The sequence below is a fragment of the Ambystoma mexicanum genome, chromosome 4p, assembly GCF_040938575.1.
Source record: "Ambystoma mexicanum isolate Mex_15411 chromosome 4p, UKY_AmexF1_1, whole genome shotgun sequence".
Classification (NCBI taxonomy): Eukaryota; Metazoa; Chordata; class Amphibia; order Caudata; family Ambystomatidae; genus Ambystoma; species Ambystoma mexicanum.
Window position 1 is genome coordinate 163,959,224 of NC_090927.1, and position 144,179 is coordinate 164,103,402.

Here is a 144,179-nt window from a genome sequence, read left to right on the forward strand (position 1 = left end):
AATGCCATGGTATGGTGACTGTGAACCGGTCCCAATGTATGCCAGCGGCACAGGTGTGAAGTGAAAAGCAGATCTAAGTGGACAAGGAGGGATGGAACATCTGCAATTGCACCCCCCAACCCCTCTCCCGCCTGTGGGAGTCATTTTCAGAAAGGCAGACTCTTATATTAAAAAGGATCAGCTGCCTCATTGCAAGTGTCCAATGATGGGGTTATAGATTTAGTTATCCAGATGGGAAGAGGCGGCCATGAATTGCTTTTAATGCGTACTCCCCCTTCTGGGTTGTTTTTGAAATTTGAATAAAAGGCCTGCTTGCCCTCAAATATGGATTATGGGCTAGATTAATGTATCTTATAGTATTGTGTTTTTTTATACCACATAGTGCTGCCATTAGTCTCATGAGATCTGCAAGACAGGTGGGTTAAGTTTAGTTAGTAGAGTTGTGCTGAGGTGTCGTTATCAGAAGAACCCGGGCGTTGTGTGCAGATATGTTTTTATGTGATTTGCGTGAAGCGCACTCTAGCTAACTGTATCCAGAAGGGAGCTTCTTTTGCTGACAGTGCAAGGAGGAATGGGGTGGGAAAGTGCTAGACAAGCAGGTGAGAGATATAGAGTTCTGATGGTTTTAGTGTCTATTGGGAAGGGGGCAACTTTTGTGTGTGGCTTAGTCCATATGCATCATATATGATGGGAAGTAGAATTTAAAGGGATAGTATGGGGGACAATCTATTGCAACTCATCATGCACTTGAAGGGGATCAAATAGCAGCAAAATCACAGTGGGGGACACGTAGTTGCAAAATAACAATGGGGCAACACCCAAGAGCAAAACTACAGAGCGGCACATCTTCAACCAAAAATACAGTGGGGAACCCCCCAGGATCACAATCACAGAAGATGCATATGACAGCAAGGATGAAATCATATTTTGGGATGATGTACCGTACGTACCTCGTGGCTGAGTAGTCTGTGTGTCCAGCGACATGGGGTGGCTCTGCAGACCAGGAGTGATGGGTCACCAGGAGTCTGTCCGTTGTCAGATTCCCAGAGAAGCTGCTCCTGGGGGACCAGGTGTAAAGCAGGCGTGATCAGGTGGTTCTGGGGCCCAATCAGTGGACAGGGAATTATGGGAGAAGACAGAGATGGTTGAAGGCCTCAATATCCCAAAACAGCCCCTAAAGCAGTTCATACGCCAAAGGAAGAGGAGGCTCCTCTCACTGCCGGCTCTTTATCTGGAGTCCTTTGAAGGATCTGGGCTCGCAGCATGACTCTCCTCTGAGTGTTGGAGGTGGTCACTTTGATCCCGGCCTAATAAGAAGCTGGAAGGGCTCTGGGAATTGTGGGAGTGGGCTGGGTTTGTCGAAGCCCTAAGGATCTGGTTAACAAGTATCCTAAAACACACTGAAAAAGAGATAATAGCCCCAAAATAGATCAGGCTCCTCTCACTACCACATCTTCACAATCTTTATACTTACCTTTATTAGCCCCCATGTAAGTCTTCCCTCTCTGTTACTTAATTTAAGTGTTTTCAAAGTGTAATAAAACCAGCACATTATACATGTTGTTTTTTATGGGCGCCAGGTGAAGATAAGTGTTACTGACCGCAAAGTAATTAGAGGAGACTAGCTCTTAACAGGCTTCATGTGTGCTAGAGTGGGAGCTCAGGGGACGCAGTAATGGTGTCACTGAAGATCTATTTATGTGTTTAGTTAACAAGAGCAAAACAGAAAAGTGATGGCTGGAAGGTTTTGAATTAATCATAACCACGGGCAAAGCTCTGGGCAACCCTCCAGACCATCCTTTTTCAGCCTGCCAAGCCATTACAGAAGGGGAAAAACCATATGCAAATCAGGCTTGGTCCTATCCCAAAAGGGGCAGTCCAGCCTGAACTGCTAGGTCACATCCCTTCTGCACGAGACCACAAGCATCCCCAGACATGTTTCAGCCTTGTTGGGCGTCATCAGTGAGGAGTAGCTTGGGTCTCTAGGCCCGGCAGACTCGGGACCCACGTCTGGGCATACCAGTCCCACTCAGGCTGACTTTAGCAAAACAGAAAGGTGATGGCTGGAAGGTTTTGAATTAATCATAACCACAGGCAAAGCTCTGGGCAACTCTCCAGATCATCCTTTTTCAGCCTGCCAAGCCATTACAGAAGGGGAAAAACCATATGCAAATCAGGCTTGGTCCTATCCCAAAAGGGGCAGTCCAGCCCGAACTGCTAGGTCACATCCCTTCTGCACGAGACCACAAGCATCACCAGACATGTTTCAGCCTTGTTGGGCGTCATCAGTGAGCAGTAGCTTGGGTCTCTAGGCCCGGCAGACTCGGGACCCACGTCTGGGCATACCCGTCCCACTCAGGGTGACTTTAGCAAAACAGAAAAGTGATGGCTGGAAGGTTTTGAATTAATCATAACCACGGGCAAAGCTCTAGGCAACCCTCAAGACCATCCTTTTTCAGCCTGCCAAGCCATTACAGAAGGGGAAAAACCATATGCAAATCAGGCTTGGTCCTATCCCAAAAGGGGCAGTCCAGCCCGAACTGCTAGGTCACATCTCTTCTGCACGAGAACACAAGCATCCCCAGACATGTTTCAGCCTTGTTGGGCGTCATCAGTGAGGAGTAGCTTGGGTCTCTAGGCCCGGCAGACTCGGGAACAATGGTCAGGAAGGTTGCTCAGGGCAACACCAGTGGTTAAGATTCATTCTAAACCTTCCAGCCATCACCTCTTTGTTTTTGCTTTGTCACCCCGAGTGGTATGGGTATGCCCAGACGTGGGTCCTGTGCCTGCTGGGCCTAGAGACCCAGGCTACTCCTCACTGATGAGGCCCAACAAGGCTGAAACATGTTTGGGGATGCTTGCGGTCTCGTGCAGAAGGGATGTGACCTAGCAGTTCGGGCTGGACTGCCCCTTTTGGGGTGGGACCAAGCCTGATTTGCATATGGTTTTTCCCCTTCTGTAATGGCTTGGCAGGCGAAGAACGATAGTCTGGAGGGTTTTCCAGAGCAATGCTAGAGGTTAAGATTCATTCTAAACGTTCCAGCCATCACCTCTTTGTTTTTGCTTTAGTTAACAAGAGGCATGAAACCTGAATAAAACGTCAGGGGCCCGAGACCGATTGATTGTAACAGTGAAGGGAAGACAGCTATCTGACTAGATATGGGAGGGCGAAGGGGCAGAGTGAACTGAACACTTGGAGGGCCTCCAAATCCAGCGTGTTGCTCAATAGGGGACTTTGTCAGATGGAAGAGATACCAATAAAACAACATGCTCATTGGAGAAATCATCATGTATGCTAAAGTCACCCACTTATTTATTTGTATTACATTTTTACATTTATAAAGCGTGCTTTACCCTGAGGCATATAGGCGCCGGTTACAGGACAAAAAGCATGGTCGCTTGTAAGCTCAGGCAATGTGGGCATTACTGGCCTGCTGCTAGTTGGCTGAATTAGGGCAGGGAGAGTACGGGGAGAGCAGAGAACACCGTGCAGACTGGCATGAAGGGATAGTTGAATTGTACCTGCCAACAGATAAAGCATGCAATTCAGGGAAGCATGGAACTGGACCATTGGGTGTGAGCTATGACCACCAATACCCCCACACCTACACCTCTCAGAGTGATTGACTAACACCATAGACTATTTAGGGGGACACGAGCAGTGACTACCCGGCTGACGTGGCTTGTCAGCCATGTTTTTTTCAGAGTCACAGCAGGATAAGTTGTGATCAATAATTAAATCATGAACTAGGGGGATAACTTTGGTGACTGAGCAACAGTTTTCAAGGCTGCAAGGGAGCTGTTCATGAGAGGATGGCAGTGTAGGAGTGCTCAGATTGCAGAGATGAGCAAGGCATCCTTGCTCAATGATCAAGCTGAGCAGACCTTTGTCTTAGAAATAACAAGGAGTCATGAAGGTGAGCGGCCATGACACAAACCAGAGTAACGAGGCACCAAATGGACAGGAGGAAGCGGCAGCCTCCGCCAATGTCCAACAGGTTCTGATAGGTATTGACCATTCCTGTTGGCCCTTCCCTTGCATTGCCCATTGAGTGCAATCGGAGTCAGGGGAGGACTCTTTACTATCTGCAACCTGGACTGCGGGCACTGGATTAATAGGTGCAGACCAGGTCTTCCTGGGAAGGGGGTCGAGAATTGAAGTCCTCGTTCAGGACAATTGATGGCACTGACGGCCGTCTGAAAATCTAAGGGGAGCGATGGATCGCGCTGGCCAGGCCCTTCATCCGGTCCCCTAGAGCAGGGAAGACTTTTGAAGTAACACAGGGGTTCAGCTATCAGCAGCAGGATGTGAGGTACTGTCTTCAGTAGAATGAGGAAACGTGTGCTGGAGATCATTGCAGATTCAGGTGTGGATCTTCAGCGTAGGTCAGAAGCCCTACTATAATGGGACTTCCCTTCTCTTCCTGCTAACTGGATACTGGCTGCCTAACTGCAAGGAGCCTTATCCTCACATGTGGTGCTTCATCAGGATTCAGGAACTCAGGTCCAAAGGTTCCAGCGTGTGTGTGCATGTCACATTCTTCTTCTGTGTCCTTGACACACTGCACATTTGTATTATCTTCTTTTTTTTAAATTGTACATGGTTACAAATATAACCTTTCACAACCATACAAGATATTTGAACTATTGATAAAACCCAAAGCTTAAAAGAAAGCGAATCCAAAGCAAGTAGGTCAATTATTTTTACAATCGTCAGTTCTTAAAGAAAAACAGAAGAAAAAGACGATGAGGAATGAAGGAAAAAGAGGGCAAGAGAGGACAAGAGCAAAAATTAGAGAGAGGGAGAAGAAGAAACTTCCTCAGAAGATCATTGTCCAAGATTTAACTTTCTCAGACCCTCAAACAGCCTTTTGGCAAGATTTTACAGTTCTATCTTGCAGTCCTCCAGCATCTTAACTACAGCGATCGTCTTTTGTTGGGATTGACCATCGATCAGACTTTCCCAAAGGTGGTCGTACTCCCAGTATGTTGAATCAGAGATGAACCTGCTGAAGAACTGTTGTCTGGAGCTTCTCGTGCCCTCACACTCCAACATTAGGTGTTTGATGGATTGATTTTCTGGCTTGGCACAATTCTGACACAAATTCAAGACTCGGGCCCCCAGACCTTTTTTCGATAGGATTTCCCTGGTATGTAGGATGTGTAATCGTAATCTCAAAAATGTATTCCTCAGTCTCCAATCTGGGAACTTAATTAGATATTTACTGAGGAAGCCCAATTTTCTTTCTGACATTTGGAGAGGATTCGGGTTGAGCCCTGATCTTATTTTTTCAAGTGTCTGGATCCAATCCATTTCCTCCCACTTTGTTTTAGCCTTTGTTGGGTTTTCCTCCAGCAGTTTAGGGTCTATATCCGCACTCCCAAGCTGTTCCTTCACCAGCAAGTCTAACCTGGCCAAATATTGAGAGCTGCCCGCCTCTAGGTGTTTTCTCATGTCCGCATATAATGAGTCATCTTGGGTCGTCGTAATACGATGTTGCAGTATTATCAATTTCCACCTCGCTTGAGATTTTAATGATCTTAGGCCCAGTTCAAAGGTTGTCCATGGATAAACTCATTGGTAAACCCAATACATGCTTCCACAAAAGACCTTCCCATTTTTGTCAAGGCGTATACCATAGTTGAGGTTTGGCTTCAAGACCATATAGCAGAACAGGAATGACTTTGGCCTGGTAGAACTTAAGGACTGGTATGATAGAAAATTTACCATATTTCCAGATAATTCTTTTCAGCTGGGCTGCTAACGGTTTTATTTTTGCATCAAGGTCTGATTCTACCTTACATATTGCTGGGGTGGCATAGATCTTATACCTCAGGTAGACCAGGTCCTCCACCCTATTGACCACTTTGGGAAGAACATTTTTTTGTTCTTTTGTCTGAAGACCAACACTCTTGATTTGCTTGAGTTTAGGGAAAGCCCATTTTCCACTGCATATTTGTGAATACCATTGAGTAGACGTTGCAGGCCAAAGGCCGTTTTATCCAGGACCACCACGTCATCGGCGTAGGCCAGCCAGTGTATTTTTCTACCACTTATGGATGGGCTTGCCAATGTAAAACATGCTAGAAATGCCCCCATGTCAGCTGTGTATAGATTAAAAAATAGGGGGGCCCCTAGACAACCCTGCCTCACCCCCAGTTTACTCTCACTGGTTCTGACAAGTGGCCCTCTGCATCTAATCTCACTCTGATATCGTTTTCTTTATGGAATTCAATGAGCATCGCCAAGAGCCCCTCTGGAATGCCTTTTGCTCTTAGCTTCAACCAAAGCCTACCCCTGTCCACTTGGTCGAAGGCCCTTGAGAAATCAAACCAGGCACAATACAATTGTTCTCCCCCCTTTGCCTGTGTTTTTTCACTCAAGAGGTTTAATATCATACCATTCACTGCGGTTGAGAGCCCCCTCCTGAACGCTGTTTGGCACTTAGACAGCATTCCAATTTTCTTTTCCCATGCTTCCAATTCCCCCAGCAGTATTTTCATAAAAGTCTTGCTGTCAATATCCAGCAGGGCGATGGGGCGATAGTTTTTCGCAGCTTCCCTTGAATAAGGGGATAACTGTAGCGGTTCGCCATGATGTCGGGAGTTGTTTCTTTGCCAGTATTTGTTACGCTCACCTGGCTCCTACAGAGGCGTCGATCTGAACTGGATAGCTGCGGTCTTCACCAATGTGACGCGCAGGGCCGAGATGACGGACTGGACTGGCCCACCTAACTTTGTTTGCTTGGCCCGTAGGAATATTCTTCTGCAAATGGAGAAAGGGGATTAACCACCCGTGGAGTTAAGCGTAAATCTCCCCACCCCCGCTGTTCCCCCCGCAGATCACCTTTGATGTCCCCTCTTATAGTCTCACCTGATGGTTTGAAAAGATGAGCTCTCCATCCTGCATTGCGCACAGGGGCGCGTTGATAACCAGTTGCTTCACTGGCTCGAAGGAATTGGTGAGTTCCAGAACAATATTGACTCCGAAAAGTATGTAGTTCGTAAGAGTTCACATGTCTGACTTTCACTCTTGTCCGATTCCTTGCAGTTTGCAGCTTGACCCCAGCGAAGAGTTCCTCGTAGTAGCTGACGAAGTTCAGGTAAGGATTTGGCTTATCCTACACAGTTCAATAAAATAAGGCCAGAATGTAACCTGTTGCTTGCACCCTTATTAAAGGTGTGGAGAGAAAATATGAAGTTCGGGGAATAATGCCTCCGGCAGTAAAATTAGGTAAGTCTATTGTGGTGAGAAGAGTTCCCCTTGTTTGTCCCTTTGTCTCACCTTGTTGTCCTTTTGTTCCCCTTAGGGGCCGGGGTACGGCGAGGATGCAATGGAGACTCCACCGACCCGTGAAGAGGAATTGTACCCCCGGCGGTAATCAGGTAAGTCTATGGGGATAGTTACTATTGCCTCTGTTTCTTCCCTTGGCTCACCTTTGCTGTTCTTGTGTTCCCCTTATGTGCCAGAGTGCGGCGGGAACGTGCAGAAGGATGCGGTGGATCGTGAGGATGCTGCGAAGGCCGGTGAGTTAAGAACGGCGCTGCAGCAGGCGAGGCGGCACGCGTAAAATGCTTCTTTCTTCCAGCTCGAAGGTGCGGTGGATCCGGAATTCAGGTAAGGATCGAAGGTTTTGCTCTTATTCTAACCTCTTCTCCTTCTGTTCCTCCCTTTTTCTAGGAGCTGCAGACTCGAGGCGGGCGTGGCAGAAGACTGGATGCAGGCTTGCAGACACGGTGAGCGTTACGCTGCTGGATGCAGAATAACGCGAAGCGTCTGCTGCTCTTCGGGCATGGTTTAAATAGCCTCCAAAGTAGTCCCAGGTAAGTATTCCTCCTCAGCTCCACCCGAGTAAAAAATAGTCCCAAGGTAAAATAGTCCCTTCCAAGCCTCATTTGGCTTGGAGCTCTGCAGCATGGTCTGCATCAGGTAAGCTTGCAGCATGGTCTGCATCAGGTAAGTTCTACTCTATGAGCCTGGCGCCTAAGGCGCCAGGACTGACTCTCCATATGAGCCTGGTGCCATAGACGCCAGGACCGCACCCAAACAGCCCCTAGCAGGGGTTTTTGGGCTTGCTCAAAATAACTTGATGCCTGCTTCTGGGGTTGCTGGACCTGGTCTGGTGCCCTGGGGGTAGGCATCATGACAGCATTTCCCTAAAGTGCCAATTGAGCAATTTGGCCCATAGAGCCGGGTTTCCCTTCAATACTTGATAGGTCAGGCCGTTTGGGCCCGCCGCTTTCAAGGAGGAGGCCTTCATAATACAATCTTCGATATCTGAGGCATTGAACTCAAGATGCCAAGCAGCCTTTGTATTATAATGACAGACAGTTCTTTCCAGCTTTCCAAAGACTGAATTTAAGTACTTGATCCAATCACTCTCGGATACCAAGTTGCAAAGTTGGGTTGTTTTATCCCCCTCCAACTCATGCATGGTGTCCCAAAACCCCTTTGCATCCCTCTTGCCCAGAACTTCTAGGATATGCTCCCCGTCCTGTTGGAACCTTTTTATATTTCGTGCCACGAACCAGTGTTTATACAAGTTTTTTAACATTCTTATATTGTATTATCAATTTTCGGGAATCAAAAAAATTAAGTAGCCACTAGTGTGATCCTTCTATTTGGAAACTCATATTGCTTTGTTCTACCTATTTGTATTTCTGCCTATTTGCATATCTGCAGGTTGACTGTTTTGAATTGTGCTTGATTATTGCTGTGTTCTCCAGTGCACTTTGCAGAGTTAGGCCTTGAGTTTGACCCCACTGAGGAACGGTGAGAGAGCAATGCTCCTTTGAAATGACAATGGAGCAACTGAAGAGGATTAGAGAGCAGCTGGGAGGTGACCCAGGCAATTAACGCTGGTCTCATGGCGGGAGGGACCTGAGTGCAAGAGAAATATCGTGCCCGCCTGCCCATGGTTCTCCAGACAGGCAAGGGGCAGCAGGAAGATGAGCAATGTGTGAACCTTTGGGTTGATGGGTCAAAACTGGTCCATTCTATTGTACCCACTTTTGTCTTGCTTTTTTATTGCTTTGTTTTTATGTATGTCTGTATATGTGTAAGTTGCGTTTCTTTTTAGTGCTTTGAGGCCTGGGGCACAAGGCGCTTTATAAGAAATTGAAATAAATAAGCATTTCCTGATGGCCTGGTGTGTGCTGTTTGAAAATGTTAAATTAATTAATAGGTAAATTTAAAAGGACAAGTGTGTACTCTTGGTCTAGTTTGCACTAGTTTGCTGGAACAGACATACCTGAAAGAAGTGATCAGTGTATTGTGTAAATCAACAGACATGTTACCGTGTTCATCACTCTTATCGGAAAAGCTTATGAGTCCACAAACAGTACCCTGTGTCCTTACCCTACTTCAATGTCGTGCCAGCTTCAGCAACCCTATAGATCCCTCTCCACAACCCCAACCATATAGTGTTTGATATGTCTTATCGACCTTGGTATAAGGGAGGAAACCCGGTAGACTGCTGTCCAACCACAAGTTGGCAGTGTCTACTCTGTCTAGATCCGGGTGGATCAATATCAAAATATAAATAGGAGACAGAGCTACATGTACAGGTGCTGATCACAAAGGGAAGTGACCTACAGAAGGGACCTGACACATATAAAAATTCATACAATTTTTAATAATAAATCGGCAAGTTCAAAAACATGATTAAATTCAGTGGTCCACAATACATAGATAACAAAACTTTATAAGAAAAACATAGGAATACGTGGTCAGCAATCAATTGTTAGCTAAAACAAATTTTAAAAAAACTATACACTTCGGGCAGTATATTCAGTCCCAGTTGACTGACTCGGACGATTCTGATTCAGCTCACGGATTAATGCCTTCATGTTTCCCAAGTGTTGCCGACCGTAATTGTTGCATCTTTGCATTACAGGCACGTGAATTTCTAGCTGCAGTATGGGGACCATTCTTTAATTGCAGTGGCTGTATTAGCACCTCAGTGCTGTGGCACACACTCTTTTTATTAAAGGGCATTGTCTTGATTGCAGCTTGGCATACTCAGTCATTGTATGTGCTGCACCTCATGAGGACATTTGGAACTGCTCTCTGATCTTAGCCATTCACGAACGACCTTCTAGTTCCTCTGGAAGCACTAATTCTCCTTCCTACTCTTCAACTGAATTTTTTGAAGTTTTGAGCCCCCATGCGTATACCACAAGGTGCTATGAAATGGACTCAGATCAAGTCTGTGATTCTATAAGAACTAGGTTTTCCGTTGAAACTGTTTTCTCCTGATGAACGTTCGTGATTTGTGTTTGAGAACAGAAACATGTCGAGACAACCCTCTGGATTGAAAACAGAGATGTTATAAAATGGCATACTAATCCAAATGGATTTTGATACACAATAGTTTGCCCGAAGTGTATACTGTTTTTTTAAAATTTGTTTTAGCTAGCAATTGATTGCCTACCATGTATTCCTATGTTTTTCTTGTAAAGTTTTATCTATGTATTGTGGACCGCTGAATTTAATCATGTTTTTTAACTTGCCGATTTATTATTAAAAATGGTATGAATTTTTATATGTGTCAGGTCCCTTCTGTAGGTCACTTCCCCTTGTGATCAGCACCTGTACATGTAGCTCTGTCTCCTATTCATATTTTGTTATCGCCATCGACAGCATTGAAAAATAAATCCTCCCAGCACAGCCTCGAACAACCGTAGTGCATAACTACTACAGCCTCTGGTCTTTATACAGAAATATGCAGTATTATAATATTAATATTGTTATTATTTATTAATTTTAATAGCGCCACATGCAAGGTCACCAACGAAGCAGGGAAGGGCATCAAACAAAGTCAGGCCACAATGCAGAGAGGAATTTAGCCAATAGCAAATATGTAGTTATTAGCATGAGGCAGAGGGAATGCAGTGGAGGGACGAGACAGACTGCTCCAAACAGTTGGGGTGGCAAAATGAAACATAGAATTGCTGGTACGCTGCAACTTGAAGCAACCAACATCCAGCTGAAAGGAGTCATTGGCGCAAAGACATTTCCTTGGAATAGACCGTTTGATGCGATTGGCAAGATAGACAGGGCCAGAGCCGTGGGGGCATTTACATGTCAAAGTTAGAATCTTGTGTTTAATACATTCCTAGACTGGAATCCAGTGTAGAGACTGCCTAGCGGGAGTGACGTGGTCCTGACGAGCAAGATTACAAACAATACGAACCGCACTGTTCTGAATAACTTGCAATTTATGAACATTAGCTTGTGAAGTGCCTATGAAAAGGCCATTGCAATAATCCAACTTCGATCCCACAATTTTCCTAGCTACACGACAGCAATTGGTGTTACTTGTTTTAGTCATCTAAATTAGCAACCATAAGAGGATCTAACCCGGTTGATATGAGGAATCATAGACAGTTCAGAATCCAAGATGAAACCTTGCATCTTAACTTTGTCAGCTACTTTAAAGGTGCAGACAGAAATTAAGAAGGAACAGTAACGCATGTCTAACTTCTTAATGCATTGACTAGTATCAAGGATGAGCAGTTCGGTCTTCGTATTATTCACTGCAAGAGAGTTGGTAACCACCCAGGATTGAGTTCAAGAATAGACTTGATTGATAGTCTGAGAGTCATTGTTGTGGTCTCCAGAAAGTTTTAACAGTATCTGGATATCATCGGCATAATTAGTGTAGCTCACATCCATGTGGTCAAGAAGATCAAACAGTGGTCGGTATAGGTGTCATAAAGGGGGGAAGCTAAACAAAATCCCAGAGGGGCGCCACGATCAAGAGAAATAGGAAATGCAGAGGCATCATCGGCAAAGACTTTGGCTTGTCTATTAGAAAGAAATTCATTGACCCAAGCAGAGGGCAATGGAAAGAAGTTAGCGACAGCAGCAAGGTTTATCGACCAAGATGGAGTGATCAACCAGGTCAAAAGCAGCTGATGGGTCCAGTAGCATGAGTGCAGTGTGACCATGATCAATGATGTTGGAGATGTTACCTTTAACATTATTCACAGCAGTTTCAGTATCATGGTGCAATCAGAAACTGGACTGCCTAATGCTCAAGATGTTATGAGTTTCCAAAATGTGCTGAAGCTTCAAATAGGCCACCCTATTGAGAATCCTAAGCAAAAAGGGGACACAGGTATCAGGCCTGGAGTTGGAGGTGATTAGTGGGTCACAAGATTCTTTTTTTAAGAAAGGAATGATCCAAGCCGGTTCAAGATCACTGGGTACAAAGGCTGCATCAAAGGAAATATTAATAATCCTGGTGATAAGAGGTATTAATGAATCAGCACAGGATTTAATAACAGAAGCAGGACAGGTGTCTCCTTTACATGCTGTGGGCTTAGGTCATTATCTCCCTGATTATTTTTTTAGAGACATGGTTAAAGAAAAAATGGGTGATAGTGGATTCAGGAGTAATGATGGAAGACCTGCAAAGGGCTGGATAAAGTATTGCGAGCAGGGTTATTTTGAATGTTATGATGATGCATCTGCAATTTGGCCATCATACGTACTAAATCCTCTGGCACCAGGCATCATCCTTATAAAATGCAGGTGTCCTGAAAATGTTTTCCCTCAAGTTCTTTAAGGATGGTAAAAAGCTCCTTGGTGTCTGTTTTGGCCTAGTTAATACGTGTATCCATTTGCATAGCCTCAATAATCAAATTTTCATAACACGCCACTGCCCTAGTGTACTGGGACTTCTTCCCATGAGGTGGTTGCTTATGCCAGCATCTCTCCGCAATCCTTTTTTCCTTGTGCAAAGCGATTAAGTGATCAAAAAACCATGCAACTTTTTTGCTTCTCTGTTTAACTGATTTGAATTTGGACGGCAGAAGAGTGTCAATAGTAGTGGTAACAGCGACTAGGAAAGAGACAAAAGGTCTGAGACATTAGACAGATTATTTATATGTTTGAGTTTGGGTAGAATGACAGAGGGAAAAGCCTATGGAGTGGCCCTATTAAAGTTGCAGTACATTATAGTTTTTTAAGAAACAAGGAGGCATACAGAGGAATGGAATATGAATGTCAAAAACCCAAAAAAGTGGTGGACCAAGGACAAACAGTAGTTGAAGGGTCAGTAATGGACACATTATGGGTGAGGAGCTAGTCATGTATGCTGCCCTCTCTATGCCCAGGAGAGAGTGTTCTTAGGAGGAAGCTGTTGACCTTAAGCACGTTTGTCAGTGGGATCGTTAGTCCAATAGTGGAAGTCACCTAGCAGTAACATGCATGTGGAGGGTTTCAACAAGTCAGACGATAGTGCCTGTAGAAGATGCTCAAAGTCATGGATTGGCTGGGGAGGTCGATACGGGGTAAGGACATTATAGTTGAGGTTGCCATTAACCTTGAGTTTAGTATGAAGAAGTTCATAGTCAGCCAATGTGCGGCAGGCGATGCCATGAAGGTCTAGATATATAAGGCAACCGCACCCTTAGAGGAGGCACGGTCGATTCTTAGTCATTGGTATTCCCGAGCAGTAGCTAGATATACATCATGAGCAGCAGCAGGATCTAGCCATGTTTCGGTGACAGCTAAAATCGATATACTATTATCAGTAATGTAATCCGCAATCTCAGTGCAACGATTCACACGAGACTGTGTATTGAGCAGCACAGTTTCTGCATTGCCCTGGTGTGAATGCATGATAGACGAGTCGAGGAGTAAAGATGGCGACATTGCATGAAAGGTCTTATAGGTCTTATAGGGGGATTCCTGCAGTGAAAGACGGAGCAATGAGTTTGAACTTGACTGACGCCATAACGAAGCCTGATCATATCTGGAGCCAGCTCAGGGCTAGGAATATTAGAGGAAGCAGTGGAATTCATAATGTAACAGAACAGAGAGCAAGATTAGGACAGGCCAGACACAGCTCGCCAGGGATCAGCACAGCTTGACTAAGCACGATATCCTCAGGTTCATGAGCCACGTCATCCTTAGGGGAAGAAAAAGCAGCGGATTCCACGCAAGGCCGCAAGTCAGAGCCCTAAGAAATGCTCAGACGTGGTGGTGGGGGCTGAAGGCAGAGCCACGTTGGGGGCTGCTGTGAATGGTTTGATATTAGAAGAGTGCTTAGAAGTCAAAGGGTCTGGCATATAATTGGCCACAAGATAATTGTCAATAATACTAGAGAAAACAAGGGGTTTAGCATACGCATGTATTGCTGTAGGCGCAGTAAGGCTGGTGGAAATCCTGGAATCAATTAATGCCAATGGGCCTCATTAGGACCCAGGCGGTAAGGGGTTTACGGCGGCGTAAACAGCGCCGACCCTTACCGCCTGATTCCGAGGTCCCTTAGCACCATGGAGGATTTAACACCTGCTTTTAGCAGGTGTTAAAATCCATGGCGCTAAGGGACCTTGTTGTTAATTACGCCACCGTAATTTACGGTGGCGTAATTAACGCCTTCCCCACTCCCATTATGCCCTATGGGGCAAAAATGGGAATGGGGAAGGGTAAATGGGTTAATGGGGACTTACCGCCCCGCCAACCTCGGAATGGGGTGGTAAGTCCACCAACCACCATGGCGTAAACATAGTTTACGCCATGGTGGTAAAGGTACGACCCAGGCGGTAACTTACCGCCTGGGTCGTAATGAGGCCCAATGGGTTAGAAATATCCTTACTCGACATAGTATTGTAAAAAATGAAGTACAAAGTCTGTGAAACCAAAAGTGGCACCTAAAGAATGTAAGAGCAGTACAACACAACGTCCAAGGTTACAAATGCACAGACGGATCGCTACACCACCACGCCTGGATAGGAAATTGCGCTAGCGTGCCCGTCAACAAGAAAATAAGTGCCCCACCAGCAAGGGGATGCTGGGAGTGGTACTTCTGCAGCTCACTGCAGAAAGCTAGCGGGCTGTATAGATCAAATCAAAAACAAACACAAAAGGAAACAGATATGGCTTGATAAGATCCCACTTCTCACACCAAGAGCCTATGAAATTCATGAAACAAATAGAGAAAAAACAGTAACAAAATGCATGACAACTATAAACTAAGATTAAATCCGGCTCGAATAAAACACAAAAATAAAACAAATACCAGGAGATAAGATCCAGCAATCAATCAATGGCATAGGCAAATAAATGTAAAACACACAGAAGTAAGGCAGAAGTAATGCAGAATGAACAATACACAATAGGCTAAGGTTTGCACAGCGTATCTAATAGCCAAATGAAAAGGGGCTGCCACCACACCAGGTGGAACGCCGAAGCAAGGAGGCCACGCAGATCTGAAAGCTTGGAGGGCTGTGAAAAGGAACAGTCTGGGCAGCCTGCTTAGATTGCCAAATTTCCAGGTAGCAACTAGCTAGATGCAGCCACAAGAAATACTGAATACACTCGCATGACCATCAAAATGTAAAGCAATGGAACTGATGATCCCAGCAAACCATGAGGACCTCATCACATGTCATGAAAGATATGATGAAAGATTCAGCTCACTGAAAGAAACCATGCAGGAATTGACAACAAAACTGCAACCTGACCCAGCAACTGACTCCATCATGGCTTAGCCATGACTCCATCTGCAGCTCCTCCACTGATCGACTATCGCAGGTGGGCATTCCCTTGTGAAGTCACCTGGCGTTTGTTTCATCCCATCAACAAAGGAGAAGTATCTTTCCTCTCCTGCTTCACTTCCTCACTACTGTTGATCAATCAGGTTTGACTTAAAGGGCCCCCTGCAGGCCATGGATAGAGTCTCCCTTTTTTTAACACTGCACAAAACGACTATTTTATTCATCTGGCCACCAATAACTCTGACCTTTTAGCATTGCCAACTGGGACCATCAGAAGTGACAGGATCATCCTTCCACAAGGACTCTTTCGTGGGTGGCCTCTTTCATGCATAGGCCACCATTGACAATGTCTACTGCTCTCACGACGTGATTACGGATTCGATCACATACCTCTTGAACATTACTGGAATATGGTTCAACATCTCGACAAACCGTGGGCCTCCATCCAGCAAAGAGCAACATTCTCACAAAGGAAAAGGGGCTTGGCTGGTAGCCAATGCATGGTCTGACTCAATCATTTTCAAGGAGGACCTGCCCGCAATGTTTGCCTCTTTTGTGTATCTCCACAATGAATGCATAATCAGCCTGATCAATAAGAGCACAGACTATCCAGCCTGTGCCCTTGTACATCACATACTGCTCTTGAAAATTGGTACACTATTTTCACAATAGACTTTTTGGACATTGCCAAATTCATCTGTGCCTTCTCAAAATGTGCTTTAATGCAGGCATCCATATACAATAAATTGAGAATGAACATGCCAAATAACCTGTTCTGTGGGAAGGTGTTCACTCAGGAGGATCTACAACCACATTTTAGCTCACAGTATCTTTCACAGATGAGAAATATATATTTGCATATCATTCTGGTCCCACTCACTTGGACAGACCAGCACCAAACTTCTAGGCAATTCTCTGGACAACAGCTGGTAAAACAACCCATGAGTGGAGTGAACCATCTCTGAAATTACAGATAAAAGCATTAAATCTCTGGACCAAGGCTTGGTTGTCAGTGCTCTAGGCCGAAACACATGTCTGGGGTTGCTGTTGGTACTCTTGTTCAGAGGAGAATTGCTAGAATAAGGTTATTTGGCTGTGTTTGTTCTCGGTAGAGGGACTTGCAGGCCTTTTTTTTAATCCATATACAGTTTAGGAAACCTCAAGAGCACTAACAACCAAGCCTGAGTCCAGAGATGTTATGCTTTTATCTGTAATTCCAGAGACGCTTCACTCCACCCATGGTTTGTTTTACCAGCTGTTGTCCTTGTCCTTAAACTGTTTCAGCCTTATGGACAGAGTTCACACCCATCAGCTTCTTAGTTGACTGTGAGATGCACCCCAAATCCAGATTGCTACATGAACCACTCAGGTGCACTTACACACCTGAAAATGGAAAATCCCACTGCACCTATTTCCTGGCACTGGGGAGCAGATCCTACTCTCCCTAGCGGTCCTTTTTCTTATCCGGATTACCTGCTATCTCTACCCTTCCGCGGCTGCATCCCTCATTACACAAACAGGTTCCTGTTGCTTAGTCTTTCTTCCTCTCTTCTGTGTCACCCAATGCCCCTATTGTAGCTATTTCTGCTCTTTGTGGGTTCCGGCTGCCTGCCGCTCCCTTGCTTTTCACCATTGTCACCTCTCTTTCCTAATATAAGGTGCATCCCAAATATTCAAATCTGGGACTGAATGGTGATGACCCTCTTCTGTCAGCCCCCTTTTCTCTAAGTGCTTATCTGAAGTGTTACTTTAGGCTCGTTTTATTCCAAGCTCATCGCCAATGTACTGAAAGATTCAGAAACTGGAGCTAGGGTTGCTACTTGGCAGTCAGAAATTGGCATGCTCAAGTCTTCCCCAGAAGTTTAGGAATACCACTGATGGTGGTATTTCTGGTTAGCCGGACTGCGCATACGCTCTGCTCTCAGTGCCCTGCAATGCCGCTGTTCTTGACAGGGTTGGCCGAAAGTTACACCAGCAAAGCAAATTTGGTGAATGTTGCCTTATATTTGGTTGGGCGAAAGTTACACCATCAAAGCACATTTTGTGAATGTTGCCTTATATTTGGTTGGGCGAAAGTTACACCATCAAAGCACATTTTGTGAATGTTACCTTATATTTGGTTGGGCGAAAGTTACACCATCAAAGCAATTTTGTTGAATGTTGCCTTATATTTAGCCATGGCAGTTTTCGAAAAATCCAGCCGCGACTTCTGACTAGTGAAATCCAAATAATTCACTTTTCTTGTGACGAAAATTGCTGCGTTTATTTTTTTATTCCAGCCATGAAATTGCAGTGACGGTGCTGAGTTGCAAATGGTTCACGCGGGAAGCATGGATTTCAAGCGGTAGAAATCTGTCCAAAGGTGCAAAATTTGGGATAATTTCCGCAATAATCCGGAGAACCAATTGCCAGAATTTCAGCCACCCCAATTTCCAGAATCAGAGTCTTGTGTTTGCCAACCTTTAGAGGGCTGCCTTTCTTGGCACTGAGGCCCTATCGTGATGAGGCACCGAAAACACTTCCCCAGGTGATAATACAGAGCCTTTGCTTATTTAGAGCCATTGATAACACTGAGCCTCTGATAACAGTAAGCTACAGTCAACACTGAGCCATTAATAAGGGGATCTTGATGATGTTGATATTAAGCCATTGATACCGATGAGCTGATGCTGCTGCTGATGATAAACTACTGGAGATGCCAAGCCACTGATTACACTGATCACTTGATAATAAGATCCACTGACAACATAGAGACACCAAAAATACCAATCCACTGCCGTGCCACAGATAATACTGAGTTTAGAAAGCTACTGCTTACACTGAATCATTGGTGATTCTGATCCACCCATGATATTGAGGTAGTGCTAATACTGAGGCATATATAATACTGAGCCATTGAATACATTGAGCCGATAATGATGCTAAGTGACAGGAAATTCTGAGCCACTGCTTACTGGGCATGCACTGAAGAACCTTTGCACTGTATCCTGGAGAACGTTGGACAATTGTGGCGCTGGTGAGGCACAGGTTCTGGTACAAGAATAATATTCTCTGATTGGGGTGGATAGTGTGGAAATTATATTATAACAATATTCATTATTGATTTATGACGAGGAAGGTTAGTCAATTTTGCACCTGCTGTAGAGTTTTCTGAGTAATCTGCAGAATTGAGGTTGAATCTGGGCAGAGTTGGTTCATACCTTCATCCTTCCCAGCCGGATACAATTGGCACTATATATTTGGGTGGCAAATGCTATTGACGTTCATTGACTACTACGTAGAGAAGTGTTCTACTACATATCACCAATGTTCTTACTTCCTCTCATCACAAACAAACCAATCCTCTCATCTTATTATATTTGATCTTTCTGGCATTTTTGATACAATGGATCACTATTGCGTTTGTTCTTCTCTTCCTTCTCTTGGCATAGCTGGTAGGTTTCCTGGTTCTCGGCTTATGTCTCCAGCCACACATATTCTATATCATGGGTTGCAAATTCCTCTTCGTTCTTCATTTCAACATTTCTCAAGGTCCTGTCCTGCGTCCTTTACGTTTGTTTCTATAGTCTGACCCACTTTTTTCATATCATTCAGTTTTCTCTGTCATTCCTAAGCACATGATTCTGAAATATCTTTCTCCTATTGTATTTCTGATTTAATTAATTTGTCTATTTCTGATTTCTATCAGCTATTCTCGTTCTTTTCATTATATTGATTTTAATCCCGCTGAAACAGAAGTCACATTTTTGCCAGCCGCTTCTCCTTATGAATGTTCTCTTCCATTTCTTTATCTAGTTCTGCTCGTAACCTAGGTATAACCTGTGACCTTTCTCTTTCCTTTTCCCATCCTATTTACATTCTTGCTTGTGCTCATCACCAGCAGCTTTACAGAATTCGTAGGATTCAAACTTTTCTTACCTTTACTGCTGCTAAAATTCTTATCCTAACCATGATTTCTTTTCACCTCTTGGCTATCATTCTTCTCTTTTCATGCTCTTGCTAAACTAGGTTCTCGCCCCCTTTCTATCTAGTTTTAATTCTGGCATTCGCTTGCTTTGTTCTCTTTCTTCTCTTTGTTGTGTTGCCCTACCTCCTGCTTCACTTCATTGCTTCCTGTTCCTGCTCATCTCCAGCTTTGCTTTCTTTTTATTGTTTGCAAGAGTGTTTATGGTCTTGACCCACTTTATCTGTCTTCCTTGAGGTCAGTTTTTGTTCTCGACACTACATTTTTTTCATCTCGATTTTTACTGACAATATCTTGTGTACATTCTAGTTTTCGTTCTGACTCTGTCATTGAACATTGTTGCTAAACCGCCTCCACCATTAATCCTGGCTGTATTCTTCTATACCGAATGTTCACTGTCAGTTTTCAAGTTCCATACAACCTCTCATCATTATCCATTGGCTACCAGGAGTTCCTGCACTGGCCGGCTATCCAATCGGACAAGCACGCTGCTTGAATACTCTATAAAACTCTTACCCCATGGAAGAATCCAGTGACTGAGCACCTACCTTTCCCCTTTTAGCCTTCTATTGCACACAGCTGATGGGTGTGCAGCATCAGAGGGTGCTCCATGCATCAACATTGGAGGCGGAAGCATCTGTTCTAGTTGGGCCTGTTCCATGGTGTTGACTGCTTTCGGAGCGAGGCAGGAAATCATCGACACAAACAGTGCCACTGGACGTTGGTGTATAGTGCTTATTCTTTCACATGAATGCAATGACACCATTTTCTAAACTCTCACATCTGATGAGGGTTTACATATTCCGGAGCATGGAGCACTTAAGGCCTACAGTCGAACTGGCACTCAATGGTGGTTGTTAGAATTCACAACAAGAACAAGGCTGGTTCCTCCCCCTTTGCATTTCAGGAAGGAAATGACTACATCATTGTGCAAAGAAAATATCACTTGCCACTGATCACTGGATCCCATTAGAACCTGTCCACTCCTACACTTAAACCTACCCCATCCACGTCTCTTGAGGATAGCTCAGAGGCAACGTGCTCACCTTGGTAGCAAGACGACACGGAGCAACACAGGTTCATTCCCCGGTCCGCGCTTAGAAACTTCTGGGTATTAAGGCTTAGAAACCTCTGGGTATTAAGTGCCTTAAAAATAACCTACCATATCACATCTCTACTGCACACTCCCCTTCCACTGTTCACATCTCGGTCCCGTCCCAGCCTGATCTCACTCCAAAACAACCTATTCGTCCACACATAAAATGGCCGCCATTTTCACTCATGCATTTTTCTTTCCTCGAAGCCTGTTTTCCAGGAACACTTGTTCTGCACCGTTTCTCCTGATACCCGCAATTCAGTGCTAGATCGCTGTGGAAGGTCCTCTTATGAAAAAGCGGTGATTATAACCCTCTTTGTAAATGTTATGTCCGCTGAAAGGTCCCTCTGTGCAAATACTAATGAGCACAAAGTTATCATTACTGCCAGGGAAGTGCTCCTTTCTGTCTCTTCTAATTTTCTCTTTGATGTGTGTGTGCTATTATTATCTGAAGGGGGATAATGACCAATCGTGGACGCTTCTCCCATCCTCCCTTCGACCATGAACTCATCGCTGCCCAACAAAGCCAGCACACCTGGCAGAGCTTGAGCGGAGAATGAAATGAGCGATAGAGATCGATTGCCTCTCCATGGAGAGAGAGCTTGCGCTGAGTGCTCCTGTAGGCCTCCGCCATAATGAGAACATGTGTCCTTCCGACTTAATTAAGATAATATTAACATCCTTTTTATCTGCTGCCCTCTTTTGGGAAAATGACACAAACACAGTCCGCCTGTAATCTGTTTTGTTACTTCTGAAAGGATGTCTGAGTCATTTCACGCCGCCCTTGATTGGTGGCACTGTATCATCTGAGGCCATTATCTCGGCTGAGCCGCTCTGTATGCATCTCTCTGGCAGAGCATTCTAGTCCCGAAATTTCACATCCATTGTTCTTCTACAATGGCGATGATTGCCATTTTCCCTGGTATAGACTGACCTAGAAACACAGCAGGAACTCACTAGCGATTCTTGCATAGCCCCCCCCAATGCTACATGAAAGTCCTAACAGCCTGCCATCTCCCAAGGTGCACGCTAACATCCAGCATGCTGTCGCCCTACTCACAAAGAGATGAGATTCATATGCAGAATAACTAGGCACGGAAAGTTCATCAAACGGTTAGACCGGTTTGGTCGGGACTCAGGATACCTGGGCAGGTGCGGTAAGGATTTCAGTTATCCTCGACAATTGGCATCTGTGTTTTGGAACATTCAAAATATTCCCAGTTAGGTCTTAGTAGTTCCAGGTCATTTCGCAACAGGGCTCTTTCCTCGCTTTGTTTTACTGCCTTTGGAACTTTCGTTTTTTTTTACAAAAAGAGAACATTTACCTGCCTTTCACGGCACAGCACTGCGAGCAGAGTGTGGCTCTTGCTGTGCTCCTGTTGCTTCCTGGAGGAGGCGGAGCAAAGCGGCGACACGTGACTGATCACGTGACACCACCTGGCCTTATCTTCAGCTGTGAGCCACCCTTGTGGCGTTAAGCCCTGGAGGCAGTAAGGGCTGGAGCCGCTGTTGTGCTGTTAGCCTGTGTGGCTGGACAATTCAGGTAGGATCCTTCAGGCATTATTTACAGTATACCATCTTACGAACTGGAGAGTATGAGGAGCAATGCACTCTTGAATACGATTCTGAAACCGGAAATTCTTATCTTTGACTATGCACAAGTCTACCTAAATGCAACATAATTGCCTGCTGAATTTAAAATCGTTTTCTCTCTGACCGCTTTGTTGGTTCAGCCGCAAGACTGTGGGGCTTGCCCTTTGATCGCGTCCACACCCCTGAAGTGATACTAGTTAGCCATTTGGTTGGTTATAAGCAGCCTTAAGGCTAGAACTCTACGTCTTACACTCATACGGAGAAGATAAGGAGGACACGTCGTTTCTTGACAGAACAACTCTAAAGTTTTTTATCTTTTTCTTATCTCTTTGTAACCCATATGCCGTATCATAGGCAAGGTGCACAATCTAAATACAATCTTCGTGAACGCAATAACAAGTTCTCTGACGCTCAAAGAAACAGTATAATGACTAAAGTGAAATCTAAAAAGAAAGAACTCCCTGTAAAAGGAACCATCACAGATTTCTTTCCAACAAACATTCCTCTTGAGAAAAATTCCACAGTCATCGAAGGAGTAGATCCAGCAAACAACCCTTTTGAAATATTGCATGAAGTCAGTGGGCCTCATTCCGAGGCTGGCGGTAAGGGTTAACGGTCACCGTTAATTGCAACGGTGACCGTTAACACTTATCACCATATTCCGAGTTCCCTTTTGCGGGTTGGCATTTAACGCCTGCTTTTAGCAGGCGTTAAAAATCCAACCCGCAAAGGGACCTTGGAGTAAATTACGGCACCGTAATTTACGGTGCCGTAATTTACTCCTTCCCCATTCCCATTGAGCCCTATGGGGGCAGGAATGGGGATGGGGAACCGGTATGGTGAATGGGGAATTACCGGTCCCTCCAACCTTGGAATGGACCGGTAATTACTCCATTTACCATGCCGGATTTCCATGGAGTAAATAGCTCCATGGTTGCTTACCATGGTGCTATTTACTCCATGGATAGCGCCAGCCTCGGAATGAGGCCCAGTAACTACGGCGACATAGACAACAATTCATTACTTGATCTATGTTTATCAATGCAGCGGGCTATGACACCAGCTCACCCGCGCCAATCATGCAACACTTCACAGACTCCTTCCCCAAGTGCTCCATCCTTACAGGGGGCCCACGGCATAAGGTTATCTGCATCTCCCAATTTGGCCCCTTTTCAAGAGCCCTCTGTCCTCGGAAGTAATACCGAATCTAGTAGGGTTTCTACCTCGAACACTCCGGCCTTGGCCGAACTACAGTCCTCAGTGGCCTCCCTTTAGTTTGCTTTGAAAATGTTACTGAAAATGTGTGGCCGCATTCTAGAGAACTACCCTTACAATCGCAGCGAAAGAAGGAATGAAAAACCCTGCTGGGTCAGAAGAAAATTCGGATCCCAGCCTTATGGACAAAGCCCTAGAGGCGCCTCTTATCGACTCAATACCCGCCTCTGAACCACCTGATGAGTCAGAAATATTCTTCTCTCGAAAACAAAGAAGATTGGCTAGAAGAGCAGCCATGAAGAAAAAGCTGTGCACAATCGCCTCACCATTGCCCGTGACGGCCTTGCCAGGAAAACCGTCAAAAAAGTCAAAAAGAGAGCTACCAGGGCATTGAAACGTAAAGCGAAGGGTTCAGGCTCTCTCACAAGCTGGTTAATCCCTGACACTGCAGTTGATTCCATATGTATGGAGTCAAATGTGCTTGACCTTGAAACAACTCAGCTAAACAACAACGTCGAGAAGATCTCATCCACTCCCAATAAAAGTTCTAGTCGAAGTCCTGTGGCTATACATATCCCCAATCCTCTCAGTTCTAATAAGCCTCCTCCGTCTGATCAAATCAACAATCGCATATGCATTATTAAAAACTTGTATCAGCAGCACGAACAAAATTGGCTCACAAGATCAGCTTTTATGACTAGGCTCCACTCAGTACCTCAGCTTCGTGTCCTTAGCTCTGCAGACTTTGAATATGTGGAGCCTCTCTTTGTGACCAATCCGAATGTTTCTGCTATACGCTGCAAATTCCCTGCAACAGCTCAGCTAATGCGAAGTTTTAAACAAAGTCTTTTGACCATGGACATTGAAATAGATGCCGACCCTGAAATGGAAGATCCCAGTTGTCCGCGTAACGTGGCTCCTCCACTGAAAAAAGTCTCCCTGAACACAGATCTACCCAAGGCAGACAAAGCTGAGATTAAGGATATACAGAGAGTCTTAAGCTGGCTGGCTGACTCTCTACCTCAAATTATAAACAAGCAATGAGATTACAGTATTGTCTCCTGGAATTGTAGAGGTTTCAGCCATCTATTATCATCACAAGGATCGGCAGATATTCTAGCAGATCATCTGAGCATTTGTCTACAGGAAACGTGGCTGATCACTCCGGTGATACTTAACGGATATACACTCTACCAATCCTTAGCCAAGAAGGGCCCCAGAGGTAGACCCTTTGGAGGTTTGATAGTGGGTGTCAGACATTCTGTCCAATCGTGCCAAATTAATACAAGCCAACCTGATAATATCTTAGCTGTGGAAATGGTAGTCCCTAACGAAAATGCCTTGGTAAGAATATTACTGGTAACCTTATACAATCCAGTAGGTGCTGCCTCTAGAGAAGTACTACAAGAGGCAATACACGACCTACTTGGTGAATGGACTATGAAATCAGGGAACAAGTCAGTAATATTCACAGGCGACTTTAATTGTCACATGAAGGGCTCCAAAGGCACCACCCTCAACCCTCTATTACATCCAAAGGGACATATGTCCCATTGCAAAGAAGATCCAGAAGGCACAAATTGGCGAATTTTTTTCTATGAATGGGATTTGGAACTTATCAATGGAAGAACTGTAAGCGACTATCCTGGAAAACCTACATGGCATAATGCCTCTACTAGTAGTACCATGGACTTCATCTTTGTCAGCCCTAATATAGCCAGCAAAATTAAAGATATGAAGATCAGTCGGAACACTTGGAGTGACCACAGCCCCCTAAACCTTATCTTTGCGGCTAACCAGCTAAAGACGAACATTTCCCCTATGGGCAATATGGTAACGAACCAAACTGGTACATGCATATTCTGGCACCCTAAAAATATAGAAAATGCGGCTTGTACAACACATGCTCTGTTACACTATGATATTCAAACCTTCACTGAACTAACTGCCAATGATATAGAGATATGGATTGCGGCATTTTCATCATCCCATGCCACTACATCTCTTAGTACGATGATTCGAGATGGAAAGAAGATCTTACCCTTTGATAAATCCATTCGTGATGCCAAACGAATATTAAGGGCTTCCATACGTAAAGCACGAACTACTGCCGCTTCACCAGATTCTTTCTCTGTTCTGCGTACAACGCTTAAAAACAAATATCATGCTTGGATTAAGACCAAGAGAAGAACAGAGAAGTTAAATCGCTGGCAACAAATGGATCAAGTAGTATGTTCCAAAGAAACAAAAAACATCTGGGGCGTATTAAATGAAATGAGGGGTCCTACTGAACATACTATGGTGAACCCGATAGGTACCCTGGAATGGTCTAAATTTTTGTCTGCCCGAAATTCCGTAACAACATCGGCTCAACACGACATTTGCAAAAAGGTCCCTTATGAAAAACCTTTCATAGTAACTATTGAGCAATTGCTCATCAAAATTAAATCATTAAAATCATCTAGAGCCCCTGGCCCTAATGACCTTGCGAATGTGGTGCTTAAAAGCAACCCTGATTTCTGGGCCAGTCTGATTAAGATCCAATTCGACAACATGTTGGAAACTGGCAACATTCCAATATCATGGCAATCCTCCATATTAATACCAGTCTTCAAGAGAGGAAACAGACTTGAACCAGTAAATTATAGGTTGTTATCCATGTTGGATTGTACAGGGAAGCTATTTGCATCAACGCTTCTTGACAAATTGGAAACTTGGGCAGACAAAACTGGAATTTTCAACCGTTTCAAAGTGGATTTAGAAAAGGATACACGACCTCTATGAATTTAATGACCTTCGATTTATTGAGGACCTGAGCAAAGCTCAGTGGAAAACCCCCTCTTTATGCCCTCTGTATAGATTTCCGTGCTGCCTTTGATACTGTCCCTCAAGACAAATTATGGTCTAAATTGAAACTATTGGGTTGCCCAGAAGAACTTCTCTATTATTTAAGAGCCCTCCATCAAAACACAACGGCCAAGCTCAGGTTGGATGTCCAAGGCCACATGACCCCACCAGTTCCCCAAGATTGTGGAGTAAAACAAGGCTGTGTTAGAGCTCCTTTCCTATATAACGTATTCACGTATGATATCCCCATAGCGGTATCAGCAGTCCATAATTGTCCTCCCCGAATTGGCTCGGAGCATTGCCCAGTACTTGCATACGCGGACGATTTGATTATAATGGACCATACATTCAGCGGCCTCTCGAGAAATCGGCCAACGCACTTTGGGATTACGCCCTCAAGAATGATCTGGCCATTAACACAGAAAAAACCCAGCTAATGGTATTCTCTGCAAAAAAAATTTGCAGACCAAAATTAGTTATCCTGGGGACAGAGATAAAATACACCCCCTGATATAAATATCTAGGGGTTGAGGTCGATGTCATGGGTGAATACACTAACTGTATACGAACGCGCAACACCAGAGCTGCACAACTAACAGCGTTAATACACAGCTTTGCTATAAAAAACTGCGGCTACACTCTGTGGCTGGCTCCAAGTTATAGAAGGTAAATTTTGGAGGCGGATACTGGGTCTTCCCCAATGCATTCCAATGGCCATATTATGACTGGAACTAGGGCTAACTTCCCTTAAAGCTACGGTACTTAAAAGAAGAGCTGAGATTCATCATAAAATGACTAACCAATCTACGAATCCTCTCTTAAACTTACTAAATCAAGAAATCTCCAAGGAAACAACTTCTTACCATCTAAAAACAAACATGGAAAAGTTACATAAAGAGATAGGTTGGTTCACTGTATCTAAGGATATACATACCACAACTAAGAAGGCCCTATCTAAACGTATAGATTTATGGGACTGGCTCGAAAATTATGACCATTTAAGTAAACTTACAAAGTACAAATTTGTGCAGTACAGACTTTACATCTACCTGAAACCACAGTTGTACCTAAACCTGAGTTCCTCTAGTAAGGTTAGACGCTTCCTTCTCTTGCTGCGCCTGGATTGTCTTCCCGTATTAGCCAATAAGTGGGTAGAGAAACATATATTACCACACGAAAGATACTGTTGTATGTGCAAAAACTCTTCCATCAACGAAACAGCTATGCACCTTTTAACAGCCTGCCCTACAATGCTCGAAATATAGGAACAATGTTATGGGAAAGTGGTCCATAATCCTGCCCACATAGAAGAGCCATGGTTTTGGCATCATAACTTAAATTCAATGTCTATAAAAACTCAAACAGGGATGTATAGTATATGGCTGAATATCGAGAAATCTTTGGCGATAAGCATTTAGTCCTATAACAGTTAAATTACCCTAATGCGAATAGGACTAGGCAGACCTAAAGTATATATCACAAGTCCTAAAAGACTGCTTCCTTTTATTAGATCTATGAATTTTTGACTTTCAATCTAATGAAACTAGCTGAAAGTATATACAGCTCTTTAGACCAGGAAAGGGGAGGCACTGATTAGTGTAAATCCTAAGTAATATGACTACATGATGATAAATTAACTAGATACATCATTGATAACTTGATCATAAGAACAACTTGTCTTGAACTAGAAACATATGTCTCCCCTTGTCCCGTTTGATTTTGGCTTGTTTATTTTTGTTTATTTAATATTGTTTGATTTCTTTTTATTGATTTTATATATCTGTATTTTATTCTTTAATATACATATGTGTAAAGTTTATATTCTGAACTGTATCACATTATTATTAAACTTTCCTCGCTTTACCTTATCAGAGGATCAAAAAAGAAAACGCCCCCATAAGAAGATAGCCAAAGAAAATGAGTCAGAGCAGCAGATGCGGCACGGGCTGGTAGCAGAGTGACGAGCGGGGCAAAACAATGCAACGGTACAGTGACCCTAATATGGACTCAGTAGCCAATCTGGAGCACCATTTCCATTTGCATTTTGAGGAGTCAACTGTGCGTTCATAATGGGAAACATACATCTATAAATACCAGGAGGCCAAGACATGGGCAGCTCACAGCTGATATTAACTCTGTTTAATGTTATAGTGTTTTATATACCACCCACCTGAGCGGGCTGACTTCCCCAAGGTACTTTGCAGAGGGTCTGGTTTGGGGGAGTGAAGATAGAGGGGGCGGTGAAAGAAATACATGGGAGAGACAACCAGGAGTTTACAGATTGTAGGTCAAGCAGATGAAGGGTGTTTTCAGTGCTCCCCTGAACTTCAAGGCATGGAATGTACACTTGGGAATTCATTAATTGTATTTGACTGTTTCCTTTGAAGAACAGAAATGACTCACAAAGTAAACAATAACAGAGAGCGGAAGCAGTCCGTGAGTAAGGTGCTTTCACAAAGAGCATTAATGGACCAGTTGATGAAGGGTAAGAGTGGGCGCATGCACCAGGCACAGTGTGTGACCAAACATACATGTTTTAGATATTAGGAATTCAATGTACATTCTGTAGCCCTGAGGGTTGAAAGCAAGAGAGGTGGGTGGAGTTGTTAGTTTGGCTAGGAAGATAGATAGGCAAAGAGGGACTCTTTCCTTGTCTAGCGTATAGAGTTTGGGCATTGATTTGACAGCGTCCACCGAAGAAATGACTTTTATGGCTGTGGTGAGAGTTTTCCAATGGAGTTGGACAAGTAGGGTAAAGGAGCAAAGGTAGGATCTGGTGCAGGTGGACACGGGGAGTGACAGGTTGCAAAGAGGTGAGGAGCGGAGCGTCAGAGTGCAGTCAGATGCACTCAGCGAGATAGTGGTGGGGTAGGCTATGTATGGAAGTAAACGCGAGGATCAGCAACTTAAAGAAACAGCTGTTTTGCACATAGAGTAATGCAGTGTGGTAATGGTGGAGGTGGGTAGAGGTGGGTGAAGAACATTGTAGGTTGTCGCAAAACTGAGAACTTTGCTGAGGAGAGCAAAGGAGTAGAGATGTCAACTTAGAAGTAGGCTTGGGCATTGTCCGGTATGCTGAGCATTATCGTGTAGATTGTAGAGAGTAGATTAGTAATTTAGCTGAGTAGTGCATGAGGTATAGGAGCCCTTTCCTAATGTTTAGGAGGTTGAATATGGTAGCAGAGGCTACAGTGAACTGGAACAGTTGTAGGTTGCTGCCAAAGTGAACCTCAAGGTTGCAAGCTAGGGCGAGGAGGCAATTAAGTCAGAGGGAAAGAGGTGGGAGAAGGGAAAGTGGGGTTGGCATTGGAGGCTGGGAGCAAGATATCTTCTATCTTTTGTGATATGCCCATGAGGCAGCATGGGGTCATCCAATAGTGGATGGAGGCTAAGCAGTAGTTATGCTTTCGTGGGTTAGTACAGGGAAAGGAGGACACGATCTAAGATGATAGTTAAAGCCAACTCATCCAGAACAGGACTGCGAGACTTGTCCTTGGCCTCAAGCCCAGGAATCGTATCTCTCCAGCTCTGAAATATCTGCACTGGCTCCCCGTGGCTGCAAGGATCAAATTCAAGACCCTTTGCATCTTCCACAAGGCTTCCTGGGGCCTGGGACCGCACTACCTCCAACTTTCTCTTCCTAAACCTCTTCCTTCTCAAGTTCTCTGCTCACCCACCTCCTGTTCTCTGAGGGTCAGACACTTTTCCAAGCAAAGAATGGGGGTCAGATCTCTTTCCTCGGGGGTGGCCTCCCTCTGGAACAGCCTCCCTGCCTCTGTCAAACTTGAGCAGAACCAGCACTGGTTCGGGAAGCAACTCAAGACCATTATTTTTGCTTCCGCTTTCTCTCTTCCTCCCTCCCTCTCCACTGCTAATGTCCTAGATAGCTCCGCACACTGGTCACCTGCCCCCCCCTGAACTTGGTCCCAGGCTTCTGAATGTCCAGTTGCCCTTGCACTGCCTCTGGGCTCCCTCAGCACTTAAGGGTCTGAATCTGTAACCCTAGAGTCCCTTCTCTTTGCAATTAAGAGCCACCCTCTGGCAGCACTTATTGAGTCACCTGCACTTCTCATCACCACCCACCCCACACCCCCTTGGCACTTCTCCACTCCCCTCTTCCCCGTACTTGCATGATCTGAATGACACAAGGCCTAGCAAGATCGTTGTTTCCCCCTCTTTGTCTTGTCGCGCCTAGGAACACTTGTGTACGGGCGTGTTATAAATGACATATCATATCAAATCATATCCACAGTGTTGAAGGCTGCAAACAGGTCTAGAGGAATGAGGAAAAAGGGGAGGGGGACATGGGTGTCAGCAATCTTTGTGGGGTGTTTGGAGCAAAATAAAGGCCATAAAGAGACACGGTGTAAGTAAACCTCACAATAGTTGGCTATCCAGTTGAAGAGACCCCTCTGATGCATTTTTGAGTGGTCGGTGTGAGAGAAACAGGTCTGTAGAATTAGAGGTTGTTAGGGGTAGCACTGGGTTTCTTTAGAAGAGGTAAGACTGGCTGTTTTCTGTTGCAAAGTGGTCAATTGAGTGCAGGATGGGTTGGTAGAGTGATGAATGGATAGAGGTTAACTGGGAGTGGAGGAGGAGAAGTGGAATAGAGCGGAGAGCATGAGGTTGGCAGAGGCAAGGAGGGAGGGATGGGAGAGATAGGAGGGTGAAAAGGGTGTCACACATGTTCGGTGAATTTAGAGGAGAAGTGGAAGTCTTCAATGGGGAGAAGGGAGGATATGGAGTGGGTTTTAAGTGGGGAAGGCATAGTTTGAAGGTCCGTGTGTGGAGAGAGGCAGTAGGATTAGTATTATAGCATGATTTAAGAGTGCTGGTCCGGGTCAGTGGAGAATGTGTTTAGGCACTGAGGCAAGTAAGGGGTCGATCTTTGTGCAAGCAGTGTAAGCAGCGATGCATGGTACTACTCAGCAGATGGATGGCTTTGGAGATCCATGAATGAGGGCAGGTGGAGGAGGCCGCGAAGGAGCAGGCAGGGCAGTGATCATTAAAGGGCGTGAACAGTTCAGATATGAATGTGATGACAGTCAGTACATGGAGTGAGCAAGTAGCGGAGTGAGATTTTGATTTGGTAGACATAGGTCAGCATGGAGTTGAGCTTGAATCCACACTTGGTGCTAGATTGAGTTGGGCAAGAGTAGAGTTGGAACAGAGATGGTGAAGTGAACGAGTGAGTGGTTGGAGTGTAGAGGGGAAATGTGAGAGCACAGGGCACTATGCTAGAAAGTGGATAGTAAGACGGGTGGGATGAGAAGTTGGACAGACATGTTCTCAAAGGAGGCGAGAGTGAAGGCAGAAAGGAAAGGGTGGCTGATGATATGCACTGATCGTATGATGACTATTTACTGGTCATGAGACAAACAACCCCACCTTTTTTTGGGAGAAACTAGGGGAGTGAGAGTAGGATGCAACGTTGGCGTGGAGGTCTGTCAGGGTGGCAGTGTCATGGCCATCACCAAAGGATTGGGGCTTCAGGAGTCCCAGGGTTAGGGCACAGTAGGAGAGAGGTTCAGGAGGTAGCTGCAAGAGTAGCTGAAGAGAGACGGGTAAGGTAGATGATGTTTGCGGTGGGTGAAGTGGGGGAAACAGGGGAGGACAGAATGGCACTTAGGAGGAGAGTGAAGGATGAGGATGGGGATGTTGAGATGGGGGAATTGACCAGGAGGGTTTAAAGGAGGTGAAAGGGTAGGCAGAGCCGATGGACGAGAGATAATAAGGAGGAGAAGTGGGATTGTTAGGATCAAGGGAGAGGCATAGGTTTAGGAATTTAAGGGAGCATAAATATAGTGTAAAGAAAAAGAAGTACTGACCTGAGGTGACAAAAATGCATGTGATGTGTAAGGGCCATAAGATACCAAAACTCAAGGGAGATTGCAGTGCACTAAGCAATGAAACGGCAAGTGAAATTAAAGGGCTTAAAGTGACTGGAAGTCTGTGACAAATCAACTTCCGGTGAACCAGTGGTCCAGGGATGAATATCGGTTTCTAAACTATCAATCAGTACCACACCTCTAGTACACCAGAAGGTATCCTAACAGATTGGAACACAAATAAATTATAAACCTCCTTGTCCAATTTTGGTAATGTGGACGGAATGGCAGGCTTATCTCTGCAAAGTCATGGATTGTTGGTTAGTTGCAACACAGCAAAAATATAACTATTACTCAATGATAAAAGGGACTTTCAAGTCAAGGTTATATAAACATATCTGCTTTATTATTGTCACAACAGACAGTTCTAGCACACAAAAAATACAACCCACCCTGTAAAGGAACACAGAGGACAGACAGTTTCACAAAGGAATGGATGCACTCTGGATTCTGAAAGGAGAGCAGTTGGTAAAGCAATCAGTCTTAACTGTTCAAGGTTATTTGGATTCAGCACCAAGGAAGCAAGGGGTCATAAATGTCACTATGGGCCTTTCGGAGAAGGACCCGGGGACTGGTGCTTGAGAAGATGTTGATGCTCGACAGCGTCAAGTTGGTTCCAGGACGCTTTGCAATTCCTGCAACAGAGTTCAAGGCGGGAGATAGTTGCAGTTATCAGGCAGCAGGCATTTAGGCAAGCGAGGCTGGACGTACGGCTGCAGGCTGGCCTACACAGTGGCTCGGGGTCAAGAATCGTTGTCTCTGTGCTGGTTGGAGGATCTGGAATGCTGGTTGAGGCGTCTTGGATGGCTTTACTAACTGCAGCATGACAACAGTCAGTGGTGCAGCCGGTCACGGTTCGAGGGCTCGACTGCCTCGAAAATGCCCTTTAAAGTTGGATGCCGGTTGGTGCTTGTTGTGGCACTCCTCCTGGCTTCTTTGCATGGCTCGTGTCGTACTTTAAGGCAGAAGGCCCAAAGCTGAGCAGAGTGTTTGCAAGCAACGGCCTTGTCCTTTGTTCAGAGACACTCTGGCACTTCCCACCTAGGAAGCTTGCTGACAGAACCTAGCAGGGCACTCAGTGTGCTGGCAGAGTACCGGTTCTGGAGCTGCTGGATGGGTCCTCTGAGTCCGGTATCTCCCTCTGTTCCCTGGGAGATGTTTAGGGCAGAGGTCTTGAAAATCCTAGCCTTCCTTCACTGGCGGAAACTGTAAGGCAGACTGTACCTTCAGCCAGGGTCCAAATGACTCTTACTTCTTACACCTTTAGAAGTCGTTGGATGATCTGCTAAGTGAGGGGCTCAGCCCTCTTTTAAAGCCAAATGGGCCACAGTGATTGGTGCAGGCTAGGCCTATCTTAAGGAACCAGTCCTGGGTCCCCACCAACAATCTTCTGCTTTTCATGAGGTTGTAACCAGAGCACTTTGCAACAGGAAAGGTAAGGGGTGACAACATGTACCACTAAGTCCCACCCATCTTCCTGTCTGTTGTGGCTCAAAGTGGTTCTGTATTTAATTGAGCTCTCAGTGACCCTTGATCAAAGTGCAGGTCTTCCTTGATGTTTGTGGTGAGAACAGACTTCTGTCTCCCTCAAATCACATACTTCGTCCCTCTGAAAGGGGGTTTTGCAGCAGGGGTTGCGTAGTGTAAATAATTGCCTCAGGCATGCCATTCACTGCCCTTCATACAGAGGGGTTGGAGCTAGCTTCAAGTTGACACATTGCATATCAAAGAGGTGTTAGTGTCCTGCCCCCTTTGTCAGTTCAGTCAGTTCTGCACTCAGGCCTATCACATGCCTGTTTCAATTAACTCTCATCAGTAACACCAGCAAACCTTAGACAATAGAGAGGGCAGATCCATGGAGCCTTTTATATTTAATTACGTTGGCCATGGCTGGAGGAAGGTGTTGCCTTCCCCCTTCCGGAGATGCTTTGATGTACCCGCGGCTGTCACATTCCAGCTAAATGTGACAGGGAGGACTGCACCTGTAGTCTGTGCACCCCAGAGAACACTTTACTATGTGTTTGTTGTGCAGTGAGCAGAGGAAAATGTGTGCAGATAACCCCACACATTTTCTGAGGTTGATCTCCCATCATTCGTTTTTATTACAAAACTTTAAAAAAGCCCAGGGGAGCATACACTCCCTGTGCGGATCGTCAAATTCCTCACAACGGCAATTGGCAAATTAAATGCAATACAGGGCACTGGGCGACCAAGCTGCAGTGTGTGAGCAAAGGAAAGGCATCTGTAGTCTAGATGGCAAATCACAAGGTGCACAAGGGAGATTGTATTATTGTATAGAAGTGGTTTAGTAGTTCAGCACTGGACGAACATTGATCAGTTAAAAAAAGTTCTTGAAAGCGTGTCTACCACAGACAGAACCCCCTCCATATACCCTCCCTCAGATACAGCCTGGAATTATGGGCACAATCCAATACTACTGACCTTATGCATGTGTTGGATCTGGCATTGTTTCGGTGCAAGTGACATTTCTTCAGCCGAGGCATAGAGAGTATTAGACCCAACAAACATTGGCTTCCTCTGAACAACCTGATTCCCAGTACCTACTGAACTTCCGAGAGAATGTGTACATATCACTCTTTTCTATTGGACAAAATGTCAAACTCATAACAGATGTCACCACAAGTTTGGCACCAGTCTATTTCTATTACACGCCGGGCACAGCCTTTGGAGAGGCTTTTTATCGCCGCGTCACTTGCACCTGCATGCTCTGCCCGCAACACATGCTGACACTGTGTGAGAAGGAGGACGGTGTGAAATATACACCCACTCAAGTACATGGGTGTTCAGGTGTCCCTCGTTCCCCATAACATTAGTTGACCTGAGGTTGAGCACCCGCCGGGTCTATCATCACTCTACTACTAACCAGGGTTCAAACCCGGGGACCCCGTCAATAAAATGGGTGAACTCTTCAATCAACCTGCCACCAGGTTTTGATTCGCTACACCCAGGTCATCTTGTCACTGTATGCCGTAGCCACTGATGCATTTTGTTGTTTGTTGTTATTTAATATTTTATTATTGATTGAATTTATTTATTTGACTAATACTGAATAAATTAAGCACCTTAATACAGTTTAATTTCAAGGTGAACACAAACGTATGTTGCTTTTTGACACGAGTATCCACATTTAATGCTTACTCTGAATGTCTGTACGATGCCCTCCAGGGATCACAATTAAGATCAGATAAGCAGGATCTAAAAGCAGCTTCTTGGTATCCAGCATTAAGCAGCGGCCAGGAGCTACCACTGAGGAACCAAGAGCTAGTAGTACATAGCTACCCACAAATCAAACTTCCACATACTCAACATTTTGTTTATTTTTGTATGACTGTTTATGTTTCAAATATCATATAGATGTGTCCTAATATTTATAGATTGCCCCAAATGCACAGAATTGCATTCACGCAGGTGTGTTTCTTTGGCATCAGCTGGCCTAGCAAGCCAAAAGTAGCTCCTCGGAGCGATTGGGGCCAAGCTAACTAGGCTCTTCTAGTAGGCTGCAAGCAGGAGCTAAATAGCTCCCAGCCCCCCTCATTTTCGTACTCTGCACTCATTCTATCACACTTATTCTGTACCATTCTATCACACGTATCTTTAACACCTGAACTGCTGAACCGTTCTGACCACACTTGTTTCTCATAGAATGTGTAAAAAACATGTGCGTACATTAGAAAAGCAGCACATGAACGCTGAGCTGGGCACAACATCTGTAATCGGTAATCAAAGTTCACTGGCTGAGGCCCGCTGCCAGAGCAAGAGCTGCACTATACGTTACCAAGGCAACTGCTCTCAAGACTATGCTTAGAGGCCCGACGTCAATCTAGTCCCACTGTCCCTGTGAAACTGAATCTTGGGCACAGGGCTAAAGAGTCAGGGGCAAGTGGTGGTGAAGCTGTCCTATTTGGTGAACCCCTTGGCATGCACCCCACTTGCCAAGGGCTGTGCAGTCAGAGGTGGCACATGCTGCTCAAAACAATCAATGTCACATTGCAGTTGAAACTGCAGATGGGAAAAGAAGGAAATGAATTCCCCTGGGGTGGCTCTCCCAGTCAAAGGGTCTCGTATCACATCAGGGATATCTCACTTTCTCCTGAAGCCCCTGGCTTCCAAGCCTATGGTATGTGGATAGCGCCATGGCACGGTGTTCCTGCACTTATGATGCTAAATGATGTGCTTGATCTGTACGTTGTGGTCATAAAGGCAGGCATGCACCTTGCCATTTGTAATGGGTTGTTTATAAAGTGCTTAATACCCAGAGGATTCTGAGCGCGGACCCGGGGATTGAACCTGTGTTGCTCCGCATCGTCTTGCATCCAAGACAAACGCATTGCCCCTTACCTGCAATGACTTGATTGTTTGCATTCCCCGTGCCTCATTGGCACGCTATAAAACAGCAATAAAATAATGAATACAAAATAACAGTGCTATAATTCCAAGCCAAGCGAAATGCCAAGATATTTGTTTGAACTTGTGTGAGTTTTGCCTTATGGGGCCTGCCATATTTAGTGGCATTTGGGCTATTGTATATCACCTAGGTCTTGCACAGACGAATCTGCGCTTCCCGTTTAACACACTCCTACCACTTCAGTTTATTTTAAATGACTGCTGTCCAAAGCTTTGCTTTTCCCCTGTCCACAGGCTGTTCACACTGGACTCACTGCCAAGAGCTACAGTTTTCTGCCCATCACGGATACAATGAATGGTACTTTTCACTATATTAAGTATGCCGCCATGCCTTTCCCCGGACGTGTGAATCCAAGGCCTTAAGATGAACCCCTGGTGTTCAGGGACGTCATTTCACCAAAATGCCAGGGGTAGCGGCAGTGACATCACACGACCCTTGACCTCTGATGACATCAAAGGAAGTTATATAATTTGACCCCACCCCGAAGTGACATCACTGTAAGCGATGAAACACGAACTTTGACCCCTTGGCAAAACAGGAAGTGGCATCAAATAGCATTGTTTCTAAGTACACTACAAAAAATATGGTTACGATATCACTGTAAAGTGATGCACATTTCATACATGAATGGATCACCATATGTATCATTAATATTAGCGCATATGGGCCCATTTACCAAATTATTGCGAATGCAAGCGGACGTCCAAGGCCAAACGATAATGATGTGTTATTATAAAGCACTTACGCATAAGCGCTTCATATAGAACAAATATACATACAATATCACCCAACCTGTGTTGGTACTCAGTTATCAACCTCAGCAGGATGAAAGGCTGAGTTGACCGTGCAAGGAGCCAAGTCTGCCAATCACACGCACATTGCAGCAGCGAGCGCTCAACCCACTGAACTATCTTGACGCTATAGCTATAAGAAAACCATCCAGTCCAGAAACAAAGAGCCACATGCTGCTGGCCCAAAGAGCCACATACTGCTGGCCACAGCGCAGGATCCTCAATAAAAAATAAAAATAAATGTTTGGGGGTGGCAAAGGAGACCCCTGCCAACCCCTAAATGACGTCCCTTCTGGTGTTTCTTCAACTTCAAAGAACTTTGTTCAGAACTTCAAAGAGAATAAAGTAAGCCATGCGCATGATGGAACGTCTGCTACTGAGACCAATGGGTGTGTCGTTTGTTTTTTTAAACAGATTGAGATATTGACAATTGCACCATTGCTAATAGTTCAAGCCTGAGCACGTTATTTGCCAAAACCTGACCCTGTCTGATGGCACCAAACTGTAAATGCAGACAAACAGGTTCAACAAAATAAGCGGGCCATGCCATGCATAAATCAGTGATAGACCCACTTTCCAATGTGAGTTCCCTCCCGTAATATGAAAGTGTCTCCAGAAAGTGAAGAAGACTGTGCCCTCAAAGTATAAGAACATCCAAGTGCCTCCGGTAAAGACCAAGGTCCTCTTCACTGTCCATGGTAATCTGTTGTGCTCTACTATGTGTCTCCTCTCCGTATATTCCTCTGGTGTAAACTCATAGACTTACCAATTCTATATTGGGGCTCGAGAACTGTGTTGTGTTCTTTTCATTACAAGATGGATAGAGGGTAGAGGTGAACTCAATGATTCAGAGAGTTCAACAACTCTGTTTTGATTATGAAAGATTTTTTGGTGCTCCCAGTCAGATCTTAGATACAAGATCATATTATGGTATATGGTATAGAGAAAAGATCCTTCGAAACCATCGAAGGGCAAGACTCAGGGCATACATTCAACAATATAATTTAGTCAATTTTGATCATAACATACATTAGTCAAGTTCCAGATCGGAAACATTTCTTACTAGTTTGTGCATCAAGAAGCTCAATATAAGACTTATATCTCACATTATAGAAGGTGAGTAACACATATTACAAATAAAATACATGTTATTTACACTGTTATTCTTCACAAGTACATACACCACTTTAGTGATGACTATGCGTGATCATTAAATTGTCTTCAGACAAAATGAAATAAACATTCAATCACATTATACCCTAATATCAAATCAATTAAATTAATGGATCTTTAAATAAAGCAGATATCTCAATAGGAACAGATAGGTTTTTTGAAGAGATGAAGTCTCTCTGATGGTCGTCTCCTATTAGTTCATTGAGTCCATTCACAGTAGCTTGCTCTGAAAAACGGCCGATATGACTCAGTGTATTCAACAGCAAAGAAAGGATTCATAAATCTTCTAAAGAAAGACAAAAATATTTCCCTATTAACAAGAATGATTCTTGAAGGAAGAAGGTCTCCAGGACTACCGGTCGGGTGCACATCTCTCAACAAATCAACTACATCATTGTTAGATACAGCGGTGAACTTGAAAGAGATCTAAGAGTCTCGACTTTGTTCCTGACCTGCGGTGCCAGGAGATTCCAGCAGAGGTTGTTGATCCAAATCTTTGCAAATTCTAGCACGTGTCAGAGAGGTTTTGTCTGAAAAGGTTTCCTGTACCTGGGGGCAGTCAACTCTATCCGGATTAATAGATTGATTGAAAGCATAGGGCTTTTCCCAAGCTTTAAACAGTTTAAATAATTTGTTAGTTTTGTTTCCTGCTTTAGTTATTTGTTCATTGTAATAATTTTGTTTAGCCTCCATAATCTTACATTTATATTCCTTCTCAATAAGTTTCCAGGCATCTTTGTTTGCTTGTGTTTTCTCTTGAAGCCAATTGTGTTTGGCCTGTCTTTTCCTCTGTTTAAGCAGGTTAGGTCAGGGGTAAACCAACTCTGGTAATTAGGACAGTACCTGACTGTTCTGAATATCAACAGTGCATAAGGGACATAAGTTTCTTCAGACAACCAGCTAGTTCCAGAGTTTCCATTTTTTAAATTTCTACCATGAACCTTGCAGGAGATCCCGTGTTTGCGCTGATAAGATTGAGGAATCTACACATTACCTACGATAAAAAAATGATCCGACCATGTACATGGTGCCGTAATCACATCAACCACCTTAATATTTCTACTAGAGAGCCAGTCTGAAATATGCCCCTTTATATGAGATGGGTCTGAGTTTTGAACACAAATGTCCATATTTTGTAGTGAGAGTTCTACGACCAAGGCTGCCTTATTTCTAGGGTCTCTTTTCCAGCGATTAGGAATATTATGGAGCAGTTTGGTTTCTGTACAGGGGATATCAGTTGGACAATGTGTTCATTAAAGAAAGGCCTCTCTGTCGGAGGTCTGCAGGTCAGGATCAGATTGATGCTGATATTGTAATTGGAGGTGATCTTTGTGTGTACAGTTTCACACCTGTCACATTCTAGCTTGACCTCATACATTCCTAGGTCTCTCCTGCATATAATAGTGACACCACCACCAAGGCCCACAGACTGATTTTTTCCACAGAACAGATAATCCGGTGGAGTCGTATGCTCTATCATTGCCCCTTTTGAGTCCGCAACCATGTCTCTGTGAGACACATAATGTCCATTTGGTTTTCCACAATGTAATCGTGGACGTCATCGGCATGTTTAGGCAGGGACCTAGTATTAAGGACGGCAAGCTTCAACATCACCGGGTGTACATCTTCCGCTCCCTTTTGAGGCTCTGGAGTCATATGGGGGCATTTGAGAGGGCCATCTCGTGAAGCCTTTGTAACTTGGGCAACTTTCTGTCACTCTTGCTGTATTTGTGTATAGATCCGAGGAACATGATGTTTCATTAAACATCAAGGATGGGCCAAATGTTTGCACTGGGGGCGGGGGTACTTCCAGACCTGGCAGGCGGTAAATATTCAGCACAGCGTCTGGTTCTGTACTTACCAATGGATGGCTAAGATATCGTTACACTATAGACTCCCAATGTGCCTTCCGATGTGCTTGTTTGCATTCAGTACGTTGTTCTTTAATCTCCCGCTGAGCCTGCTGTGCATCCCGCAGGGCATCTAGGTTCTGAACCAGGTCCATACTGAAACATTAAAGGAGCAGTGTGACCAGACATGTGAGAGTCTCGCCAAAGACTGTGCGTCCTATCGCGGACTTGTTTGGCCCAGAGGCCCGGGCGCTGACGCACCCACCAGGAACTGAGAATACATACACACAGTTACCATGCAGCACCACCGAGAGAAACCTAAGATTGCGTGCCCGCCTCTCCAAATTATATGAACTACCGGCGAAAAAAATTGAGCAATTAAACCGTCAAAAAAAATGCCCTCTCCAGAAAGTACCTAAGGAGTCCAATCCTAGCCCTTCTAACTACAAAAGACTGACATTGAACCGTACTAAACAGAAGCCCAAAGATAGCCTCAGCACTGCTCTCACACCAGACAGCCTCTATCATAACCTCAAAGGAGCCCTCATAAATGCGAGGTCTCTAGTTGCCCATGCAACTGAAATTTCTGATATTCTATTAACAGACAATTTAGACTTCTTGGCCATCTCAGAATCGTGGCTACATGACGCAGCAGGCCCTGCCCTATCGCTGGCAGTCCCCGAAAACTACACTATCCTGTGAGCAGATAGATACACCTCTCGAGGTGGAGGAATTGCAATAATAGCCAAGACTAATTCAAGCTTGAGAATCGTGACAGCTCCAACTATGAAATCTTGTGAATGCCTGTCGGTCAAAGTCGCCACGGCCAATTCACAAACGTCAAACATCATCCTTATCTACAGGCCACCAGGCCCCATTGGAACCTTCTCAGAAGACATCTCTATGGCCCTGTCTAACAACCTAAAAAACACTACCCAAACACTAGTGTTAGGCGATTTCAACTTACAATGATACTAAAGATACCCACTCCACGGCCATCGCTATGACCTTGCAAGAGCTTGGCTTCTCCCAGAAAGTCAACCTACCCACACATAACAAAGGTCGAATCCTCGACTGGATCGCGGAATATAACTGTGAGGTAAATATCACAGCTATCGTTCCGCAGATCTGGACAGACCACCATCTCCTAGTATTCACACTAGCCACTAACCTAGCCGCGGCACAGCCTTCGATTACCCCTCCCTCTCTTACGAGGAACAAAAAACTCTTGAGAGCCGAAAAACAGTTGCCCCATATTCTACCTAAACTTAATTCTACACCAGAAAACACAGACCCCAACATCCTAGTCGAACATTACAACAAAGTCATGAATTTAGCCCTAGATAATATCACACCATTGAAACTAAGGAATAGTAAACCAAAAAACACCTCAACTCCTGGTTTACCCCACACCTAAAAACCCTGAGACTCCTCAAAAGAAAGCTGGAAACGGCTTGGAGACTCTCCCCATCAGCAGAAAATAAACTTAACCTTACCAAAGTCTCTTCTCAATACAAGAAAGACATTCTCCTAGCCAAACAGGAAACTTATAATAACAGAATATCCCAATCTAAGTCCAGTGTTAAAGAACTATTCACTATCCTGAAAGAACTGGAAACACCCATTGTACCACAAGAAAATTGTACTAAAGATAAAAAGTGGTGTTCTAGTATCCAACACGCCCTAACCAATAAAGTAGCCAACCTACAGACCAAAATTGCCAACAAAAAAGCCTCTCTAGCACCCCAAACACCTCAGAGTACAGCTCCCCTACCACACTACAAACAAGAAACACGTTTCAGCTTCTCTAAAGTATCGACTATCGAGGTAGAGAAGGTCATACTGGGACTCAAACCGTCCAATTGCAAAGGAAACCAATGCCCGGCGCAACTTATCAAGGATGCTGCAAGAGAACTCTCTCCTTTCATAACCAAACTTATCAACTCATCATTCACCACGGGAACGGTCCCAAACAATCTGAAAGAATATTGGGTCCTGCCATTACTGAAAAAGCAAACCTTTGACCCTGCCATTCCCACTAACTTTAGGCCTATCACGACTGTGCCATTTCTTCTAAAAATCTTAGATAGAGTGGCCTATATTCAAATTCAGAACTTCCTAGAATCCAACCTCCTCCTAGGATCTCGTCAATATGGATTTCGCCCTCAACATGGCAATGAGACGGCTTTAATTGATCTTAAGGCCCAAATAGATGAGTTTAGAGACAAAGGCCAAGCAGCACTACTCCTCCTTCTAGACCTCTCGGCTGCATTCGACTTGGTCGACCACAAAGTCCTATGTAATCACCTAGACTCCGAAGCCCAGTTCTCTAAGGAGGCTATAACCTGGATCGAGTCGTTCTTGAGTAACCGGACCATGAGAGTCTTCTCTCCCTTGGCCTCAGCAGATCCTATACCCATAACCTGTGGTGTTCCATAGGGATCCTGTGTGACACCTACAGTCTATAACATATTCACCAAGCCCCTCTTTGACGAAATGGACCATTTGGGTATCGCCTACACTAACTATGCAGACGATACCCAAATCCTACTTCCGCTTTCAGGAGATTGCGCCACTGATTTGGCTTTGGTGAATAGAATTCACAGTATCGTTCAGTCATGGATGGCCACTCATGGTCTATGCCTGAACGACGACAAAACTGTGCTCATCATTCTAGGCACCCCGGCCCTTTTAGCCAAATTTAGCCCAGATTATGCCAACTTCGCTATTGATGGTAATAATATAAAATTAGCAAAAGAAGTGAAGACCCTAGGTTTTTACCTAGACGCCACCATGAACTTCACTAAACAAGTTAACTCCCTTGCTTCGGCTACTGCATATACATGCAAACTCATTAGAGCTAGTAAACAATTCCTCTCCACTAGGAGTTGCCTTATGCTGGCTAGAGCCCTCATACTTTCCAAATTGGATTATTGTAATGCACTCTACATCGGAGCGAATAAACAAATTATCCATAAAATACAGGTTCTCCAGAACAATGCCCTGAGAGCCGCATTGAAGATCAACAGAAGTGAGCATATCTCCTCTACAAGAAGAAAATTCAAATGGTTGTCTACCTCTGGTAAAATCAAACTTAAGACTGCCTCCCTCACCCACAAGTGCCTCAATAACAATGCACCACCCTACCTCACAGACAGAATTTGCAAAAAAATATCCTCTAGACCGATGAGAATAGCTAACTCTAACTGCCTCCAAGTTCCAAGATTTAGACTCTCCCCTATTGGTGGACATAGCTTCCCTGTCAAGCCTGCGCAACTATGGAACTCCCTACCTCCATGTATTAGAGCCCCCCAGCCTTATGCCAAATTCAGACAGATCTTGACTAACTGGCTAAAAGAAAACGACAAATAAACTCAGACTAACACCGTCACGGTGCTCTGCCCCTATCCCCTGCCCATGGATTTGTCTACTTTGTACCAGTCCACTTGGACAACCAAATTTCTAAGGTACTGCGTCTACCTCATGCCATGCTATCTCAACCATGGAACCTATTTTGTATATATTGACCGGCCACTGCCTACTTTGCCTTGCACCTCATGGATACATATAATTTCATTGCATTCTCTTGTGATTATGTAATTTACTCTGTATATACTGACGTGTTATTTTATATGTCGGCCTGCTTGGCCATGTAACTAAGTTGAACATATCCTTTCTGCTGCGCCCTGATGCCCCTGAGCCTTGTGCGCATTATAAATAATAAAACAAAAAAACAAACATCTGGACTACAATCCTGATGGGAGGCGTAGTTCCGAGGTTCCGACGAGGGAGCACAGAGACACAAGGCTGCACAGGAGCACATATCCAAGCCTGATTCTGATTGGCTTCAAACTCATCTCTAGGTGACTTTTTAAAATAATTGCCTAACGTTGTTAAAATTCCCCAAAATAAGGCTGAGCACTTCTAAGAACAGGTTAAAAGTATTAAAAGTATTAAATTAGAGGGTGCACAGAAAAGTAAACAGTCTCACCAAGTAAACAAACAGTTATCTTCTCACCGAGTTTCTAAATTGAACGTTGCAATCTTTATGTTAAACAAATTGTACTGACCTTAACTATGGCTGTTTGGACAGCATACATATTGTGCTGCTGTCATTACAGATATTCTGATTATCTACAAGACAAAAACGGAAAAAAACCTTTCTGGGGTCAGACTTTAACATGTTTGCAAACCCTACCCTCAGTGTTATGTGACCATACAACATCCTTACTGATGAGCCAACAAAACGCCTCTGTTTGGGCATGGCACAGCTGAGAGTACACCCGCCTTTAGTCATGAAGAAAGCCAATATTGACGCTGCAGCTTTTATTTATTGCGTTCTCACCCGCCCAACACTTGTGAAGTACGCAGTAACTCTGCTGGGGAGAATGCTATTACACCAGACCCTTGTCCTTCTATTAGCTAAGTTATAGTCCGCAAGCACACTTGTGCTGTGTGGAATGCTTCAATGGGTGCCATCTTGGGAGTGGAAATGGCTGCCGTTTGTATTAGCAGCTCCCATATTTGAGTGTAAAGTCCCCCAACCGTGTATGTACAGGGCAGAGGATCCCATGGGGGGGAACTCTTCCTAATATTTTTCTGCTTAGGATGTATGCATGTGACACATTTACCAGATTCTTACAAACACCAATTTTTGCACTCTGCATACACATCCAACTCAATGAACTATAAATATGTTCTTATGCTCTTAAAGGGATTAGAACAGTTCAGAATAGTTAACTACGTACAATTGCATATCATATATGCTGGAACTGTGCATGCAGATGAGGGCTAGTCTCTTCCAAACAATACAGATTTTTCCATACATTCGTTACAGAAAGTCATGATTCTATTAAAGACTCGGAGGCAAAAGATTATGCTCTGAACTTCCCTTTACTACTTGAGCAGCAAAGTGACAATAAACAATTATGAAAAACCAATAAACCAAAAACTACAATTCCCAGCAGCCTGCAATGAATTTGTAGTCCGTTTTTCAAAAACTCATAAAAAATCACGTGGTTCCTCAATCCAATAATATCTCATCTCATCTCCTATAACCACTGTCTGAACCACAGTCCTTCCTCTTTCTTCTGCTGATCAAACATCCAAACTTGCACCCCAACCGGTAGACGACTTCTTAAACTTCACTTTGTTCACCTCTCAAGGCATCGTTGTTTTCTGCTCTGTCTCTGTTGAAACATGTATATACCATTAACTATCTCATCATGAACGGGTGGGCAATCGCATAACAACATCATTACAGTGCCATTAACAACATTACATTACTCTTTAATACCATATTTACACTTTTAATTGTAGCGATTGAATTGGGTGGAATAATCTTTCGCCTCCGAGTCTTTAATAGAATCATGACTTTCTGTAACAAATGTATGGAAAATCTGTATTCTATGCCAAGACTCAGAGGCTCAGATTATGCTAGTTTAAAGCTTACTTACCACCAACGATGCTACTTGATCTACCGGTCTAAAATAGAAATTTCCTCGTTAGACCAGTCTGCCGCCCTCAAATATCTTCCAGACGGGCTTCTGCCATAAAGGCTGATGACATCATAGCACCCCTAGTGGAATGCTACTACTGCCTCTGCCATGCACCATTTTACCCATCTAGACAATGTGGCCGATGCTACTGCTTTAAAAGGTTTCCTAATAGCTATCAACAATTGATATTCCCCATTGAGCCTCACCATATTCGCCCTGGCCTAATAAACTTTCAAGCACCTAACAGGACATAACTTAGGCTTCTCTGGGAAAGCCATATACTCAACCGATTTAATGTTTGTCTTTATCCTCTTCTCTATATAGAATATTACTCCTGAAGGTGAGGAGGATTTCCTATTTACCTCTAAAACCTTCACATCAGACACTCTCTTGCATGAAATCAAACATAACAAAGTAGTTAACTTAGCCCACAACGCTTTCCTAGAAAGACACTCATTGTCTGGCCAAGCCTCAAACATCCTTAATACCACGCTCACATCCCACAGACGAGAATATCTAGGTGTGGGTGGTCTCATGCACTTGACACCTTTTAGTAGCCTGCATATTAGGGGATGCTCACCTGCTGGTCTACCCTCAATGTACTCATGACCTGCCAATATCGCAGATCTGTAGTTGTTAATAGTCCTGTAAGCTTTTGTCTGAGCGGCCTGTGCTGCCAGAAAATTCACTATGTGTATTACATCCGTTCGTATGGGATCAACTTTTCTCTCCATACACCAATTACTCCATCTTCTCCATCCCAGTCTGTAGGCTTTCCCGGTAGCTAGGGCCCATGACTCTCTAATAAATTCCTGAGCCGTCCCCAAAAGTTTGGCTTGGACCAGGTCTTCCTGAAATCGCCCATGCTATCAGGTTCAAGTTCCCTGATCGTACCAATGGGTGAACTTCTCCTGATGAGCTTAACAATATATCCTCTCTGTGTGGTAGCAGAATTGGAGCCTCTTACAACAACACCAGAAGGTCCGGTGACCATGCCTGACCCCTCCAATCGGGTGACACTAGAATCACTGTTGCTTCCTGTCTCCTGACCTGTGCCACTGCGCGCGCTATCATGGGGAACGAAGGGAAGGCGTATTCTTTCGCTGGTCCCCAAACCTAGAGAAATGCATCCGTCGCTGCCGCTTTTGGATCTGGTCTCCAGTTGTAAAACATGGAGATCCTCCTTTTCAATCTCGACACAGACCTCTCCGATGCCTTATCTCCTGAAATACTGAGCTGTCCAGTTGCCAATCACTGGAGTCCCTCAAGTATCTTGAATTCCAGTCTGCCACCAGATTGAGATCTCCCGGCAGGTGTTCCGCTCTCCCACTGATTCCCCTCTGGAGGCATAGTTGCCAAAATTCTTTGGCCATCTCTGTTAGCATCCTGCATCTCGTCCCGCCCAGTCGATTTATGTATCTGACTGCCGAAATGTTGTCCATCTTTAAAAGAATGGCACATTTCACTCCTTCCCGAGTCCAACAACGGACTGCGAAGTATCCCGCCAGAAGCTCCGGCAAATGATGTGTAGATCCAACTCCTCGCTCGACCATCTCCCCCCGGACGATTGATCTCCACATCTGGCGCCCCATCCCCATCGACTGGCATCCGACTCTATTACCAGGTCCGGGGATGAGCCAAATATTGTGTATATTAGAAAATAATTCAGACCTTTGAGATTTATTACTGGCCTTACCTTGCTTTTTCCTGTTCAATAAAAACAGGTTGCTTATGAAATCTCCCTGACCGTCTGAGGCTGAGCCTATTGCGTTCTTTATCTTGAGTAACTCTACCTCTCTGTCCAACAGATCCTCGTCCTGCTTGCTGAACCTTATTTGCCTTGGTGAGGTTACCTGTGACGGTTCCTGCCAAAATTCTAACTGAAAACCTCACACAGTCTGTCTCACCCACGCATCTGAGGATATCTCCTCCCATTTTCCTGCATGCAACTTCACTCTTCCTCCTACTGGAGGGATATTTAACTCCACCTTTTTCACTGCTTTTATTTCTCTCACTTCTTCTACTTATTCTGGTGAAGCTGTCTACCGTTACTTCTCCAATCTCTGCCTCTGCCTCTTTCGACTTCCGGTCCTCTTGCTTCCAGTTGGTTCTGTCGATATAGGACCTTCTGTATTGATTACGACTGGACAAGCAGCCCTTTCCTCCTCCAGCCTTGTCAAAAAATATTCTCCCAAAACTGTTCTTAAGGAAAGATTGAGCCCTGTCCACAGACACGTATGTGGTGGTGAACTTCGCCATATTCTTAATGAATAGGTCCCCAAATAGCTTGCACTTCGCAGCTGCAGCTTGTTCAGACAAAGCCAGCTCACCCAGCCTAGAGTCCAACTTCATTAAAAATGGACCTCCTCCTTTCAGTGGCCATAACTGTGTTGGCATTTCCCAACAGGCATAAGGTCCTCTGCGCCATACTAGCCACAATGTCCGGATCAATGGTCTCCTTCTTTGTTTTGGCTTCCTCAGCGAGCTGCCAGATTCTAGTAATAGGTTCCAACATATCCAAGAGTTTATCCTGACAGGACCTCCAGGACCTGTCAATTCCTCTTTTCACGTCCCTGCCATATATGCCCAGGAACGTGATTATCCCCTCATCAACCTCTGGGGTTTCAGCCACCCCGTCTGATACCCTCGGCCTCGGGCATTCAGCTTTTAGTTTGCTTCTCACTTGCCTGCTCAAGGGAGTTCTCAATCTTTTCTTTATATATTCTGCAAACTGTTCAGGGGGGTCTCACTCATTAGACCTTGGATGCACCAACTCATCTTGGTTAAATGTGTCCTTATGTGGGACCACATCCTCCTTCCAGCCTTTCTTGCCCTTGGGCTCCCACTCGTCATCATCTGGGGAGGTCCGACTCTCTGATGTACTGTCTGCATCCGATTTCGAATTGCTTCTACAGTATTCCTTATCAGATTCACTTGAACTTGTGACCAGTCTCTCACAAGACCTGGCCTTTCTCTTTTCCGCTTTGGATCTGCGTGATGAACCCGGGGGGGTCTGGCAGCTACGATCCCTTCGGGTCTTTTTCCTGCTTCCCCTTTTCTTCCTGTGTGCCTTGCCCAGCGACAAAGCCGCCAGATCCTGTATTATGCCCCTTTCCCTATGGGGCCTCTCGGCACTATTCAGCCTTTGAATCGCTCCGCTCATGCATAAGCCGCTCACATCAGGACCTTCTGAGACCGCCGAGTAATCATTCATCTTTCTCAAACTGTGCCGTGTAATATGAATGCAGTTTTCCTGGGCTGCCCCCGTCAATTTTCCATTTATTTGTAGCTAGGTGAGTCTCTGGCAATGATATCAGTTTCTCTTGGGACTGTGCCCGTCAATAAGAGACTTATAACAAATACCTTTCCAGGTATCACCTCCCCAGTCAGGCAGATTAATGAGGGGTCTCCTCACTAGTTTACCTGGGACTGGGCCTGTCACTTACATGCAGGACAGCCGTGGTTTTCAAGCCAGCAGCACTGCCTTTCAGCCACCAGACGGCGCTTGCTATCTGTTTTATAGAGCTTCTTGCTCTTTTCTCCCCAAGCCTCAAGCGTTGTGCGCAACTCAATTCACTTCCAAAGTTCTTTCCCACTGGTTGAAATGCTCTGACTCGCTGAGTGATGAAGATCGCAATGGCGCCGGAACCGCAAAAGTCCCGTTGCGCCATTGCAAACTTCCGCTCCACAGTGCCTCCTAACGAGGCAACCCGAGACGCCGGAATCTGAAATGCCGTCGCGTCTATGAGCGGATATGCTCCGCCAATTCCCTCAGCGCAGCACTTTATGAGTGCTCTAACCTCGCGTGCGCGTGCGTGATCCTAATGACTTATCCCCATAAACATGAATACATCCGATGTAATGAAAATGAAACGAAATGTACTTATCTCAGCTGCTCGAACAGCAAAGAAAGAGGAAGGACTGTGGTTCTAGCAGGGGTTATAGGAGATGAGATGAGTTATGATTGGATTGAGGAACCACGTGATTTTTATGAGTTTATGAAAAACATACTACGAATTCATTACATTCTGCTGGGAATTGTAGTTTTTTTTTATTGGTTTTTCATAATTGTTTATTTGTTAACTAGCTGCTCGAGTAGTAAAGGGAAGTTCAGAGAATAATCTGAGCCTCCAAGTCTTGACATAGAATTAGAGTTCATTTTCATATTTAGTCCCATTCTCCTGAACACAAAATTCTAATTCAATTAGTTGCAGTGCCAAACAATGTACAATGCACATTACAATCACACTTACGCCATGTGATGAATGTTCATAATTTATTGAGCACAGATTGAATAAATATGTTTGCAGATACTTATTATAGAGGAAGTAAAATAATAAGAGGTCATCCTTTTGACAGACACAAAAAGCCAGAGCGCAACAATCCACAAAGATGAGGCGCTTTGCAGCAGGTTAACAAATTACTCCATATCAGTCGGACGCCCCATCTCAGTAATATTATATAGTTACCTCACACATTGGGGCAACGCACACATTGACCCTTGCTGCCTGTCAGGGGGCATGCTGAGCCGTTTAGACACAGGCTAAATGATTAATAGTGAGATGCTATATATTGCGTGTTGTCAGGGTATTGCCCATGCCCTAGATTTCACTGATAAATGCATCATAGGATGGCTGATTTAAATTAAAGAAATTAAACAATTCAGTAGAATGAGCAGAACTGCTCCCCAAAAACATAAAAACCTTCAGTAATATTAATTCTTAGTATTTGTTTTGTAAAAAAACAAAACTGAAATGGAATGGCATTGGTTGTCATTGGATTCTAAACCCAGGCACTATGATCCATCAACGGACTTCCTCCAATCATCCAATCCCGTTGCACAGGAGACAATAGGTCTCCATAGCTGCTAAACCATGAAACTAGTTGCTACCCCACATGTATATTACTTTGGAGCCAGTATTGTTTGTGTACTACTAAACCAAATAAACAATAGCAGCAAAAAAGCATTTAAATAAAAAAGGCAAATTAAAAGATGGCCTTGGAGGAGATGAGTTTCGAACCCAGGTGCCATAGCAGCACCCTCTTTTGTAGTTGTGCAGTCATACAGTAAATCTTCACTACTGCTCATGAAGCCTGTGCAACTGTGAATGTTTTAGCAAAACATGTTACATCACCAGGCCAAAACCTTGCTGAAGAGCAGTGCAGCTTGCATGTAGTGCCACACCATAGATAAAGTGGAACGGTATGTTGGGGAGGACCCCCTGCTATGCCAGAGGTAAACTGGAAACCTGTGGAGTTGGAGGGCTCAACTCCCTCCCCAGGTTACATGGAGGACTCAGTCAATGGCAAGTTCAGCCAGTGGTTTATTACAGGCAAAACCAACGGGGATCAGCACAGAAGCAGAGAATATTCATGCACATCTCGCTCTTCCTCGGCTTGCAGGCTGGTTTTACTTCCACTTGGCGTCAGCAGGACGTCACAACCTGGGCCCTTCTCCAGAAAATCTATCGGACCAAGGGATTGGGTATTGAGTATTCTACCACCTACAGTAGACATTATAGATGTTATTCTACTGGCCCTTGCATGTCAGGTGCCTGGCCCGTGCCATCCCCAAGTTACTAATTATCACATTGTTGCAGTGTAGTGGATTTACCATTGGTTCTTGCCCGTTGCTACCCACCCCTAGAGGACTAAACTGTGATTGGTTAGGGCTAACGTCCCCAGGACGGGGAATTGCAAAGGTTCTCAACTCACTCTTCAAGATAATAAGAGTGACTATGTATCCGCAATGTAACTTGTGTGTACTACCTTAGCTCATGAGAGAGCTCTCCTGATTGGCGCAACACTTGTCACATGTTGCTGCATTTCTTGTGTCTGGGAGCCTGAGACCAGCTCTCCTTTCCCACTGCCAATCGCTGTCCATTGTCTACCTCAGCTGCGTCACATGTTCAGAGACTACACATTTTGCTGTGTAGCTCTGAATTATGAGAATGTATTAGTATTTTATGCAGCTGGTCCCTTTGTCATCTGGGGATTGGAATGTCATCCGTATCTCTTGACCTTGGCTGCAGGTTCTGTCTCACATGTCTTGCTCTCTGTCCAGCCTGAATAAGCTCAGCTCATCTCTTGCTCAGCGGCCTGAAGCCTGTTGTAATTATCCTAAACCTCATAATGTGGTTTCTACAGTGCCCACGCTATACTTAATTCCCTTAGGTTAGTCACACTTGGCTCTGTCAGGTCCCATAAGTGCTCCGGCAGTTCCATAGGCTTATTCGCATATAAGCATCTGAAAGCTCTGCTCAGGATCTCTTGTCTCTTGCGGTTTCTGCGTTGCTGCATTTGGCTAATGGCAAAAATAATAAAAGCAATGATAGTATGTGTATGTATCTGTCTTCTAACTATAGAACTGTATGCTAGTGTTCTTTGTGTATTTAAGTGCTTGTTTGTGCCCCGAATGGCGGGAAGACAAAAACTCATCCTTTATGTCTAATGCGGCTATGTCGTGGTGTCTCTAACAACGTCAGCAACATGGATTTTGGTGTTTAGTCCAAACTGTCCATACAGGTGACCTTAATCATGGCCTGTGGCTCTTCATCCACACATGGATAGATCTGTATGTCCTTTGATCAGTATGGTTGGCTGAGGGGATATCTTTTGACATACTTGTCGTTCATGGGTCCATTGGGAATTTCTCCAAAATAGAATGGGTGATTGCTGTGCTTCCTGGCTTTCTTCCTTGTCATGAATTTTGTAGGAGGGGGAGGGGGTGGCAGACTGCCACATCCCTCTTCAGTTCCCCCTGTGGTCAACCTGTCAACCGCTTCCTTATATGACAGTCCTTTTGCTCTTGGCTGCCATATCTTCGTTATTCCTCTGAGGTGCCCATAGTAGTGTGTGTGATCATCAAACAACCAGTTCATGTAACAACACACTCCTTCGAGGTTACACCAAACCCACTTTCCTTCACAGTGTTTTGCATCAAATAGGATGTCCAGTTTTATTGCTCCAAGTGGGAAGTCTTTGCACTGCACAATTCTTTCTCTTATCTTGTCTCTTTCAGCCACAATCTCGTCCTTTGTCCCTCCTATATTCACATCCATCAGGATCTACATTCTGATGGCTTCTTCTCTGTTATATTGCACCTTGACATGCAGATTTTGATCCCACACATCAATATCACTGCCAGTATTGATGCACCCATTATTACTCTCAGACCATCTGACAGCCATGATGGCATCTATGACCATCTATACGCTATCCAGCTCTGGTCTTTCCCTGTCCCTCTTGCTTGTTCTTCCATTTTGGCATGCATCCGCGCCAGCTCCGCTACGGCATCTGATAGAGTTCCGTTTTCTTCATCATTGGCAGGTATGAATATGCAACATGAACTCCCTATCTTTGTGCAAACTCCTCCTTCTGTGGCTATGAGGAAGTCCAGAACATACCTATTCTGGAGCACCACCAACCTTATTGCTCCTAGCTCTTCCTTTATTGCATTGAACCCATTCATAGTGTAATTGATCGTCACCATCAGCTCCCAGCGGGTGATCTGTAGCCACTTTGCATCTGTATATATCTTTACAGAGGATATTATCAATGCAAAGAACATTTGCATCCTGCTGAACAGCCTGTGTCCTGCTGGAATTTCATCTAGTGCTTTCTCTAATGCTTATGAGAAGTAATTCCCTCCTCTCTTTACTCTGCTCAATTCAGCTGGCCTTAAGCCTTCTCGGCCCTGGCTGTTGGTGCCCCTTCGATTGACCTCTTCGTTCTTTTGTTATTTTGCATTTTTGGGATGTCGTCAAGCTTCACATATTTCCTTGGCACTACCAACAAAGGCATGTTGATGTGTACCAACGAGCAAACTCCTCCCCAGTCGGGTGGCAGCTTCTCATATGCTTTCGATCTGCAAGCCCAGTAGTGATCCATCAGTACTGCGTTTCCTGCTTTCATAGCTGCGCATTGTTCAGTGCTTTTGCATCCCACATTCTTGCCTACTTCAACTTTGTCATGATTCTGGTAGCACAGTGCTGATGTCTTCAGAGGTATTATCAGCTTTGGACCAGCTTCATTTTCCACCCATGTCAGTAAGTTTGCACCCACATCCCACTCCTTCAGGCACTTGTCATTCTCTTCCTGTACCTCATTCACTGCTGATTGTGCTAGTGTCAGTGCTTGGCTTCCCACCACTCCATGCTGCCATCCGTACTTGCTTTATACTTAGCCATACACAAGTGTCTGGGTTCTTTCCCAGTAACCAGGCTCTCGTGTCTCCCTCACTCTTGCCCAGGGACATGGTCGTTCCTTCAAGGTGATAGTCTTTGTTTCTTCTTTGTCAGGTCCATTAATTATGTATTGTATACCTTCATCAAACTGCCAATAATTGTTCATCATGTCTAATGTCTTTATGTAATTATCTTCAAACGGGAATGTTGCTTTTGAAATCCATCTCAGCGTTGTGGTCTTCCCTTGAAATCTTCCTCGAGTTTGCACCATAGAGAGGTACATTAGGTATTGTGCCCTTGCTGCGGGTATTTCAGTTGCTATGAATGTTCTGGAGGCACTCATTGCAAAGGGGATTAAGGAGCAGACATAACAGCTCTCTCTGGTGGTTTCCTTACCTATTTTTGTCATGTGTTTGTACCACATGTTATTAGACACTCGAGCACTGTAAGAAAGATACATGTCTAACCCCTTCATGTCTGTGTCAACACTGCGCTTACCTCTCCTTACCTTATCATCAGTGTTCTCCTGTCCACCTGTCATGGTTGTTCCACCTGCTCGGGTTGGAGAAAGTTAGTCGAGAATACAGCGGTAGCACTAGCAAGAAAATATATGCGCCAACATATGAATCCCATCAATCCACTTGCAAATAACAGACACAACATAATAATAATGTTCTTTATTGTTTCACTCATTTGCACTTACGCTGCTTGATCCTTGCAGCTTGAAGATATAGGTGCCCACCTGTAATACGCGAAGAAATGCATTATTTTCTTAGTATTGTAAATGCTCTTAAGCCCCAGAGACCACGCAATCACTGATGGCAAAGGAAAACACTTCTTCCCACACTTTTCTTACTGATGGGGCTCTTAGAGTGGCAAGGACTGGGGGATCACTGTGCTCAAGCTGGGGGCATGTTTAGGATAAATACTCTATAAAGGCAAAGTAGTATACTCCTTGGGATCGGGCACGGAATCTGCTGGGTCTCCTTACAGTGTGAACAAATTGCTTAGAGAATGTATTTGGGTGATGGGCGGAGAGCAACATGGACAATTATCATCAATTACATCTGCTTTCATGTAGATTGTGTGTGGAAAAGAAAAATAATGAACAGAAAGTGTACTCTAATCGATGTACACAAGTATTCCAGTCTCTACTTCAGTTGCTCGTGAGCGCGTGACCATTGGATGTCCTCCTCTCGGTCGGGTAAGTTAAGAACATGCTTGTAGCTCTCCTAGGTGCTGAACGTTGGTCCTGTTGGACACAGTGACCTGGTTACCAGGTGAGGCCACTGCTTTGTAGGGCTTGATGTCTGCCAAGATGTTCCAGACCATCTTCCCTTTAAGTTTGACAGCACAGTCGGCCACTTTCTGCACTATGTGCGCACCTGTGAACCTTGGCACATGCCAGTGCTGCACAAAGTTTCTGAGGAGGACGATGTCCCCCACACTCAGAGTCGTGTGGTGCGCTGTCACAGTTGCTCTCTTTGGTGTCTTCTGGGCCTCCCTGGTTTCGCTATATCTGGTGAGAGATAAAAGAAGCGCTAGTCACCAAAGAAGTAATATAGTCATTCATGTCCTGCCCTAACACATCTGCACTATTCTCACAATCTTTCAGTGCTCTTGTGGGAGGAGCAATGGGACGATGCATGCGCTATCCGGTCACCACCTCATGAGGCGTTAAATGGTGGTTGGACCCAGGCTTTTTGTGCAGTGCAAACAATGCAAGAGATAAACAGTGCAGCCAGTTCCTTTTGGTACTCTGCTGTGTTTTAGCTATGCACTCTTTCAGGACACCATTTAGGCGTTCACACATTCCATTTGCTTGTGGGTGGTATGCACAGGCAAACTTGTGTTGGATACCCAACAATGGTGTTATGTGCTGAAACACTTTTTTGGCGAAGTGGGGCCAATTGTCAGACCGCAGGACCTCACAAACGCTGCATCTTGGGAACACCTCTCTGACGAGGAACTTGTCCGCTCTAAGGGCATCAGCATATGAACAGGGGCCAGCCTCAATCCATCTAGAGAATGGGCACAAAACCACTATCATGTAGTGGTACCCTTGACAGACTTGGATAATGTCTGCATAATCCACAAGTAAATGCTGGAATGGGCCAACTGGTCTCAGTATGGCTCCTCTCACAACTTCCAGAGTATGCCCTGGTGTAAACTGCTGACAAAACAAACAATTGCTCACAAATTCAGCCACTTTTCCACCAAAGTAGGACAGAACCATGTTTCTGTTATGCGTGTAGCAATGACTCCCTTCCCTGTGTTTGTTGGATAGTGCAATTGTGTCAATGCAGTGTTCAATAAGGCCAGTGGAATTACCACTTTCGCTGTGTTATCCTTCTGTCATACGGCATCTGTCAGAGACATTGAGCATCCCCTCATTATCCACAGTTCCTTCTCTTCCCTTGGTGCAGCTCCCTACAACTCCATGATCTGAGCTTCTGGCAGCACATTGGGCCTCATTACGAGTCAGGCATTAACGCCTGATTACAAGGTCCCTTTGCGGGATGGTGATTTTAACGCCTGCTTTTTGCAGGCGTTAAAAACCATGCCGCAAAGGGACCTTGATGCTAAGTACGGTGCCGCAATTTGCGGCACCGCACTTCGTGCCTTCCCCATTCCCATTATGCCCTATGGGTGGTAATTCCCCATTCCGCCATGTCGGAGTCGGAAAGTTACCGGCATGGACCATGCTATTAGCACCATGGTCCATCCGCCTGACTCGTAATGAGGCCCATTGTACTGTTCCTTAAGTACCATATTTCAGCTGCCTGCACTCTCTCACATTTGGAGCTCCTCCTAGTTACCATAGCTCCCCAAAATATGCTGCACATTTGACCGCAAAGTCTGCTGCTTCATTTCCGCTTGAGATGGGATCTTCCCCTTTTGTGTGTGCTTGGCACTTCACTATTGCTACCTGTGTTGGATAAGCAATTACTTAAATCAATCTTCCCAGTAAAAATGCATGCTGTACTGGAGTCCCATCTGCCTGTCTGAACCCTCTCCTGAGCCATCGTGACAGTCCAGAGTGTACTGTGAATGTCACATAGGCGGAGTCAGAGTAGATTGTGACCTCCTTCTCAATGCTGTTTTCCAGTGCTAGTATTAGGGCCACTAGTTCCGCTTTTTGTGCTGAGTAATGGGATGGTATTTGCGCACTGGCTACCACTTCACTTGTCCCGTCTTCCTTCAGTCTTACCACTGCAGTCCCAGTATGCCTGACCCCATCGGTCTGATCAATTGTCAAAGACCCGTTAATGTAGAGCACTTCTCCCCTCTCAAGTGTATCCTCCTCTACCTTGCGAGTGCCACTGAACATCTGTATGGTTTCTGTACAGTCGTGTGCATAGTCTCCTACCTGTAAGACAGCTGCTAGAAATGTTGCTGGTTTGACAATTCGGCATCTCACTATCTTCAGGCCCACATTCAATAGTATCACCTTGTACCCTGATGATCTTTGTGTTGTCAGAGTGCTCTTTGGCTTCTACAGTATAGCAAAGAGGGTGTGCTCCACGAAAAGAGTGGTGGTCCACCCCATGGTTATTGAGGCTGATCTCCACTGCAAATGTGGCGGCTGTCAAAGCTTATTCACACTGATAGTGTCCTCTCATTACTGGATCGAGTTGCCCACTGTAGTAGGCTTTTGGCTTGTATCCCATGCTTGTCTTCTGTATCAGTACTGCCTTCATCACTACACCGTTGGTGTGAGAGAATAGGAACAATTCCTTTTTTTAGTCTGGGATCCCCAGCACTGGTGCTGTGCTTATTGCTTCCTTCAGTTCTTTGAATGCCTCAGTCATCTCTGCGGTCCATATCAGTTTCTTGTAGTGGCCTCATACATGTGCTGTAGTCAAAGAACCATAATGTGCAGTAGTTGCATAATACTAAGAACTGTTGCATTTCCCTCACTGTCGTGGGCTTAGTGTTAGAAATCGCAAGCATCTACATGTGCGCAGGGTGCTCTGCAACAGATCCATTTTGCCCGTTACTAGATCACAAACAAAATATAAAGCATCCCCTCCATTTATACCACTGCATTCACTATCAACAAGAGCTCCGTTTTTGGCCCGTTACTTGTTGCTGTGGTGACAAGAAAAGCTCGTTAAACGTCATAACGCCGGGAGAAGAATATCACGTGACAACAACACATGTGACAAGCAAAGAATAAAGCCGGCCCCTTGTCCCACGGTCAGCACTTCTGATTGAAGTGTTTCAGACTACGATCTATGCCTTTCGTTTTGTATGTTTGGATTCTATTTGACACTGCTTCGTTCACCAATTTCTTGGTATTGTGTCTGTTGTTTAGTTCTCCTGGTTTGCCCGCATGTCTTTAATACATGTAGTGCAGATACCTAGCGTCTGCCCCTTTCTGTGTCAAGGTCTACTAGTGCACTTTCGACTCTCATGTGTACCGACCTTGCATTTTGAAAACGGATTGCTTTTGCCTCATGATTTCAATACCTTCAACTGCCCACACAAAGCTGACCATGCATTCTGAACACAGATTGCTTTTGCCTTGTGATTTCAATACCTTCAACCGCCCGCACAAAGCCAACCCTGCATTCTGAAAACGGATTGCTTTGCTTCATGATTCCAATACCTATAACTGCCCAGACAACACTGACCCTGCATTCTGAACACTGTCTGCTTTTTGCATCGTGATTTTCTACCTTCACAGTGCTTTGTTTCATACAATCCTTTTGGATATCTGCAGACCATCCAGCCGACAATTGCTCCATACATCGTCCACTTCTTGGAATTTGCACCAGAGACTAGAGATGCTTACCTGGGTATATTATAGGCATTCTCGTGCCGTTGGGACAGGTTCCCTCCTTGGGAAGACACTGGACTCACCTGTTAGGCGTCCATGTTGCTGTCAGGGCAGGTCTTCTACCTTGGATTGCACTTCCTGGGATACCCAGACACACATGAGTTGGAAGGACTAGATCTAGAACTGTGGAACTGGCATTGCAGACTGTGACTTCTGCAACATTGGTAAGACCCTGATTCGCTATCATTCTCTAGTACTTAGGCTTTGTTCTGTCTGCATATTTAGGAGTTTTTTTGTGTTTATTTACCAGGTGACTCCTTTTGGGACACTTTGAGAAATTCTGCCATCCATACCCACTCCTCTATCCTCCTGCTCATTGTTCAGGTTGGTGCACATATCAGGAGAAGGAGTGCGATTTACTTCTTAGTTTTTGGGTATTGATCAGTGTCCTTTCCTTTCAATAGTTGGCGTATCGTGGGTGTGTCTCCTCTTCCAATTATTGGACCTTTCTGGCTGTTAGTGTCATACAGCAGAGAGTTACAATTGTGGAAAGAATTCTTCAGCGACATCTGGTTTTCTGTGTTTAGCACTCCTGCCATTCTAGCATTCCTACTGGTAGTGAGTCCTGACACTTAGGTGTCTTGCGTATTGTCTCTGCTCTCTCTGGGTTGATCTGTTGGCCATTTTGGGATATCGTCTGTCCAATGTATAGCACCTCCTTCTAACAGTACTGTAGCCAATTCTCACATCAACCTACTCGCCTTATCCACACGCCGCAACAGTAACTCTTGAATCACCCTGCGCGCACGCGGCCTCCAGCAACAACCCGGAACTTGCTTCTCGACAACTACGGCCTACTTCGGACCTGCACGCTGCCCGCCTAGTCACTTTGTAAGGAGGTACTTTGCCGGAGGCCAGACTCGCTGTCTGAAGCGTGCTCGCTGATCCACTTGAGTACGCTGCCCCCCCAGACTACCTTTGTTGTCCTGTAACATCAGCGGTACAAACTCTCCCCTTAACCTCCTTCATGTGGTGCCTGACCTTTCAATCACCTATAATCATCCCTGCTCTTTCTTCATTGTCTGTAGCTTGATCTCTTCTCAGCTTAGACTGCTCGTATCCACTCTGACAAGGTAATTGCACCATCCTGATTATGTATACATTGCTGCACGAATTGTACTTAGGCTGTACCATATGGACTTGCTTACCATGATACCATTGCATTCATTAGTTAGCTCTTGTGCAGCCTTGTAACCATTATGTCCATTTAGCCCAAGCTTTGCACTGCTACCTAGCCTCATTGCTCTGTACTGTAATAGCCCTATCTTTTGTGTCATAGAGCACTCTGTGCACTTGCATACCGTGTTACAGGCCCTCACAGCCAAAGTTGAATTTGCCTATTCTGATTTGTTTTAGAACATTCTGCGCACCGTGCATGCTGTGTCTCAGGTCCACTTAGCTAAAGTTGAACTGGCCCACTGTGACCCACTTCTTACCACTAATATGTCTGGCCGCCGCTTCCTTTATATCCTTATGAGACCTATCATTCTTCAGCTGCTCATTTGCTTAGTAGCCTACCCTAACGCTACCCTCCTAGCTGAAAGGGAATCACGCCCTCATACCTCCATTAATATGACACCCAAGCCTAGTAGTCTTGCCCATCCCATCTACCAGCTCAAAGGAGAATATACTATGATCCCTTGTACTACGTACATTAGAAATCGTAAATTACGTAGCAGACACCTTAAAATCTATGAGCCTCTTACCAGATCGCTACCACCCTCCAATAAGAAAATTAATTGTTACCACACTATGACAAGCACTAGCGCCAAATGGCCCACTACTCTACCCATCTGTAGCACGTCTGATATTCAGACCCCCATACTCATCTCCAAGGCATCGGCCCCTATTAGCCCTTCCACATGCCTAACCACAAATAAAGAAGATAATCTACCCCTAAAAGGATCTCTCTTCAACGCTAGGTCACTGGTGGCCCATGCTATTGACATAGCTGACCTAATCACAGTAGACAGCCTAGATTTCCTAGCCGTAACCGAATCATGGTTACATAAGGCTGCAGGACCTGCACTCACGTTAGCTATCCCAGAGGGATACACTATTCTCAGACAAGACAGAGATGGTTCCCTAGATGGCAGAATAGCTATCATATCTAGAGAGAGCTTGTTGTTGAGACTAGTAGCCCCACATGACCTGCAATCATGTGAATCCCTTTCTATCAAGCTACCACTAAAGAACTCCCAGTCACTCACCATGCATATAGTTTACAGACCCCCTGCTCCTATTGGCACTTTTGAAGAGGATCTGCATAACCTAATTGCTAGTAATTTCAAACCGACCTCCCAAGTACTGTTGCTTGGAGATTTTAACTTAGGCCTGAATAACCCCTCGGACAATCAGGCTGTGCAAATAGTAAACTCCCTCAATGTATTAGGATTAACTCAAAAGGTGAACGCTCCTACCCACATCAAGGGTAGAACCCTGGACTGGTTAGCCGACCACAATTGTACAGCTACCATTACCTCTATCTCCCCCCTATCTTGGACCGACCATTTCCTTGTGTCCTTGACACTCTCCACTACTAGACAAAAACTCATAGCTCCCCAAGAAGCGCCACCCTGCCTAACCAGGTTAAAAAAGAATATAACAGTGGACAGTGTGATCCCTAATATTCTACCCACCCTAAATTTTCTGTCAGACAACCTGGACCCAAGTACGATGGTGCATGAATATAACAAGATCATGCTCTCCACCTTAGAGAAAGTCGCCCCTCTCAAACTGAGAGCCAGTAAACCTAAACTACACCTCAACAAGTGCTTCACTCCATAGTTAAAGGACCTGCAACTTTTAAAAAGAAAATGCGAAACGGACTGGCGCCTTTGCCCTCCCATGAAAACAAAAAGAAGCTAGCGTCCACTGCATCACACTATAAAAAAGAAATTTGTCAGGCAAAAAGAAACTCCTACAATGATCGGATAACTAAGTCCAACTCTATGCAAACAAAGGGGGGTCTGGGAATCTCTCTACCAGCACGAACACAGCCCAATGACCTGTTCTTGGGTGAATAACCCCTGGGAGAGACACTACCAAGTCTTTAGCTCACTGCCCTTTTCACAGAGAAGAAATTTCCCCGCATATCAGCCTTTGTCCTGCCCAGGGGCAGTCCAGCGCCGAAATGCTAGGCAATTCTCCTCTGAACAAGAGTACCATCAGTAACCCCATACACGTGTTTCAGCCTTGTTGGGCATCATCAGTGAGGTGAAACTGTTGCCTCTCTAAGAACAGTGAGCAAGGGGTCCACGTCTGGATTGCCCTGTTAACTTAGGGTGAAACCCAAAGTTAATGTATGCAAACAAAGGGGAGTCTGGGAATCTCTCTACCAGCACTGTAGGGCCTATGCCTGAACAATGACAAGACAGAGTTGATAATCCTTGGCTCCCCTTCCAACATCTCCAAACTAGGGCATGAATATGCCTCTTTCATCATTGACGGTAATTATAACATTGTCTCCAAGGAGGTAAAAACTCTTGGTTTCTACCTGGATGCAACAATGTCCTTTACTAAACAACTAAACTCTCTGGCCTCTACCACAGCCTACACTTGTAAGCTGATCAGAGCAGGCAGGCCCTTCCTTTCTAACGACAGCTGCCTTACACTGGCCAGAGCATTAATTCTATCAAGATTAGACTACTGCAACGCCCTCTAGAGTAGTGCTATTAAAACCACTATCCAAAAACTCCAAATACTACAAAACAATGCCATTAGAGCTGCACTAGGCATCAACAAAAGAGTGCATATCTCTGCTATCAGACGTCATCACAAATGGTTATCAACCCACGACAAAATACAACTAAAAGTCGCCTCCTTTACACATAAAGCACTACCCAATGTGGCACGAGCTACATAATTGACTGAATATCCAGAAGAACTTCCAGCAGACCATCCAGAACCATTAATACTAACTGCTTGGTAGTACCCAGATTCAAACTGTCTAAGATTGGCGGCAACAGTTTTCCTGTGAAAGCCGCTAAACTTTGCAACTCCCTGCCACACCAGTTGAGAGCCGACTTCCCCTACTCTTTCTTCAAAAAGGACATCATTACTCACCTCAACCTGGCTGAGAATTAGTTCCCCCGTGAAATGCTGGTTCGTTAGCACAACCTGCTTCTAGATTGTAAATTGTGTATAGCTTCAACTACCAAGATGTAAATAACTCTCCGTGCAACTTAAGTCTTGTATATTGTATTATATTATATTATTTTGTGTGTAATATATCAACCTTTCGTATATTGCTTGTATATTATGTAACCTTTGTAAACTTCGCATATCCTCTGCGTCCTGCTACTCCTGGGTCTGGTGCGCCTTATAAATGTAATAAACAATCAAACAAACAAACTGTAACTTGGCTTTGTCCACCTCGTATCCCTTGTCAGCTAACACAGTCAGCATGTGTACTGAGTCCTTCCTATATTGATCTTCTGTCGTGCTGCAGATCAAAATGTGATCAGTGTGAGGCTGCTGAGTGTGCTGCAGTCTGTGAAGGACTGCAAGTCTATCTGCTGTTTCTGTTGTTGGAAGGAGAAGGAGCTTACCCTGCAGAGCCTGCACTGCATTTTCCGTAAAATCTCATTGTGGCCGCGGAGTGAGATTGCTGAGTGTGCTGCAGTCTGTGCAGTCTGTGCGGACACTGCGGCACAGAGGAAAAACCCTGCCCGATATCCATTCAAATAAAGGTATACTTTGCAATATGGCTCGCACCACAAAGCACTGAACTTTTGTATTCGTGTTTGACAAAGGGAACGGAAAAGGGGGTGAGAAAGTGGTTCTATCTCTGCCACATTAATTAACTTAATGTAAGCTCCTTACTAAGAGCCCTCTCGGTACCCAAAAGTTGAATTATTATCCCTTGAATTCCCCCCCTTTTTACTCTTTCTAGTAAAGCTCCATTCAGGGCGGGACTGTGGGCCTCCAGCCTTTGACCCGCCCGGCCATCTAAGGTGGAAAATATCAGACTTAATCAACTTCGGAATCAAGAAGCATCAGAACTCTGCCGGGGACTGTGGGCTTATCGCATTTAACCCAAGCAGAATCCTGTTTCCATCGTATTCTCCTGATCATTAATTTGAAAAAGGGTGAAAGAACCTCTGGCTCAGAACAGATCACGTCTGGTTACTAGTGGTCTGGAAATATTAAAAGCTCCAAAATGTCCACTTGGAATACATACTTGCAGCCACTACAATGAAGAATACAATCCTGAATTATTTCCCAACGGGAGCTAAATCTAAGGACAACGAAACATCTAAAGTTCAGCCAAGTATTGAGCCTGGTATAGTCAATATACACGATCAGCGGAAAGAAATTGAAAAAAATAATATTGACCTGTCAGACGAAGAAAGGGTGAATCTCGATAATCTACCAGCTCTGGATTCATCATTTGAACTTAACGCTATCTCAGCATTATTGGAGGTCTCAAGAGTGGCAAAGGATTGAAAACATCTATGCACAGTATGCCCAAGGGCATTGGAGTACTAGAGAAGGGCAGGCCCGAAGCAAAACAAGCCCATGAACTTGGAACCCCAACAATAGCTGTGCTTAATTTTGTTTTGAGCTCACTGGTGAAGGTTTTTGAGAATCTAAAAATAGAGGTACATTAACACTCTGGATCTCTTCTGGAGATTACTAAGGATCTGGAAATTAATGAAGCATCACTGGTGGCATTGGAGTCAGCTGTGAACAACTCAGTAAGTGAACTCAGTAAGTGAAACACTGGCGGAATTTTGTTCACTTTCCAAGATCCAAGTCCAAAAGATAGACCCTCTGATTGAACAGTGGGATGGAGCGAAAGAGGAGCTAAGTATCCTAAATTCTAATTTAGGAGAAGGAGCAAACGGAATAGCGAATGGTAAATGTCCAAGATGTATGCAAGTCCTCCCAAGCAACTCTTTGAATATAAATATGGATGACACACCGTTGTCAGCGTCATCATTGGAAGAATTCATCCGGTTGGCGCAATTGGCAGAGCAAGAGGAAATTGTTAAGCCCTCTATAGATGAGGCGGGTGAGAATCCTAACCTAACATCAAAAGAACCAGTTGACAAACAAAGAAAGTCAACAAATGGGAAAATGAAAAAGCAAAGAAAAAAATTGGCAAAAACAAAAGAAGAAAAATCAGAGTGCGGATACAAACCGCTTCATCTGAAATTTGAAAGGGGTGTAAGTGGAGGAACATCAAAAAAATAAAAAAGGAACAAACCTTTAGCTGGGGAAAAGAAACAAAAAAATAGCCAAGAAAGCCAAGAATAGCCAAGAAAAAGACTCAATTATGGAGTCACCAACAAGTGAGCCAGAAATAATAAAGATCATGGTGGGGATCCGAACAGAGCCAAATAAACCACCTTTAAAGATTGCTCCGATCTTCTTAAAAACTAGACAAAAAATTGAAATGAAGAGCGCGATTGTAGTGTGTGCAAAAGGATGTCAAAAAGATCAAATCCCACAGGACGAACTGAACGAACAACCCGGAGTGGAACCGAGCCCTAGCTTAGCTATGGGCAGTTGATTCCTAGACAAGAAGGTGACCAATGGGGAAGATCAAAGAAATAAAAGAAATCAAGTGGCCTTTATCCCACAGTTAAGATCTTATGATTATAGACCCTCACAAAAAAGAAGTAAAGTTCAGGATGAAGCCCAAGTACTGAAACTGCTCTTATCAAGAGCAACGGTAGAGAACAAATTCAAATCTCAGTTAAATCATACAAGAATACTTTCAGAGATGAAACACATTCCAAATCTAAACCTTCTTTCGTCTTCTGATATAGATTGTGTTAGTTTTCCACATTCCCCAAACACAGACACTGATGAACTGGTCATGAAATCAAAACTGGGTCTGGAGACAATTCTAGGTGCCAAAGTGGATTGGGCAAAGAGGGGTTTTTCAAGATCAAGAGATATGTCAGATCTAATGGAATTAACCCTGCCAAAAACAGCAAAACAAGAGACAAGAATCAATCAACAAATTACTGCGAAGATCTCAACGGCACCCTCGAATGTCAGGGAAATGATACCAGAAATCGTATCCCAAATTCTTCTTAAGCTGGGTATCCCAGAGCAGAAACTTTAGTCAATGATTTGATCAGGACATTATCCTGGAATACGAGGGGTCACAATTTGTTCAGTAATGATGTCACGAAATGTTACACTTTTGATAGTTTTGACCTGATACAATTCCAGGAAACTTGTCTAAAATCACTGTTTGGTTTAGATGATTTCTACATACCATCAATTGGCAATTAAATCAGGCTTAGGTTGTTCCGCAGGTGGTTTATGTATAGCATGTATAGCATGAAGAAATGAGGTGTTTTGTAGCTCTGTACTGCTTTCAGGGGATATTCCAGGTATTATGATTATCAAAGCTGAAAGGTGTGGTAAAGACATTATCCAAAATTGGATAGTAATGAACATATACTGGAACCCGGCAACAGCACCGTTAATAGACTTTCTTCAGAATTTATCAGATCTACTCATACTATACACTTCCCAATTTCTGCTAGATGAAATCCTAATAATGGGGGACTCTCAATGCATTAGAGGCAGACCTACCAATTTAGAGCAATATAAACAGAAGACCAGAAATGGGCACATTTGGTGCAATTTTAAGATAGAAAGGGATTTGTGGATGCTAAATGGGAACATGAAGGGAGATATCCGCCCTGCCACGACCTAGAAGAGAGAATCGTCTCATTCAACGATTGATTATATTTTCATTTCAAAAGGGCTCTTCAGTAGCTGTATACACTTAAATGTTATTAATGGAAGTCTCAATGAACACGTCATGTTAAAAGCTATATGTACATTTTAACAGGAACTCTTAAAACCCTGCTATACCCAGGAGTTATCTGTTAATAGCGCTGGAAACAGGCTGGTGATATTTAACAGAGGGGGTCGTAATCTTAATGATAAACTGGAGAGAATTACAAACGATATGACAGATCAAGAATTGTCCACACGCTTCGAGCCAGGATGTTTTGTTGAATTTTTATGGAACATTAACCCTCCGGATGGCTTTGCCTAAACGCAACATAGAAGCCATAGACATGAATTTGATACACAAATCTTAGAGCAAAAAAGAAATAGTAGAAAACTCTTAGGTCTTCTAAAAAAACAACTAAAAATATACAACAAGTTAAAGAAGAAGCATGGCTGATAAATAATTCCCATAGAAATTGAATAAGTTCCCATACATTTTTTGGGCTGCAAAAAGGGCGAGGAAATGCAAAAGTCTATTTGTCTAAAAAATTCTCGTAATTTTTGGTCCTTGATAACCTCGAGGGAAAAGTCATTCAATTCCGCACAAGATGTAAGTATTCAGGAGCAAGTTTGGGTTGACCATTTTTTGAAGGTTTACGGAGCTTCTGAAACTTCAGAACCCAAGATCATAATAAACTCAAACTGAACCTTCACAAGTTCAATAGAGGCACTATCAGTTCTAATAAAAAAAATCATCAGCTTCTCGAGCCTCTAGTCCAAATGGACTCACCAATGCAATTTTCAAAAAGAACCCTATCTATAAGAGAGGAGATCGACTGGCAGCGTCAAACTACTGGTCACTCTCTCTCTTGGACGCGGACAGACAAATCTTTGCAGGCCTAATTCTGAGGGACTTGGAAAACTAGGCAAAAACTAAGGGGATCATATCAAAACATCAGACAGGATTCAGGAGAGGATTATCTACCTCCCTGAATGGCCTTGTCCTAAATTGTGTTAGTTCAAGTTCCCTTGTAAAGGGAGGTATACCTCTGTTCGGAGCCAGGCTGAATTTGAGGAATATTAAAGAGCTGGGGTCTGCCTGACAATTTGTTGGACATATTAATAGAATTGCATCATAACTCATCCTTACGAGTAAGAACGACAAGATCGGGGGATTTATTGCAAGCAATTGACATAGAAAGAGGATGCCGTCAAGGATGCCTGGTCACACCTTTTCTTTTTAATCTGTTTCTATCAGATCTGTTTCAATGGCAAGTCCAGAAATTGTCACGATGAGGATACATTGGTTGGCATGTGCTGACTACATTGTTATATTAGATCCAAAGCAAATTGGCTTGAAACGCCTCTTCAATGCTTTATTTCAATATGCAAAATAAAACCATCTGAAAATAAACCCGGATAAATCTAAAATAGTGGTTTTTGAACATCCTCAGAAGATGACGAAATAATTTACTTTGCTTATTGGCAACCAAGTTGTCCCAACTCTACATAAGGCCACCTATCTGGGGTCACAGATTAGAGCCTTCCTCACTAAAACTGGTCTACTGTATGCACTAGATCTAAAGATTCTAAATATGGGCTCACAAATGATGAAAATTTGCATAAGATTCTGTAAATTCTTCTTTTTTCCACTAATAACATTTTATATTGGACAAATAGTCCCAACCCTCCTCTTTAGTTTTAGAGTGTAATTTGCAAAGCGTTCATATTGATTGGGGCAAAACTGAGGCGAAAATATGGAAAAGAACCTTCAGTCTCCCGAATTGCACCCCAATAGCTTGCATACACTACGAATTGGGCTTTATCTCACTCCTGGCTTGGCTAGAATGGAACTGGATCTCGTCATATGGATCGATCCTTGATCCACCTTTATCATCCCTATATGAGGACGTGGCCATGTAATTGCTGCGGGGAGATAACAGATGTTTGAATGAACTAAGGGACAAAGGTAACGAGATACTAGTACAGTCAGATAGTAAGATCAAAAAAGCATTTAATCTATGTATTGCAAAACTGTGCTCTCCATCTGTATGTTGCTCAAGTACATCTGTATCCATCTGTATCACTCTGTTCAAGATAGATGGTAACTCACAGCACCCTTGTGGTAAACAAGTGTGTTTCCACTTCTGGTTTCTGTACATAAAGCTGGTCAAGTCTTGTGAGTCTGGGTGTAGTGGCACTGAGAAGAATGTATTCTTCAAATCAATGACTGTGAAACAGGCAGCTTCCGCCAGAATGTTGCACAAAATTGTCACTGGATTTGCAACTAAATGATATTCTGCTTCTACAATGTGATTAAGAGACCTTGACTCCTGGATGAAACGCCATGACCCACCCTTCGCCTTCCTCACTGGGTACACCGAGGTATTGCATGGTGACTCTGATGGTACAAGGATGCCTCTCTCAATCAGGGCTTTTATTGCCTCATAAATGCCCTCATCTGCTTCCTTAGTTAGGGGATACTGTTTAACTGATTTCAGCTTGATCTTCACTCCCCCATGCTCTTTATATGGCCCACGTCATAGGGACTTGTGGTCCATAGGGTGCTGGGTACCTTGGCCATATCCTCCTCTCAGAATGGGGGTGGCACCTCCAGCGCCATTGCCATCCTCTGTGGCACCTCCCTGTAGTGTATCTGTAACGAATAGGTCACACTCATTTCAAACACCATCTCTATTTCTAGCCTCTCTTCCCTGAAAAGCTCCTTGTCTGTCACTGTGGTCGATCTGCATCCTTCTGCCACTGCGATCACTGCTCTCCATACCCTTCCTGTGTCATCCATTGCACGCACTGCAATCCAATCCTCTCTTGAAACCACTGCCTCTATTTCTATTGACACTATGGTTCCCTTCTCCTTGTGCATGGCTAGCTCTAGCCTGAATAGGTACTCGTTTGGAATTCGCCACATCTTCCCTGCAAATTCCTGGAAGCCATGCAATGGCAATGTCTGTTCCATACTGGAACATCTCCGGGTCCACTGGTTCCTGGTGTGGAGCACACTATTCCCTTGACTGTGAATGAGATGGTCATGTTCAGTCTGCTCATAATGTCTCATCCCAGAATGTTTACAGGTGTCTGTCAAGAGTAAAGCAAAGGCAGAGATAGATTGTGATATCCTATAGAAAGTGAGATATTGTCTGTGAAAGGAACCACTTTATGTGCCCCAGAGAATCCTTCAGTGTTCATGGCATCGCCTGAAAATGTAAATGCTTCTTCCCTAATGCAGGACCTAGTTGCCCATGTGTCAACAAGAACGAAGTGTTGTCACTTATGGCCACCCCTATATGAGGTTCCTGCGCAGGGTTGGGTGTGATCGACAGGATGGGACACATGAAGTTCATCTGTGGGCTGTCGTATTGAGGGTACAGGGACATTCCGTTCCCTGAAAGGGGTTGCTCCCTACCATGGTAACTCCTCCTAGTTGCCCGATGGGAACTGTCACCATTGAGTCTGCGTCATTGTTCTGTATCTGTGCTAACTGCTATGTGATCCCTCAAACCTGTGGGTTTGGTTCATACTGCAGTACGTTTCTGGAATCTGTGGTGCTTCCACTTGTGCTTGTGGGGCTTGTACTTGTGCTTGTGGCATTTGTTGATAGGTGCCCTGCATGTGTGCTTGTTGTTGCAGGTATTGTGCATAATAATCTTCCTGATCCCCTGGTTAGGGCTGTTGGCCATGTCCTCTCCAGTTCTGCTGCATCCCCTTGTACCTACATGCTCTTGAAATGTGTCCTGACTGCCCACAGGTCCAACACTGTGGTGGCTCCCTCCCTTGCCCTTGGAAACCCCCCGAAAAATCCCCTGGGTTCTGCTGCATCTACCGGAACTTCTACCGCCAGAGTCATAATGTGGCCCAATGTGCCTCATGTGATAGAAGGCCACATGTTCCATTCCTCCTTCGACTATTTCCCTCTTTGTGATTTGAGGCAGTCTACGCTGCATGTGAGGTGTACAAAAAACCAATAAATACAGAAAGGAAAGAAAGAAAGATGCGAAAAAAGAAAGAAAGATGTAAATAAATAAAGGAATATGCGAATGTGTTAGTATATTTCAATTTTGTCTAACAATAATTACTGAAAGTGTTTCACTTCTCGAGGGTTTGATAGCACATTTAACATTGCATGTAGACTTGCTCCTGGAAAATGTGCTCCTCCTTTGTGAAAGACAAGGGCCTCATTACGAGGTTGGTGGTATGGTAAAAAGGTTGCTGTGATTGTGTTACCGCCACTTTTCCCACAGTCCAAAATTACAAGAAAGGCTGAGGAAAAGTTGCGGATTGACCTCCATCCTTTTGCTGGAGGTACATCTTCTACTTTTCCTCAAGAAATCAGCAAAATTACCACTAATTTATTCCGTCAGTGGTAATTCTGCCAGAATTCCCCAATGGAGTCCTGCCTACTCCAAAAAGGGCAGTTTACACCGCCTACCACCACTTGTAATCCCCTTGTAAATCCACAGGACAAAATGGCAGTAATGGCAGTTCCATTTGGCAGCATTATAAAATGCAGGAGTAACACCAAACTTGTAATGAAGCCGCTGTTTCAGACAGACAGGGTAATTCATGTTATCAAGCGCAGAAGTGGCGCACAGAGGGAGCGTGCGCCAGCTTGCGCCAGCCACGTGTGCCAAAACCCATTTTCACGCACCCCGTATTGATGGATTTAAACATCCATAACTAGCCGTGGAGCAGCGACCCTGCAGCAGGGCCATTTACGTCCCAAATCCCGCCCCTTGTGCCAAAAACAGCTGCACAAATCCCCTACATGGCGCAAAGGCCAGAGGACCAGCATGCAACCCCCCAACAACAAAATCGTGCTAAGAACGCCACTCAACCCGCTTGCACCAGCCCAATCGCATTTAAAACGCCTCGAGCACCCCTTGGAATACGCGAACCCCATTTGCGCCAGCCCAATCGCATGTAAAACTCCACATGCACCCCTCGGAATACGCAAACCACTCTTGTGCCAGCCCAATCGCATGTAAAACTCCCTGTGCACCCCTCTGAATACGCAGACCCTGCTTGCACCAGCCCAGTTGCATGTAAAACTCTTTGCGCACCCCTTGGAATTTGCGAACCCCGCTCGCACCAGCCCAATCGCATGTAACACATCATGCGCACACCTCGGAATACGCGTACCCCGCTCGCGCCAGACCAATTGCGTGAAAATCTCCTCTTGCACCCCCTGCAATACGCATTCCCCGCCTGCGCCAGGCAAATTACGTAGAAAAAGTCCCCCCTGTGGTGTGGGCTACCTGCCGGGCATGGTCAGGGTGGTTGGGCTACCTGCGGGTCATGGTCAGGGGTGATGGGCTGGCGCATGGGCATGCCGAGGGGTGTAGAGTGGCCTCCTGTGGTGTGGGCTGGCTGTGGGGCAGGGTCAGGGGTGTAGGGTGCAAAGCCAATTATGCCATGACTCAGGTGACTGGCAGTGGGCCACTAACTGAGGAGGAAGAACTCACTCCGCACGAGGATATCGCTGCAGAGTTCATGCAGGCAGAATTGATCCAAGGAGTGGGAGAGATGCTGGATTATGATGCATCGTCTAGTGAGTGTTGTTGCGTGTTCCTCCAGCCCATGTGTTGTTTGCTTGTGTGATGTGTTGTGCTTGACTGCCACTACATGCTATGTGTAGATGGTTCTCATGTGCAAGTCATGCAATGCTTCACTGATGCATGCCTGTTGTGATGCATTCTGGACATGTGAAGCACACATGAACTGTACTCACATGCTAGTCACTCGGCTGCCCCTCTGGTCCATGTCCCAGCTCACTGTCATGTCTGCATGTAGCCTGTGGTGTCGTTTCACTCAGCACTAGGACTATGTCATCGCATGACTGACGTGCATGTGTGGTCAGCCTGCATGCGGGTACTCCACATGGGCATGCTTCCTTGCCACTCCCCCCCTGCACCTCAATTTCACCATGGCACTGGTGGGCAACATGTTGGACTATTGCAATGGCCTGTTCCACGCTCCTGTGTACATGCACACTTCGCTCTGCTAACCTGCACGACACATACTGTGGGATACATCCTTTGTCCTTGATGCAAGGTGTCTCACTCGGACGGTGCAGATGGCAGATGCTCCACGGAGACATGAGTGCCCATTCATGCTCATTGTGCATTACATGCACGCCCCTATGTGTCCTTGGCAGGATGATCATTGTAGCACGTCTCCGGGATTACATATGTGTCATGGCATTTTGTCATCAATTCCATGTTCACTCTGGCTCAGTCCTGCATCACACACATGTTTAGGGTGTCATTGTCTTTGTGGGGCACAGGCCTCCCGCTGTTGCAGGCCCCCTGACTCTGTTCAACAGGTGTAGTGCCTTCTGCATGAATGGGTGTACTACTGAGGGTTCATCATGTGTCCTGCTTACTGTCCCATTCTCATCTGCTGTGGTGTCAGTTGACTGCGATGATGCAATTGATGATAGCCAACACACAGTTCTCTGGTCAACCTTTCATTGCCATGCAATGCCTCCCTGCATTTTCACTAAGGGCTGTGTGGTTGAACTGTAGCCATGCAACCCAGTGCATGCACATTGCACATGATGGCTGAACTTGCCCTTACACTGCTGTCCTGTTAACTGATTGACATCAAAACGTACTTGTTGATGTAGATTGTTGGGAATGTACACATGTATTGCACTGCACCTACCCACTTCTGAGCCATGTTACACCATTCTACATGCTGACTCACTGCTGCAATGCCAAAGTGACCTGGCATATATGTTCAGGTGTTCATCCCTTCACTGTTATGAAACGGAGTAGCACAGGTGCATCCTGTAACACATGTACTCTGCATTAGAACACTCTCGTGGGTGTTTCGCAAAGTTGATTGGTCAATCTGCAGGCTATACTGACTGGTATTGCCCGCAGACTGTTTATAGGCTACAAATTGGATTGTAATTACTGTGGAGCTGCCTGCACGTGTGTATGTGTACACTTTCACATACATCAAAGCAAGCAGCTTTCAAGCTGCTTGCTTTGCTGCATAGGAAGGTGTTGATATACGCCATACGGGTGTATATGTACACTTTCACATACACATATGCAAGCAGCTTCAACGTTGTGTTGTGCACCATTGCAGCTACTTACTTTGGTGTGTTTGAAAGTGTTTATTTAGACATGTGTTCTCAGCAGCAGTTTTGTTGAATAACAAATATGTCGTTATTTTATCAAAATGCTGCTGAGATTTCAGCATTGCGCCCGTTATGTTAAACCGGCACAATCCTGAAGGTGCACTCTCGTGCACTACGAGTACGCCCAGGCCCACTTAGCAATACTGGTGGAGCATGGACGTGGTGATTTGACACACTGAATCATGTTTTTTGGCACATTCACTGCACAAAGTGCTGAATCAGGCCCTGAAGGGTGTTCTAGAAGCTTCATGGACTGGCAGTTCGGTCCGTACTGGGCGTTATGGTCCCTCATACCTCGTTGAAGGCCCTCGCTTTGCTCGGGACATTAACTATGTCTTTATGGCCCATGACGCCCGGTACGGGGCGAGCTGCACATCGATGAAGCTATATTGGTGATGATGATTTAGTGATGCATGTCTACATGCATATTACGGTTGTCATGGTGTGTTTTGATTACGTGCCATCCATTTGTTGACATCTGTCATTTCTGCCTGTGATCTGTGCCTGTCAGAGGTTGTGTGTGATGCAGGTGATATACTACATTCAGTACATGTGTAGGCTTCGCAATTTACACGTATCCATTTCTGCTTTCGGATGCCCTTGCATATCAATGCCACTGGATGCATGCCGGAGTTTGAGTTGTGTGTGACATGTCTGCTTCATGTGTTGGCTATCGATGTAGTGATGTCTACGTGTGTGTGTGTTATGTGCTGCTGACATGTTTACTCATGTTTGTTTTGTTCGCGTTACAGGTGATGACGCAATGGAGCCAGAGGATGGTGATGTCATTCCAGACAAGGGGTTGCTTTTACATCAACAACCCGGCACAAGTGGGGATCGTGGGGTGGTAGACCACAAGAACCCATTTGTGCTCCAGACCGTCATGTCCAGGGTTGGCAATCAGTCAAGCTTTGATTATTACTCTGAGCACAATGTTCAGTTGGATGCGCATCATAACGATTCGTCGCTGGTGAGTGATCCTGATGTGGATGATCTTCTGTCCGCGACACCTGCAGTGAGGGGCCAGGCAGTGTTGGAACGTCCGCCTGTGGTGGTTCTGGGCACACGGTCACACTCCACACCAGTTGCTGATGTGTCTGGGGCATCATGTCGACGGAGGGATGCAGTCATGCAGCCGCGGGTGGTGCCAATCCAGCAACGACCACGGCTCCTTGGGTCCCGCAGGGGTAATGTCCGGCAACGCAGAGGCTGTGCGCCACCAGAGAATACTGAGTGGGAGCATGCCACGTACGCCAGATCACAGCTACAGGGGGCAGCTATTGAGAAGATTGCTCAAGGCATGGAAAGTGTGGCCCAAACCATGCTCCCCCATGATAGGCTGGTGGAGCTCCAGCTGCAGGCAACACAGTCCACGTGCCACTCACTCAGGCTGGGCATGGCGGCCTCAAACAGGGCACGCCGTGCTGAAATGGTGTCTCTGAGCGAAGCACTTGCTGCTCAGGCAGAGGCACATAGGGAGGCCCTGAGGGAAGAACACCAATCCCTCAGATCTACTCTGGGTGTGCTCAACATGTACCAGAGGCAGCGGTCAGAAGGGAAGATGGAGCAGCTTGAAAACACCTTCATGTCTGAGCTACGTGCAAGCCAGTAGGTGCTCTGACTGTCATGTGAGGCCATGCAGGCAGAACTCCATCTTACATGTGCTACCTTGCAAGAGGAAGCATGCACATCATGTGAGGTGCTGCATGCTGACCTACGTGCCATTGCCACTCAGGACCGGGTTTACAAGACCCGCATGCTTGCTGCCATGGAGGGGCAAGCTGCGGATAGACGTGGTCAGGCAACTGTGCCACGTCCACCTTCTGATTGTCATCCAGAGGGTGAGTAGGACAACGACTTATCTTCCAAATAGGTCGGGCTGTGCAAGCTTTGAGCCCATGGAGTTTTTCTTTTTATCTCAACATTATCGCATGTGGGTGTTAAGGTGCACCCTGTACCTCCCCCTTCCTGGGTGCCCCCCTGGGTCATATGCGGCCATTTTTCTTTTTTTTATATTATTGTTTGTCTATTGTGCATTCATGTCAAAGTGTGGTGCTTTGTGGCATTTGAAATCCTCCACAGTGTGTTCCAGCTGGGCACATACAGGTTTGTCTCGTGTATGTGTTTGTGTCTTGGGGTCCTGACACATATGCCACTCCTGCTTCCCCTTTCCATGGGCTTGCAAGGATGGATCGGTGTGACAGCAAACTACACAGGGGCATTGGACTTTCGTCATATCTGTGGCCAGTCTGCAGTCCTACTTGTGTATACACCCCTAGTGGGGATTAAGGATGTTTTCTCCATGGCATGTCTGCAATCAATTTTGGTCAGTATATGTTTGAACTGTGCTTTTTTTTAAGTTGATTGTTATGTTTTCTCATTACTTGCCTGTAAACGTGGTTGATGCACTTCATGCTGTAGATGGTATCCTGCACCCTTTAGCTGTCAAAGCCACACTGATGGTGGGAGGGGGCCAGGTGGTGACAATGTTGGAACGCTTGGGCTACAGTGATTCGTAACTGTCTGACATTGTCAATGTGGGGTACTATGTACATGATGTGTTCTGCTGGTCGATGGATGTTCCTGTGTTGGGTTTACTTTTCAGGTGTCAGGGGATTCGTGTGGTTTAACACACTGGGGGGTCCACAAGGGCAATGTTCACGTGTGATGTGTACAGGACACTGAGGGTCACTTCATTTCACATGCATGTATTGAGTGCATGACCATACCGACACACACACTTACACAATGAACCACCACACATACAACCACCCATCCATACCCACACGTGCACACAGATTGCCTTCTCTGCCATGCTGTGTCCCTGCAGCACATGATCGCTTACAATTTTCGGATTGTGTACATGCGTCACAGGGTAATTGCTGTTACTTGTCCTTTTGTAAATGATTCTCAAGGTGTATCCCCAATGCAATGGCTGCTCACTGTGTTGTGTGCTGAGCGGTGTGTTGCAAGGGAATCACACAGCACACGGTTTCGCGATTTGCGGATTTGGATTGCCCAATGTGCATGGCAACAGGCATTGTGTCTTTTGTTGATGGTACTTCTGGTGGCATGCATTTGTGTATGACTTTGTATGTGTAGGAGGTTGTTGGTCAGTCATTTCATCTGATTCCATGTCAGGTGTGATTGTCTCAGGCCTGTTTCCATTTATCACGTGGCACTTTGTGACTAATTTGACATGTGTTGTGCATTTGGTTTGCTCTTTTGCTGTTGCATGCCATGTCATGGTGTGGCCGACAAGGGTAATGGGGGTTGGGAGGATTTGGGTGACATACCAGTGGTTTTCATGTCTGTTTTGCAGGGGGGTGGTGGGATATGCACCTTGCATGTGTTCCTTTTGGTCACACCAGATTGGTTATGTTTAAGTAGCTAGGGATGCACACAATGTAGCACTTCTGTGGAAACATTCTCAGGGTGGTAAGGTTGTGACAGATGACTGTCTCTGTGTCATCATCGATTGCCACCTGGTATGTGCCAGGCCTGTGTGCACTCCGCAGGGGTGAGAGTTTAGGTGAAAAATGTGGCCGCAAGCTGGGTCCGGGCTGCCTCGCCACATACCCTTTCCCCTCCCATGCGCAGCACCTGTGTGTGTGGTTGGGGATGTGGGGGAACCACCATGTCCACCGGTACACCGCACCGTGTTGCAACATTGTGCAGGACACATGCTGCCACAATGATCCTGCACACTACAGGGGGTGCATATAGTAGCTGACCACCGGAGTGGTCAAGGGAGCAGAAGCGTGACTTGAGCACTCCGAATGTGCGCTCCACTATGGCCCTGGTTGCATTATGGGCTGCGTTGTATCTTACCTGGAGTGGTGTGGTGGGGTTCCATATTGGCGTCATCACGTGGGTGCTCAGAGAGTAGGCACTGTCCCCTGGGGAGGTGATGATGGTTGTCATTAGTTGGGCTTGTGTATTTGTCTGTGTGTGACATGCATGCATGTGCACAGACATTTCTACTCACCAATGAGCCATGTGTTGCCATGCTTCCCAGCTTCCAGGGCCCGGCTCAGGGCGGACATTCTGTATATGAAACTGTCATGGGTAGACCCAGGATAGTTTGCATAGACAGAGGTGATGATTCCATAGGCATCACGTGCAACCTGTACATTGATGGAATGCCAGTGCTTGCGGTTGCGGTAGATGTTCTCAGTGGCCCTAAGTGGACGTAGGGTACATGTGTGCAATCTATGGCAACAAGCAATTTGGGGAAGTGTGCCACCCTGTAAAAGTCCTGGACCATGGCCTGCATTTCTGCTGGTGTTCTGGGCATGTATATGTGCCTGCAGACTGAGCGGCGCGCAATCATGACTGCCAACACCTGGTGTAGGCAGCGTGACTATGTGGCCGGTGAGACGCCCCCAACTACGGCAGTTGTCCGCTGAAATGACACAGTGGCCAAAAAATGAAGGACATGGAACACCTTTTCCAAGGAGCTTAGTGCTTGGAAGCACAAGGTGGGTGATGTGAGGTCCTCCTTTCACTCAGTGACCAGGCCTAGGATGTGAGGTGGAAACCTATACCTGCCATGGACCTGGTCATCAGGCATCCCAAAAAGGCTGGTCCTGGGCAAAAAAATGTGGGGCCTGGCTATTCTGCTCCTCCTGCGGTGTCCCATGATCACTGCTGCGAGAAATGGGACATTCATCGTAGCTGTATATGCCTGTTTGTTGTTTGCATGCACTTTTATACTGCACGGGGGTGCTTCCACCTGCTTTCGTGTGGCGGACGTGTTTAAGTCTGTGCGTGTCTTTTGGTGTGCACGGGTTTTCCCTAATTGTTTCCATGAATATGTGTTGTTTGCGAGCGTGTGGGCATTCCATGTATTTCCCAGCAGTACTTCGCCAGTTACGCCCTCATTTTCACGCGTTGTTCCTCATTTCGCGGGTTCCGCCCCCTTTTTGGTGTGTGCGCTACATGTTGTGCGCTTTCGCTTTGCGTGCCACGCACGGCTTTCGGGATGTCACAGTGACGTGTAAGGGAGGCGCGGATTTGGCGCAGCTCCCAGGAAAAACACACGCACAGACTTCACGCTTTTTTCATGCTTACGCCATCGATTTCGGCGCACATTTGTTCCATGAATCGGCCCCAGAACGTGCACATTGCTCACTCTGAGTATGAGACTGTGAATCAACACGCCTGCACAGCCTGCCTTTTTTGAAATGTAATCAATGATCCTTTTCCCCATCCGTGTGAGGATATTTTTCAGTGCTTATATGTTCTTATTATAATTGCTGCATGACGGGGCGATACTGGAACTTTCCTTCCATTTGGATGATGTGCGCCTCCTCTTATTTTCTTAATAACCGGCCATGCAGACTTAAAGGGCAGCTTTCCAAGTGATAGCCGTACCTAATTCCGCAAAAGTGCAGCAGAAGAATCACTTTCTCAAAATAGCACCTGGTCAACTTCCGCGCAGCTTGGCAGACAGACAGGAATTCAATTAAGTTACACCGATATGTTGTGAGAGCCTCTACGATGCATGCATTGCAAGCAAAGGCAATTCCCAAAGCATCCGGAGTGACTTTGATTTTGGTAATTATATGTCAGAAGACCTGGTCGACGAAACTCGGTGAAGAACATTTGAATACATTCTGTAATAAAGCTTGCAGTTGAGTTATTCTGTAGCTGAATGAGTTTGTGTTTGTTCGTGTTCAAGGTTTATTCTTTGAGGACATGAGAACATTCCAATGTGGGTTCACCTTGAGGCAGAACTCTCCATGAATAATCACAGCAATGCCCTCGCCTGATTTTCTGCCTACACTGCCAAGCTCTCTGCAGAAGCAAAAACAAAGAGGTGATTGCTGGAAGATTTAGAATGAATCCTAACCTCTGCCATTGCTCTGGGCAACCCTCCAGACCATCGTGGTTCGCCTGCCAAGCCATTACAGAAGGGGAAAAACCATATGCAAATCAGGCTTGGCCCCACCCCAAAAGGGGAAGTCCAGCCCGAACTGCTAGGTCACATCCCTTCTGCACGAGACCACAAGCATCCCCAAACATGTTTTGGCCTTGTTGGGCCTCATCAGTGAGGAGTAGCTTGGGTCTCTAGTCCCAGCAGGCATGGGACCCACGTCTGGGAATGCCCCTCCCACTCGGGGTGACAAAGCAAGAACAAAGAGGTGATAGCTTGAAGGTTTCGAATGAATCGTAACCTCTGGGGTTGCTCTGGGCAACCCTCCAGACCTTCGTTCTTCACCTGCCAAGCCAATACAGAACGGGAAAGACCATATGCAAATCAGGCTTGGTCCCACCCCAAAAGGGGCAGTCCAGCCCGAACTGCTAGGTTACATCCTTTCTGTACGAGACCACAAGCATCCCCAAACATGTTTCGGCCTTGTTGGGCCTCATCAGTGAGGAGTATCTTGGATCTCTAGGCCCAGCAGGCACAGGTCCCACGTCTGGGCATAACCGTCCCACTCGGGGTGACAACGCAAAAAACAAGGAGGTGATGGCTGGAAGGTTTAGAATGAATCCTAACCTCTGGCATTGCTCTGGGCAACCCTCCAGACCATCGTTCTTCGCCTGCCAAGCCCTTACAGAAGGGGAAAACCATATGCAAATCATGCTTGGTCCCACCCCTAGTGACCTAGCAGTTCGGGCTGGACTGCCCCTTTTGGGATAGGACCAAAACCGATTTGCATATGGGTTTCCCCTTCTGTATTGGCTTGGCAGGCTGAAAAACGATGGTCTGGAGGGTTGCCCTGAGCTGTGCCTGTGGTTTTGGATTAATTCAAAACCTTCCAGCCATCACCGTTTTGTTTGCTAGAGTCAACCCGAGTGTGACGGGTATGCCCAGACGTGGGTCCTGAGTCTGCCGGGCATAGAGACCCAAGCTACTCCTCACTGATGATGCCCAACAAGGCTGAAACAAGTCTGGGGATGCTTGTGGCCTCGTGGGGCTCGACTGCCCCTTTTGGGGTAGGACCAACCCTGATTTGCATATGGTTTTTCCTCTTCTGTAATGGCTTGGCAGGCTGAAAAAGGATGGTCTGGAGGGTTGCCCTGAGCTGTGCCTGTGGTTTTGATTAATTCTAAACCTTCCAGCCATCACCTTTCTTTTTGCTAAAGTCACCCTGAGTGAGACGGGTATGCCCAGACGTGGGTCCCAAGTCTGCCGGCCCCAGAGACCCAGGCTACTCCACACTGATGACACCCAACAAGGCTGAAGCATGTGCGGGGATGCTTGTGGTCTCGTGCAGAAGGGATTTGACCTAGCAGTTTGGGCTGGACTGCCCATTTTGAGGTAGGACCAAGCCTGATTTGCATATGTTTTTTCCCCTTCTGTAATGGCTTGGTAGGCTGAAAAACCATGGTCTGGAGGGTTGCCCTGAGTTGTGCCTGTGGTTTTTATTAATTCTAAACCTTCCGTCCATGACCTTTTTTTTTGCTTAAGTCACCCCGAGTGGAACGGGTATGCCCAGACATGGGTCCAGAGTCTGCCGGGCCTAGAGACACAACCTACTCCTCACTGATGACACCCAACCAGGTTGAAACATGTCTGGGGATGCTTGTGGTCTCCTGCAGAAGGGATGTGACCTAGCAGTTCGGGCTGGACGTCCTCTGGCTTCCCACCAAATCCTTTATTGACTTCAAGACTCTGGCACTCGCTCATAGATGAAGCTACAAAGGGTCCCCACCCTATCTTACCAACTGAATTGTACTGAAACACAATGTGTGTCGGCTACGTTCCTCCTCCTCCCTCTATCTGTCTTTCCCCAGGTTCCGTAGCTAGAAAGAAGGATGTGCAAGGCTTCTTAGTATCCACCCCCTCACTCTGAAACTCGCTGCCTCCTAACATCAGAAATGAACAGGCTTACCACTCCTTCAGAAAACTTGTCAAAACATGGCTGTTAAACAAATATGACTAATCTGCACCAGCCCCGCTTCTGTTGTGCTCCCTCTGATTGTACTGCTTGTCTCATGCTTACCTCTACAAACGCTGGATACCTCCGGGTTTGGGCTTTACACAAAGGTAATAAATGAAAAAATAAATCAAAATGGATGGTTTAGTGGATGGACTGATGGATGTTTGGATGAGATTAGAATCCTGTGCACGTTTTTGGATGGGTGTGTGGGTGGCTGGATGGGTCAGTTTGTGTGTGTAGTTGTGGGCATGGATAGATAGGTAGGTGTTGTTGTGTGTCTGTGCATATTGGAGGATGGCATAGTGGTGAATGGATGGACATGTTTGTGTGGAGTTCCATGGATGAAATGGTCAAATATGTGTGTTTGTGTGAATAGATGGGTGGATGGGGGCCTGTGTGAATGATTGTGAGTGGGTTAGTGAGTGGATGAATGATACATGTTTTTGTTTGCTTGTCTGGCTGTGTAAATTGGTGGATGACTGAGTAGGTCTGTGGATGTAGCGTTTTTTGGACAGTAGATGGACACATGAGGAGTTTCTTTGAGTTGGGGGAGGATGAGCATTCTGTGTGTAGATGGTCTGTCAATTGGTGTGTATATTTATTTTTGTGTGTGTTTGTGTGTGTGTGTGCCTATGATTGTGGTAAGGTGATTAATGCCACTCTCTGTCAGACTGAGGAGTAATACACTTTTGTATACTCTCCGCCCATCACCTTTTTTAAATATATCATTTTCTTTTCTTGTGGGGGGTGGGCAGTTTCTTAAAAAGCAGGACAGCAACTTTTTCAATGTTATTTAGTTGGAGCACTAGGGTGATTTGTCAACATGAGATCCTTCACAAGTTCTTTGATATGATGCACTATAATCTAGCATTTCCTGCCTATAGGAGGAGATACCCAGCAGTAACCCTCTCTGTGTTACGGGTATCATTGGGGGACCCATTGCAGTGCTCTATCTGACCCTTTAGCCTCCTACAGAAAGGTGGCCAGGGACAAAACTCACCTGAAGCAAACTTCAAATGGCAAACTTCACTGCAATGCACTGACAGACACACACAAGTTCACGCTGAGTGTTTCTTCTCATGTATGGCTCCTTAAGACTTCTAGATAACTGTCTGGAGGGATCAGCACACTAGGCCACAATCAGTTTCCACTACATATCCTTTGGCTACTCCTCATACCACATCCCCACACTGCATGGCATCTTCTCATCAGCCTACAGATATGATCATGGGAGGAGTGATATCCTTTGCAGCACTACTAGACTACACGTGAGCACAGTGATCTGTGCTTCACCTTTTCTCGCTACCTGCCCCCGTAGGTGATGGTTGGTTTGGGATGTTACTGCCACCCCACCTCCCACCAAGTTCATGACAAGATGAAAGGCCAAAAAAATACTGCAACCACCCATTCTATTTCGGACGAACCCCAAATGCACCGATGATCGACAAATACACAGAGAGGTACCCCCTCAGAAGCAGGGCTGGACTGGGAACTAAAAGAGGCCCTGGAAATAATTACTGGGTACCAAAAGAGGCCCTGGAAATAAAGTTCAAAGTGGCCCCATATGACACATTTTCAGCAAGCCCAATGCTTTTCCTATGAGAAAATTTGGAAATACCACAGAAAAGAGGCCCAGGGTGCAGAGGCCCACCGGGAAATCTCCAGAGTTCCCTAAAGGCCAGTCCACCCCTGCTCAGAAGTCACACAAGCTAGGTGTGGTAGAAATCTATCCATGCGTGAATGAAGAGCCGAAGACTATTGAGTTTAGGGCCCTTTAGGAACGTGCGTGCAATGGACGGGTTCACAGAATAACTCAGAGTCCAAATAACCGCACCCACTTAGGAAGATGGCAAAGTACTGTTTTATTAACAATTATCTAAAAGAGGGAGTTACAATGGACATCAACTGACGTTTGCTCGATTTCTCATAGAGATCTTTTCACACAACATAGACTTTATACTAAAAATACATCAGAGGTGATGACATTTTATTTGGCAAATAATAGAAAACCTACTAGGTATTGTGATAGGCTTAAGGGGATCATCTAAGTACACATTATATAGGAACTGGGATTGTAATTGGCTGCCCATTGCCAGGTGGACAATATATGCCTACCTCCAATATATGTCATCTTTTAAACTACTAAGTACATTGTTTCTATTGGTCTTCAAACTATAAGGTCTTTAGCTATGTGGACCACTACAATTGGTTGGCATGCTTGTGCCATATCTGGAACATTCAGTTCATTTAGCAGCACATAAGCCCAGACTCAGGTGCGAGGAGGTGGGCCTGACTCTACTGCCCCACACAATTAGGCCAACATCTCTCATCGCCCATGCCTTCTGCCATGAATATTGTCTTTGTTCTTGGCCTTGAAAAGTATCCTTGTCTCTGAGAGTATATGGGAGTGCAGGCACTCACTATCGTTGTTCTAGGACTCCAAGTTCAACTCTATTTTCATCCTTCACACACGTGACAGGAGACCACGATTTAGTCCATTTTGCAGGTATTAAATTTCTTACATGAATTAAACTTGGCACTCTTGATGTTCTTTCCTTGCATCTTAACAAGAGATGATACATCCTTTGCACATTCACTCCATTCCAGAATAGACAGAGACCATGGCTGCTTCAGTCTTGACTCCAGGCCAGACAACCTTGTCATGCAGCTCCAAGATTTCAGCTTATTCTTGCTGCAACACAATTCTCCCTTTCTTCCTCAGGGGTCCTGGCCTACTAAAATGTATGGTACCGATGTCCAGCTCCTGTATAATGGCGGCTCCGCCAGCATTCTATTCACTACATATAGCCAGCTTCTATGATCACTTAGTCTACATTGCGTTTCAGCATCTGTACAATTATTGAATGGTTGATTCTCTGTAGCACTTTGTGCACGTGTAATCTTTTTCATATTTAAAGTTCACAGGACTCTTTACTTCATCACTAGTTTCTGTAAGATCCATACATTCTCTTCAGCTAATATACTGAGATGTTGTTCATACTCTCTTATGATGTCACAGACTTCTTTCTTTGCTCTTTTTCATATTCCTTCAGGGAGATCCTCCCTCAGATTATCGTCTCTTTGGGGATACATTCGATAGGGTTGTTTCAATGGGTACCTTCTTTCGAATATACGCTGCGGTATTGGCACAACTGCTGGTGTGCCAGTACCGCAGGCTTCCAACATATAGGAGGTAGGGGGCGGGATTTCCAGCAGAGGCATGCAGCTGCTCCTCTACCCTAAGGTCAGAGACACCTATATGGACAGCCTGGACTAAGCACCAAGAAGCTATGCTGCTGACATCACTAAAGACACCACGACGTAGCAGCGTTAGACATGAAGCACACATGCAATCCGCAGTGTGTGACACAAAACCACACTCGAATACATGAAGAACACAAGCATACAGTCCTATAGTTAGAGGACAGATACATACACATCCTGTCATTGGTTTATTATTTTGCCATTAGCCAAGTGCAGCAACGAAGAATGTGCGAGAGACAAGACATCCTGAGCAAAGCTTGCAGATGCTTAAATGTGAATTACTCTGTGGAACTGCAGCAGCAGGTATAGGACCTGACAGAACCAAGTGTGACTAACCTATGGAGAATATAGGATAACGTGGACAATGTAGAAAATGCATAATAAGGTTTAGGAAAAGTACAGCAGGCCTCAAATCATTGAGCAGGAGACGAGCTGAGCCGATTCATGCTGCACAGGCAGCAAGACGTGTTAGACAAGGCCCACAGCCAAGGACACGAGATATGAATACATTCCAATCTCGAGATGACAAAGGGACCAGCTGCAGAAAAAAGGGACCACATCCTCATAATTCGGGGCTGCAGAGTTCAATTTCATGGTCTCTAGACACATGATGCAGCTGAAGCAGAGAATGGACAATGATCAGCAGTGGGAAGGAAGGGCCGATCCCAGGACTCCAGTCACAGGCTGCAACAAATGTCCAACAAAGTGTTGCGATGAGTGGGACATGGTCTCATAAGCAAAGGTAGTAAACACAAGTCACAATTCAGACACATGGTTGTTCATATCATCTTGAAAAGGTGCACAGTGAGCTGAGAACCACTTCAGGTCCTGGGCCTGGGGAAGTCAGCTCTAGCCAATCACAGTTTAGCACTCTAGGGGTGGGTAGCAACGGGCAAGAACCAATGGTAAGTCCACTACTCTGCAACAGTGTATTAGTTAGTAAACTGGAGAAGGGACAGGCCACCCACCTGACATGCAAGAGCCAGTAGAATAACATGTATATGTGGCCATATAGGTTATCATGCTCCTGACAGACAATCCCAAACCGCAATAGGTTTTTGAAGAACGGCCCAAGTAATGACAGAGTAGTGACGTGTTTCCTGAATGAAAATGGCCTGGGAGCCATTTACTGTGTGACATGCTGGAATCTTTCAGCGTTCTTGTATCGATCCCTGTTGGTTTTTACTGTAATAAACCGCAGTCTGAACTTTTCATCTGACTCTGTTTATTCTGGGGAGGGAGTTGATCCCTCCGAGTCCGCAGACCCCCAGCATCACTCTGGCATACCTGGGAGTCCCCCCTGACAAGTTGATAGAAGAGGATGGTTGGCTGTGTCAGCCTGGCACAAAGTTGTCTCCTCCACCACAGAACCTTAGGGGCTGCTGGACCCTCGCATATTTCGAGAAGACGGGCAATGTGTACCTGTGGAAAGGGCGTAAGGTGCCAGTTGGAAATCATCCTGCCTGAAGTCAGCGAGGAGTCCAGACAGACCAGGATGGGGAAGTGAGAACCTGGGGGACACGGCAGGCAACCAGTGCCAGCAGACCACAGAGTATAAGTATTGAGCCAGTCGAACACCAACTTTGGGTGTGAGGGAGGGTATTGAGTATTGTGGAGTATTGTTTAGTATTGTCGAGTATTGTCAAAGTATTTTCTAGCATTCTCAAAGTTAGCAGGGACCGGAGCCGAGGTAGATGTTTGGGGCACATTCGGTTGTAGAGGTAAACTGTTTTGGTGAATAAACTAGACTATTGACTTGAGGACACGGATGATAGAATATATGTGAATAGTCATTTTCCTGTGGGTTGGGCATTACAGCTCGGGTCATAGATGACAGTATCCCCATAAGGAGGGGTTGGGGATTTTCATGAAGTAGCTGCTGTACATAAAATTCACATAAAGTAGAAGACTTAAATTACGTTTGTCATGTTTTGGTTACAAATAGTCATAACCACTCGTATTTTGCATAGTGTCTTTAATGTTGCTAAGGTGCCGACACGTGTTTCGACCACTTTGTGGTCTTTATCAGGGCTGAGATTTGTCATTCAAGGTCAACAATTGAAACATTCAGAACAGATGTTTGGTTCCACAAGAGTGTTATATAGCATTAAGCCACATGTGTGTCCATCATGATGTGAGAAATAAGGCAGTGTGTAGTGAGTTATGTGACATAAGTGTGGATTCAACAATGGTGAAGCAGTGCCATACATAAAGTGTTACAAGACATTGATTATAAATTGAGGCATGTCGTTTGTTACAATTTAATGTGGATATATGCCACATTATAGAAGGAAAGGCAAACACACAAAGGAAGGAACAGAGAGAAAGAAAAGGAAAGGATGGTTAGTTAATGTCCCTGTGAAGATGGCTGAGGGTAAGGTAATATCTTACCAAGTAGTTAGTGTGGCTGAGTAGTCGAGATATTTGGTAACTTGAGTGGCACCGAATAGTGCTTCTGTGGGTGCAAAAGTTAAAGTCAATGCCGTCAGAAATACACATGTCCTCGACCTCCAAACGTAAGCGGCTCGAACAAGAAGCGACTAGCGGGCTTGCGGTAAAGCAGGGAAGTTCAGGAAGAGACATTGTGTAGAAAACTCTAAGAGTGGCAACGTGAGGTCGCGCTGTGCCCGGCACCGGATAAACACTCATGAAACCACTGGGGGCATGGTCAAAGGAACAGGAACTGGATCAGACTGTAGCACTAGAGCGGCACCTGTTGATGCAGCGGCCATGTTGTAAGGAGTTCTGAGTTTCGGAGAACGCTGACGGCATGATGCTGCTAATGTATCCGGAGGGAGGCAGACCCTGTTTAGGTGGGTGAGTCATCACAGTATGCCCTCTTCTAGGGGGGCTCACCCCGGCTTACCCGGGTGGCAGACATGAAACAAACAAATCAGATGTGGGGAATGAATCGCTGCAGCCGGCTCCCAAGTCTGTTCAGCAGGTGAATAACCCTTCCAGTCTACCAGATACTGGAGGCGCCCTCTACGGTAATGGGAATCACATATGCCTTTAACCTCGAACTCAGGTCCAGTTGGTGTAAGAACTGTAGGGGTTATTGTGCCAACCTTAGGATGAAACCTGTTCTGCACATCCGGTTTGAGTTGAGAGATGTGTAAAACTGGATGTATGCGAAACCACGAGACTGGGAGATGAAGGCAAAAGACCGAAGTACCAATCAGTTGCAGGATTCGGAAAGGTCCGAAGTACCTCAGTGATGGCCCGGAAGGTACCAAGTGGTGAGGAAGAAAATGTGAAGACAACCACACATAGTCCCCTTCCTGTAGCTTTGGTGCAGATGATCTGTGTCGATCAGCAAAGTCTTTCCTTTTCTCTTGTGCAGCTTTCAAGGCCATTAGTGCCTTCTTGTGTCCTTGCTTAAGGGAGTTTATGAGAGCATCAATATCTGGAAACTTGGTATCTGGGGGTGCCAGCAGAGGATAAGAGGATGGATGGTATCCATACGTACAGTAGAAGGGGCTGGATTTGATCGAGGTATGAGAGGAATTATTGTAGGCATATTCGGCTATGGGAAGAAACTCCTTCCAGTTGTCTTGAGCCGTCGAGATGTAGCAATGGAGATACATTTTAAACGTTTCGTTTAGTCTCTCATTCTGTCCATTAGATTGCGGATGATATCCCGAGCTAAGGTCACGGGAGATGCCAAGAAGAGAACACAATTGCTTCCAATACTGAGAAGTATATTATGAGCCCCTGTCCGAGATGATGATCTCGGCGAGACCATGAAGAGAAAAGATCTGTTTGATGAAGGTTTTTGCCATTTGTGCTGCAGTAGGGATCTGGGCAGAGGAAGAAAGTGTACTAACTTGGAGAATGAATCCACAGTATGGTGGTGGTAAGTCCACTATAAAATCAGTGAAAATGATTTGTCAGGGTTTGGAAGGAATCAGCATCTTGACCAACTTGCCGATTGCCGGTGTACAAGGGATCTTAGTCTGAAGGCAGACAGGGCAAGACGAGATATAGTCCTGGATATCGCGGTCTAGGGAAGGCCACCAGAACTGTCTATGTGCCAGTTCCCTAATACTGCACAGACCTCGATGTCCCGCAATGATGGAACCATGGCATAATTGAAGGACTTCAGTTTGTAGTTTCCTGGTTGCTATGTACGCTCTAATTTCGTGAAAAAAGCAACCGTCTCTTTTGGTCAACTGGTATCGTTTGATCAGGTCAGGTTGTCTAGTTTCCAGGAAAGACGACTGTCTTTTTATCCTGGACAGCAAATCTGGGATTGCTAGAATCACCACCGATTTGGGGAACACGGGTTCAGACCGAATGGTGTCTCGGCCGATGGGTCCTTTCTTGATAGAGCATCTGCATGGAAATTGGTTCTACCCGGTATAAATGAGAAGTCAATCTGATAAGGTGAGAAGAAGTGTGCCCGGTGGGCTTGTCTGCTATTTCTCGTCTGGGCATATTGTAGCGCTCCAAGGTTGTGATGATCGGTTCTCACGACTATAGGGTATTTTCCTCCAAGCAGCAAGTGGCACCATTCCTCAAAGGCTCTGTTAATAGCCTATAGTTCCTTCTCAAGAACAGTGTAGTTTAGTTCCGCTGATGTGAGTGTCTTAGGTAGATATGCAACAGGATGTTCCTGATCATGTGCATCTGTTTGTAATAGAACCGCCCCTAGAGCATGATGAGAGGTGTCAGTCTCAAGAATTAACCTTTGTTCCTGGTCCGGGGTGATGAGAATTGGAGCGCTGGTGAACAGTTCCTTAAGTTAACTGAAGGCCTCTTGGGTATTTAAAGGCCAATGGAACCATACCCCCTTCTTTAGTAGTGAAGTCATAGGTTGGGTAAGAGTGGAGAATTGCGGTTTAAACCAGCGGTAGAAATTAGCGAAACCAATAAACCATTCAATGTCTTTCCCAGATGAAGTTGTGGGCCAATGCAGAACATCTGTGATCTTCTCTGGGTCCATGGCAATTCCATCAGCAGACAGTACATAACCCAGATAAACCACACTCTGCTGGTCAAATACACACTTTTCCAACTTGCAAAACAGATGGTTTTGTTGTAGCAGACGGAGAACCTCTTTGACGTGCTGGACATGTTCCGTAGATGATTGTGAAAAAATCAGAATGTCGTCTAAGTAGACAATGACATAATGCAAAAAGACGTTGGCGAACAGGTGATCCATGAACCGCTGGAATACTGCAGGTGCATTGATTAGACCGAATGGCATGACCCGGTATTGGTAATGGCCAAAGGGTGTCCAGAATGCCGTTTTCCACTCGTCGTGGTCTCTTATCCTGATCAAGTGATAAGCCCCACAGAGATCCAGTTTGGTATAGATCTTGGCCCCTTTAACTGCCTCTAAGATATCAGGAATGAGGGGCATAGGGTATTTATCGGGAACAGTGATCTTGTTTAATCCTCGAAAGTCTATGCATGGGCGAAGTTCCAAAGTATTTCTTTTGGAGACAAAGAACAGTTATATGGCCACGGGTGAGGTAGATTCTGTGATTAAACCATTCTTCAAATTTGCCTCTAGGTATTCCTTGAGTACCTCCTTCTCCCTGGCAGATAGGATAGACATTCAACCAAATGGAAGCGGTTGATCAGGAATCAATTCTATTGCACAATTGTCCCGCCTATGTGGTGGTAGTTCTGAATATTCGGCATTAGAGAATACCTCCTGAAACGGATGATAGGGTACTGGAAGTTCCGAAACAGAATTAAGAGATGTGACCATGGAAGATCTTGGGGTGTTGTTCCTGGAGAGAGTGGTTGGTGTACTGCTCTTTATGCAATGACTCAAACAATGTTCCGAGCCCAAGAAGAAGGATCCAGCCGACCAGTTGATAAAGGGGCTATGTTTCCTTAACCAAGGCAGACCGAGGATCACTATGTGGTGAGCAGCTCTGATTATGTCCAGCACAATGGTCTCATGGTGAGTACCGATAGTCATGCCCAATGGACCGGTCTGATCCTGTAATGGACCTGAAATCAATGGACTGCCATCTATACTCTCGAATGGTATGGAGACTGTTTTCATACTACGAGGAACTCCATGGGAACACGCCCATTGATTATCCACGAAGTTCCCGGCTGTGCCACTGTCAACGAGCGCATGAATATCTTCAACCTGTGTGTCCCCGATGACAAAGGACACTAATAGCACTAACACGGCGTTATCTGCAAATTGAGCACCAAGAAACGAATGGTAAATCCTCGAGGAACCATCTAACTGGGGGGATTCCCAAACCGTGGTTCCTCCTACATTCGGGGAACTGGCGTTTCCCGCCCTACGTGGCGAGGTAATGGGACATTCCTTGACGGTGTGTGTATTCGCACCGCAGTACATACATAGACCCAGCGTTCTCGTTCTAGTTCATTCTTATGGGGATAATGGCCCTCGGGTAGACCCTAACTGCATAGGTTTGTCTGAAGTCGTAACCCGACTGGATGTCATAGGCTGAACAGGGTTAGTCAAAGGTCTTGGTGCTCGTCCCTTCGTTTCTCTATCTGTCTTTCTTTCATCCTGTAGTCCAACTGCATGACTAGGGCTATTAGTTCCGTTAATCTAGAGGGACGTGGTTCCCGGGATACTTCATCCTTAAGATCCTCGAAGAGACCTCTCCTGAAAATCTTCACTAGTGCATCATCTGCCCAGGCAGTTTCACTGGCCATCTGCTTGAAGCGTGTAATGTAGGTAAGGATGTCTTGCCTGCCTTGTTTAAAATCTAACAAATGTTTCTGGGAAGCCACTATGAATTTTGCCTTCCAAACACCGTTTTAACACTATTGCAGAATGCCTAATGTGAGTCGAGAATAGGGTTATTAGAGGTTACTAAAGGAGTAGCCAAGGCAAGCGCTGAGCCTGACATTTGCGAAATCATGTAGCCCACCCAGTCCCTGCATGTGCGAAGTATGCTCCTTTAAATGTGAATTAGACCGTGCAGGAGTCTATGAACTTCTTTTATCTTATGAGGATTACCATTGAAGCAGCCTCCCGGTAAGGGACCAGGAAGGACCTCCGAACAGTGGGAGGAATGACCAGTCTGCTGCCTAAGGGCAGAATTCTCTTGTTTGAGATGCAGGACCTCTGCAGTAAGTGATTGTACCGCAGCAAACAATTGTTGTACCTGTTGATCCATTTCTGTAAGTAGCATTGTCAACACTTGACTGCCAAAATTCAGGCGTTGCTATCTCTTATGCCAGACTTTAAAACACTTACAATTTTAATGGTCAAAATGAAAACAGTGCACTAGCCTAGGTCGGAGGAGGCAGTTTAGAAGCTATGAGAATTCACCCGACAACCATTCCCCACTGCCACGAAACTGGGAGCAGTGAATGATCCCCAGGGAAAAACCCTCTTGGGAAAGAAAACCCTAAAGGGGCTGTAGGGGGCAAAGATTTGGGAAGTTGTTCAGTCTAGAGAGCTGGCTGGTCTTTTCTAAGGTTCCGGGTAACTTTTCACAAGAGGGATTTCAACTGAAAGAACAGACAGAAGTTAACGTTCACTCTTAAAAAGAATGCTATAGAAGTGGGCGTGTGGATCTTGAAACCTACCCTTTTATGATGTATGCCTTATGCTTTCGTATGTATGGAATGAGAAAACTGCTTCACCTGGATGCAAGATAAAGAGCAGAACTGTGACGTACCTAACGGGAGGAGCCGAAAGTAGCAAGAGACCTTTTTAGAAGAGTAGAGGAATAGAAAAGAGAAGAAAATCCAATCTGTTGGTTCTGAACATGTACGGTGAAAGTCTCTGGTCCCGAGGGATTCCCGAGTGTGTGCAGCAGCAGCACCCGTCTGGCTTCCGTACAGGTAGTAACCTGGCGAACTCCTACGAGAGAGCCAGTCTTAATATATGGAGTTTTCCCCAGATCTAACACTACAGTCCTCCCTATGAACTCTGTTCACCTACCGGCAGCGTTAAGTCAACGTCATCAGAAATACAGAAGTACTCGTCGCCTGAACGTAAGCGGCTCCAACACCAAGCAACTAGCGGGCTCGTGGTAAACCAGGGAAGTTCAGAAAGAGAAATTGCGCGGAAAACTCTAGGAGTAGCAACGCAATGTCACGTTGTGCCCGGCACCGGATAAACACTCATGAAAGCTGGGGGCGTGGTCTAAGGAACAGGAACTGGATCACAAGAGGATTCCCTCTTTGTGAATTAAAGCAGTCTACTCTGCATGTGAGGTGTTGTAAGAAAGAAAGAAAGAAAGAAAGAAAGAAAGAAAGAAAGAAAGAAAGAAAGAAAGAAAGAAAGAAAGAAAGAAAGAAAGAAAGAAAGAAAGAAAAAGAAATATGGGAATGCGTTTGGATATTTCAGTTTTTTTAACAATATTTACTGAAAGTGTTTCACTTCTCCAGGGTTAAGTAGCACATTTATCATTGCATGTGGATGTGCTCCTGGAAAATGTGCTCCTTCTTTGCTCCTCCTTTGTGAAAAACAATTACATATGGGCCTCATTACGAGGTTGGTGGTGCAGTAAAAAAGTGGCAGTAATTGTGTTCCCGCCACTTTTTTTTGCACTCCCTCCCAAATTACAAGAAAGACAGAATTACCGCAGATTTCTGGAGGAAAAGTGGCAGATATACCGCCATCCTAATGCTGGAAGTAAATGTTCCACTTTTCCTAAAAAAATCTGCAAAATTACCACTCTTTAATTCCGTCTGTGGTAATTCTGCCAGAATTCCCCAATGGAGTCCTGTGTACTCCAAAAAGGGTGATTTACACCGCCTACCACCACTTGTAATGGGATGAAGGGCAGTAAAGGCAATTCCATTCGGTATTCCAGTGGAATTAACTGCAGGAATACCACCAAACTCGTAATGAAGCCGCTGTTTCAGACAGAATGTGCACATTGCTCACGCTGAGCATGGGACTGTTTGTGGATCTACACGCCTGCACAGCCTGCCTGTTTTGAAATGTAATCGATGATCCTTTTCCCCTCCCATGCAGATGAAAAGTGAGGATATTTTTCAATGAATCAGAGCTTATATCTTCTTATTATAATTGCTGCATGACGGGGCGATACTGGAACTTTCCTTCCATTTGGATGATATGCGCCTCCTCTTATTTTCTTAATAACCGGCCATGCAGACTTAAAGGCCAGCTTTCAAAGTGATAGCCGCACCTAATTCCGCAAAAGTGCGCCAGAAGAATAAGATCACTTTCTCAAAATAGCACCTTGTCAACTTCCGTGCAGCTTGGCAGACAGACAGGAATTCAATTAAGTTACACCGATATGTTGTGAGAGCCTCTACGATGCATGCAATGCATGCAAAGGCAATTCCCAAAGCATCCGGAGTGACTTTGATTTTGGTAATTATATGTCAGAAGACCTGGTCGACGAAACTCTGTGAAGAACATTTGAGTACATTCTGTAATAAAGCTTGCAGTTGAGTTATTATGTAGTTGAATGAGTTTGTGTTTATTTGTGTTCCAGGTTTATTCTTTGAGGACATGAGAACACTTGAATGTGGGTTCACCTTGAGGCAGAACTCTCCATGAATATATATATTTTTTTTTATTTATTTTTTTTTTATTTACTTGTTTTGGTTTAGAAAAACCTTTACAAAAGTTAAAATACATTAAGAAGTTTCCAACAGAAGCAAAAATAACATTACATTACAGTTCCAAACAAAATCGAAAAATGTACGGCAAGTAAAATAGAATCCAGTATTCTTTAGTACAGGTCATCGATATTCTTGTATCTTGTGTAGTCATTAGTATGAATGCTCATAATTTTACCTAAAGCAACAACCAACTCCTTCTCGAACTCTTACATAGTAAGAAGACCACATCAAAAATGTATTAACACTCTAAAAGGTTCTCTATACATTTAAAACAGAGCGCAAACATTTCTTAGAAATGTTGCAACCCTGATATTTGGGTTGCCTTTGCAGTTATGTAACATTTTATACCAAATTAGCTCTCTGTCCACGTCCGCAGTATTATTAACATATTGGGCAAAATATACCATTCTTTTATCCTTCAGAGCCGTACAGACCAGGAGAATATGTTTCAGGTCCTCGACCACCCCTTCTACCTTACAAAACCTGCACCATGGCCATAGTAGTTTACCATTGGATCTAATTGCTAGTATTTGGTTTGTAGGCAGAACATTGAATCTGAAACGCATGAAGTCATTTCTGATTGTTGTATTAGGATACTTATTTAAGTAGCATTCCATCATTGGTAACCATTTATTTAGTGCACAAACTTGTTGGTAAATTTTTGTATTCAGTATCACATTTTTCTTATGGATCCAATCAAATCCCAGGACACTTTCTTTCACCCTAGCAGGGTTCTTTCTCAGGGTAGTAGCAGATATCCCCATTTTCCTCAGACTATTTGTAATCTCTACATTCAATTCCACCATAAAAGGGTTAGAGGTATCTTGGCCTGCATAATAATACAAGGTATTTGTGTCAGAAGAATAGCATTTCCTCCATAGCGACATCCTTCTCCAGGTCACTAAGGCTTGCAATGAATTTAGGCCCAGTTCGTACTTGATTAAGTTAAATGGGATACATTTTGGCAGATAATACAGTACCGATTACCAAATACTACTTTCTATTGAAGCCCATACACTCTCCCATGTTGAGGGGTAAAAATCAGCACCATATGTCAATCTAGGGATCACTTTTTTGGTATAAAATTCTCTAACGGGGATCATTGAGAACTTCCCGAATTTTGCATCGAGGGCCCGCCTTTGGGAAATAGCAATATCAGCCTTAAGTTTCAGTTGAGTGCGCATCAGCGGTCTAGAAAGAGTACCAGCTATCGAGAAACCCAAATATTTAAATTCCCCCTTAGCTTTCAGGCTAATATTACCCGATAACCATGTCAACCTATTTAAGGTCTGGTTCTTTCTCCCAAGTCGTACAATGACTGTTTTGTCAGGATTGATCTTTAATGCAATTGAGTCAATGAAACCCTCGAAGGCTCTAAGCATACGCTGGCGATCCACTCTAGTTGTATCAATTAAGAGAAAATCATCAGCGTAAGCTAACCAGTCCATCCTCAAAGTCGAAATTCTAGGTGAGACTAACCCTCTATTCAATAGGGCCATGAATGCCCCACTAACATATAGGTTGAAAATTGTGGGAGCCAGTCTACAGCCTTGACGCAAACCATTATGAACAGTGAATTGGTCCGAAAGGGTGCCCACTGAGTCTAGTCTGACTCGCACATCTGTCTGAGAATATATTGCTCTTACAATATCCAACAAAATTGCCGGCATGTTTAAATTTCTTAATTAAATCCACAATATATTCCTATCCACCATGTCGAATGCAGAGCTTAAATCCATCGACGCAATAAAGACAGACGTCCCCACTTTTTTCATAGCTTCCGCTCTCAGGCAATGCACAATGAGACCCCCACATTCCGTCCCCATCTTTCTTCTAAAACCAAAATGTCTCGTATCCAAAACCTGCTTCTCGTCAATCCATTTCTGGATATCTCGTAGCACAAGTGACGAGAAGAGTTTGGATTCCAGGTCTGCCAAGGCAATTGGCCTGTAGCTCTTAGGACATAACCTGGAACCCTTTTTAAATATGGGTATGATAATCGATACCCTCCAAGACATAGGGAAAGTTTTGGTCACCAATATGTTTGTAAATAGCATACCTAGTATTCTCGCCCATAAATCAGGGTCAAATTTGAGTATTTTATTCGACAAATTGTTGGGTCCCGGTGCCGCGGAATTTTTAGATTTTATTATAAGTTTTTTTATATCCCAGGTGGTGAAGTTCAAACACCAGAGTATATCTTGTTTCCCTAGCACATCCGTCACAGCCTCTTTGGGGCAATACAATTTTGCAAAGTGACCCTTCCATATTACTTCATTAATGGGATTCCCTAAAAAATCTTTCTGTGGTATATCCCAGTTATTAATTAGATGCCAGAAATGTCTTGAGTTAGTACCCCTTAGTGACGCCAACAGTTTTTCCCCGTCACTCTGGCTTTTGCTTATTCTGTGCTGTATAGACCATTTTTTATATGTTTGTTTAATTTTTTTTGATACTATCAGTCATGCTGATAAAAGATAATCCCGAATTCTTAATTATTCTTATATCTTTCTGCATGATCCGCTTTTTGTTTCTAATTGCTAGGTCAAAATTATGGGCATGTCCTTTCCTTGGTTGGGTAACCCTCTTAACAGTTTTATCCAATTTTTCTAAGGCACTCCGTATGTATTCAGTGAAATTCCTGGCTGCATGGGTCATTTCCCTCTTATGGTCTGAGAAATTCTCACTATCAGCTATCATAGATGCAGTGAATTGTCTAGTTTTGGATCCAGTCCATGTACTTCGATTCCCAGCTTGGTTAACATTAATATTATACTTAAACACAGTATTAGCCACAGGTTGCATAGTGATACTAAAATCCACAGACACAATGCAGTGATCGCTCACAGTGGTCTCAATGCACTTAATATTGCCCGAACAATTAAACAGATCCCCGGAGCAAATGATATAATCAAGAATATAATTACATCCTCTTGCTATCCAAGTAGGTTGAGTATTAATCAGGATTTCCAAACCCCAGGTCTCTGAAAAATGAGACCATATCCTCCCCCTACATATTGGGTTGTCACCCCTAGGATTTAGTTCACCCAATTTACTGATCATCACTTCACCAGTGAACAAATCCCCTTGTATAGTAGCATTGAGATCACCTGCAATCACCACCTGTCCTCCTGTATTTGTTACCAACCAATTCTGCAAGAACAAGCCTAAATTACATAATTCTAGGCCTAGTTGTTTGTCCGACAAGTCAGCCGGGTTCCAATATATGTTGACCAACAAAAAAGGTGTAGCCTTGTTATTATATAACAGTACAAAAACCACTGCCAGAAAATGATGTGCAAAGGCCCATTCTCCCATGATTTTAGGATACAAGTGGTTCTTTACTGCAATAAATAGGCCTCCTTTAGGGCGACCCCTACCGCCACCATGAGCACAAAGAGAGCAAACCGTAAATCCCTCCCAGCATAGAGGGACTTTTGACCATGTTTCCTGGATGAACAATAAGTCATATTGTACCAGATCACCCATTAGATTCGCATTATTTAGGAGATTTGCCCACCCTCTCGAATTCCAAGTTAACAATTTCAAAAAAACATTATTCTTTACTAGAGAGGCTTCCCTAGTTTTTTGAGATTATCAATGGACTCTCTCAAGGACAAGGCGAGCCATCTCCAATCCTGTAACTCGTCCATTACCCTCTCCTCCTTCTTTTCTCCTTCATACATATTCGAAGGATTATCTCTCTGTTCTCTACCTGGATTTCTAGAGGTTCCACTTGGATGAGGCAGGGTCTGTACATATTCAAAAATATCAAAGCCCCTATGATACAATTCCTCTGCTTCCTTCATCATAAGATTTCTAACCACTGGAGACGGTATCACAATACGGACGTAATCCAGCCTCTGTCTATGTATATAGTCAACCAGGTATATGTCCGAAGTTTCAATTAAGCTTAAGTTAGGAATCTGCCCTAAGAGAGACAAAATATATGGTCTATTTAAGGAAGTGTTGTACTGGTCCTGAACCAATGTAGTCAGTACTAGTGCCGGGAGGTCCGGTCTCACCGGATCCTTCAGGTCCAGTACATGAACCTGATGTAGCTGTTCCTTCTCCTTCCTCACATTTTCCCTTCCATGAACACACCCCTCCCTCCTTCACAATATTCTTCGTAAGTCATCTCCCCCATGTTATTCTGACTCAAATCCCTCTCCATGCTCGGTACCTCCTGCAGTTTTTTTATCTCTTAAGACTCGTAATATATTTTGATAGAGGGATTCATCGTTTGCATTCTCCTTTAATTTGCCTTCAAATGTCTGGTTCTCCAGGAGGGCGGTGTGTCCCATCTGAACCCCCCCCATAACAGCCCCGGTCAAGTCTCCAGGATGCTTCATCCCAGTCTCCACTCCCACTTCCTGGCTAAGATCGTCCAAGATCATGATTGACTGAATTTTAAGAACATTGCTCGTAGGAATCTTCCAGTCCCTACTCCCCAGTCCCTCCTTAACTGCAATGGGTATTATATTCCTTACCAGAGCCTTCTCAGTATGTGTGTCATTTATCTTCATGATATTTTTAGACATGGGTCCCTCCTTGCTAATACAATGATTGATGTCTTTCTCATTAACTAACCCTACCTTCTTCGTTGAATTTTCTTGAGGGGGAACCACATTGAAGATTTCATAAACCTCATCACTTGTATTTTTATTTTTCAGAACGTCGCAAAGTTGTCGCTCACCTTGTACATATGAGCTTTGTGTGGCTTGATCCTTCATCTTGTCGGAGGACCTTCCCTCATCCATTGGACTCTTTTCATTCCGCTGCTGTACATTACCTCTCGTTGGAGCTTCCTCCATTTCCTCATCATGACTAATGTTTCTCATAAATTTTCTAGATGTTTTAGCCATTATACCATTTTTATTAGCATTTTCTTTTTTTGTTTCGCCATTTTTTTAGTCTGTCTTTTAGATAGTTTAAAATCAGTCGACGGAACCACATGCCCCTCAGTTCCCGTTATCACCTCCGGATCAGATAGGACAATTTCCTCCAGTAAGCTAATTCCCATCATCTCGACCACTTCTTGAGGTGGTTCCTGTGTGGCGTCGACCATAATTATCTCTCCCTAGCAGGCTCCGTCGACCTTCCCTTCCCTTCCCACTCTTTCGTAAGAGATTTTAACAATATGTCTGAAAATTTATCTGGTAATATTTTAATTTCAGTAATTAAATTTGCCACACCCTCCGTTTGCTTACGAAGTTCCGACAAGATTAAGCGGTTAAAGATAGTCATCATGACCGTGAATTCCGAGGGCGAGGAATTAGATCCAGTCTCGTTTGTCTACTCCTTATCAAAAGTAGTACCACCAGAAAAGTCCAGCAGTTTATCATAGTTCGGATTATCATAGCCGTTATTGTGATTTGTTTTAAGGCTCTTTTCTTGCTCTTTATTTCTATTGATTATTACGTTACCATTGCACTTAAGAATATTCACAAGCTCTTTATTTCCATTAATTATCGTCCCTATATGTTGGTCAGGGTTCCCTAAGTCACCCTCCCCAAAAAGTGATTGAGAGGAGTCAACCAAGTCCTCGGTCATTTTCTCCAGAAGGGACCTTTCTTTGGCAATTTTTTAAAATTCTGCCTCTTGCGAAGGATCAATTTGGTCCTCAGCCTGAATTTCTAGCTGGGGACCTTGTTGTGCACATTGAAGTAGATCTGCCTCCTCCTCATTAGCCTCAGGCAGTGGTAGAGCAGCTGCCCTCGCCAAACTTGCCCTTCTAGTACTTACTTACTGCCACAAAAAAATCTGCCCGTACATCTTTGCGGGGCGGAAGTTTAGCTTTCCCCATATCAAACACTAGGGGGTGCTTATAGCTGATTATAACTTCAGAAATACCAAATCACCTTGAAACCACACACCCCTTAACCAACACAACACCCCTACCACCCGAACAAAATCAGCAAAGCCCGCAGTAGTACCCACCCCCTCCTCCCTCCGCCAGCCGAACAGCCCAACAGCCGCACTTCCATGCACTTCGGATGCGCGCGCGAGATGCACGTGCACCAGTGTCTTTAAGGAAGTGGAAGTGGCTGAGGGTGAAGGGGACAGCGGTGGGTTGGCCCAATGGGCTTGTCTGTGGGAAAGAGTGAACCAGAGAGAGTTATTCACTCCCTAGACACAACCCACGGTAAACCCGCGGTTGAGTCAAAACAAGTACATCAGTGAAGGGAGTGAAAACGTAAATACCCAGCAATCCAAAAAATATCGAAGTCCACAGAAATGCGCGTTACGCGCTAGCAGGGAGATACCAGCTTCCTCTTGCTGACGCCTCCTCCTTGCGATCCGCTTCCACAATCACAAGTCCAAATCCAAAACCGGCAGCACGGCGCAGCCCAACAGCCGCACTTCCATGCACTTCGGATGCACGCGGGAGATGCGCGTGCACCAGTGCCTTTAAGGAAGTGGAAGTGGCTGAGGGCGAAGGGGCCGGCAGTGGGTTGGCCCAATGGGCGTGTCCAGCAATCCAAAAAATATCGAAGTCCACAGAAATGCGCCTTACGCGCTAGCAGGGAGATGCAAGCTTCCTCTTGCCAACGCCTCCTCCTTGCGATCCGCTTCCACAATCACAAGTCCAAATCCAAAACCGGCAGCACGGCGCAGCCCAACAGCCGCACTTCCATGCACTTCGGATAATCACACCAATGACCTCGCCTCTTCTGCTTACACCGCCCAGGTCATCGCCTTGAGCAGAAAGTTCCTCTCCGCAAAAAACTGCCTCACGCTTGCCTGAGCTATTATCATCAGCAAGTTACTATTGCAACGCTCTATGCATGTGCACATCCTGAAAAAACCTTGACAAACTACAACATTTACCAAACAAAGCCCTTTGGGCTGCTTTGAGACTACAGATAACAGATCACATATCAGCTGCCAGAGGCAGGGTCCTCTGGCTTCCCATCAAAGCTTGTATTGACTTCAAGACTCTGACACTCGCTCATAGATGCATCTACAAAGGGTCCCCACCCTATCTTACCAACTGAATTGTACTGAAACACAATGTGTGTCCGCTATGCTCATCCTTCTCCCTCTCTCTGTCTATCCCCAGATTCCGTAGCTAGAAAGAAGGAGGCGCAAGCTTCTTAGTATCCGCCCCCTCACTATGAAACTTGCTGCCTCCTAACATCAGAAATTAACAGGCCTACCTGTCCTTCAGAAAACTTGTCAAAAAATGGCTGTTCAACAAATATGACTAATCTGCTCCAGCCCCGCTTCTGTTGAGCTCCCTTTGATTGTACTGCTTCTCTTATGCTTACCTGTACAAACGCTGGATACCGCCAGGTTTGGGCATTACGCAAAGGTAACAAATAAAAAATAAATAAACAATGGATGGTTTAGTGGATGGACTGATAGATTTTGGTTGGGATCAGATTCCAGTGGACTTTCTGGGATGGGGAATAGCCAAAACCCAAGCTAAAATAAAGAAAAATTACTGGTGGCCAACTTGGCAAAAGGACATTGTCCAGTTCATCGCAACCTGTGGCACCTGTGCACAACACAAGTCCCAAAAACAAAGTCCTGCAGGTCTGCTACGTCCTTTAGAAGTACCCCCAGCACCTTGGCATATGCTATCAATGGATTTTATTAAGACCTTCCCTCCTGTAATGGATACAATACCATCTTAGTCATCGTAGATCTGTTTTCCAAAATGGCCCACTTTATTCCCCTGAAAGGTCTCCCAACTGCTTCTACTCTCGCTACCATGTTTTTGGAACAGATTGTCTGGCTACCAGGGTTCTCATCAATATTGATATCAGACCGAGGAACTCAGTTTGACCTCTTGTTGTCTACAGGCCATCACCCCCAAACCGACGGCCAGACCAAATGGACTAACCAGACCCTCGAGCAATACATAAGGTGGATGCTGCAACAAACCGAGGATACCTGGAAGGACATACTTTTGTTAGCAGAATACGCATATAACAACTCCATTCAGACCAGTACGGGACAAAGCCCATTCTACTTAGTGCACGGTCGGCATCCACGGACATCAGTTTTCGACTGACTCGCATCATTAGAATTGCCCGCTGTAACGACCTTACACAAAACCATCACCCAGGTTTTTCAGGAAGCAGCAGAGCATCTTGCCAGAGCCAAAGAGAAACAGAAGCAGTTTGCAGATCGACACCGAAGGGAAGCTCCCAAATACCAAGTAGGGGACAAGGTTTGGTTAGCATCCAAAAACATCCCCCTGAAAGGACCATGGGCGTTCCGTCCCAGATATCTGGGACCCTACACTATCAAGGCTGTGATCAACCCTGCGGCCATGTAATTAGAATTACCGGCCCACATGCGGATCCACCCGGTGTTTCATGTCTCCCTCCTAAGTCCATTGAGACCACGTACGTGGATCGATACTCCACTGGATCCTGAAATAGTTGAAGGAGAACCAGAATACAAAGTTAAAAGGATCCTAGACTCTAAGACAGTCCGGTCCAAGTTATACTACCTTATAGACTGGAAAGGTTATGGACCCCAAGATCGGATCTGGGAACCCAGTGAGCATGTCCACGCTCCACAATAATCGGGCAGTTCCAACACAATAACCCCACTAAACCAGGGCCAGGTGGGAACCACCCATGAGAGGGGCCTTAAGGAGGAGTGCTGTCATGGCCACAGGCCCCAGAACACAAAAACCACACCAACTAGTGATGGGGGCAATGGGTCACTTGACTCACTTATGTCCCTTTGGGACCTATAAACATAGGGGCCCTGGCTGGTCTCAGTCCTGGCACCTTTTGCACCAGGTTCATATAGAGATGTGAACAGGAACACTTTATTTCAGTGTAGGAGTGTTTTTACATTATATCAGTGCAGGAGTGCTTTTATTTTACAAGAACTTTCCAGGAGCTGAAAGCCTTTATTCCAGAGAACATCCTCATGTGCTGACTCATCGGGTGTGGCTCCCTAGGCCTGGTCTTCATGTGCTGATTCATCGGGTGTGGCAGGCAGGCTGAACCTGGTGGGTGTGGCTTCAGAAGCTCATCTATATAAGCTGGTCCATCCTTAAGGCCGGTGCTTCGTGTTACTGTGCACTCGCGTGCAACATGACGCTCACCACCACTTGGACCAGTTTACTTACCTTTAGAAACCAGGTGTTCTCCTGCATACTCACCTCCAGGGAAACCGGTGCTTCATCACTTCATCGGCAGACTCATCTCCTGACATCCAGTGATCTTGATCCTGACGCTGCAGCACCGCACTCTGCATCCATGAACTCGGACCCTGTGAAGAAGAAGAAAGACAAGGTTAGAACACTTGTCCTAGGGCCACGCCGCATTTGAACCCTACGCGCCCCCTCGTTAACAACTTAGCAGCTACTGTACCACTGCAACTTCGTTCCTCATTCCCTCCAGCTGTCGCCTCGAGCTCCGCAGCTTCTGCCGGGCCGGCAACATCACCTGCAAGGGAAGAAAGCAAAGGAGCATCATCAAAAGTGGAACGGACAGCAATACAAGACAACAAACTTTACAATACAACAAAAACAGATGAGGAAAGGCAAACAGGAACACTTACCTGAAGTATAGTGGCTTAGTCTCAACAGGACTGGACTACCACGTGCAAGGGACCAGTGAAGGTACTCGGTCCAGATCATACAAGCGCCTCTGCCAGAAGCATCAGGGCGGAGTGCTCACCAAAACTAATTAACAGGAGAAATCCCAAGCAGCATCACCTATTACCACCAGTCACCACATAAGCGCAGAGGGTTAAGTCAGACCCGAGCGGCCTCACCCCCGGGAGGGATGCAACCATACCCCAACACCTCCGCAGAGACCAGGTGAGCGTAACAGCTATTCATTGTCGGGCACCGTAACTGCAACTAAAAATAATATTATAAAAAAATAAACAATTCTTTGTATGTGCATATATACATTACACATATATATTTATCCACAGTCTTACAAAATACCTTTCTATGTCCTTGCCTCTTTCTTCCACATATGAACTAAAATGTACTTAAAATGAATGGTTAAGGCTATTTATATCATACACTATAACCACTGCATTGGTACTGTGGTGTTCATCATAACAAAATAAATGCAACATTATTTATGTTTTTTTTTCTTATAGTGATACTAAAATAATACTGATTGTATTCCAAGTATACAAACATTACCAAATTGTGTTCATTAATCATGCTATCGAGGAAAGAAAATTCTCAATGGAGAAAAAAAAACTGTCACATTCGAAAAAGAATTGCCGACAACATCCATTGTTCGTACACCAATAAACACCTTTCATTACAATGCACAGATGTTACAATACTATACAAAGATTACTTTATGGTACTGATGACCAATTTACAGATTACTTTATGCAACCTTTACAAGGAAACCAGGACCTATAACATAACAATGTCTTCAGTTTTACAAAGAAATAAATGAAGACATGCCAACACTGTAACATTATTTTGAGTATTAATATTTTTATACTATATTCATACCTATATTATAAATAATATGTTGACAATAAAACATGTTGTGAATATACATATTAACACGTATCAGAAACTATACTAATAACATAACAAATCTACTTGCTTTATTATTTTGCCATTAGCCAAGTGCAGCAACGCAGAAACCGCAAGAGACAAGACACCCTGAGCAAAACTTGCTGATGCTTAAAGGCGAATAACTCTGTGTAACTGTAGCAGCACGTATAAGACCTGACAGAACCAAGTGTGACTAACCTATGGAGAATATAGCATAACGTGGACAATGTAGAAACCGCATTATAAGGTTTAGGAAAAGTATAGCAGGCCTCAAATCATTGAGTAGGAGACGAGCTGAGCTGTTTCAGGCTGCATAGGCAGCAAGATGTGTGAGACAAGGCCCACAGCCAAGGACAAGAGATATGAAGACATTCCAATCCCGAGATGATAAAGGGACCAGCTGCAGAAAAAAGGGAATAAATCCTCATAATTCGGGGCTGGAGAGCTCGATTTTGTGGTCTCTAGACGCGTGATGCAGCTGAAGCAGACAATGGACAGTGTTCAGCGGTGGAAAGGAAGAGCCAATCCCAGAACTCCAGTCGCAGGCTGCAACTAATGTCCAACAAAGTATAGCAACGAGCGGGACATGGTCTCATAGGCAAAGGTGGTACACAAAAGTTAAAATTCAGACACATAGTTGTTCACATCAGCTTGGAAAGGTGCACAGTGAGCTTAGAACCACTTCGGGTCCCAGGCCTGGGGACGTCAGCTCTAGCCAATCACAGTTTAGCACTCTAGGCGTGGGTAGCAACGGGCAAGAACCAATGGTAAGTCCACTACTCTGCTATCATGCTCCCGAGAGCCAAACCCACACAACAATTGGTTTTTGGAGAACGGCCCAAGAAAAGACAGAGTAGTGACGTGTTTTTTTAATGAAAATGGCCTGCTTGCCATTTACTGTGTGACGTGCTGGAATATTTCTGAGTTCTTGTATCGATCTCTGTTGGTTTTGGCAGCAATAAACCGCAGTTTGAACTTGCAGTCTGACTGGGTACTCTGTTTAATCTGGGGAGGGAGTTAGGCCCTCTAAGTCCGCAGACCCCCGGCATCACTCTGGCATACCTGGGAGTCTCCCTGACAAGTTGGTAGAAGAGGATGGTTGGCTGCATCATCCCGGCTCGGGGTGGTCTCCCCCGCCATGGAACCTTAGAGGCTGCAGGACCAGTGCATATTTTGAGAAGATTGGAAATGTATACCTGTGCAAAGGGCATTCGGAGCCAGTTGGAAATCATCCTGCCTGAAGTCAGCGAGGAATTCAGGCAGACCAGGATGGGAAAGTGAGCACTGGAGGACACGGCAGACTAGCAGTGCCAGCAGACCCAGTTGAACAGCAACTTTGGGTGTGAGGGAGGCTATTGAGTATTGTGGAGTATTGTTTAGTATCGTCGAGTATTGTCAAAGTATTCTCTAGCATTGTCAAAGTTAGCAGGAGAAGGAGCCGAGGTAGATGTCCCTTTTCTTTGTTTAGGGCACATTCGGTTGTAGAGGTAATTGGTTTTGTTGAATAACCTAAACTACTGACTTGAGGACAAGGATGACAGAAGATACGTGAATAGTGGTTTTCCTGTGGGTTGGGCATTTCTGCGTGGGTCATAGATGACATTATCCCCGTAAGGGTTAGCAAGGGAGCTGGCCTAGATTGCGGAAGGTGAGTGGACTTGTTAAGTCTTCTGGACTGAGTCGTTTTGCACACTAAGCGACGCAGCAGGTACAGTTTGTTCACCAAAGAATATCGGTATACTCCGCCTGGAGACGGGAAGACAGCTGTGGGTTTTTTTAGTGGTTTGGGAGTAATGGGATATAACACTGTATGCACGGTATTCGATTTCGCAGCACTACCTTGTTTAGTAGATTGGTGACGTCATCCATAGGTTTGCACATAGGACACAGAGAGCATGAGACGGTCAGGAGCTACTATTGCAAAATTGGGATCGGCAGACAAGGTGAACTAGTGGCAGTGCGCAGAAGGCACAGGCGCAAGATTGTGGGCCTGCCAGAGGAGGCAGTGACATCGAGGTTGTGATAGGGTGGTGCGCGGAGCAATCCTGATAAGTTGTGGAGCCAGAGAGGCTCGTAGAAACCTGAAAAGTATTGTTATCACACTGCACCTCCCTCCCAAAACAGCAGATTGTCGAAACCCTCAACTTGAGGTCAGGTAAAGGGGGGGGAATTTATCTGGGGAAGTGTGGGTGTGACACGTTCCTACAGCACCTGTGTAAGACACTCCCACCCTATTGAGAAAAGATTTGTAAATATAGCATAGAATGGTCCAAAAGCACAGTGGGGAAGTTAACTAAACCATGGCCACTTTGCGAAAGTTTCTCCAAAGACGTGCAGCAATCACTACTGACACACATACAGGCTGCCTATACGGGGAAGAAGTTAACAAAACGCATGACCATATTTGAATTGTGGTGCATGTTTCAGGAGGGCGAGGAGGACTTAGTGAGACGTCAGTGGATGCTGAGCCAGCAGGAGGTGAAGGAGCACCCATATTAGAACCAATAAATGTATGCACAGCCCTTGAAAGCGAGAGAGGGGACAGACAAGTCAAAGTGACTAGAAACATGCGTGGGGAAGATGGGTTCACCCATATGCCCTTATTGGAGAGGGGAAGAGTACAACCTCAGGATATAACATGGAAACCATTGCTGCCATAGTTGAGAGCAGGAGCTGGGAAATGGATTTATGAAATGGATAGAATGACCGTGGGAGACAGGTTAGCAGGGGGAGATGTAAAGGGACTACTAGTGGCGATCCTCTGGGATGCTGCTGATGATGCTCCAGTTCCCTGGAGTGACAACACAGATCACGGCGCACAATGGTTCACCATTTTCAAACTGCAGAGCAGCCATATGGTAGGCATTAAGAACACACTACCCAGACACCTCGGACATTGGGGCAAGTATGTCCTGGAAAATGAGGGAAGATGAAGACCCCTTCCAGTATATTCAGGAGATTCAAGAGCTTTGGCACCTTGAAACTTGAGAACCTTGGACAAAACTGTAGCAATATTCTATCACATATTAATGCAGGTGCGTCCAGAGTCAATCCAGAAACACTTAAGGACGGTGGTGGGAATGAAAGCCAAGAGATGGGCAGAAATACAGCTCACAATAGTTTAACATTGTAGGTTAGGGCAGGAAAAGCTGAAGAAAAAGATGGAGGACTGGAAGATAGATGTATCTGGAAAGTGGAGGCATGTTCTTGTGTGATAGAAGGCCACACTTTCCATTCCTTCTCCCTCTATTTCCCTCTTTGTGATTTGAAGCAGTCTACTCTGCATGTGAGGTGGGAAAGAAAGAAAGAAAGAAAGAAAGAAAGAAAGAAAGAAAGAAAGAAAGAAAGAAAGAAAGAAAGAAAGAAAGAAAGAAAGAAAGAAAGAAAGAAAGAAAAAAAGAAAATGCATTTGGATATTTCATTTTTTTTTCAACAATATTTACTGAAAGTGGTTCACTTCTCCAGGGTTTAGTAGCACATTTCACATTGCATGTGGACGTGCTCCTGGAAAATGTGATCCTCTGTTGCTCATCTTTTGTGAAAAACAATTATATATGGGCCTCATTACGAGGTTGGTGGTGTGGTAAAAGAAAGTGGCAGTAATTATGTTACCGACACTTTTTCCACATTCCCAAATTAAAGACATAATTACCGCAGATTTCTGAGGAAAAGTGAAGGATGTACCACGCTGGAGGTAAATCTTCCACTTTTCCTCAAAAATGACCACTCTTTAATTCCGTCAGTGGTAATTCTGCCAGAATTCCCCAATGGAGTCCTGTGTACTCCAAAAAGGGTGATTTACACCGCCTACCACCACTTGTAATGGGATGAAGGGCAGTAAAGGCATTTCCATTCGGTATTCCAGTGGAATTAACTGCAGGAATGCCACCAAACTCGTAATGAAGCCGCTGTTTCAGACAGAGGGCCTCATTACGACCCAGGCGGTAAGTTACCGCCTGGGCCGTGACTTTACCACCATGGCGTAAACTACGTTTACGCCATGGTGGTTGGCGGACTTACCGCCCCATTCCGACCTTGGCGGGGCGGTAAGTCCCCAATCCCCATTTACCCTTCCCCATTCCCATTTTTGCCCCATAGTGTATAATGGGAGTGGGGAAGGCGTTAATTACGCCACCGTAAATTACGGTGGCGTAATTAACTCCATGGTCCCTTAGCGCCATGGATTTTAACACCTGCTAAAAGCAGGTGTTAAAAGCGCCATGGCGCTAAGGGACCTCGTACTCAGGCGGTAAGGGTCGGCGCTGTTAACGCTGCCGTTAACCCCTTACCGCCTGGGTCGTAATGAGGCCCAGAATGTGCACATTGCTCACGCTGAGCATGGGACTGTTTGTGGATCTACACACCTGCACAGCCTGCTTGTTTTGAAATGTAATCGATGATCCTTTTCCCCTCCCATGCAGATGAAAAGTGAGGATATTTTTCAGTGAATCAGAGCTTATATCTTATTATAATTGCTGCATGACGGGGCGATACTGGAACTTTCCTTCCATTTGGATGATGTGCGCCTCCTCTTATTTTCTTAATAACCGGCCATGCAGACTTAAAGGGCAGCTTTCCAAGTGATAGCCGCACCTAATTCCGCAAAAGTGCACCAGAAGAATAGGATCACTTCCTCAAAATAGCACCTGGTCAACTTCCGTGCAGCTTGGCAGACAGACAGGAATTCAATTAAGTTACACCGATATGTTGTGAGAGCCTCTACGATGCATGCTTTGCATGTAAAGGCAATTCTCAAAGCATCCGGAGTGACTTTGATTTTGGTAATTATACGTCAGAACACCTGGTCGACGAAACTCTGTGAAGAACATTTGAGTACATTCTGTAATAAAGCTTGCAGTTGAGTTATTCTGTAGCTGAATGAGTTTGTGTTTGTTTGTGTTCCAGGTTTATTCTTTGAGGACATGAGAACATTTCAATGTGGGTTCACCTTGAGGCAGAACTCTCCATGAATAATCACACCAATGCCCTCGCCTCTTCTGCTTACACCGCCCAGGTCATCGCAGAAAGTTCCTCTTCGCAGAAAACTGCCTCACACATGCCCGAGCTATTAGCATCAGCAAGTTAGACTATTGCAACGCTCTGTGCATGGGTACATCCTCCATTAACCTTGACAAACTACAACTTTCACCAAACAAAGCCCTGTGGGCTGATTTTAGCCCACAGAAAACAGATCACATATCAGCTGCCAGACGCAGGGTCCTCTGGCTTCCCATCAAAGCCTGTATTGACTTCAAGACTCTGACACTCACTCATAGATGCAGCTACAAAGGGTCCCCACACTATCCTACCAACTGCATTGTCCTGAAACACAATGGGCCTCATTACAAGTATGGCGGTAAGGCAACAATGGTACTGGTATTGCTACTGGTACCGTTGTTACCGTACCGCCATACTACAAGTTCTGCTCGCGGGTGCCCTTGCAGCCACCAGGTCTGACCTGGTGGCCACACCGGCACCTGCGAGCAGAACATGATGGTAGCACCAGTGCCGTTATTAACGTTACCAGTGCTACCACCCGCCCGGCACCCACGAAAGGGCAATTACCCGTACTGGCTGGGCCGGAATAGCCCAGTAATTCCCCATTTGCGGGTGCCCGACCCGGATGCGAGTTTGGAGGTAGCCTTGCCTGCTTTACCGACAAGGCTACCTCCAACATCGTAATGAGGCCCAATGTAGGTTTGCTACGTTCATCCTCCTCCCTCTCTGTGTCTTTCCCCAGATTCCGTAGCTAGAAAGGAGGCGCAAGCTTCTTAGTATCCACCCCCTGACTCTGAATCTCGCTCCCTCCTAACATCAGAAATTAACAGGCCTACCTGTCCTTCAGAAAACCTGTCAAAACATGCCTGTTAAACAAATATGACTAATCTGCTCCAGCCCCGCTTCTGTTGAGCTCCCTTTGATTATACTGCATGTCTTAGGCTTACCTGTACAAACGCTGGATACCTCCGGGTTTGGGCTTTACACAAAGGTAATAAATAAATAAACACATGATGATTTAGTGGATGGACTGATGAGATTAGATTCCTGTGCACTTTATTGGAAGGGTGTGCGGGTGGCTAGATGGGTTAGTTTGTGTGTGTGGTTGTGGGCATGGATAGATAAGTAGATGTCTTTGGGTGTGTGTTTGTCCATATTGGAGGATGGCATAGTGGTGAATGGATGGATATGTTTGTGTGTGGTTTCATGGATGAATAGGTGAATGGTCAAATGTGCGTATTTGTGTGAATGGATTACTGGGTGGATGGGGGCCTGTGTGTATGGGTGTGGGTGGGGTAGTGACTGGATGAATGGATAGGTTTGTGTGCAATTTTGTGGGGTGTAGATAAATGTATGCATGAGTTGGTGTGTGCGTTTGCTTGTCTGGCAGTGTAATTTGGTGAGTAGGTCTGTGGATGTAGCGTGTTTTGGACAGTAAATGGACAGTTTCTGTGAGTTGGGGGTGGATGAGCAGTCTGTGTGAAGATGGTCTGCCAATTAGTGTGTCTGATGATATTTGTGTGTGTTTGTGTGCAAGCGCCTATGATTGTGGTAGGGTGCTTAATGCCACTCTGTCAGACTGAGGAGTATCTCCTGAAATACACTTTTGTAAACTATCCGCCCGCCACTCCTTTGAAATAGAATTCTTTTCTTTTCTTGTGGGGGGTGGGCAGTTTCTTAAAAAGTAGGAACAGCAACTTTTTCAATGTTATTTGGTTGGAGCACTAGGGAGATTTGTCAACATGATCAATTCATCTAGTTGCCTACTAGATCCTTCACAACTTCTTTAATATAAAGCACTATAAACTAACATGTCCTGCCTATACGAGGTGATACCTCGCAGTAACCCTCTCTGTGTTACGGGTATGATATGATATGTAATGGCATTTATAACGCGCCTATGCACAAGTGCTTCAAGGCGCGACGAGGCAGGGACAGGAACAGAGGGAGGAAAGCCACGATCCTACTAGGCCAAGTGTCTTTCATATCGTGCAAGTGCGTGGGAAGGGGGCAGGGACAGTGCAGTACAGGATGATAACAATAAGTAAGTAGCAGCCAGCATGTGGCAAGTGCATGGGTAAGTGTGGACATCAGGTGTCGGGGCTGGTAGGGGACTGTAGGGATACAGAAACAGTCCCTGATTGTGGGGTTTACCCAGTGGGCAGTGCAGGTGTGAGATGCTGGCAGGGGAGGGACCTAGGCCCGAGATCAGAGGGTGTCCAGGTAGTAAGTGTTGTTCAGGTTTCAGCCAGGAGGTCAGCAGAGGAGAGGAGGAGAGAAATCTGAAGCAAAGAGAAAGGTTTTGAGGTGCTTCTGGAATCGGATTTGGTTCTCCTCAAGTTTAAGGATGGTGGGGAGGGTGTTCCAGATGGAGGCACCGGCTGAAGAAAGAGATCTACCACCAACTCGTTGCTTGGAGAAGCGACTGACCCTGAGGGAGTTGGAGGAGGATGATCAGAGAGCTCGAGAAGGAAGATATTTAGGAAGGCAGAGTTGAAGGTATTGAGGACCCAGGCCCCAGAAGCCCTTGTGAATGATGCAGAGGGTTTTGAACTTATTCCTCACAGCCACCAAGAGCCAGTGCAGAGATTTCAGTCCTAGAGAGATACGACACCTGGGCTTGAAGCCAAGGACAAGTCTTGCAGTCCTGTTTTGGATAAGTTGCAGAGGGTGGAGAGAAGAAGCAGGCAGATTTAGAAGGAGGCTGTTGCAATAGTCCAGCCTAGAGAGAACCATAGCTCTGGAGACAGTGAGCTTCTGGGGGCAGGAGAGGAAAGGAATAATCCCTCTGAGGAGGTGCAGCTGGTAGTGTGACTTCTTAGAGATGTCAGAAATGTGGGGAGAGAAGGAGAGTTTGGAGTCGAAGATGACCCCAAGTTTTTAGCCTTGCAGGTGGAAGCTGGAAGAGGGCCAAGAGAGGCCGGCCAGAGAGTTACAGGGAAGGAGGGAGCGTGTGTGCCGATGAGGAGAATCTCGGTCTTACTGGCATTAAGGCAGAGGTCGTTGACGGCACACCATTCCTGGATAGCAGACAGACAGTCAGAGATGAGGGAAGGAGAGGAGGAGGCCGAGGGTAGTCTGAAAATGAGATCCGCATAGCACTGAAAGTTGGGGCAGACAGTGGCGAAGCGGTGGGCCATGAGTGCCAGGTATTGGTTGAACAGCCAGGGAGAGAGGTTAGATCCCTGGGGGACGACACAAGTATATTCCTTCAAGGAGCTCCTCCCTCAGATTATCTTCTCTTTGGGGACACATTTGAAAGCATTGTCTCAATGGGTATCTTCTTTCAAACTTATGCTGCAGTATTGGCACTAGTACTGGTGTCAAACAGGGCACGATCTCAGGTTTCCAACATATAGGAGTTAGGAGGGCGGGATTTCCTGCAGAGGCATGCAGCTGCTCTTCTACATTCCGCCCTCTGGTTGAGTCCTCGACCGCCACCTCAATTGTTTCCACATCCTGATATTTTCTCTTGAATAAGTCTTTCTTTGGCGTCCATATCTTCATCACCCCTCTCAGGGCGCTGGCTGATTTGACATGTTTGTCTACACTACAGCTCATATAATTACATTGTCCATTTGGGGTACAATAGACCCATCGTCCCATGTACTTCTTTGGATAAAAGAACTTTGTTCCTTCAGGTGCTACGATGCTGGCCTCTATATATTTTCTGACAGATTCATCAGTCAGCACCTTGGTGTTAGGTGCAGGTTTGATATCGATCATGATCTTCATTCCTACCACCTTCTTTGCTGTTTTCTTGCATTGGGCAATAGCTATACTGATTACACAGAATCAGAACATCGCCATCACTAATATTACTCCAAGAAGCTTGAATATATTTGCCAACCACTGCGGAATCCACGAGAACAGGGAGGCAAACCAACTGTCATCTTCAATATCATCTGTCTCATCTTCCATCTTGGTATGCAGGTCTGTCAACAATGTTATGGCCTCTGTCAAGGTCCCATTTTGTTCATCATGACAAGGTATGAATGTGCAACATGATGGCCAAATTTTGGTGCAAACTCCTCCTTCCATCGCTGTGATCACATCAAGGACACATCTGTTCTGGAGGGTCATCGGTTGTATGGCCCTCAGCTGTTCCTTGATAGCGTTGAATCCCTTTATAGTAGCATCAATTGTCTGCAGAAGATCCCATCTGGTGATATAGTCACTTGGCGTTTGCTACTGTTTGGATCCCAGGCATGAATATAGTCGTAAATATTGTGGCAGTCTTGCTGAACAACCTGTGTTCCTCAGGAATGAAGTCATACGCTGTTTTGATTTGGCTGAGAAATAATTCTCTCTTGTCCGATGGAGAATGTCAAGTGATCTTCTTCTTCTCAAATGAGCATCCCCTTTTAGAAATTCACCAATGTTCAGGTCGCTTTGAGGAATAACTAATGCTAGAACATAGATGAGCACCAAATAATATATTCTGCCCCAATTCATGGGCAACTCTATGTAAACTGTAAATCCACAAGCCCAATATTGGTCCATAAGGACGGCTGTTCCTTCTCCCATCCTAGGAATGTCAGTTGTGGTTTTGCATTCTTTGTTATATCCCACATGATTCTTTCTGTGTCTTCCGAAGCACAGTGTTGCATTAACCAACGGGAATACAACTACTGGGCCAGATTTGTCTTCAAACCATGTCAGTAGTTTGGAGTGTTTGGCCCATGACTTTAAACACCCACCATTCACCTTCTGCACCTCTTGTATGTAATCTGTTTTCAGCAGGTGAGCTGCACAGGACATAATTTCTTCTTCCCATCCCTTCTTGGAATTCACTTGTCCATAGATCAATAGTTGAGTGTGTTCCCAACATCCAGGTGATCCAGCTATTTTTGTCATACAGGGCAAATCATTATCTTCAATTCTTCAATGATTACTTCATCATGTCTTGCAACAGGATACACAAGCATCTTGCTCTTCTATTCAGGTTCCTTTTCCATTTGTAACGTTTAGATATAGTCATCCTGGTAAACGACCACTTCGATATCCTTCGCAGGGTCACCCAGCTTTCTTGGAATTGTCCTAGATTTGAACATGTTGCAAGATGACGGAGGCACTTTGCATCACACTCTGCAACCTCTCTGGCAATGAAAGTGCGTACTGTATTCATGGTAAAGGGGATGAGAGAGCAGACGTAGCAACCCTCCTTAGATGATTTCTTCCCACTTTTCTCATGTGTTGGTACAACATGTTATTCCCCAGGTGAGCTGTGTTATCTAAATAGGTATTTATCCCTTCACTATCTTCCTCTGCATCTCTTTTGTGTCTCCCAAAATCTGTATAATAATCATAGCGTAAATAAAAAGCCGGTTTCACAGTAGGGAGGACCATAGGGACTTCTCCTTCATTGGAAGTACTAATATGATAGAGACTGTGAAAGATGAGGAACAGAATAACAAATCAAGTTTCTTTATGTTTGTAAATGTAAAATCTGTTCAATTATAGCAATAAGGAGTCTTCTTATCAATGGGCTGTTTTTAGGATCCTGCAAGAAAGTGTGAATATTAACGTCTCTTCTAACAAGAGCAGGGTAAGACTGAAGTATGACCACAAAGAGAGCTAGCACAAGCTGATAAACATCACTATCGGAAGGTACCATATGTTCTCCACAGAATGAATCTGGATACTGACCTTGTTTCCAATATCTGATGAAGAACTGAAATGTAGGCATATCACTGATGCCACTACTACAACTTACTGTTTGATTCAGGTTTGTTCAACTGTCTCTATTGCTGTGCTGCCTGATTTTTCTTTTCCATTGGTGGATTCAGAGGATATCAAACGCTCTACGGTCATGGGACTGAGCTGGCTTTGGTGGCTGTGTGGTTTGACATTGTATGGGCTGCTGACGAAGGTGATCTGAGCATACTGATTATGCTTGATCTGTCAGCAGCGTTTGACACAGTAGATTTTGCCCTATTGCTGAATAGACTTTCGGTGGTTGCCCGGGTTTCGGAGAGTGCATTGAAATGGTTGTCCCCTTTTTTAGAATTCAGGACCCAAGTAGTGAAACTAGGAGGCCTCTATTCTGAGAGCCTCTCAGTTCTCTATGAAGTGTCAAAGGAGTCATCTTTGTCCCCGATACTATTCAATATGTACATCTGACATTTAATAGAAATTCTTTCAAGGTTTAATTTGAAGTATCATTCCTAGGCAGATAATATGCAAATTAATTTTAAATTAAACTCTACCTCAGATGTGATAGACCGAGCCCTAGCTTGTGCGAATGCCATCAAAAACTGGATGACTGAGAGTAAGCTTCATCTCAATGCTGACAAAACAGGGGTGATAGTGGTTAGTGCAAAGAATTCCCTTAAGGAATAGAATGCCACGTCTTCATGTCCTGCTATTTTTGATGCAGATACTTCTTTCTCCAGTAAGGTAAGAACATATCGGCTGCATTTGGCAAGCATCACTGGACTACTATGCCCATGTTTCAGAAGTAGTCAAAGTGACTTTCTATCACCACAGGCTTCTAAAACCTGTTTTGAATGTATTCCTGAATCTGATTGTGCTGTGGTTGTGTGGAGTATGGTGAACCTGTGGGTTGACTATTGTGACACTCTTGTGTTGGGTGTCAGAGAGTCAATTACATCATCATCAGGTAGCCCAGAATGCCGCTGTTAGGCTGGTTTTTTAATCTACCAAAAGGGTTAAATTTCTTCATACCGGAGGAGCCTTTATTGGCTGCCCGTTAGAAAAAGAATCAAATTCATAACATTGTTCTTGATCTACAAGTGTAACGAGGGAACAGCACCTTGATTTCTGATGTCAAAAATGTCAGTTTTGCCGTCCCATCTCGAGCTCTGCAACCTGCAGTTCAAAACCTGTTGGTTGTTCCTTTCTCTCATCATGCTACCCACGGGGACCATTGCGTCTCTATTAGGGGGCCTTGCCTCTGGAACTCACTCCCAGATGAGCTGCAGAACATCTCCTTGATCGCTGTTTTCCACTCAAAGTTGAAAATGTATTTGTTTCAACTCTGACTATATTCCTAACTGAGCAAGTATATAAACATCTGGGTTTAGATGCAGGTTTCTGCCTGGTTCCATGAGAATCTGCATGTAATTAATTCTAAATCAATCAATCAAGCGTCATCATTCAATTATTAGGGAGATCATCAACAGCATAGCCCAGATTACTTAATATATCTTTACAAACATTTGCAAATGTATTGATAGTTTTTCCATTCTTCTCACAAATTAACAGTTCCATATCACAATATAATGAATTTGTAGGTGGACAAAGAAATGTATACAATAAAGATAAATACTTCCAATTTGCCCTAGCCGCTAAGGACTTCCGTCCCAATTCATACCTAATAGCAGCTATGGGCAGGCAGGATGGCAAATTCAAAGCTTTCCTCCAGATCCGGGCTTCTAAATAATCCAGATTTTCTGGAACCCATGATTGCATGACATCAATTCTGTACAGAGGTTTAGGAACTACTTCCCCTTCATAAAAATATATAACTGGTACAATTGAAAATGTACTAAATGTATTGATAATTGCATTCATTTGCCCAGCCAGAAACTCAGCTGTTTTACTAGGTTTATTATGAATTGGAAACACAAATGAAATGCCCCACAACATTTCATTTCTCCTTATTTAAAATCCATATAAAATCAGTCTGGGGTCTGGCCTAAATAAAGTGCATAATCTTCATTTTAGAAGAGTTAATAACCAAGAAATTCCAGAGTAATGTGCAAATGCAGTGTTAACAAATGCGGGAGGCAACATTGAGTGCAATCAAATAACATAAAATCATCTTCATATGCCATCCAGACATATTCAAAAGAAGTTATTTTAGGGGATCCAAAAGTTGTTAAAAAACAATCCGTGTTCAATATCAGACATATAGAGGTTAAAGAGGAAGAGTTCCAAAATGCAACCCTGCCTGGGTTTGTATATATTTTCTTAGACAAAGAGCCATGATGATCCAACCTGACCTGTATGCTCGTGTTCTCATGTAATAAAATAAGTCATCATAATAAACCAGATGGAATTCCCCATTTCTTTCAATTGCACCACAACAGATTCCAATTTACAGAATGAAAAGCGGCTGATTAATCTATGGACGCCATATAGACATGGTCATAGGTTTTCCCTCAGGGCAGGTCCTGCAGGCACCACAACAGAAATCGCTTAATAGAGGTGTCTGGTTGTTTTCTAAATCCCACCCGAGTTTTCTTCAAAATCCCTGCTTGCACTAATCAGTTTAGGAAATGTTTTAAAAGCAATGACGCAAATACCTTGCTGTCCGCGTCCATAATCATTATGGATCTATAATTAGACAGACTATTACAATCTTCACATTTGTATATGGCTAGCACATAGGATGTTTGCCAGGATGATAGCAACTGATTGGAGACAACAATATGCAAAAACAGAATAAATACAATGTGGCCCAACTCTCTAGAGCCACCTTAAAAATGTGATTAGTTAAATTATTTGGCCCAGCCGTCCTAGCTTAGCTGGCCGCCACTATAAAATCCTGGATAAATCTGCAAACTCAAAATTAATTTTACCTGAACTTGGATCACAGGTTTTTGGACATTTCTTCAAAATGTTGTATCCGACTAGACTCTGATACTGGATTTAATTGCACCATGACCTGGCTTTATTTTATGCCATTAATAGTCTTCCAAAAATGTCAGGTGTTTTTCTGAGCCAGAATTTCTTGCATTTTTCCCCTATCATTTTGTAAAAATATTGAACGAAGACTAATCATCCAATTTTATAATTCTGTGTCATACTTTTGATTCCTAACAACTTTGTCTGAATATCCATATGACCACGCTGTATTACTATAATTTCCCGTCTCATTTCTTTCTTACGCCCAGCAAGTAGAGTATCAAATTTATGCACGTTTACTAACTTTAGCGCTGCCTAGGGGTATATGTTTTCCGGGATTTAACAAGGAGTCAAAAGTCTCCCTAATGTACAAATGGAATATATTAAGGTTAAATGTGTATAATTTCCACTCATAAGCACTTACATTCCAATGTTTGATAAACGCTTCATTAAACCAATTTGTCTGTGAAACATTAAACCTGTTCCTATTGTGAGCATTATTCATAATCAATTGGCCTCCACCCATTCATTCATACTCTCCAATTCTAAACTGAAACTGGGCCCTCAACATATTATGATCACTTAGTACTGATTTTAAAATGATAAAATTCAGACAATAAGAATACAATTGGTAATCAACACAGACATATTATATCACCCCTCACATTACTATTAAAGCATCTGCAAACCTAAAGCTTTCAATATAGAATGCCACTGTAGTTCCATTAATTGCTTTGGTAAGATCAAGTTTACATTAATCAAATCAGAATTCTGGCTAAGGATGCCTAAGTCTTGGCATGTGGAGTAGAAATCACCAGCCACAATAATAAAACCATTCTGATTATTATCAATCCAATTTTTAAAAGAATTCCCTGATTTTGCTAAGAACATGGAGGCATTGCAGATACCCACATGCCAGTACACATTGATAACCCACAGTATAACTGCAAGTTTATTAACAAAACATTCCCAAGCCACCCCAGTGCCTATAGTTTAATATTCAATTCCTGACTATTCTTCCCCACCATCCGTTATTTAATGGCTGTAGGAAGACCACCAGAGGGTCTACCTCTTCCACTTCTTTCAGCTGTTTCATTAAAAACAGTAAAGCCATCCAATATTGGCCGAGATAATATTCACGCGTCTTTTTATGGCTTGACTTAGTGAACAAATGTACATTCTCCTGTGAGTTCCATGAAACTAATTTCACATTTTCACCAAAGATACTTCTGTTTCAAAGTTAAATTTGTGACTCTATTATTCAATGCTCTAGAGACCCAGAACCATTCATCCTCATTCAAATTAGTATCTTTAGGAGGAGGAAGCAGTTTAATATGTCACCCTGAATCCATTTGATGTTTTACCAAAATTATCAAATCCTGAAAAATAAAAGCCTGTTTAAGGTTCCCTGTATGCTCTATAAATTTCCTTAGGCTAGGTACAAATGGTGTAATATTGTATCCTAACTCTCTTAATGGGGACGAGTCCCTTAAGATCCTGTCATTTACTATTACAGAGGTAATATCCATGGTAACAAAATCTGTTCTTAGATCATCAGTGAACTCAACCATGGTGACAGCCCTAGTAGATATCGCTGAAGATCAGGTATTTCAGAAAATAGAGCCAATATATTTGTTTGCTTTAAGGGTACCGGACATGTATCCTCCAAAATGTATTCCAATAATAATCTTCTACGGCAAGCTATTACAGGTATTACTTCTTTATGTCTCTATATATGTGCAATTGTCACCATAATTCATCCTACCCGAGGACCCAGAGACCAGTGCTTTCCATTTAGCATTAGTGTAGGAAAGTGCACCCTGCAGCCCACGGAACAGTCTATTCAAATTAGATTTTACTCTATTTACATTTCCAGTAGTATGATAAGAATGAGAATATACGGGTAGATAAGGTAAGTCGTTGCTACCCTATGTTTAAATCTTTTCCTTCCTGATTCATGTGATCCTGCTCACGTTTTTATTTCCTTTGAAGCACCGGGCTAATACCTGGACTGCAGTGTGTGACTGGGCGCTATTCACCTGCACACATGGTACGCTGTGACCACAAAAGTGATGGGTGGAAGGTTTCGAATGAATCTGAACCACTGGCAATTGCTCTGGGCAACCTTCCACACCACAGTTTTTTAGCCCGTCTGCGCCATTGCAAAAGGGGTCCAGCCATGTGCAAATCAGTCAGCTGCCGCCACCAATGGTAGCAGCCCAACGAACTGCTAGGCTAGGTCCCCTCTGCACAGAAAACCAAGCAACCCCAGACATGTTTCGGCCTTGTTGGACCTCCTCAGTGAGGCAAGGGACCCAAGTCTGGGCATACCCTCTCTCACATGGAGAGACAAACTGTGACCACAAAAGTGATGGGTGGAAGGTTTCAAATGAATCTGAACCACTGGCAATTGCTCTGGACAACCTTCCACACCACCGTTCTTTTAGCCCGTCTGCGCCATTGCAAAAGGGGTCCAGCCATGTGCAAATCAGTCAGCTGCCACCAACAATGGTAGCAGCCCAGCCAGAACTGCTAGGCCAGGTCCCCTCTGCACAGAACCATGGTACGCTGTAGCGTTTAAACTTGTTTTTTATTAATTATTTTTAAATCTTTTTTTCATTATACCTTTTCATTTCCTTGTATGCCAATCCCTGGCAGAGGGTCCCTGGCCTCTAATGTACACCGAGGCACATGCTTGGTGCAAAGGTCTTTTTTCCATTTTTTCCTGCATGCATAACAAGCCGGGCAGTCTTTCTTCACAGCCTACTTGCAGTGGAAATGGATTGTCTCTGGTAATACACTCAAAATATATACATATGTGTTGGACTGCCAGACAGTGCGGGAAAGGCCTGCTGCACCGAAGTCGCACCTAAGTCAATCCCATCTGTGCATGTCTGTGCCCATCCGGGCACGAGACAAGCAGGATGGACACGGACATGTGGGAGGGAAGCCTTATACTGGGGCGACATTACTGGCGCTTCTTCCCTTTGACACTGTACTGCCAATGACATGTGCAGCTGTGGCAGCAACTAGTACTATGTCTACAAAGACCGATGTTAAATCTTTACCAGCATTTTTCATTAATTCTCGCTCCCTAGTTGCGCGTGCCTCTTTTGTCGAGGAGCTTCTAGATATAGGCGTGCTCGATATAGGATTTATTATGAAGACGATGAAGACGTGGCAGCATGACACGGCTTTGCCCGCCATTAGAAAGGCCATTCTTGGCGGTTATATCATCTGTTCTGACCGAAACTCGCCCCATCCTGCAGACTGTATCGCTATTATACATAACAGTGCACTAAATATGTCCCTTGTGCCTCTGAAATATTAACTGACAATTGAGGCTTTTCTGGTACGTTGTGCTGTGTCTGCCTCCGTTGTGTGGCACTTTCTTTTGGTCTACAGACTACCTGCCCATTATGCTACCGTTTTTTGAATCCCTTTCTGGACTTCAACGCTGCCTTACAGCAAAAATGCTCTAATCTTGTTATATTAGACGATTTTAATATGAGATTTAATGGTCCACATTTATGTACGCTTTCCAAGTTTTGTGAAATGATGGAGGATTTAGGTCTGAATGCAGATTCATGTGGTGAAACTGGTAAAGAAGACCACAACATATCACACCAGAAGGCTTCACCATCCTTATTGCAGGCAGAATCCTCAGGGATGGAGAAACGTGCTACATTACCCAGTGAGCCGTGTGCCCCAACCAGATGGCCATGTGCTTCACAGGCCTGCCAACGAGGAAAGAACCACGCCCTAGAGCAGGCGCATGCGCGGGCCGTGCAAGCGAGAACCTGCTTGCTATTCTGACATTCAGAGGGGATGGATGCATATTCCTGAGCTCCAACAAGGCACGCCTACGCAGGGCAAGAACCCGCCTGATAACTCCACAGGCCCCGCGCAGACTAAAAAATAAGTGGCTATCATATTACGACCCAGAGAACGAACGAACCAATAACTAACACGAACAAACTAATACCTAACAGCAGTGATGTATTAGCGGGGGCAGGCCAGGGGCCCCCGCCGGCATTCACACGTGCGCTCACAAACTCATACAATGAGCCACGCCGGAGACGTGTGACTTGCTCGGGTCCCCGGCGCCAACTGCCGGAGGACCGTCTTTATTCTAAACTGCGCATGCGCGAGTCTCGATCCCGCTCGCGCATGCGTACATTAGCGTATTCACTACGCAACATCCTTCCCTTTTCCCTTGAACAATAAACATTACCAAACATTAGAATCAACACTGCTCTATTCAAATTGCAACTGACAGTGTGTCACTGGTTACGAGGCAGGGTCCATAATAAAGTCTTGGAACCTCTGCGCCGGCTTATGCCCCGCCCGGCTCAGGTACCTGCGTGCCTCAGCATTGGGCACCTCTGGTGTCCCAGGAGTCTCTGGCGGTCCATCGCTTCTCCGTGGCAATTCTGTGTCATGATCTGGGCCTTGCATGATGGCTTCCTCCGAGTTCACAGCTCCTATGCGCTTGAAGAACAAGACGTTCCTGGTGACTGTCCCTCGTGCATTGGCGGCAGTGACCATAGACCCCTTGACGTGTGTCACTCCCAGCGGTTGTGTTTCATATGGCAGCGACAACTTTCCTTCCGATCTCCCATTCCGCACCAGCACGATGTCTCCTACTGCAATCTCTTTCTCTGGTAATCCTCGCCGTATAGTCTCTCTCTCGTTCTGAGCGGCCCTCTCCGTTCGCACGTGGTTGTTGTCGATCTCTCCTGGACGTCGACCTTCAACTCAGGTAACAGTCCTCTTGGTACCCGTTTGAAAAGGGCCTCCGCAGGTGCGGCCCCAGTGGATTGGTGCGAGGTCATGCGGTATTCTCGGCGGAAGTCAAACAGGTTGCGCCGGAGGTCTTCCCCCCCATTCAGCGATATGCAGAACACTTTGTTGATCGTTTGCATGAAGCGTTCTACTTCTCCATTCGTTCTTGGCCAGAAGGGGATGACTTTAGGATGTTTTATCCCCCTTTCCTCACAATAGTGAGCAAATTGCTGTCCTTTGAACGGTGCTCCGTCCGAGCATATCTCCAGGGGAAAACCATGTGTGGCGAGGATGGTGTGGTCACTGGCCGTGGATTCAACCAACTCTACCTCCGGATAGCGCGACCACTGGTCTGTCACTACCAAAAAGTGTATTCCTCGGCCTTTGGACCCGAAGTCAGCATGCACCGTCCCCCATTGGCGGTCACTCCTCTCCATGGCCTGAATGGGCGGCCCCCTCTCTGCGGGACTCGCTGCCTGGCAGGGGATGCAAGCTCTCACGAATTCTTCGACACTGCTTTCCAGATCAGGAAACCAGACCTTCAATCTAAGACGTGCTTTCGTCTTAGCCATCCCCTGGTGACCTTTGTGGGCGAGCTGCAGGACTTTGTCTACCAGTGTTCTTGGAATCACGATCTGGTGGCCTCTCAGCAGGAGACCGTCTTCTGCTACCGCCAGCTCATGGCGCGCCTTCCAGAGCGCTTGCATGTCTTTTTGTGCCCCCATGTTCCTACGGGAGACGTTCAGGAGGACCTCACGCCACTCCCCACTGGCCACTGCTTCTTTTATCCTCAGGAATGCTTCATCTGTGATGGATTCGTCTGCGATCTCCTGGCGTGCTATGGCAACAGGCAATGCCAATTCCACCACCAGGTGTATAGCCTCCATACAGTCTGCCACCTCCTGTGAGTCCCTGGGTCGTCCAGTACCCGGATGGTGGGATAAGTAGTCCGCCGGGTTGTGTGTCCCTGGGCGGTAGAGCAGACTGACCCCATATTCTATGAGCGAGAGCATCCATCTTTCGATGCGAGGTTGTGGTTTGGACGAGGTTCCTGACAAAATTGGGATGAGAGGCTTGTGATCTGTCACAACGACAACTGGCTTCCCTAGAATGTAGTTCCGTAAGTATTTGCACCCCCACAATATGGCCAAGGTCTCACGCTCAATATGTGAATATCTCCTCTCTGTCTCGGTGAGAGCTTTGCTAGCATAGGCGATGGGTCGCATGGTCCCCTGATGGTCTGCCTGCATGAGGACTGTTCCCAGCCCTACCGGGCTGGAATCGACCAAGATCTCCGACTCGCGGTCCAGGTTGAAATAGGCCATGGTCTCTTGTCCCGATAGGGCATTCTTGATGGCCGTGAATACCCTCTGTTCTTTCCCCGTCCAGGTCCACGCTACGTCGTTTCTGGTAAGTACCCTCAGGGGTTCTGACAAGGGGGCTAGGTCACGAATAAATCGTCCACAATAGTTGACCATCCCCAGGAAGCTTCTAATTTCTGCTGGGGACGCTGGCGGGGCTGCTTCTTGAATATCTTTCACCTTCTCGGGATCCGGGGAGATGCCCCCAGCGTGGAATATGAATCCAAAAAATTCCAGCCTGTCCTTCAAGAACTCGCACTTTTCTTTGTGCAGGGTCAGACCGAGGCTGCAAAGTCTCTCGAGGGTGTTTTCTAGGCGCTTTAGATGTTCAGCCTCCGATCGTGCAAAGACCAGGATATCGTCCGACATATTGATTACCCCCTTGAGTCCTGACAGGGCCCCCCTGATGGCATTTTGGAAGACCTCTGCTGCGGACGAGTCCCCGAAGCTGAGCCTTTTGTACTGGTATAGCCCCTCGTGAGTTGTAAACGTGGTAATATATCTCGACTCGGGGTGGAGCTCCCACTGGTGGTAGCAAGATCTCAAGTCCAGTTTTGAGAAGACTTTTGCTCCCTGAAGTTCACCAACAATGTCATCTAGGGTGGGCGTGAGGTGACATTCTCTCTTGATTGATACATTGGGCAGCGTCATGTCCACACAGATGCATACTGCGCCCTGCTGTTTGGGCTTTGGGGCTACTACAATTGGGGAGACACAAGGGGTAGGTCCTTCCACTCTTTCAATAATGTCTAAGTCAACCAGTGACTGTAGCTCTTTTTCCACCTGTGCCCGCAGATGGAACGGGATGTGGCGATGTTTGAGCGCTGTCAGTCTCACCGTCCCATCAATGTGCACCCGTATGGGGTCGGCCTTTAGTTTCCCTATGCCATTGAAAATCATCTCAAAGCGTTGTAACAGATGTTCCAGATCAGCATGATACACCGCCAAGGTGAAGTGCACAATGTTCAGTGCTTCCGATGCAGCACAACGTAAAAGGGAATGTGGGCTTACGCTGGTGACGAAGAATCTCGCTTTTATTTTGTTCTGTCCATGAGATACTGGAGCCACGAACAGTCCTTGGATGGGAAGGGGTGCGTCTTCTCCAAATGCGTATATCCGTGCTGTGGATTCTGTCGATCCTGGCGGGCATGGGAGTGCATTGAAGTGTTCGGTTGCTAGCACACAGACTGACGCCCCAGTGTCTATGAGGACTGGAGTAGGGACTTCTCCGATGAATACTGTACATGTTGGTTGTCGACTTCCTCCAGGGCCCTTGGCAATGCTTGAAATGAATAAAATCTCTTCTTCTTCCTCTTCCTCTTCTGCGATGTTGAGGTCTTGCATGTCCTGTTCGACAGCCGATGCACCCCTCACTCTCCGAGCGTCGCGTCTGCCAACTTTCTCTGGTCCTCTCGAGGCTGCTACTGGTGCCGCTGCCCTGCACACCCTAGCATAGTGTCCTGGTGTGCCACACCGGCCACAGACTCTCGATTTGGCTGGGCACTCACCCACGTGCGGCAGGTCATACCCGCAGTAGGGGCACGACAGAGCATTGCTTGGTGCTGTGGGGCCGTCTCCTCTCCTTGGTGTCCATCTCGCTCTCCCTGGACCAGAACGTCCGATCGCAAATGCCTCCTCTTCCTTTTTAGAATGTGTGGCTGCATCCATCGTCGCCCCCCTGGCCTCAGCCAGTTCGTAGGCTCTCCCAGTGTCCAAAATCTGCTGTAGAGTCAGCCCAGGTTCTCTCAGGACTTGTCTCCTCAATTTCCCCAAACTGCACCCTTGCAGCAGCTGGTTACGAACCATTTCTTCTTCGTTCACCCACCTGCAGGAGCTTGATAGGTGCCTTAGCCGCGCACAAAACTGGTCCAGCGATTCTTCTTCCAGTTGTTTTTCAGCGCACATGACAAACCTGTAAAAGTCTACGTTTGCCATGGGAAGAAAGTGGTCTCGGAGTGCTTGTTTCACTGCGTCATATGTGACTACTGGGATGTTGAGAGAGTCATATATTCTGTGAACTTCCGTCCCTGCTGAGTACACCATGATGGCTATCTTCGCCTCATCCTCTGTTTCTCCCAAGGTTCTGAAAAACATTTCTAATTTCTTGACCCATAGGAGCCATTTCGGTCCTAATTTGGAGGGAGGGCCTGTGGTATCAAATTCGGGCATAGGAGCCAGAGTACTGTGCATCCTGCATGGGACTGGGGCAACAGCACCCTCTTGCTCTTCCTCCTCACCCATGGTGGTATATGGTACTCACAGGAGGTTGTTGTTCCTTGTGGGTGTCGAGGTGGTCTGGTCAGGTGAGTCCACTTCTGACACAATGTCCTCTTCCTGCTCTCCTTCACTTCTTCTTTTTTTTTTCCTTGTTGCCACAGCCCTGCCGCAGCTAGGGCTGTGGGAGTTCCAAAAATTGGTCCAAAAGCTTGATGAAATGCAGCTGGCGCACGAGCACCCTCACAGGCCGCAACCACTGCAATCTGCGTGTGAAGTAAGATGGCCGCCGGCCGTGCGTGTGGATCTGTGCCGACACAGAGCGAAGTTCTTTCCCTCCGACGCCGTCGGAGCGGAGAACTGCTCCGGAGCCGTCCTCGTCGCCAATGTTGTTTTAGCGGGGGCAGGCCAGGGGCCCCAGCTGGCATTCACACGTGCGCTCACACACTCATACAATGAGCCACGCCGGAGACGTGTGACTTGCTCGGGTCCCCGGCGCCAACTGCCGGAGGACCGTCTTTATTCTAAACTGTGCATGCGCGAGCCTCGATCCCGCTCGCGCGTGCGTACATTAGCGTATTCACTACGCAACAAGCAGTTCAGGGGGCACGTTAGCATACGCGGCTGAGACAGCAGCGCGCCCACGTCACAGACCGAAGGGAGAGACTAATCTGCATGTTTAACATAGCTTTGGGGTCATAACATTACAAGCTCCGGGTGAAGTAACCCTGAGTTGAGCGGCCGCCGAGATTGCTATCGATGGACCAGTGCTTGGCAGACGTGTTGCGTATTAGTATTGCGCTCTGCTGCTCTCCCTCATTGCTCTTTTGTTGTTTTCCAGTGGAGCATACGAACATTCAGGACTCACAGACCGTATCTTGGAAACGTTGAAAGAAACCGCAGCTAAGTGCTTTTCATTGTTTTTATTACATTGAATTGATGTTCATGTACATGTGCTAAGCGTGATTAGCAACACTTCAGTAGTCTGAAGCCTTCTTGATGCAATGCAGGGATAGTAGGTCCACAGCAGAGCACTCCCTCAAAGGATAGAGCTCCAGGAAAAAGCTCTGTGTAATCCACATTCTGATAGAGCCCACTGTTGGTACCAAAGCAACGTGGTTAGAAGCTCCAATACAAAGGCTTCCTGAACCCAGTCAACAATCACTGGTGGTGTGAGTGAGGAATGCAGTGAGTGAATGGATGGAGTAGGTGCGCTGCACACAGCAGAAGACCACCAGCAAGAGCCGAGGAGCATGTTACCCTCCCTCCCCCTACCCATCCCGAACCTCTCCCTGACCCTGTTACCGGTTATCCTAAATCCCTCTAACCATCCAAACAACAGACCCTAACCTTCTTTCCCCGGTGGGTTGCGGTAGCCTGTGGTTGATAAGGTCCCAGGTACCAAGACCCAACAGGGAGGCAGGAGTTTGTGCTGCCTCTGCGCCATTCAAAATCGCCGGCAGCCCTGACAGTGTGCAGCTGTTGCAAAAGCTGGAAGCTCTAGTGGCTACTAATGCCCCATATGGAGCACGCATCAGTCCTGTACTACGAGGCTTACACTGGCTTCCAGTGAGCCAAAGAATTCAATGTTAAGCCCTTTGTTTTGTCCATCGGGCCTACTATGGCCAAGGAGCTGAATACCTCAGAGACCAATTCTGTCATTATGTCCCTGTGCCTATGCTCTGATCTAGCACCACCAATTTGGTAGTGGTTCCTTAGATTTGACTTTTGCGGGTTGCTGGACAAGCCTTTTTGTTTGGGGCCACAAAACTCTGGAATGGCATCCCCCCGAACCTAGGGCCACAGAGATCATTCTCCAATTTAGGGTCCTCTTGAAAACTATGCTTATTCCCTAAGAGTGGTCTGACGAGTACCTGACCCATCCTCAGGCCAAGATGCCTTACTGTGAATGTGCACACTACACATTCTATTAACATAACAACATCACATGAGTGAGAAGAACATAACGGGCCGGTTCATTCCACATTTGTAACTAATATTTAATTAGATGCTGGGAAAAGGGTTTTAATCATAATCCCACTCTCTTAAACACATGACACTGGTGCACTCACTTTAGAAGAAACACTTGTGCCTAAATCTAAATTTTGAAAAGATTTAGACAAAAAAGACATATGTTGGTTGGCTCTGCAAAATTAATGTCACTTCAGATTGTAATTTCCCCCCTAGATCTTGTATTAATAACTTAACATCATTCACATCAATAACATCTGACCTAGACGGTGTATTCCCTCCATGAGCATCTAACCAGCCGGACACCACTTCACAATCTGAATTAACCTTTAAGGGCCCTTCCTCAATCGGCTCAGTAGCCGGACTGTCAACCGTTGCTGGTATTTTCAAGTTTTTCAGAAATGTCCTTGATGTACAACCCTGAGTGCCAGTCCAATCAAGACCATTAGACCTGAAATCCGTTTGAGTTGCAGTAATGTCAACAACAGACTCTATTCATGTAGGCTGACTCTCCCGCTCTCAACAATATAGAATGTTTCACATTCTCCAGAAAGGGCCCCATCAGGCCAACTAAACACTCAGTTCCAATGATATTCTTATCAGAACTCCCTGAATGATTTGCATTCAGACTTAAATCCACTGTTTAATGCCCTACTGCTGTAAGTACATTGTTCACTAACTGTGAAAATTCAACAATGGATGTCTCCGCTTTTCCAGATTGTAATACTTTTTCAAGCTTTTTAGTAATTGATTCAAATTGTAGCGAGTGTTATTTTACTTACGAGTATATTTCCTTGTCTAGTACAACAAACTTTGTTAAGACCCAATTCAAAGCACTTAAAGCAAATTAATTAGGATATCTGTTTTGTGGTTTTCTCAACATCATCTTAAACCACCTTCATGAAAAGAACTAGCAGAAGAAACAGAAGAGCAGTCACAATCCTTGCTGTCCATTTCTTTCAAAATAGGAGGCGTGTCAGTACAATAGTCATTTTCCTGACCCGGTATTTGACTTGTTTTTTATATCCAAAAGATCTGTATCTGAAATGGATAGTTGTTCATTTGGCAGCTCCTTCCCTCTGTCCCCATTACCAACATTAATTCCTGTCTCCTTGGTTATGGGCTCAAAAAAGGAGGTCATCTTTATTATTACTTTATTTTTCCCTCCATCTTTTTTTTTTATAGTATTCAGTCCACCTGTGGATGGTACCTGGCTATCATTTACCCAGAACCCTAACGCACATGTGGTCATGTAGATAAAAGGGGAGACCAGCAAAGGGAGAACTCATGCTCTTTCAAATAGTTCAGCAGGAAAATAAGCAGTAGTTACACTTGCTGCTCGATCTTTACTTCTCAGTCCTTACATTACATAGTAGCACCCATGCCTATACATAAGCAAGCTGGCAAGTCGAGTGGATCCCAAATGGTTACACTCATCTTATTCTGCTGAACCGCAGAACTGCACTTTTATGCCCTTCCGCTCAGGACCGGGTTTAAAAAAGTCTCCCTGCTGCTTCCAGGATAACGTGAGGTGCTTGGAAGACTCTGGGTAGTCCTTAAGACACCAGCACTCTGAGTATCCAAGTTTGAGAATTAAGCAGCAAGATTGTGCTTACACTCCAAACAGTATCCAGCGCAGAAGTGCACTTCTACGCACTTATGTTATGTTATATGTCATTTGTCAAAAGTATGTCAGTGAATTTGAGCATGTTTACCTTAAAGAGCACTATTTCAGCATTATTGCCCCACCAGCCTGCATTCACATAATTGACTCTTGGATTCAGGGCCACTATCTGTTGAAGCAGTAGTCAGGGTTTGTGGATTCTCATTGCCCTTCCAGGTCAGGGTTCCCCATTTGTGGCACCAGGGTTGTACATCCAATTATTGAGTGAAATACATTTCACTTTCAGACTGATGTACCTTTCCAGATATCTAAAGGGTTGTGAGTCTTGACAGCATTGTAGTTGGAGCATTGGGGCCTGTTTAATTTGAATTTGAATTTGAAATTATTTGTACCGCATAGTACCAGGCAGAATAAACTGCATCTCGGTGCAGATTAAGAGTAAACACTTATATTATTCAGTTATAAGCCTACTTTAAACCTATTAAGCCAGTCTTGGTAGGTTAATTAAACAGATATGTCTTTACTGCCATTCAGAACTGTGTCAGTTCTGTCAAATTCCTGATCCTCCAAGGGATAGAATTCTAAAGTCTTGGCCCGTACACTGAGAACGTTTATCTCCTCTGGTAGTGAAATGAGGAGGAATGAAAAGCAATAACTAATTTGATGAGCACAGAGAACTGATTGGCTGGTGTCACATTAACTTCTCCACTAGGTAGGTAGGGACAAGACCGTGCAAGTATTTTTATACCAAGCACAACTTCTTGAAACCTATTCTTTCTTTGATCGGGCGCCAATTAAGCAATCAAAGTCAGGCCGAAATATGGTTGGATTTAGGGACTTTAAAAAATGAGTCTGACTCTGGCATTTTGACCTTTCTGAAGTTTATCCAACTGTCCCTTTGGTATGACTGCTAACAGGAAGTTGCCATGGTCCAGTTTGGAATTCATTAAAGTATCCACCACTGTGGCATGATCTTGATGTGGGATGTATGGCAAAAGCAGGCACAAGGACACAGGGAGTAGAATGCTGACTGAGGTTTGGAACCCAGCTAACTTTTGCACCCTGAGTTGGATTGCCAGATACAACCAAGTTCTTGATCTTGGAGACATTGCTCAAATTAGAGCCCAACAAATACTTATTATATTATGTTTGAAATAACTGAAATAGATTTACCAAAAACAGGTACTTCTGCTGCAATCAACTATTGTAATTGTTTCTAATACATGAAATTCAAACCATTTTTATAATGTTGCATATTTGTATTTAAACTTTATAAGTTGATAAGTACTACAAATTAATGCTACACATGCAGTCATATCACACTTCTGTATCAGTTTATTGCTCCATGTCATGTTAAGTGTAATAAAATAAAATATGTATCCCAAGAGGTCAACACAAATATTCAAACTTATTTAATCAGTAATGTCAAATTTTATGTTATTAATGATCTCATTGGTAATGTCATGTATGCTGATTGGTAATCAGTGATATCATCAGCATTGTCATCAGTGATGTCATCCGTGATGTCATCTTTGCTAAACTCCCTTCAGTGGTACTTCTATTATTTTAATTTGTAAAAGTATACATTTCTCATTTTCAATGGACAACTTAAAGGTGGGACAAATGGGTAGCAATGAATCACCCTTTCCCATTTTTCTTAAATCTATCAGCCCCAGTAACAACACCCTGCTTGGTGATGCAACCCGAAACTGACTTCAAAGACCTTATTTTTCTAGATATGCAGATTGTGAGATTTTGTTTTGCTCATCAAATGCTTCTTCTATGTTTGATTATTATACAGAGAAGGGGTCAGGACATCTTCCAGTATGCAAAGCTTAGGACCTAAGCTATCAAAAATATAATTACAGGAGCATATGCACTTATGAAATATTCCCTAACTTCTCAGGATGTACAGTCAAATTATATACCCCCACCCTGTAGAACTTGCAAAAGACAGGGGCTGGGATTTAATCTATCACCTTTGAAGTATCGAGCCCCTCAGGATTTTCTCTTAATATTATACTCACATATAAATTCTTTTGGATGCTCCCTCTTAAGGACTGGTTTAACTCTCCCCCTCTGGAACACTTGGGCATCAGTCAGCAATGAGATGTCAGCTTCCCTCCATAGTTCGGTTCCCTTCTTTCTTTATTTGGGGCTGCCTGCTATCTGTCCCACTGAAGAATCCCTGGGACTTTAAATCCAGATAGGCCTATCTTGCAGTGCTCTTCGTGCAATCCAAAAATGGGTCCAAGCAATGGGGAAAGCAATCTATTCCATTCTCCTTTATGTTTTTTTCAATTTTACTTTCTGTTCTTTGCCTCCATCAATGAGTGAGTGAGTGAGTGAGTGAGTGAGTGAATAGGTCCCTATAATCTAAGGGTCTCAACTTATATAGTTCACAAACCACTCCCCTTAATGGTGTGGATAATTTCTCTTAACTAATTGGTCAATGTATGTGATTAGACAGTGTTCCAAAAGTGACCTCACACTAAACAAACTCCTTCATACTCATTAGGCATATTAATGAAGAGGGCAGTCTGATGAGAGTAACTTCCAAATGCAGTTTGTCTCCCATTTAATGTCATGTCATCATGGAGATTTCTATATTACACAATTGTTACTTTCTAAAAGACCATGTTTCTTACATTTGGTCATATTAATAATATTTTCATCAGATTTACTCCACTTAGGTGAACCAAAAAATGCTAGTCCAATCTCAGCACAATGTGTACAAATGTTGGATTTTTTCTCACTAATACGTTTCCGCAGAAATTGTATTTTCTGGTCAGAATAACAGGCTCTCTGGCATGGATGCAGGATATATGAATCTCAGGCATGTGCCGTTTCTGAGCAAAATATCCGGATTTGCCTAATTTACATAATGAAATAGACATCCAATAAATATTGGTTTACATTCAGCCGATAGAGTTATTTACCCTGAACATTCTTTTATAAAACCTAGGATATCTAGACCCTTCTGTTCAGAAGTTATGAGTGAAAGAGGGATTTGAAATGTAAAAATCAAAAGCCATTTTTTTTCTTATTTCTAAAATATTACATGGCATCTCCAGTTAATCTGCCTTCTAACAGAACATCTGGTAACTGCTATTTTCAGCTCAGCACTGGGGCAGCTGACTCCTGTGAATACTGTTGTCATGGTGCAAGATCTTGGAAGGTAGGCTGCTGGCAATGGACATTTACTACTCAGTCCCTCACCTTTGACTGATCCCTGGACCTGCATACCACTTTTGTCAGACATCCAGTCTTAAAAATGTGTGAAGTTATTTGCCCCTAAAAGATGGGGGATTTGATTTGTTGAGAGGGGACTGCTGCACTGGGCCTAATTTCTAGTATATTTAAGGTGTTTTGACTAAGCTCAAAGACAAGACAGAGAGTTGTACAGGGATACCATTTGTTTGGCACTGCAGGGCCTGCCTTCTTGAGAACCAGATCCAAACAGAATTTTCAGATTCATGGTCAGCTTCAGAGCCAACATTCACACTTTTATCCTGGGAAAGCCTCCCATGCCCCAATCCTGTTTCTGGGTTGCTGTGGGTTGGGGGAAGGAATAGCATTGGGTCAAAGTGGCTGTATTCACCATTGCAGCCTTTATGGTCACTTCTTTTCCACGAGGCTTCTACATTTAGAAAAGTACAGTATTATATAATTTCCTTGGTAAACAAACTCCTTTCACAACTTATTTTTGATATCTCTGTATGTTTCTTGATATACATCTGGTTTTCAGTAAAGTAAATATGTACTATGCAAGGCCCACACTCAGTTTTCGTCTTTCCTGGTCATTCTTTCTGTTACAGAACAATTTCTGTGCTTTGTCAAATAATGTTGGACATATACTTTTGCCACAGGAGCCACCTTGTCAAACCAGACACTGGCTATCTTTAGATATTCATCTCACACCAGTCCTGCAGGACACACAGTTACTATTTTGGAAAAGGGGTGTCTGTGGTAAAACACACAACCTCCTACATTCTGGAACTTTGGGCTTCAGCAGGACTGCATTCAGAAATGTACATGTGACCTTTGTCCAGCCCTGTTTCCACTGGTAGAGAGTTGCTGGGGGTTGTCAGGAGATTGTCTATAGCCGGGTCAGATGGTTAGACTATGGTTTGTGGCATGAATTTATGAAGGTGAGTATGATTAGCAGAGCTCATCTTCAGAGTCAGAATTACTTGCATCATTTTAATGCTAAAAATCGAAAAGGCCCCGGGTATTTCACACTCGCTGATGGAATTCCAGAACACACAGTTAACATATTGTAAGTGATTTCAATCAGGCACACACCCAAGTCTCGCCCAGCATGTAGTGCGCAAATGAAATCCTTATTTATTTTTATCTATAAGTTCAATATTCAGAATTATATACCACTCATATCACGCCCTTCTCACAATACCCCCAGGTTACACTGAACCAGGAGTCAGGCTAGTTGCAAAAAGTAATTATTTGTTTATTTATTTAGAATTTAGATCACAATATCTTTTTAATTGGTAACAACAATCACCAATGGGGTGACTGGAACAATAAATAATATCTTTAATATACTAGGAATTATGTAATGAACACAAAAAGAATGCATCAAAGAAAGGAATACTTTTGGGTTGGTTTAGAACAGATAGCACTATGGTTAGGGGTTCCCCCTGCAACACCCCCTAAACCCACCAATAGGCAATTTAAATAGATGTGAGGAGAGAGCAGGTACTCAGGAATAATACAGACCAAACCAAATATCACCTTCCCCCTTCCCCCTTTAAACACAAGAGAAATACGGATTTGACTTTTCAACTGACAGCATGGCTTTGTAATCGGCTGAGCAAAAACACTAAATGTGGTCAAAAATGCTTATATTATTATTAATGTCTATGCGAGCCACTTTGAACAGATGCAAACAAGCAAAAGCAATGTTTAATCAAAAGGAAACAATAGGAATCTCAAAATCAAAGTGGGAAATAATTTAAAGCTATTCACACGTGTAACATTTTTTGAAAAGTAAATTTGCAGCAAACTTTTACTTATGCGATTTTTGATATAACGGGTCAACCACACTGTTTCACACTGAGTTAGTTGTGAATGTAGCTGAGGATGTTAGGTACAAGTGGGAGTTGAAATTTCGCTTCTATCTTAAAAACTGAGGGATTAATGGAGTTTTTAGTGAGAGATGTTTTTCGAAAATAAAGACCCGAATTTGGACAAGGACTTTAGTTTAGAATCAGAAAATATGGCTTATGCTTTTACTCAAGGCTAGAGCGTTCAGACTAGGTCACCAAGTCGGGACAAAGTAAGCTCTGAGACTGATTCTTGACTTCAGTAACAGATCCCCATCACCTTCCCCGGCGGCACCAGTCCAAAGACTCAAAGTGGGACTTATGGATCAGAGTTAACCAAATAAAGAGGACTTTGAAAATGGTGCTTTAGCAACTAGACAGAATAAGATAGCACTAAATATTTTGACACAGTTACTGTTTAGGAAAGTAGAGATAGTTCAGAGATCAGAATGGAAAAAGATAATGCAAGATATACAATAGTTCTCCAGCATCCTATTAATATTTATATACTTTTTTTTAAACATTTATAGAGCGTGCTGCAGCCCCGCAGGCATTGAGGCGCTAAACATGAAAGTGTACGTAGGCAAGATAGTGGATACATAGAGAACATGAGGTACTTAGTTGCAGAATCAGAACGTAGTTAAATGTGCCGTTGGTATGCAGGCCGAAGTCAGGCAGGTGGGTCAGACAAACAGCCTGGTTTTGATGGCTTTGCGGAAGGCCAGGTGAGAGTCAATCGCCCTGAGATGCGTACTCACAATCCACTGGGATTTAAGATTTTTGGACAGTCACGGTTCTGGTCAATGGATTCTATCAAGGAAGACAGCACATCAGGCGCAGGACTGGATCAGCTAGGCCAGTCACCGGAACTGCACAGGATCTGCCCTTCTTGTTTCTGGATATTTCAATTCAGTGGGATTGCGAGTTCATCAGGCAAGCATTTATGGTAGCAAGACAGATAGTTTCAGGATGCTAGTTTCAGGATGCTTTCTCACACCACAGTGCTGCACTGGGTTGTGAGGATAAGTTTGAGGATTGAGGCCTTGCTGAAAATTGTTCAGCTACTGCTTGGCCTGGCCCTTGGCATCTGGATCTGGAAGGATGTTAAAGGCTGGATGTTGAATGCTGGATCAGAGTGCTTCGCTGGAATCCAAAGAGTGAGTCCCTATGTGTTGTCAGCTGTCTCTATTTATCCTTTCAAATGACATGCCAAAAATGGGTGTATGAGCCAGCTTAACTAAACTCGCCCCTGTGGAATGGGATTAGATCATCTCATCTCCGCCTTGCACACGAGTGATTGGATCCAAGACAGATGATGTCACATTTATGGTTTGGCTTTACCATCCTTAGACACCTCCCTTAGCAACTAGTATCAAAACCAAATTTTGTCCTAAATACATATTTATACATTTGTAACCTCTACAAAAATCACATACAGGGATTACATATGTTATAGAGTATCTGTTACTCAAAGTCCCGCAGCTGTGAGATCTTGTTTCGCCTTTCTGCAGCATTTTGTCCATTTCACCATGAAAACATTTTCCAAATGTTCTCCAAATTTCCACAATGATGTGGGTTTACCATAGGAATGTGTGTGCAAAGTTTAACAATTCTAGCATAAATACAGTTCCCATAAAACCACATATATTACCATTCCTGTTCCGAATATGCTACACAGCTCCATCACATCTTGAAATGTAGCACCAAAAATTAGACTAACAAATCTGCCCTTTTAATATTTTTCACCATTCCTGATAACAAGTTATGATTCTCTAAAAATTGTTCATGATATGTTAGCAGCAAATGGTCCACCTTTTGTCTCTCCCTGGAGCTCAAGGAGTAGCCCCCACCTTTGGGAACCTTCTGCAAGCCAAGTTTACGAGCTCTTCACACGTCCATTTCCTGGCCTGGAGAATCTGCCATTGTTCAGTCTCTGGCTGCAGACAAAAGTCTGTCCTACCCCGCAATTACCAAAGGCAGTGAGTATCTGCTGAGAGGAATGCCCTCTTCTTGGGTGGAAAAACATGTTTTTCAACGCCTGGCAGGCCCAGCCAGGCTAATTTATTTATTCTTAGTTTCTTGACTTAAAATCCAGCAGAAAACAAACTTGTTGCATCAGATGACATAGGTAAATTACATTCTTAGATTTAAACCTGCGGAATCAAAACTAACTGAGATCTGTGTTTCTTTCATCAAAAATCCTTTTATATTTGCTAATCCAGCAGGCTTTTAGTTTAGATAACTTTAAAGTCTAATCAGGAGAGCCCAGTGTGCTGCACTCAGATTTTTGACAGGAACTGTGATTCACAGGTAGCCCAGTGTGCTGCACTCAGATTTTTGACAGGAACTGTCATTCACAGGTAGCCCAGGTTACTGTACACAGATTTTTGACAGGAACTGTCATTCACAGGCAATCCAGTTTTGCTGGAAATTTTTTTGCGTTTCACCTTTCAGGACTTTGTACATTCACAGTGCTTCCTTAGGTTAAATTAATTTTAGCCCCAAGCAAGATTTTGCGTGTTGGGAAGTTTTATGTATGGGCATTTGGAGTTTAACTTGCAAAGTAAAATGTCATTATAGGCACATTTTGGAGTTTCACTTGCAAAGTGCTGCTGCTCCCTCTGCACTATATGTTTGCTTGTCATGGAGCCCACTGGCACTTTTTCTGCAGCGTGTGCTCTGTTCCACCACACATGCACCATAAATGGCAGGTTGTGCAGCCATCTCTTTGTGTGCTGAAACACGCGGTTTTGGAGTTTTTGGCACGCACAAGACTTTTGCCGCCATTGTTGCTGTTTCTTGCACCATAGATAGCAGAGTGCTGCTGCATAGTATAGCAGAGTCGGTCAATACATCCCACAATATGCAAAGATGCACTGATGTGGTTGTTGCGATAATGCTACAAGGTTTTGTCCCTCACAACATAAGAGATGTTAAGAAAATTCTCTTCTTCATAGTCATGATGTACTTTCCTCTTGATATCTATGTCCCCGGAACCATCCTCTGTGAACACTACTGACATGCTGGAGGGCTCCTCACAGAATGCACGCTCAATAAATGCCCTAATAATGATTTAAAAAATGTGAATAATAATGAAGGTAATCAAAATAATGGTAATAATGAGATTCTTAAAAAGGGGTTGTGTAACAATGTCTACTACCCTAGATGAGCTAATGTTTTGGGCTACATCTGCAAGAATTCCAGATTATAATGTTATCAGGTACTCCTTTGCTTGGGACAGAGATTTGGGAAGCAACAGAGTGCATTACAAATCATAGGGGCTCTCTTTGCCCTTGTCTCGTCACTATGTTGGTCTGTTCAGTGTTTGTGTAAGCACCCTTATGCCTGTAGGTTTTTGGGGCTATAGAAGTAAATAAATAAATAAATGCATAATAAATAAATAAATAGGGGAACGTACACAGCGAGGGAAGCCGATCACCAGTGATCAATACAAGGCAGGGGGAAGATATGGAGGAGGGGACAAGTGGTTGATTAGACAGGAAGAGATCTATAAGCAAGCCGGGAAGTAAACAGAGGTAGCAGATTGCCCAGTCTCAGGTTAGGGAGTGTTCTATCTCAGGCTATCCTCCTCCTCCGCAGCAGCACTAGTGACATGCTCAGACTGTGCACTGACAGTGAGGCAGTTCTGGAAATCTGTGGCTACTGCCATAGTTGTTTCTGGTCACACAGATTGCTCACCAATTCATTACTGCAGTGGATCATCAATCATCTCTATGTGGGATGTGCCTAGATGAGACCTTGTAGATCCACGTGGTCCCTAAGTGGCTACAAGCCGTTCTTTCCTAGAACTTCAGCCCCCTATACCATTGAGCAAATCAGTGTATTTAAACTCATATAGTGTCCTTAGTAGATCACGTAGCACCTCATTTAAAACCACTTCATGAGTCTAGTTTCTGGACTTGCTTCCTACTTGATTTACAACCTTGTGGCTGGGCTAAGGCTGAAACTGTTGTGCTGTATTTACGTTTTCTTGTTTCATTCCACATTCAGGAACATGTTGGCAGCGTCCTGCACTACTTTTCAGATTGATACCGAGTTATGAGTATACATCAGCAGAGCAGCACAGGTAGCATCTGGCTCTCTCGAGTGTTCTTTGCCCATTCAATCAATCAAGCGACCTTTGTAAGCCATGCCCAGCAGCTGTGCAGTGTGGAGAGAACAGCCATTTAGTTTGAAGCAACCTTAACTGTCAAGGACTGACAAATAAACATGTCCCCAATGCTGAGTGAACTCTTTGCTTTCGCTTTTAAAGTTTTCAAGTTTTCAACTTGTAATCGCATAGGACTCAATGGGGGAATTGCTGGTATTTCTGGCACCGTTAATACCGCTGCAGGAAATTCCAGCCATTTTGGGCCAGTGGGGGCCTGATTTACCTCCAGCTCTTGTGGTTTGGCGGAGCGGTAAAAGTGGCAGTAACAGAATTGCCACCACTTTTTTCCTGCACTGCCGAACTTGTAATGACCCACTATGGGCTCCGCTAAGAGTTTGCTGACGCAGTAGAAACCTGATGATAACAGGATTTCCATCACTTTTACAGACCTCCCACCACACAAATCCATAGTTTTCAAATGAACCTTGTTCAAAATCACCTGCTTTTCTGTGCAGTAAATGTCCCCGTATGAAAATCATTAGGACGTGTGTTAATATGCAATCCCCAGTGGAGTGCTATTTGTTAAAGAGTTGTATGTAAATGGAGCAGAGAACTTGAAGGACCCTGACTGTGTGAGGGCCTGGACCAACCACGCTTCTTAGCAGCAAGTGCCGCCACATAAATAGAGGTGACTGAAAAAGAGGTAACCTATTAAAGGTTCCTGTGTGTGTACCAACACTGTGGCTGGGACAGCTACTGTGCAAATCTATCCAATGAGGACGTTGGTTTCGAGGGGCAGAAGTCAACCGAGGGATTGGGGTCTTTAGTACACAAGTGCTAATACAATGCACAATGAAGAACCAATGCAAAATAACTGTAGCAAATGAAACACATTCACAATGAAACAAGGAAAAGGGAGGCTTAATGCACACACTTGATCGACGGCAGACCTGAGCTACCGACACCAAGGATGCTGGTCAGAACTTAGTTTTAGTAAAACTGTATTGGAAGAATGCAGTTCAAGGTAAGTGCAAATATTATACAGCATTGCAGAATGACATCCAAGGCAACTGCAAATGATACACAACAAGGCAGGATAATAGCATCTTATTCTGAGATGATATGTAAGTTGTATTTATGCAGTTAAATGGGGGAAACTTTAAACCAGGTTGAATATTACAGGTGGAATAAATGCAAACACTGGTTAAAAAAAGGAAGGGGATATTTTATATAGAGGGCTAACTGAGACTGTTCAAATGAAATACTGTACATTTCAACAGGGACACAATAAGTTTACTTCTTTAAAATGTCTTTTGGAGATATATGGGGAGTAACTGAACAGTACCTAATGGGGAAATGCTGGCCAAATCGAGGGATAAGCTACTAGGGGCAAGTTCAGCTAGGGGTTAGCCAAAGGGGAGTAGGGCAGGGATGATCAGAGCACTAAAGAAGGTCCCGCCAGCAGAGTGGGGAAGAGACTTACCGGTGCCCCCAGAGATCGGAAGATGCTTTCTTCTCCTCCGGTCTACAGACACTGCAGAAAGGGAAGGTGTGGTTGGGGCAGTGTCGTGGGTCTTCTCCCCCAATTCTCTCTGGTTCTCTGTCTTTGACACTGGAGCAGCTCTCTCACAGTCCAAGGCGTACTGCGACCCAGCAGGGGGGACATCTACTTCAGCTGAGTCACCACAGCAGCAATCAAGGTTGGGTGCAGGGTGGTACAGACACAGGGCAAAAGACCCATCAGTAAGGCTGGAGGGCAAGGCCTGGCTGGGAGCATGATGCAGAGCCATTCTCCCTGGAAGAAGGCCTGGAAAGCACATGGAGATGCAGCAACTGGCTTATGGAAGTAGCAAGTTAGGAGTGCCAAACCAGGGCACCGCACAGCATTTCAAGGGTTTGCAACATAGCAAGGATAGGCGCAAGGGGGTTTCAGGAAGGATGTGCCAATTCAAAAACCTAGTTCAGGGTGCAATATCTATATATTTTATTTTTTATATCAATTGTAGGACTAGAAAGTTGGTTTGACTTGAATTAAAATAATGTAAATGTGAACATGGATAAAATGGTTACAACATATTTTATGATAGGATAAGGTGAATTAATTTGTTAAAACAACCACACATGCCAGTTACACCTCCAGGGCAGCATCAGGTCATCTGCATTCTCTTCCCGATGCCAGGATGTCTGCAAACAACTCAAAGTAACGCATTGGAGTGGCAGAAAGGGCGGGTACCAACATTGCTACATGAGGGTTCCATTCAAGCTAACAAACATGAAAACACAGGGTCGAGTTCTGTCAGAAGAGTGGCATCCACCTCCCCCTCCAAGTGCCAGGAAGTCTGAAAACAACTCAGAGAACAACAGGTGTAACGAAGAACGGTTTGCTGTCTGAGGGTTCCATCATTGCTGACAGTCGAGCAAACACAGGGCAGTGTCACATCAGAGGAGTAGGGTGCCTCCGAGGGCTTTCAGAGGTCTGAGTTGCGAAGAGTTTCAGCTTTGCTGAATCATTGTCCTTTGTAATATATTGCTTTCCATTCAAAGATTCTTCTAATGTGGAAACAACGCTAAGTGCCCACATAAATGGTTTCTGTCTCACTTGCCCACACTGTATCTTACTTTGTCAATGACATTTGTGATGTCCTCTTTCATGTTCTGGGTGTTTGTCTTAGTGCACAGTGGTAGCACTAGTTATGGTTGCTTAGCTTACCATAACTGGCGAAATTCTGGGAGTTTTTGGTTTTACTTGGAACACATAGTATAGCAATATGTGTATAGTAATTATAGGTACTGTGGAGGAGTATTTAGGATTTGTAATAACGTGAAATGATATAATTGAAGCGTAAATGGTATTTAAGTAGGACAATTGAGGATAGTGCTCCTTGATGTCTCCTCCGCCTTTCACATGGTCATCCATTCTTTCCTCATTAAACAGTTACATGATAACTTTAGCATCATATACCGGTAGTGGACTAGCTGACCTGTTTTCCTCACAACCTGCCCTTCCCAGCTACACCTGGGCCGTTTCTTCTCCACCACCTCAGTGTCTTCCTGCAGAGTACCCCAGGGTTCTATCCTATGCTCGGGGCTCTTCAATATCTATTGCGTCCCTCTGGCTCACATGATGTCCTTCTTCTTTTCTCATCTCCAGTGTTATGTTAATGACACCCAGCTTTCCCTAAACTTCCTTCTACTAATTTCTTCTCCTCGTTTTTTTATCCTTGATGGTCTGACCACCATCCCGGCATTGTGTGCAGCTAACAACCTCTGTGACAATGCTAGCAAGATGGAGATCTTTCCTATTGTGAAACCTGTGGCCTGTTTTTCTCCTGCCTTCTGACAGCCCTCATAGGGCCCACTACCATCACCATTCTGTGAGGCTAAAAACCTTGGGGTCACGCTTAGGTCCTCTCTTTCCTTTACTCCTTACATTTTGGAGCTTGTAAAGAAAGCCCCTTTTCAGCTTGACCTCCTTACAGGCATTCTGCCACTCCTCACATTCCCTGAGAAGCTCAGTGACTCAAGAGCCCTGGTCCTTTGTAGGCTGGACTACTGCAACAGCTGCTTCCTTAACCTCCCCCTTTGTTGTGCACGCCCCCTTTGGCTATTCTAGGCTAGGGCTGTAAGACTTATCCTTGACCTCATACCCAGGGATCATATTGTTGCAGCCCTAACCTTTGTACATTGGCTCATGGTGGCTGCAAGGATACATTTCAAGATACTTTGTATTATTGAAAAGGCTATCTGGGGCCTGGGACAACAATATCTCAAATGTTGTTGCCCTAAATACTACCCTGCTAGAGCCCTCTGCTCCTCTAACTCCCAGTCTATCTGGTCAAACAGTTAATGTGAAACAGAGAGCAGGAGTCATGTCTCTCTCTTCAGCCGGTGCCTCTCTTTGAAACAGCCTTACTGCTATACTTAAGCTGTACTTACTTAAGTTCCAGAAACTTAGGAAAACTATGCTTTTCTCTTCCTGTTTTACTTAATCCCTTCCCTGCTAAATCATACCACTGTCACTGAGACTGGTCGTGTGGTCCCTTAGGAACCTCACATGTTCCAGACCCTATAGCAACACCAGGACAGCCCTCCATTCATTACTACCTATGTGGGTCTACCCTTGTGGCTGTGTACCCCATCCTTGGAACTCTTTTGCCCCAGTAGTAGCCAGTGGCTTCCCACCTTGGCATCTCTTCACACTTTTCTTTTTTGGAAATCCCAAAATCCCTACACCCCTTTCCATTTCCATTCATGCACTTCTCTTAATGCACAATGCATATGTGCATTTATAGGAGCAGTGAGTTGAATTATTTTGGATAAGCAAGGGAAATGCAGATGCAAAATCTTTCTTGAACAGTCTTAAGTGGAAGTTTAATATGTTGAGAGGGTTATATGTAGAGTTGTTGGATCTGATTGGTGGATAGATATCTGACTGTATGAAAGCAGGCAATGAGTGTTTGTTTGTTTGTTTGGTTGTTTTGTTTGTTTTATAC